The following is a 144,179-nucleotide window of genomic DNA, read 5'->3' as shown; positions in this document are numbered from 1 at the left end:
TTTTTTCCCTTCTTAAATACGTTCTCCCAGAGGCACTACCCATCACTGATGGACTGAGCCTTGGCCAGCGGCAGGTCCGTCTCGGAGCTGGCTGGCATTGGCTCTGTCGGACATGGGGGAAGCTTCTAGCAGCTTCTCACAGAAGCCACTCCTGTAGCCCCCCGCTACCAAAACCTTGCCACACAAACCCAATACAGGAATGCAAAACACACTCAAAAGTTGATGGCTGGAACGTGATTTTTTTTTTTTTGCTTTCTGTTCCTTTGTGTATCTACATACATTTAGTACTGTGTTTGCCCCAAGAATTTTTCTCACCTATTTTTCTTTTCTCTCTCCTTTTCCGTTGTATTTCTTTAGCTTATCTTCTCTCGCTTCCCCTCCTGCCTAACTCCTTATATACTTTTTCTGTAGCGTACTATTTCTTAATTTGTTTTACCTTTCTAGATAAAACAGAGTAATTCAAGCTGGATTTGTATGCACTCGTGTTGGTCTGCAACATGTGTAAATAACTGATGAGTACATAAGCATTCATATTGTGAACAGCAATATATATTTTAGGTATATTGAACCTTACATTGTAAATACTCAACAAAGGAAAAAACATGTGAATTTAGTCAAAAGCCATTGCATTGTGTTGTGAATACACGAAATGGTAGCACCCAGCAGTGGAGGCCTGGGCATGAGACCCAGCCAATGAGGAGACTGATGTTTATTTATCAATGAGTAGTTAAGCTGTTTACAGAATGCCTTTACATTTTGTTTTACATCCAAATGATATGAGGGATTTTCACATGAATCTGTGATAGTCCTAAACTAAAATAGAACTTTTCAGAATTATGATTCAGTTAAGAAGAGGCTGAGAGACTAGCATTCTTTAGTGATGAATGTGTATGCTTTAGATAAAGTAACTGAAAACTATTGATTAAGGCACGGTTATCCTTTAACAGCCAAGCACAATTGTAAGGCAGATTAGCCTTTGTTTGGATCAATGAAATTGTTGCTGCAGTTCCCAACTATATTTGCTAAAAAGAGAGAATACACATGGCTCGGGTTTCAGAGCTAGATGGTTCATTTAAACTCACAAAATTACTTATTTTAGCACATACTCCATGAGATTCAGGCTACTTATAACAGTAATGTCTAGAAACTCTTCTCAGTCAGGCAGTATATGAAACACAGAACAAAAAGATGATCTTTGCACCAAAGAAAGCACATTCTAAGGCTAAAAGGGAACATATGAATCAATATGGGGAGAACAAGGAAATAATAAAAGAATACTCATCAAAAGATACGGGCCAGGGCCCCATCATAAAACCCTAACAGCTATTGTCAGGATTTTTGCATACATCATGGGAAGGGAGTGTTTCAAGGGAGGATCTGAAAGAAAACAATGAAATGGTTTTGTAAATGTGTTTAGATAATTCCAAGTATAAGGAGCAGCATGAGAGCAACCACAGAAACACTCGGTGAAAATCTAATAAAAAGACCACGAAAACTGGCATTGCCATTTTGATAACCGGTGAAGAACAAGGAAAGTGAGAAAGCTCTGCTGTGCAGACACCTGCAAGTGTAAATATGTACCTGGGGAAGGGGACGCAGAGGTGACAGAGGGTGAGGGGAGGTGTCTTTTGACAGCAGCCCAACTTAGCGCTAGATGTGGTAAAGTTACACTGCAAACACACTGTGGATGAGTGGGAGTGGTACAAAAACATTTATCACAGCTAAAGAACAGAATATTGTAGAAACCGAAAGACAAGGTAATGCACAATTTGTTAAAATTACGTGCGTTCAAAATAAGATGTGTTTGGACTTGTTACTGTTTTATGAATTTATATTTGCAAATTGTACTGGCAGTATGGTGTGTGCTTTGTAAGTAGGGCCTCCACCCTCAAGAGTTTACATCCTAAATTAGAGACTTGTATAATCGAGCCTGTGTGATCTGATGAGATACATGGCCAGAATCCTTATGTCTGTGCTGAATAGGAATACTTGAGCTAATTATGAGTGGAAGAAGCCTAATTGTAGCAGCACAGAACTCAGCATGGGTCATTTACTTTGGGAAGAAAGCCTGCTTTAATCAGTTTAATATGCGTACAGCGCTTCAAAGTATTGTCTTCCTTTGCAGTAGACTTAGAACTTGTTTGACACATGAAAGTCTGTCTTTGGTTGTTTCAGTTAACTTGTCAGAAATGAGGAGGAGATGGCAACAAAGACATTTTGAGTAACTCACCCAGCTCTACATTACCTGATACTGAAAAAACCTTGTCCTGCATTTCTTATACACTACACTTCCCTTTAATTCTGCAGAGTATTCTATTATTGGGAGAGTTCTCTCCCAGGCAAAGAAGGAGGGAGTGTTACTATCCAAATCTGCAATGGTTTCTTATGCTGCTCCACACCTTCCCTTAAAATGGCATTTCATCCCACTGGAACTATGTTCACTGAGCTCCATGACAGCTATTTCAAAACTCAGAAAGCTCATCGTGATTACCACAGTAATCTTATCAGTGAATGGTCAAAAGGACAGTTTCCCATACTCTGGATTTGTCAGCTTTTAAATTGTCACATCCAAACATGTCCCAGTGGATAATCTCCTCGAGAGGGCACAGGATACAGCATGCCTCAGGTTTCCCAGATCCCACCCTTCGTGTTTCACAATCTCAGATATGTACCATTTATTACTTCATGGATGACTGTTCTGTCAGCAGAAACGAACAGGTACAGCAAACTTTGTGTAAGAAATATTAGGAGGACTTGTACTCTTGAGCCACAATACAGTTGTAATGCTTCTACCACTTCATCGCAGTTGCACAAGACTCCCAGTATGCCTCAATTAAAAATGCAAGAAACACCAGGATGATCACAATCATGTGATTTATTAGGAAAACTAATGAAAAAAGTTCCAAAACCTGAAGCAATATAAACAGCTGGCGGGGAGGGCAAACTCTTTAAGACCTTTCATCCCATGCAAACTTTTCAACTCACAGACTTTGGTTCCACTGCCTGGGGGGGCAGCACTCTTCATAGTCTGATTTCTCACTTTCTAAAGCACCCTGAACCCTTCAAAAATCCTAAAATTGTTTTTAGTGAGTAACGTATATAAATTCTAAATAATAAAATTAAACAGAACTTGTCCAGGAATAAATTACGCTTACGATACTATGGATTGTATTTTTAGCACAAGTAGAATTCCACTTTGTTGTGCTCCGAAACATAACGACAATTCTGCTCATTATATTGTTCAGACAAGCAGTCAAAAGCTCTAAAACTCTCCATAGCAGGATGAAGCTGTAAAACACCTTTGTAACTTCCTTGCTATTGACTTTACCACGTAACATGTGATGGGATGGGATATCAAACAATTTCCAGGTTTCCAGTAGGGACCAGACGGTGCCCGGGGGTGAGTGTGTGGGCGAAGGCAGAAGGCGCAGATGCTGCGGTGAGTGGCGTGGGGGGCCCTGCTCCCTCCTGGCTCTGACAACTGACCTTCCTTCAGAACGAACCCCGGCCTGCTTGTGGGCTGGGGCAACCAGCCGCATCAGCTGCAAAGCGGGCAGCGCGCTGCTCTGCTCTGCACTCTTGCCGAACTGAGCCAGAAATTCCACTTCCTCTGCACCTTCCTGCCCATGTAATACGCTTTTTCGGGAGTCCTTCCCAAAACATGCTGCATAGTCAGGGAGATTCTTTACTCCAGGTGTAGAAAGGAAATTCTAAGCCGTGGATTCTATATCCTCTATCTCCTCATCCTAAAGAAGCCCCCAGGTATACTATTTACTCAGTATAGAAAAAGACCAACTAGCTCCAGGAGCAGAGGAACTTATTAAGTCTGGGCTCTGTGGATTTATGTCCTCTTGTAGGCTCTCTTGCAGCTGAAATGGAACATTTATCTCCTAGGGGATTAGTCTTTTGTACCTTATCAGCCTTGCCTTCACTGGGCGCACCAGTATGGTCACTTTTCTCTCTCTCACTGATTTTTTTAATTAAACTTCCAGGCATATAATTCCTTTGAGAACCTGCGCCTCTATCCAACTTGATTGCTATTTGTTTTAAAGCTTAAAAATTACTCAAAAGGGTAGGGGTCTCCATGGGCAGATAAAATGGGCACAGCTTCACTTCTTTAGGAAACCAAGCTCTTAAAAAAATCAATTTTTAAATACTTGATATTCTGTAAAGTGAATGGAATAGAGTTTATTTATTTCCTTTGAAGCATAATGTAAAAGATTTTCTTCAAGTCAATGTGAGTATCTTTTAATCTAATTTGATAACCTGGAGAAGGGAGTGTGTGCCTGAAAGCTTATTCTCTTTTTTAGCTATAGGAGCGGGTCTATTATACTACTTTATTTCTCCCTTCAGAACTTGCTTCTTGTCTAATTAGAGACCCTGGTGCACTCTCATTAAATCTCTCAAGGAGTATTTCTCCCTGAGGAAGTCCTGAGGCCAGTGAACTAGATTCAGATTTATAATAGGCACATGATTAGATCAAACTAGTGGGAGAATTCAATATGTAACATACGCATGCAAATGTTTATAAATGTATTGATCCGAAATACTACATTTTTAAACACTGAATTGTTGGGTTTAGGAAACTAATGTTCCCATTGTTGCAGACTTTTAAAACTCTTTTTTTGGGACAGAAGATGGTATTTTATATTGAGCCTAAATCATCAGACCAGGCAATGACAAGTCTAAATACTTGCTCTCCTCTTAGAAGTGTAGTCTCAACATGACTCAGGATTTAGCCCATGGTAATTACTGTCAGTATTAATAACAGCTTCTGTTGAGAAACCTTCCTTTGTTTACCATTTCAGCAAATTCACCTGATGATTTTTTTGTCTTTGAATAATATATGCATGAGACAACAGGGTACGTCTGGGTGCTTTTCTTGCTGCTTCACCCTTCTATAACTTGAAATTCCTGCCTGTTTATTAGTAAGAACTAAATGTAAATTTCTTACGTGAATTACTTGGCATAATCATTTTGTCGCAAGAGAAAGGCTCACAAGCTGACCCTTGCCACAACTTTTTCAGAGCACATAACTGGGAATTTCATTTTGCCAAGGGACTGTTGAGGCACAGAGTGATTAAATGACTTGCCAGTGGTCAAAGATTGTGGTAGATGTAGGGGGAAAAAAAAATGCAGCTATCTAAGCAAGCATCCTAACGACTGGAGCATCCTACCTCTGCAGACATTGCTCAAGAAGGCAGAAATAATTGGGCTGGATTTTCTGGGACTGTATAACCAGTAATTAGATGGTCTCTTCTCTCCTGCTTTTAAAAGAGCAGGCCCTATTAACTTTTCAGACTCAGTGTTTAAACTGTTTTCATGGTTGATACAGTTCAATTAGTCTTCTAGTTATCAATCCTTAATTGCTTTAATGGCAGTCAGAATACTAATTCACTCCTTCATCCATCAGGAAATCTGAACAGAAATTTTGTTTAGAATTTTTTTCTACAAACTGTAGTAATAGGATTAGCAATTTTGTGCCACTTACATCAAATTTAATCAAACCTAAATTTATCAGTAACAAAATTTCAGGTGGCTTCAGTACAGGTATGACAGGATACATCAAGATCTATAAAAAAATGACCAAGGAGCCAATCCCTCCATTCCTCCCCTCTTTACCCACCACCCCAAAAACAATGGGGATCAGCTCTTCGCTGGACTGATCCCATGCTGACTTCCATCGCTCTGCTCCCAGCTAAGGATAGCAATCCAACAGTGCAGAAACAAAGAAATCGGTATGTGGAAATCTGTAACAAAGAGACATCAGACCTACACCTTACACACAGCACTGCATCTCAGCTTTGTCTGTGGCTTGATGCGGAGCAGATCCGTTTGTTAGAATCTGTTCAGAGTAACTGGTTCTAGAATGCAATAATATCCAATAAGTATTTCAGATTCATAGGTTCTCTTGTACAGAACTAAGAGTTTAAGGTCTAAAACAACGACATTTTTACATGAGAAATGCGTCCACAGAGCATTTATCACAAAACAACATTTTATCTCTCGCTTTTCTTGCTGAACAAACGACTTGGCTAGTTTACATCTGGACAAAATGATTTGATTTTAAGCACTGCTCACCTATTTTGTTTCCAACTGCTAAAATTCAGAAGCTCAGCTCCACCTTTTTCATTATTCAACAGCCACACTTCTGAGCTGAATAACCCCAAGTATACTATCACTAATAAAATGCTGCAGAGTAGTACCTCAGAAGCACCTGCAGGTATAACAGTATAATTTCATATTGCCAAAGTTCTTTATAAATATTTACTTATAAGAGTTCTCCAGAATCCAGTATTTTCAGATTTAGTCTGTCCAACAAAGTATGTTGATTAACGTTCACCAGACTTTGATGCTAGAAATTCTTAAAGTGTTTCGATTTCCTTGAAGATTGTAGAAGTCTCCTTTGATCTGCTGTAGTGTTTTGCAAATGTGGTTAGTCTTTGGAGAGCTTCTGACAAACCTTCTCCTGTGATAGCACAACAGGGTTGTACATACCAATTTCTGTCACTGCAGTATTTCTTCATCTTCAGTCTCCTGGTTATTTCCTCAGCGTTCAAAGCTCCAGGCAAATCCTGCTTGTTCGCTAGCACGACAACTGGTACGCTTTTTATAAATTCATTCTTTAAAATGAGTTCAAATTCTTTCTTTGATTCCTCCAGACGTTGCTTATCAGAGCTGTCCACAACATACAGCAGTCCGTCTGTGTTTTCCAGGAAATTGCACCAAACTTTTCTCATTTTCTGTTGTCCTCCAACATCCCAAAACGTCAGTGTAAAATCTTTCTCGGTTTCAATCATATCAACATTAAAACCAACTGTTGGAATTGTTAGAAAAACATCATTATACTTGAACTTGTACAACAGTGTAGATTTTCCCGCATAATCAAGTCCTAAGATCAGTATGTTAGCTTGCTTGACTTTGGAGTGTTTGGTGCTCTGGAGGCCCATTGGTGCCGTGGCGTTCTCTAGTAAGCCTTTAAAGCTGGAATTCCCTGTCTTCCGTGATGCCAATTTTTGTCAGTAAGATGTTTTTCTTCCTCCGTGAGATGAAGCACAAAGGAGAAGGAAGGGGAAGAAGCAGCTTTGCGCTATGAAGAGTAAGTAAAAGCTCTGTACAAATACATGCTGGCTTTTATCAACTTGATAATACACAAATGGTACTTATGAGGGTGTACTGTTCAGTGCCAAGCCTGTGGGTGGAACAACTATGAGTAATGTACCAATTGGTCACGAGCACAAAGGTTACAGTCTTCAAACATGTTTGAACAGTGAACCACACTTTCATGATCATTTAAGAACTCTTTACATTGTAAAATTGTGTGTACTGAACCAGCAGCAGCCCGGTTATGCTCCCTAGTCCTGTGGTCCAGGGAACCGCTAGCTGTCTGCCCTGTTCCAGTGTGCGCCCAGAGATAAATCCCTTTATTACTGCATCCGCATCCGTTTTGGAAAAGAAACGAAATATAAACACAGCCAGTGAGGAGGGGAAATCTTAAGGTTTGTCCATGCTTTCCAATCCACAAAATGACAAGGTACCAATTTATCGGTGCATCTCATCTCCCAGCAACAAACTGATCTCAAGTGGTTTCTAACGTGCGTCTACATGGGCGCATGGACTCAATCAAACCAGAAGAGAACTCCCCTTAAAAATGCGCTCTGCTCTAACTGGCTGCCTTGGACTGCGCCAGTTACTCCTCCTGCCCGCTCACGCATGAAGTTGTCTGCTTCGGTGACACTGTCGGAGCTGTAAACTCAGTGTGTTACATTTGTATGAACAAGTTTAACTGCACTCTGCATGGTAAAGACTAAATACAGATCTTATGATCTGGTTGTTACTGAGATTCAGCTACCTGAAATTAAAAATTTCTATTCGCTTCATTATGCTCTATTCTGTTGCTGCCCACTGACCCACCATGAAGATTTCCTTCAGGGAAGGAACAAGAAGAGGGGAAATAACTGAGTCTCGATCAAAAGATCATTTTTCTTGCCAGCATTCTAAATAGTAGAATTAAAAAACAGGAGGTAGATACAAAATTTAGTCTAATATTATTCAATTCATATTGAGCGTCCATTTTTTTGACAGTAGACCTACGTTGGGCTGGTCCAACGCATACTGAGTATTGCAATAGTTATTTGCCCTTATACCCAGATGCACTAGTGTTAGTTATTACCATTTGTCTTTGCTTCAGAAAGTACGTAATCAGCAAAAAGATGTAAAGGTCTTCTGGCCAAATGAGCTGCTGACTGATAGGGTAATCATTTTGATAATTATGACATTGGTTGCTCAGATATTACACATGTTGCATAAAATAAACCTCAGTCTTGACAGACAAGTTCTAATCTGGTTTCTCTTGGCGCTAGAAGGGTTATCCCAGAACTAATTAGGGGCAACAAAAGATGACAGTGACATGCTCATTGTTGTACGTTTTTCATACTTAATAACACGTATAGATTATGTGTAGGATTTTTTTCAGAAGGAGGTCATGATGTATTAAACCAGGGGAGAAAGTGTGTTTGCATTTCTTTATAAATAATGTATATGAATGAATCGAAAGATGGGGAGAGAGGAAACCACGCAAAACACACTGTTAACACAGTCAAATGAATCATAATTCCCTGCAAAATAGCATGCCATTTCCTTGAAATATGGTTATCTTGATCAAGGGCAAAACCTGCCTTCTGCGCGAGCTGTGACAGAGGGGATGGATGGCCCGTGTCCCTGGGTAGTGCTGCGATTTAAAGATTACTCACAGTTCTCTGCTCTGTGTGCTTGCTCCAACTGTATTCGATATTTATGGTCTCAACTGTTACTTTATTACATCAGACTACCACTTTAAAGAAGTCTTTAAGCAACGTCTGACTTTTTACAAGCTAATTAAATTTATTTCCAGGACAGAACAGCTCGCTGCTGAAGGCTCCGTGGTTTGGCAGTTTTTAACCGTACCCGAGTCAAACGCGATTTGGATTCGGAGCAAGATTTTGCCATGCTGAGCCACTTCCAGTGATGCTTTCCTGCGTTACTTCGGAGTTTATATACCTGCGGGAGATCCAAACGGAGCCATGGGCAGCTGCACGGGATGCAGCGCGGTGCGGCCTTCTGCGTGCAGCTTCTCAAATCTGCATTTGCGCCGAAAGGCGAGCATTTGGAAGAACGAGAAACCTACCTCTGATTTGTCCAAAGGTGTATTTGCTTTGCCGGGGTGAGGCTATCTCGCTTGCGTTGGGTTTGCCTACGAGTTCAGTTTAAAAAAGCCAGAGTAATAAATCAAAACCGGGGACAGCTGATTCACCATGGATTAATCTGAACTCAAACTTTGCTCAGTGAACCTTTTGTAAACTCCCTGGGTTTACCTAAACTATCTGGGTTCCCCAGTTGTCCAAGCAGGACACTCCACCGCGGCTGCACGCCTTTGATAACGATAAACGCAATTAACGCAGTAATTCAGGGAGCCTCGCGGGTGAATCCTCACCACCGCCCGACTACCGAACCGAGAGCGCGAGTTCGGTTTCCAAACGCCCGCCTCCTCTTCCCGGGACTCCACGACCTCCAACCTCCCCTCCGAGCCCCCCAGGCCCCCGGGGGGAAACCCCTCACGGGACGGCCGCCGGCCGCCCACGCCACGCCGAGGCCGCGGCGGCCCCTGAGGCGCCGCTGACGGACCCGGCGGAGAGCCGGAAGCGGGGCGTTTCCCGCCTCCCCAGCCCGCCGCGAGCGCCGGGGCTGTGAGGAGACGCGCGGGAGGCGGCGGGGCGACCGTCACCGTGAGGGGAACGGCGGGGCGGGGGGGGTTGCGGCGGCTGCCCGGCAGCCTGAGGGGACGGGGAGGGCGGGCAGGGGGTGCCGGGGGGCTGCGAGGGAGGGGGTGCGGCCGTCCTGGGGCGCAGGGCCGCCCGGGGGAGCGCTGTGGGGAGGGGGAAGGCCTCCTGTGGGAATGGCAGGTATTCTCCTGTCACCGCGGGTTCCTGCTTTTTAACGGGGGGGGAAAAAAGGGTTAAACGGCCTTAAATTTGTGTATGGTTTCGGCGGGGGGGGGGGGGGGGAGAAGGGACGACGGTAAATATCCTCTAAGGAATTGCATCTTTGGGGCTGTTCCCTCTTAATTAATTTATGCGTCAGGGACAGTTGCCTAGAACGGACGATTAAGATTGCTTGGGCGATTTGGAAGGTTACTGAAAATAATTTTTAAAGTATAGCTGTATTAGATCATCGTAGCCCAGGATCTTGCAAAAATGCCTCTCGTTCCGCTTGGTAGTAAGCCATATATAGAAAATGAGAAGCCAGCAACAGTGATGTATTTCCAAGTTATTTCCACTGGTAGCCTTAAAAAAAAAAGGGGGGATTTCTATACATCTAACATTGTAGGTATGGTATTTTTTTAATCATTAGATTGGATTATCCATCGGTTATTGTAATTATTAGATAATGAATATGAGAATCTGCCACCTTTTTCCCATCAAGAACGGCTGCACTCAACAATTACCTAGCTATAGCAGAGTGTGAGAAACGTGTCTAAAATTACTATAGAGCATGCTTAGTACATGTTTCCTTAACGTTTGCTTTAAAGTTGATCAGTTTTATCTGTCAGCATAATCTCAGGCTCTATCACGTCATGCCAGCAAGCCGAGGGCTTGGAAGCAAATGAGAGTATTTCCCTGACAGGAGCAGTTCCTGACCTGGTATTGCTCCTGCTGCATGTCCCCTGCCGCCGCGGTACAACTGGAAGGTAAAAACCACTGGCAAATAAAGTCTGGAAGTGGTGGAGAACCTGTCCCGGGCGAGGCTGGAAGGTCTGCGGCTGCACCACCTCTGAGCAAAAGTGCCAGCTCAATGTTCAGACCTTACTTCTTCAACCTCATTGCTTTGGTTTAAGCCTTTGAAATGGGAGGAGAAGGGGATTTTCCTGTCGAAGGCTGTGGTTAGCATTTTCTCTTTGATTTGCCCTTTTTTCTGCCTGTGTTTGAAGTCAGAGTTCTGCGCTTAAGTGGAGGATGACTGCCTGTATTTTGAATTCCCAGCGCTGCAGAAATAGCTGTCTCATGTTTTGGGGAGTGTAGTTTCTACCCCCTGACCATTATAAAAGCCCTGTTTTGGTGAAGCTCTGCTAGCTTGCAGTTTAGCATGTCACTGGAGGAATGTGACCTTAGGGGAGAGAACAGCAGGGTGTGTGAGGACTGGACCTCCTACCTCCTCCGGAGTCACGCAGCAAAACAGTGTTTTACAGTGTTTGTCCTGGATGCCCTGTGGTGCAGGCTTTTCATAAGAATACGGTAGCTTTAAGACTGTATTTTGCACAGTGTGGGCAAAGGACCTGAACTGATGATTTATTTTTCCAGATTTTTCGTTATGTAGCAGATCAGGCATTGGTCTCCGATTCTGTTGTTCAAAATGTCATGTAATCAGGCTTCTCTGCCCATAAAGAATCAAAATCCTTATAATCAGATTTTTTTTTCCATTAGGTAGTCAAGAACTGATCAGACTTTGATATGCTTTACTTTAAATTGATCATCAAACTCTGAGAAATGTTCTTTATAGAAAATCAAATACATAAGCACTGATACATAACTGTCGTGGTTTAACCCCAGCCAGCAACTAAGCACCACGCAGCTGCTCACCCACTTCCCCCCACACCCAGTGGCGTGGGGGAGAGAATCAGGGAAAAAGTAAAACTCGTGGGTTGAGATAAGAACGGTTTAATAGAACAGAAAAGAAGAAACTAATAATGATAATGATAACACTAATACAATGACAATAGTAACAATAAAAGGATTGGAATATACAAGTGATGCACAGTGCAATTGCTCACCACCCGCTGACCGATGCCCAGTTAGTCCCCGAGCGGCGATCCCCCAGCCCCACTCCCCCCAGTTTATATACTGGGTGTGTGGTCAGATGGTGTGGAATACCCATTTGGCCAGTTTGGGTCAGCTGCCCTGGCTGTGTCCCCTCCCAGCTTCTTGTGCCCCTCCAGCCTTCTTGCTGGCTGGGCATCAGAGGCTGAAAGAAAAATCCTTGACTTAGTGTAAACACTACTTAGCAACAACATCAGTGTGTTATCAACATTCTTCTCATACCAAACTCAAAACCATAGCACTATACCAGCTACTAGGAAGACAGTTAACTCTATCCCAGCTGAAACCAGGACAACAACTTAGGTTATTTTCTTCCAGTATGTATGTTTCATACTGTTCACTGAAAGTCAGGTTGGTACATATATATAAAGAGAGAAGAATTTCCTCTGCACTTGCCAAACTTTTATTCTGTTTTACTTGCATGTGTTTAATCCCTGTGGAGAAAAAGAAGTGAATCAACATAAAACTTCTGAGGTTCTGCGTTTTTATAAGCTAGGACATTGGTCGTGTTAGGAAGTTCTGAATAAAACTCACTTGTTCATCTGCAGTTATGTGAGGTACCTTTAATGAAGGATTGACTCCTGTTAGCCACCTAGTATTTCTGGAGTAACGCAGCTTTGAGAGGAATCAGTCTAAAATTCTTCTATTTAGATAGCTATTTGTATAAAATTGCTTTAATACATTTTAAGTGATGTGCTAGGCATTGTCATTCAAATGTGCTCCCAATGCTTCCTTTAAAGGATCATTAATTTAAAGTCAGACCATACACAGCAATACAAGGCAGGTGGGCTCTGGCAAATCAAATTCACCTAAATTCTAGCGTGCTATGTTGGGCTTTGGATTTATTTATTTTTTAATATAAAACACTTACAAGCCCTGCGGTGATGTTTTTGAATGTAAGTTAAATAGTAATTGTGCTGTGAAATTGAACCTTCCATCATCCTTGCTGTGTCTTTGTGGATACTTACAGTGCAGGGTAAATATTAGTACTGCAAACATTAGAAACCATTCGGAACTCCCACAGTAAGACATTGTAATTATTTTGGCTTAAAGATATCTCATGTATGTTCACAGTGTATGTACTTTTAAAGAAATATAGTGAAGGTAAGCACTGCTAAGTGGAGGGTACAGGACTGAGATTCTGTTTTTAAATTTCGTTTTGGAAAGACGTATTGAGTCCTGACACTATAGTAATGTCTTCAGCATGGACTCCATGGGGGTTTGTAAGTACCTGCCCATGTGGATTGGACTCCAGACCAAGATGCGTGTCCCTAGCCGAAAAATGGCTTTGGTTCGTCTCCCTCTCTCGTGCTGATACTGCTGTTTTCGGTTTGTGTGGCATGCCTCATAGAGCTGAGCGAATCTGTCGCGTTTTCGTGCGCTAGCAGATGGGAGTAGGGTTCTTCATGAAAATAACGCAGATGGGATCCCTTCTTCTTTAAAACTTAAATAGATGGAAGTAGCAGGAGGATTTTGTAGTGTCTTGTCTGTTTCAGTGGAAAATATTCAAAGAATTTACAAAACTGAAGATTTGAACCTCATCTGCTGCTCCCATTATATCAACTGTAAAGCTACTATGACAAAGTTGGTTTCAATGCCCCTTTATTAAATCGCTTGATTTAATAAGCACATATTAGAAAAGAAATGATTGCTGTACAGTGTTGCGTGTTGTGGGAGTCGCCATTTCTTTGGGTGGTGTAAGAGCTCAGTCGGCATGTCGAGATCGGTTTGTGTTTGCATGTCTGCAGCTCTGACCTTGGTCGTAAGGAAGTTGATTTTTTCCTTCTCCCCCCATCACCTATTCAGTCAATTCAGAACAAGTAGCTGCTCAACCCTTAAATGAGGGATGAAATATTTGCTCGTACTTATCTTTTTACCTGCTTTCTTGGCTGATTTGCTCCAGCTGATAAAAAGAAGTAGCACTTCCTTTCTTTAAAATAAATTGCAAATTTTTGAAGCCTCTGAACCTCACTTTGCTGAGCACTTTGTAGCCATTAGACTTTGTGCATGGTATTCCTTCCTCGAGATTTAATTGAGTGGAAGACGTGCTGAGATCTCTGGGATCACAGTGCTTGACGTGTGATCTTTTGCGGAGATCAGGTCTACGTAGGGGAAATTTCCAAGGCGAAAGCTGTGAGGTTTCGATCCATGCCATGCCCAGTAGCAGCTCAGTGTTCTGCTCGTACACGTTTCTGGCGTACAGCAGTGATTCACGGTGTACAGGATGCTGTCTGTAACAGCTGGACCAGTAAGTCTTGGAGTTGTCTTCATTGTATTACAGCACACTTTGAACCGACACTTTAGACAAGATCAGAAAAAGATGATATTTGAATAATAGCATTCTGAATACTACTTTTTCATTTCTTTTTCAGCAAGAAACACACTTCAGGACTTGTGGTGCAGATTTTGAAGGTGACTGATGCACTTCTGCAAATTAGTTATTGCCCAGTTCCAGTTAGTGTCATGTATATGAGACCATTAAAATGGATTTTTTTGTTTCTCCTTGCATTTTCTGTCATAACAATGTGGTATGTGACTTTTTCTTCCAACACTGTCATTGAGCATACAAACCTCCTCTATTTCTATGAATATGAACCGGTTTACAAGCAACACTACCTCTTCACGCTGCGGGAGCACTTGAAATGCAAAGACATAAATCCGTTTCTAGTCATCTTGGTGTCTTCAAGACCCAAGGATGTGAAGTCAAGGCAGGCCATCAGGATAACATGGGGATCTCAAAACTTCTGGTGGGGACACCAAGTTCTAACCCTGTTCTTACTAGGTGAGGACACTCAAAGAGAAGACGACGCTGCAGCACTGTCGGTAGAAGATGAAAGCATCCTCTATGGTGACATAATTCGCCAAGATTTCATGGACACTTACGACAATCTCACCTTGAAAACGATCATGGCGTTTAGGTGGGTCGCTGAGTTCTGTTCAAATGCTAGGTTCCTCATGAAGACCGATGCTGATGTCTTCATCAACACTGCTAACTTGGTAAAATTTCTTCTGAAGCTAAATTCCTCAGAAAATATTTTTACTGGTTATCCCCTTATAGATAACTTTGCCTACAGAGGCTTTTACAAAAAAACATACATCTCTTACGATGAATATCCATTCAAGTTGTATCCTCCATATTGCAGTGGGATGGGTTATATATTGGATGGAAAACTGGCTCTGAGGATTTATGAACTGATGAGTCATATTAAACCTATTAAATTTGAGGATGTTTATGTTGGAATTTGCTTAAATATACTTAAGGTGAACATCAGTATTCCAGAAGATAAACAACAATTCTTTCTTTATAAAATAAATTTTGATATCTGTAAGTATAGACATTTGATTGCAGTACATGGCATTACGTCAAGTGAAATAATCAGGTTTTGGCAGGATTTGTCATCACACACGTCAGTTACTTGCCTTTGATTCTGTATTAATATATAAACTAAAATCTACTTGGTGTAAAAACGTTTAAAGTCCGGGGCAACACAAACCAAAACCACAGCTGTAGAGTCGACTTTGACTGAAGGAGGGCTGCGCTGCCGGGGCAAAACTGCAATGGCAGCATTTCTCTGGGACATTCTAATATTCTTAAATAAAAATACTGGGAACTCACAAAGCACTTTTCCACGTCTGTATCCTGTACATGCAGGATACTTTGGAATGCACCGCCCTGTCTTCCTCTGACACTTCTCCACGTGGTCTGCTGTAACCACGGGATTTCTACCAGAATCTTCTGGAATGTATGAAATGTCACCGCGAATAAAGTTTATGCCAAGAAACTAGCTCTGAAGATGCTTCCCAAATTCCTACCTGGATTTTTAGAACTGTTTTTGCAACTGCATCATCCTTTGCCACTCTCCAGTATTTGTTCTCTGCCCAGCATGAAACTTAGAACGACCTTCTTTCGATATATCACCTCTGTAATCCCTGTGAGAGTGTTACACCTTCTTATTTAAACATACCACCTCCGCACTCGTTCCGAGAGTGTTACAAGCCTGTGGATCTTGGGGGGTCTGCAGAAGCTGATGGGAAATTCTGAAAACAGGATGCACTTTGTGCGTGTATACGTATATACGTATAAAATAGAATTGCTTTGGTGTCTTTGATAATGTTCACACACTACTAGAGGACTAGATGCAGTAGCGTTCATGTGCAGTTCAGTTACTAGACATCTCTGATACATCGGGATAATCAAAACCCACGTGTGTACACACATACCTCTGTGTACCGATGCATCCCGAGAGTTCTGGAACCACGCAGGGAAGATTAAATCAGATGCATTTATATTGTGACTTCGTTTCTAAAATAGTTCTCTTTCTTCAAATTTTAAAATGAACAAAGTAAGAAATTCTAAGATTCATGTTTCTTAAAGAAGACAAACTCCAGTGTATCTGTAAAGATGGGTATTTAATCACTTTATTCATATCAGCAAGGCCAAGTTTTCAGTAGTTTACACTGCTAATAGACAACAATACAGAATTTGCAATTGCATTAACATAATTATTCTTGACACATCCACTACACAGTGAAGATACTATAGTTACATCCTGTACATCTAGAATGACAGAGCACTGCCACCTTATTTGTACTACAGCTAAGATGTTATGACGTATTTACATTTGGCTGTCTTTCAGATAGTCTCTTAGAGACAAATTAGAAGAGGTGCAGAAACCTCTAGTACCAAGTTTGAGGTTTCACCAGGTTTTTTGTTACATTGTGATTATGGTCAGTATTGAATTTTGCTATCTTCAACAACTGCACATGGTTTTTTGATGGAATTATAGGACGTGTTATTTTCTTAGATATAAAAATGAGGTCTTGGGGACAATACTCTCTAGACAAGTATTTCAGATGTCAGTGTTCTAAGAATGTATGTTAAGAAGGTCAAAGTTTTTCAAAAATAGATTTTTTTTTTTGTTAAACTAAATAGCTAAAGATACAGTATTGCATAACTGAGGGAAGAACGCTATTGTATTTCTAGAAACAGAGGTAAAACTACAGCTGTTCCTATGGTTTTAGGATCTGTTATTTGATTGTTGTACTGTGGTCAGATCCTGAGAGCTCTGTGAGAAATGTTTAACTTGTTTGATTGTTTATACATCTTAAAAAAAAACCCTCCAATTTTTTTTTTTATAAGCCTGCCATGTTAAATGTTTAGAAATAAATTATTTGTCACAAGAACACTGATACTACAGCATGGTTTGTATTGCTTTTTCAAAAAAAAATGTAATTATGAAACACTACGCAATCTTCAGAAACTGGATAGATAAAGCAGACAGTGCTCCTCTTGAGAGAGTAAGAAACGAGTATCACGGAGAAATGGCTGTGCAGGACTGCAGTAAAAACAAAACTGTCACCAAGCAGGGTATTTTTTATATTTGTGCCCCAGAATGATAACATTGATCATAGATTACAAGGCTTTTGCTTTCACAAATGGAGGTTTATACACAGTGATCTGTTGATGCCGCCTGAAATTGTAACCTAAAGTGACATCAATTCTGCAAGAAATTTACATTGTAAAATACTTCTGCTCCTGTTATGTTGTTTTTTTTTTTTTTAAAAAACCCTCATTTCCAAATCTGGTTTGTATTTGAGTCTGACCTTATTATTGCTTAAAAGACCATAAAAATTCATAACGAAGCTAATGTTTCTGCTTAAAGCAAGTATCAGGAAAGGTTCTAGCATGAGCAGCCATGCAAGAGGTAAAAAAAGCTTAAGACTGTCAACTAATATAAGCATGTAAGTCAGTGGTGGGCCCAAATTTTACTGCATCTGCCTACAATATTGTACTAAAACCGAAGTCTAAACCACAGGCTAAGATTTCTTCCAAATCCTAAGGTTCTTTTTCTCGTGCAGGCAAGTGGTTCAGGAAGCTGTATTAAATCAGAATTCCAAGCACTTGTGATTTTGATATGAAAATTGTGGGCCCTTCTGACTTGAAAAGCCTAACAATAATCTGTTGGTCAAAGATGTTTGGGTGGATAGCAAAGGGGGTTTACAATGTGGAATTTCAAGCCTGTGTTGCCTGTATGTTATTTCAGAAGAGTTAAAAACGTCAAAATGCTTACATGTTTTCTGTGTATTCTACAACAAAGAAGTTCAAAATAAACCACGAAATAGTAAGTGCTGCACGTGTAGGGGCATTATTCTTTGGGATCAGTTCAGCATTAACAGGACACAGATGGTTTGGAGTATTTTCCTAAGTTTTGTCTTACGTTTTCTAGTTACTACTAAAGCATTTCAGTGCAAGCTCATTGCAAGTAACTCATGACTGCCTGGATGCACAATAAATAATGTGGTTTTATCATATTCTTTCAAATTTAAACTAAAAACTGAAGGTCAACCAAACAACGTGACGCTGAACTCCTGATACGTGTCCATCGGTTATGTTAGGTATGTTGAAGGAGTCTGGGAGGCAGAGCTTTGCTCCCTATTTTTTGAATTTCCATTCATCTCCATTTTTGTCTGAGTGTACCGTTTTGGTCATTTATTAAGTAAGTAAGTACTTTACAGTTTGCTTAAGATAGAGGTGGTAGAGAAAGAGACGTAAAGGTTTCTGCAGTCTCTGTTAAATAAAGCTTGTCGGGTTTTAATGCTGTTACTGTGTATTGCATTTTAAGCTGTAAACCATATCCAAATGCAAGTACTCCATGTAGGAAGGAAAGAGAACAAAGTTAAAATGAAGCTAAGCAGATGGTTGGGTTTGGTGGTGGGTTTTTTTCATGTGTAGTCAAGTCCACATTTTAAAGAAACCTAAAATTGTAAAACAAAACCAAACGCCCCCCCCCCATTTATTTATGGGGTTTCTAAAAATCCTAAAGCCGCTTTCTTTCACAGGACTAAAGAAAATATAGCCTCTCTGAAATGCTGCTGTTACGCGATTCTTAGCTAAAAGCAGTATCGACCTGCAACTCTCAAGAGGAAATACTACCTGTGGTATAGATAGTTTGTCTCACCTGCCCTGATAGGACTTCAGGACTTTATTTTCCTCCTATAAAATAAGGACTCAAAAAGACGAAGTTTACCCCAAGTGACTCTCTCGAGATGGTTTCTCCATCTGAGCTCTGTTTACCTCTAGCCTTCGGACAGTTGCTGCGCAGCACATGAATTTTCCCGGCCACGTTAATCCAAATGAGTTTTTTTTTTTTTACAGTGTGAGAGACGATGGTGTGAGGTGTCACGTCCCTCCCGACTGGGATGGGGCTCAGCCCGACGTCCTAGCCGCTCCTCTCAGTCATGCTTGGCCTGCAGTGGTCCTCCACCTAGGAGTAAAGTGCGGTCTCCCCTGAGCTTGCAATAAAGATAAAATCTTAAAAACGCTTCTGGCTCTGAGTGAAAAAATGTTACAGAGAAGCCTGAAGAGGCGCTTATCTACGGTAATACAGCCGTGTTGTACTAAATGGAAGCTGTCGTTAACCAAGATGGATCACTTAAACATCGAGGTTTTGTTATCTTGTGCGTTGTGTAGGATTTTTGTTAATAAAGCTCTGACCTGCCCTTGCAGAGTTCTAAATGTGCGGCTCATTTTCACAACAAGTCTGTCTCAATCGTTTCTGAGAGCGCATTTCCAAATACACTGGCTAGAAGTGGTCTTACCGTCATTCACACAGGTTTTAAAGTTGTTCTTCTAGACCCTGCTCCTGTTAACTTTGTAGTTAACAGTTACACGATTGTTATGGTTTGCCCTGTTAAACGTAGATGCGTTTGGACTTCATAAAAATTGACTTCATTTGTAAATCCAGCATTGCTAACCACCGCTTACGTTTTGTACCTAGCTTATGCACATAGGAACGATGTACCGAAGAGCAGCGTAGAGATTCCATACAAAACGGAACGAGCTCCAAAGAACTTCTTCCAAACAAATCATGTTTTTAACATAACTAAGTTTTTCTCACCAGAAGGAGAAAATGTAAGAATCACGTGCGGACTCCAGCAGTTCTGGCGTGAGAGTCTCCTCTCATGAACAACAGCTGAAGCCAACGGAGCGCATCTGCAGGGGCACAGATAAATGCAGATAAAAGTGCTTTATTTCCCTATTGCTCAACTAATTTGGAGTTCTTCCTGAAGACTAGACATAGGAGCTGACCTGCTCATAAAAGTGGGTTTCAAAACTTTCCTCAAGAATTGCTCTTGCTGTGAGCCTCTATTGATGGTTTTAGACAGGCTTCAACTGCTTTGACTGCACGCATTTTGCTTAACAGAGCATCTAGACTATCATATATAACGAGAGACAACTGATACCTAGAACTCGAAGTTACCTACAGGAAAACTGTATGTAAACCAGCTGCCTACCTAAGCCTTATGTAGTCAGCGCTATATAAATAAAAGTGATTTAAACTTCAACTCAGTATTAACTTAATTGGATATATCTTTTTAGGTATGAGTCCTCAGGTTTAGAAAGATAATTTATAAATATATTGACAACACTGAGGGGCAGCAGCTCTGGTCTATACAGTTGCCAAACCTCCGCAGAACATTCTAAATTTTAACCTTGCAATTTCGTACAGCCAGAGTTCAGGATGGAGGCCTAAAAACCTACTTAAGGAAATGAACAGCTGGTGAGGTTTTTTTCTTTAGTATAATCACTTACTAAATGTGTCTCTGCGTAAAATAAGTATCAGATACATTAGCAATATATTAGCGTTATTTAAAGCAAGAATGTTATATATTCTGAGAGGCAGCTGAAGAACAAAACTCCCTTATTTTCAAGATGCAGCGTTAGCGTTTATGTAGCAAACACTGTTAGTTCAAGCTGATGAACTGCTTTAGTACTAACTTCTGTATTGTAAAAACCTCGCAACTTTTTTTTTTCTTTCTTCATTTTACCTTATGTAAATGGTATAATACTGCAATAACATTAGCAGTAGTTTTGGTACTGACCTTGTGTTCGCAAGTCAGTACACAATACATGACGTTAGATGGCATTTTCTTTATCTAAACAGTCTATTCAGTAAAACAGGCTCATTCATTTCAAATTTTGCATTTTCAGAAATTTTAGGACTGCGTTTAAAATGCACTCACCAACGTTGCGAAGACACCCGTGCGGGGGGTGAGCTGGCAGGGGACGCAGGGCAGGGCTGTGGGGTGCCAAATTTTAGCAGCGGAGGGTCTGCGTTTCTTGGCTGGGTCTGGGGATGCACGCCTGCAGCCCGCGCTGCTTCGGCACTGCTGCAAAATTCAGCCTGGGAGAACGGCTCTGCATTAACCTCACAGCCCGATTCTGCCCAAGGGACAACGGGGACGTTAAATCACACGCATTTTTTTTTCTCGTGGACTGAGAAAGCAACTATTAACTTTAACCGAGAGTGGTTGGTTAGCGGGCTTAGGGCCAGGCCAGCCACTAGACGGAGCTGTGATCCCACCTAACCAGGCTGGCACCTACACCCGGGATCCCCGTTATTGTACCAGGAGCTACAGCGGGAGAAGGCTACAGCCCTCTCGCCGGGCGAATGAACAGCCTCTCTAAAACCCCGCTCGTATATAATCAGAACGATAAACTAAATGGTAGTCTACAATCTGAATGAAAAGCTAAATGGTAGTATCTTTAAAATGGACTACCTGAGTTAAACTGTTAGCTTGTAATACCTCTGGGAAAAGCCTAAATTCATTTAAGTACTGGATAAGATGACTAATTACAAGGTACATTTTTTCTTCCTGGACCATACGAAAGATGCTCTTTGGCAGCAGCTTAACATACCAGTTTTCTGCCATAAGAAGCCATCATTACTTGATGAACAGATGTCACCAGCGGAGCTACTCAGGCTTAAACAACAAAAAACTTCCACAAACACAGCTCCCAGATGTGTGCAAGCCACGTGAACCAAAAATGCATCTCCCTTCTTTTTTGGCGAGGTGCCCAGGCAGGAAAGCAGGACTGAGGATGGCGTGCTGGAAGTACTGCCTCTCCGGTGCTGTACCCCAGCATACCTGGGGTCATTTCTGGCTGCAGTGTCTGGCAACCCTTTCCAGATGTAGGATATATTACTAAGGCAGTGGAGGATCAGACCCTAGATCATTTAGGTTGCGTAAGCAATAGGTACCTTACTTAATCTTGTCATCCAACAGCTGTATGGATCACGACAGAATTTGGCACAAATCAGTATGACTGGGAAGTTACGGGTGTCTAGAACTGGATTAAACACTTCTTAGAAGACAGAATTCTAACAGGGGGCATAGGTAGGCACTGCGCATGGATGTGGAAGACTGCACGAAGCCTGTCATCTCCATTAGTCCTTCATCTTTAAACCTGAAGTAGCTGTAACTAGTTTTTTAAAGTAATAAAACCAAAAGTCAACCACCTTACCAGAGATCATTGGCATGAATGTCTTTGGCCAGGAATGGGAGCTACTGCTACAAAGGCAGGAGTGTTGCAGGGAACATTAACGGTGCTAAAACAACTACTGTTGCAACTGCAGACACTCAGAGGTTGAAATAGGGCTGATTCGGTAACTGAACGGACGGGCCTGTGCGTGACAGAGTAAATGAATCCTGGAATAAATATCCAGACAAGCCTGCGAAACAGTTCTGTTTTGCATCGCACTATGTGTTTTCCTAAATCCTGTGAGCGTGGCTTACTTCCAGAGCGAGCCACCCTCCCACTGCTTCCTCACGGCTACTTCGGGAGTCTGTGAACGCGTACAATTCCTGCCACCTCATTTTCCTGTCTATCTCAAGTGCTGGAGCAACCAGCAAGTGAGCTGTGCTCAGGAGAAGGTCGGGCACCCCTCAGCAACGCTCACTAACCTCGAGAACGTGAGCTGCAGGAGGCTTAGTGGCAGCCATGAGCTTTTCACTCAAGTGGCATTAGTCTATAATGGTTTTTTTGGAGCTGACCATTGTTCCAGTTCCAACTTCTCAAATGCTTGTGAAGGATCAGTAGTGATGTCTCTGCTATACAAGCGTCCCTCTGCTTTAGGGTTCTATAGGCTGCTGGGTCTAATTCTTCTTTTCCCTGGGCAGCTGTTTTGACAAACATCCAAGCTGCGTCCTACAAAGAAAAGCCAGTACAACGGAAACATCGTCTGTGAAGGAGAAAGGAAAGGCAAATGCTGCATGCACCGTGAGCTCTGCCTGGAGCACAGTTTCGATACTGCTGCTGTAGCATTATGAGTACATGATTAAGCACTCCCATGAAAATATCACACCAGGTTTTCATTTCACAGCGTTCTGACCTCAAATACCTTTTAAAAATAAAATAACTGAAGCGCTCTGCAATTATTAACATTTCCTGTTAGCTGCTCAATTTAACTGCAAAGTTGCATTTAAAATTCACTGAAAGCACTGTTCGAGAGATTTAAAAAGTCCAAAAACTTGCATCCTCCGGGGAAGGACCAGTGCAGGCTGGGTGCCTGCAGTTTCAGAGCATGCCGGACACTTTCATACTCCTGCTTTTCACTTGTCTGTTCCTCAGAGTCAAGGGGCTCTACCCAGAGTCTGGGATGAGAAGAGGCTGCTAAAGGATACGTACACAATTTGAATAGCACTGGCAGTAGCTACAGATCCAATTAAAAGTTGTGATTATCTCCAAACAAGCTAAAGGAGGGAAGTTTGTTGGGGAAGAGATAACCGAGGAACAAAAATGAAAAGACTAAGATGGGAATTCCTTCTTGAGCAGAAAGAAGAATTTTTGCTCTTTCGTTTTCGTCTTCAGAGACACACGCCCATTCAGCACAACCACAACACATCACAGTATTTTAGGGACCAGCAAGCCACTTGCCCAGAAAGGGCTATAGGTGGGTGATGAGAAACAGGTTAACTTTTTAGCTAGGTAATATTGTATCTCTACCCAAGAAACAGACACAAAGTTAGTTAATGCGTCATATCCATGATTCACCTCAGGGCCCAAATACTGACAACCTCCGTCACCCTGAAGACAAGAGACCTCAGGGGATCGTCCAGGACCACGTTTTGTGGGGAGAGAATCCCAAGGATTGTTATAAGACACGATACGGGTAAGCAAGCCATCCAAAATACTAACCTCCAACTCAGGCCCTGGCTCTGTTCCTCTAACATGCATCACCCTGTCACTCTGCTTCTGCTGCCTCTCGTTCATGAAGCAGCCAACTAAGTTATCAGATGTAGAGCAAACTCAGACCGTCATTGTTTAAACTTACAGTAGTCACAGATCAGGATATACAATTAAATACTGAAAGTTAGATCTAAACATATTTTTATCTAGATTTAACACAAGCTTTCATCTCTACAGTGCAATGACACTGCCTGGCATTTATACATTATACCAAAAAACGGTTCTAAAGTGGTCTTCCCCTGGATTAACACCACAAATTAATCTGCAGTGGTACAAGGAAGTCTTTAATAGGCTTGACTTCCATCTAGGTAGCTCTAAGGAATGCCCTGTCTTGATTAGTTTTCCAAACAGTCACTAACGGAATTAATTTTATCTTGCATTACTTTCTCTACATGCCTATGAAAAGTCCATGCCAAAAAACTAATGTAAGGGTGAGTCTTGGTGAATGACAGACTTTCTTCTATCACAACAGAGCTATTTTTTGATACAGAAGGTGTCAGACCTCGAAGTAAGTTGAACGTTAGTTGGTTTGAATACAACATGGCATAGAAGAAATGTTATTAGAGTAACGCACAGACTGAATAAACATGTGGCTTCAGGTAATTCAGTAACTATACCTAATCACATGCTTGGCAGGGATTTATTTAAGGGGTGGAGGGGGAGGTTAAACAAAGCGAGAGAGCCAGTTCTGTGGTAGCAGGCTAATAGTTGCCTCCTCTTCCTCCTTCATATCAATAACAGGCCAATAATCGAAACCTTTTCCTATACAACCTTATCACTGCAGATTAAAAAAGAAAAGAGATGAGAAACGCAAGAGCATCATTCTGAAGAGTCACACCTATGAGTGAAAAGCAGCATCATTCCTATCACTTGCTATTAAGCGGCAGCACTGCCCTGACCCTGCTGTGCATCTGAACGAACCTTTGACAATTAGAAATGAGAGGTAAGGGATCAAATGAAAAGTCTACAGAGGATTTGTAAAGAAAATTCTGAAATGGAAGATTACAGTTAGTTTCTAAGGAGCAGCAAGGTCACAGGAAACAGGTATATGTGAACAAACTTAATTCTTACAATCACTCAGAATGTATTTGTTGTATTGCTCCTTTTGTTAAGCAAAGAACAAAGACCAGAGGGATCTGTTCCTTTTGTGTAGAATCTTAACGGTATTTACTAGAGCTTTCTACTATGTTTAAAATGTAGGAGTTTCTTTTAAGTTCAGAGTGAGGCAGAGAACCACTAGTAATTACTGTTCTTCTGTTTTGCTGCTATTCCTGAACTTCACCACCATCACTGTTATATTATCAGGACATCCTCTGTAAAAGGACTGTAGAACTATACTCTTTGCACCGAAGTGTGGTTCATCCAAGCGTTCCTTGATGAATCGGACAGCTTCCTCGTTGCTGAAAGCATCCCACAGACCATCCGACGCCAAGATCATGAACTCTGGCTGCAGTTTGTCCAGGTCAAAGGTAAGAATATCAGGGTCAGGAATGACAACATTCAGGTTCTTCAGAGGGTAATCTCCCAACGAGCGGGACATGGCCAGGATCCCCTGAACGCGCCAGGAGCCGTTAAAGCTGATAAAACCACCTGGAGAGAAACACCAACACTTAAAGCAGTTCTTTTTAAAGTTAAAGCATTTCTCTGGATTCCTGCCAGACCCACCCAAAAATGCATCCTGCTGTGTCCTGAGGTATACAGATGTTACATGTCTCAAAAAAGCAGGAGATGCCTTAAGTAAATCTCAGAGCGCTGCAGGGAAGAGCTGGATTGTGGCCGCTAGTGCTGTTGAAACAGCTGAAGCAGAGAAGTCAGGAATGGCTCTGCTTTGAAACGAAGCAGCTTCATGCTCTCTACTCCCCCAGAGAGACCGACAACTTCTTGAACACAGGTATTCCTGTACTACACAACTTACTGTTCAGAACGCCTTAGGCAATGTTAAGACAAAAGTGCTGAAAGCAAATCTTTATATTCTTATGTTAGTAAACACCTCCTTTTTCTATGTAGTTCACATTTTCCCCCTTTCAGAACACCTATGAAGGTAACAACACTGAAAACACCCTGCAGTAGGACTCACATCTCACTTTAAGGCATAAAGCAAAGAAGCAAGTGCAAGAACATTTATAGGCTCTTCTATTAAACTGCCTTGAATGAGCTGTGTCAAAAAGGACCAAAAAACTGTTGTGAACAAACCGATCATGAAATTTTACTTCAAGTCAGAAAAATTGCAATGTGGGATCTGACTGATTGATTTTTACCAGGTTTTACCAACACCGGGATTAAGGCTACTTCTAGTTGAAAATACATTATTTTATTTAGGGGTTGCTTATGGTGAGATATGTTTTGCACTGAAATCGATGACTCTGACACAGCCAGCACCTGGCTGCTACACAGTCTGATTGTGCCAGGGAGGGAACTATACAGTGTTCAAGGTCAAAGTGTAAAACTGAAGCACCTGCAATTCCTGTGCGTGCATCTGCGTGCCACTGTCTGCACTGTTTCATAGCAATATTCCTGTCACCTTAACATGAATGAAAGTCACTTGAGGACAAACAATTTGCAAACGTGGAACATTAAAATGTAGTGAACTGTTAAAATTAGGTGAACTGTTGTCTTTTATATCTGCAAGCTGTCTGCTTTGGCGTTCTTATAAATGTCTTTGTTCTTTGTAGTTATCAGAATGTTTTCAGCTCTGCACTTCAGCCCATGCATTATTTGTCAGTCACCTAGTCACCTAAATCTTACAATAGCATTTCCATTCCTGGTTGGCTGATCTAATCTGTGAATTCCTTCTGCTTTCAGGTGAAACTACATTTCATTTAATGATTCATTGTTGTTTAAAGCTTGAAACTTGATTTGTGTTAAAGCCAGCAGAAACAAAACTTTTTAGCTGGGTGTTTTCATCAGTACTTCTACGGAGTCTCCATTATGAAGATGTTTCCTTCCGTAGTCAAAAAAGGAAGGACTGGTGAGCCTACTGCAACTCCTCTTTAGATATGCAGTCAAACCAACCTCGTCCAGCTGCTGCTGTAGGTTTTGAGGGCATCTCGGTTGAATGTTACACAGCCACCTACTCACCAGCACAGGGTTTTTTCATAAGCCGTTAGGACTATAATAACTGGAGTGTAATCATGTGTACATATTGCAATGACAGGGGAAGCAAAATGCAATTAAGAAGAGGCAGTTTTAAGTAGATATTTTACACACAATTAGAGGACAGCAATGCCTGCACCCTTTACTGTACTTACAGAGGAGATAGCTGATGCTGCTGCGGCATGCTTACTACAGTCTTTGCAGGTTGTGCTTACATGTACAAAGTGACTTTTCGGTGCCATTCTCACATGGCACCTGGAACTGCCTACGGCACAAGTTGAAATCCTGTGGTTTGCTGAAGTGTCTGTTGGCACTTCTAATATTTTCTTTTATAAAGCCATCCATACAGAATACGTAAAAATGCTTACGGAAAAGCAAACATTCTGCAGTGCTGGCTGCCACTGGAGAAGAAAAGGCATTAAAGAAATAGAAGCTTTTTGGCAACGGCACAAACATTTTGCATGTTAGCGAGAGCTGAGCTCAGAGGATTATGTTCAAGGTGAATGACTTAAATTTCCAGCAGTGACAGTCACCTTGTGGCTCTACAACCGAGTGTTTCTTCACAAGCCAAAACCACGGTTGTTTCAAGGCCACTGTCTTACGCTGATACTATATACATCGCTCAAGATCCTGATCAGAAGGAGATTCCTTGTGTTTTCTGGGGAAACCAGTGTCCTTGTATCACAGGACATGCATTCCCCTATCCCACAGGAATGGGTCAGAGTGGTGGGACCCCGATCTCATTCAGCTGCGAGACGAGCAGCACCCCAGCATTCGTGAGCGTGTATTAGTCAGCCTCTTGTGAAAATAACAGTCAGCCTTGACCCAGACCCCGTGACCCGTGCTGTTAACTGCGCAGCCATGCTGCGGAGCAGGTATTTCCACAGGATGCGGCACCTCAGCTCGAAATGGAGGGACCTGACCTGTTCTCTTAGCTGCTGTCTTTCCTTTTGGTATTTGGCTGCAGGCTCGGGTACCAGTGACCTCTCGCTGCACTGCAGGAACTCCCACAAGAAACCTGAGCGTTGGCTTCTGGGGCTTCAGCGCAATTGCTGCTCGAGTCACGTTGGACTGATAAATGGAAAATTTTTTTCAGGTTGTGGGTTGACTAAGACTTTGTACACAGTTGCTGGGAGTGGGAAAAGGAGAGGGACTGAATTCATTCCCCATCCACCGACTGCTGACAGCAACAAGCAGCAAGCCTACTAAACATCCACCATGGCAGCAAAAAATGACAGATTAGTTTAGACTTGTCATCCCAATGTTAACGCCCCACTGAAACGCAGAGGGCAATTCACGCTTTTCTTAAAGCTGCTGTTTCAGGCACCTCAAATTGATTTATATCAGAATGAGGTTTGAAGGATATTTTCTCAACCGTGGCTATATGGATTTCACTTTTAAATGAAATCTAATCCTACTAACACAAATGTGCAGTCATTTTGTAACTACCTACAAGGCACTGGACAGCGCAGCTTGATGGTGCAATGTAAAGCTGGAAAACCGAAATGGAAGATAATGATTGTCGCTTTCTTCAGTTCTACAAGACAAGAAAGTATCTAGAATGTGGAAAAAAGTTAGGTACTTTTGTCACAGTAGCAATGCAGGCTTGATAATTCAGTTTGGGCACTTTGCTTCAATTTTACACTTTCTGTATGTAAAGAAGGGATGTTCCAAAATGTAAAAGTAGTATAAACTGGACTGTATGTTTTTAACAGCACTATGAGGCCCTATGAATCATGATAATACAATGGGGCAATAGGTGACAGAGAAGAGAATTCATTAAGTCACTAGGCTAGATAGAGTATTTCTTGTTTAGCTGCAGGTAGTTACATTTACCTGTCCATTAAAATAATTTCTTCCAAAGTTGGAAATTCCTGCAAAAATGCAGGTTAATTTTACATGTTGTTGTGTTATAAAGCCTCACTTCTATACAAATGAAATAAATTATTTTCTTCTCCTAAGGGAAGGCCTTCTCTAAGTGAACAATTGCACAGAGGCCCTGGACTTGGCTAAGAGGGAAGCGATTTTACAGACAAATCTCCAAATGTTATTAAAATACATCCCCCAAGTACAGAGTTGAAGCAAAGTGAGACCAAGATTTTCCTTTTCCTTCTTCTTAGGATCTGTATACTTCTTCTTCCCCTTTAGGGAACGTACATGACCTCAGCAGTCTGTCTAGCAGCAGGAAGGATCCCCGCTGCTCTTATGCCTCCTCAGCGATAAAAGCAAACTGAGAGGAAAGTGCACATTGCACATGTACAAACATTTATGCTGGTGTGAGTGTATTGATAAACTGTAGGTTTTAAAAATGTTTTATATTCAGGGAAAAACTTGTTATTTCCACTTTACAGATGAAGACGTGGAGGCAGACAGACACTGCATCTCTGGAGGCAATGCTCATTGGTAGGTTTAACACAAATGAGAAGAACTTTTTTTCTTCGTCAAATAATTTGCTACTGCAGGCTGCTCTGGGACCCAAACCAGAAATGGGTTCAAAAGAGACTTTGACAAATTAATGGAGAATTGCCTATTAAAAACTTGATGATCCAAATGTAACTTCTAGCCCAGGAGGTCACTAAACTGACAAGTGATGAAAGCTAGAAAGATTTATTGCAGAAAGGTTGCTGTTTCTTATATTCTTTCCCTATATTCCTGCTACAATTTACATGTTTGTGCTCATTAGCAGTCACTATATGGGAACAAAAAATAGCTTTGATGAATTAGATTCATGCTCTGCTTATTTTAGGAATTAAACCTCACCCAGCCTCTCACATAAAGGCTCCTGATACGGTTTGGTGTGACGAAGCCTGTAACGCTGCTGCTCCTGTTTATTAATTTGCTCCCTGCAGAGATCACAGGGGAACTGGCCGGGACGGTCAACTGGCTGTTGAAGATGAAGGCTGCTCTTCTTACTCGGACAGTGGCTCATTAAGGGATAGGTCAATCTGCTTCCATTTCTCTGTCTGCACATGACATCCCACTGAAAAGTGCTGTATTAATAATGGAAGATTTTATCTGCTGATGCCTCAGTCTAGTACTTTTCAGTCTCTCTCAGGGGAAAAGTCTATATTATTGACAGAGTAGAGAAGAAAAAAGATGAACCTTCAGTCCAAAGCAAAAACATTACCACTCACCAGCTCTTTTAATCCTCTTCCTCTCTTTCAGTTGGTAGGGCTTGTGATCGTGTGACAAGGGGATAGCATTCCCATCCTTGTCACACAAGACTCCTCGCGAATCACCAACGTTGGCCACTGTGAGTTCTTTATCTGACAACAGTGCGATCAAACAAGTTGTACCTGGAAAAATAGAAGGGAATGGGAAGCAAAACAAATACATGGGGATATATATGTGTGTGTGTAAAAACATGATTAGCAGGAAAATGTTCTTCCTATTAATAATGGCAGAGAGGGGCTGAAGTAGGAGGAGTGTATTGCAGTCTCTGTCTGAGAGCTGTTTTTTCCTAATGGCCAAGGAAAGTAATAACAGAAAAGTACAAATTAGTCCCAGAGCCCACTCGCAGTTCTGTGAACTGAAACTACTGCACTGGACCATGCATGGGTAAAACAGAGCACTCTCCCCTCATTCCCTCAAGAACTGAGGTTGATTTTTTTTATTTTTTTATTGAAAAGAGGAAAAGGTTTGACATTTTTAATTACTTTAACCTTTAAATACACAGAAAATGTAATTAGTCATTGACCACCGTATCCAACAGGCATAGTATTGTTGGCTAAAGTGGCAGGAAAATATTGGAAAAATTGGCTGTTTTTCAAGTGCGAACACTACGGTTTTTATTTTCCTCATTTAATTGATGCAGAGTGGAATGAATATTGAGCAAAGCAGATCCTGTTAAGACCATGCCTTTTCTATATTTTGCCCTTCCAACTAGTGCAAGCTGTATCCATAAAAACTCCAGCTATTACAAATATTCCTTGCACAGGCTTTTGACCAGATGTTTCAATTTCATTCATGCTTTAGAATCAAAAGATTGCAAGTAAGTTTTTAGATAGACACTAACAAACATTAAAAGGGAACGTGCCTGGCACTCAGTTTAGATTGCACAGTGCTGCTAAAATTCTTACAAAAGCTACTCTGGTATCCTTCAACAGTAAATAAAATTAACTGAACGGCTGCTTTCTTTTCCTTTTACGTAAACCAGAGAAGCACATGGTTGAGTTTTCACCTCTGTTACCAATTTACATCTGATTATTCATTTAAAAAAAAGGTGCATCCACAGCTGGGGTGCTCTGGAGGAAGCACTTGGGGCCAGCACACCTGATGAAGGGCCCCAGCGATGAAACTCAACCAACAGCGGTGTTATAAAGTAACATGTCTCCACTTGTACATTTTAATCGGACAAAGATGCAGTTTTAATGAAAATGCTGGCAACAGGGCATTCTACCACTGCCTACCATCATCAGCATCCTCACCTCTGGTTTTGCTCCTGGGGAGCTATATTAGCGTTTAAGTCCATGTTCTGTGGTCTTAAAGCTAAATTCTCATAGCTGCTGCTTGTTGTGTTGCTGTCCAAACCCAGAATTAAAAACTATGTTTTGCTGTTCCCATGTCAGTAGTTGAATATCCCATGACTGGTATAATTAAAATAGCCAGTAATAAACAATTTGTGTTTAGATGTACTATGTTCTGAAGATCTATTTTTAACTTAATGCTCTGTCTTGCACAGCTCTAAACTTGAGCTATTTTTTCACAAGACAGGCATATATATATATATATATATTATTTTTTGCAACTGACTGACACATTGCAGACCTAAATGGATTTAGTTTCCCATTTGTTGCTAAAAACCCCTGCTAACCACACAACGGCTCATCTAACAACAGGACATACAGAGGAATGCGTCTACCAAGATCACCCGAGGAAGCCAGCAAAATGAGCTGCCTGCTCAAGAAACACCTTCTCTGAAGGCTAAACGAGATTGCACCAAAGGGTGTGAAGAAGGTTGTGCTGAAAAGGGCACCTGCCGGCTGGATGTCCGCCCTGTTTGGATGCAGGTGTCCAGCCTTAGCACCCTGGTGAAGAGACCTGCTCTAACGCCAGAGGACCTCATAGTTAAAATACCAGTATCCAAAACACAAAGACAACAAAATAGTAACGAGGGTGTAAACTACTGTAGTGGGGTGCAGCTGGTCATTTAAGCAGAACAAAATGGGATTTAGCATTTGAGGTCACCTCATTCTCTACCTGAACAAAAGCTATTAACTCTGCAAATGCATAAAGCTCTGCCTCAATAAGAAAATTATAATAATAAATGGCACTCGCCCTTGCTTTTGTTTATGAAACTTTCCTTAACAAACATTCAAGCAGCATTGTGCTGACAATCTGCAAGAGACTAGAGGGCTGGTACCTGCTGAAGCTAGTCTGACATTTTGTCTAAACTTCAGAGAAAAAAAGAACAGCCACCTTTGCAATTTGGGTTGAAAACAAAACCTGTGAGATGTAAAACAGGGGCAAAAGTGAAAGCCCTGTTGGACGGGAACACAGAGCCAAAAACAACTCCGGAAGGATCCTGGAGTGCTGCAGGACAGAGACCCGCAAGCTGCACACGAGGCTGCAAACCTCCGTGATCTACCACCCAACTGATGCTTCTTTCTGAAGATCAGAGCTCCAGCTTTACCTGTAGCTGCCATCTTGGCCTGACATTTGCATTTGTAAATTCATCGACTCTCCTGTGTGCAAGACCACCCTACTGCTCTGCAGATTGCCTTCCCCCCTTCCCGTGACACCAGCCCAGTGTGTATTTTTCCTACAGGCAGTTGTAAAAATCATGCATTTCCTAGTAAGGAAAATATTGCAAATAACATCCTACAGCCCGGGCGTTTAGAAAGTAAAATGCTTCACAAATAGAGTCATTTTTACCACAATTTATATAAAAATGATAACTTTGAACACGGTCTTCTTGGTTATATGATCTCTGTGAATGAAAGAGAACAAGCATCTGAAACAGAAGATAATTTCCAAAGTGATTTAAGAAGGATCAGTTGTTTCACAGTCCCTGACTGATGGCTGGGCTATCGTTAAGTCCCTGACCTCACGCTACTGTCTGCCATTACGTGAAAAAGCAAACTTATTTTACTTTGTTTTCTTTTCCATCTATTTTTATTTCAGTCATTTAACCTTGTGTAGAGTTAGAAAACATCATGCTCTTGTCAGCCGCCTCAGATTTAATGCAATTGCACAACGGAAAATTCCCAACATAAAGGGTCCAAAATTGAGAACACATGTTATATTGGTCCCTCGATGCAGCTGCCTGAATAATACCCTGCTGAGCAGTTTACAAAGAAAATCACCAGAAAATTTAAAACCTGTACTATACTGGCTGTAGAGATAGGGGTTTTTTTGTCTGGTGGGGTTTTTTTTTAAGCCAGGTAAGATTATTGGTGTTGTATTTTAGTATCAGACAAGGCACCTTGTAAAAGTCAAGGCTGCACCAGCTCTACCGGTTTTTAGATAACTGCTTTATCGAAAGAAGGAAAAGTCACCAGAGCGCAAACAAGACCTGATTAATACTTTAAAAGGCATTAGAGAGCCCAGGCATGATCCAGCTCACCCTGCAGCCACTAGAGATCTCTTGCAGCATCAAAAAAATCCTGCTGATGCCTGGCTCCAAATCCCCACTTGTGGGGCAGCTCAGGATGAGGACCACAGCTCTTGGGCTCCAGATGGCCCAACTTGGTTGAAATTCCTCCAGTGCCCTCACTTCATCCTAATCCATTAGCAAAAGTGCAGTTAATCTCACCAGGTGCTCACCACGTTACTTCTTTTCTCCCTGTTTGCAAAGTTCCCCAAGTCTCTCATGCCCCACAGCTTTCAAGCCATCAGCACATGTAACCTCTTCCCCTCCTCTTCCCCCTCATCGCTCTCTTTGACCCTGAACTTTTGCCAATTCCTCATTCATAAGAAATCACACCTCCACCCTGCCCCTACCTCAGGCTCTTAAATGGCAGAAGTCCCTGGCCAAAGCTCTTCCTCCTGAACAACTGTCCCTCCCACACATGCCTTCTCACTGCTTTTCCCAGTCTTCCCCCACCTTTTCCGTGGCTCTTTGCACACAGTCTCTTTCTCAGACAAAACTGAAAAACAAGACTGCCCCCTCCCACATTTTGACCATTGCTTCCCCATTTGCACAACACATGCCGAGGTTGCTCATGTGCTGTCTCCCATTGACCTGTCTTCCTACTCTAATGACTTGATTTTAACATTTTTTATTCATTATTGCCTCATCCCTATGCTTCTCTGGCTCTTTTCTTTTGCAGCACATCTTCATAATGCCACTCTAAAAAAACATCATTACCCTTGATTTTTACAGCTACCACTGCTTTCCTGTCTCACCTGTAAGCTCACTGAAGATGCCGTTTGCAGTCACTGCCTGAGGTTTTCCTTCCCTTCAGCTCCATGCTATGCCTCCTCCAACGCAGCCTCTTGGCGATGCCATTGAAACTGCTTCTGCCGAGATCATAACGGTGTTTTCCAGCCACAGCGCAGTGAGCTTCTCTCATCCCTCTTACTGCCTCCAGCACTGCCAGCTCAATGCTTCTTCTAGAAACACTTCTCTCCTAGTTTTCCCCTTTGCTTCTCTAATCACAAGCATCTCTGAAGACCCATTCATCCCCTTCCTCTCTGAAGTCCAGTCTCTGACCGGCCCCCCGTCCCTCCATAGGCTTGCTCCTGCATAGCCCCATCTACAAACGCACACATGGCCAACGTTTCCATACAGACCTCTGCGCCCACTTCTCTGTCCCAGGGGGGGTCTCTTCTCTCAACTAAAAGGTCAGCCGGTTTTCTTTGCAGATATTTATCCCAACACCGACCATCTCCCGCAGCCCGTTTTGGATAGGATGACCTCAGAAACAGAGACCATCACCATGATCTTCGGAGAGACCAACGCTGCCCTCTTAGCATTTGGCCTAAAAGCATTAAACCTCAGAGGGCTAACAGCTACATTAATTCCCACACAGGTGGGGCTTGTGACAGCTCGTCTGTATTCAACAGAAGCCTGTGCAATAGGAAATTAGTCTGATCTCACCTCTGAGATGGTCTGCAGAAGGAGGAGGTGGGCTGCACCAGCTGGGACCACTGTGAAGCTGTGGGGAAAAAGATCCCCAGTAACCCTAATTAGAAAGGGAATATCCTGAGTACCTGGACCTGCACCATGTTCGGATGGACACAGCTTTTGCAGTCTGCGTTTCGTAGGGTCAAACATAGAGCTGGGGAAAATTTCTATGTAAACAACATGAGCCCTGCACTGACAGTATCTTTGAAAATAGCAGCAGGTTTGAAGCAGCCGGCTCCCTTACCCAGGTATTGAACTGACAATGGAATAACAGCTCAGACCAGTCCTGCCTTATCAGTGACTCCAGGTCAGATGGGAGGTATGTTAAATCAACCCACACAACCACTTTTTGGTAAGTCTGGATCCCCTTTCGCAAACTGATGGTGTACGTTAGCACTCCCGTGATGTCTGACCGCTAGAGAGTAGAGGTCTACCATACCCTTTGAGCAGAAATGCATTCGGAGCGACTGCAGGTCAAGAAATTCAGTACTTACTTGGCTGGACTGATTAAAAAACAAACAAAAACCAACTCAAAAAGCCCCTTCCCATCTTTTTTCGACAGTGCTCAAGCTTGAATTCACACGATAATTAATTAAGAACTAGTATTTTTGAGCTTCAATAATCTCCAGAAGGAAACAGAATTACTCAGAACAGTGCAAAAAGTGGGATAAACAAAAATATAGATTTAAATTTACTCTCCACTAGCAACTCACACTGCATGAAGCTCCTTTCTCATTTATAGACCATGCATTTCCAGTTGCCTTACAGGGACTTTAAATCCTAAACAATAAGACCCCAGCAGTTTTCAGGGCAGATACGTGATGTTTTTATCATTAATATAGCTGTCCTCTGTGCCCATCTGCCTCAGCTCCTCCTGTTGAGACCAGACATGTGTCTCCTGAATTTCTATTTTACATGCTCTGCACATACCCCTCAGGCAATGCAAATAAAACTTTGATTATAGCCTGTGGAATAGGCAAGACTGAGAAAAACACCATAAGTAAGTATATGAGGGAGGGTAAGGGAGACTCTTGCTTCCCAGTTGCCAGGAATATGGATAAGAAGTGGTGGGAGACCATCAAGATCATGAAACGCCGCCTCCGTGTGCCCTCCAAATGACCCACCAATTCTAATCTAAAGCCATAAAAATAAATCTAATTACCCACTGCTTATCTATAAGATAAGCAATGATAAAACCAAACAGCAGACCTTCACGTTTCATTCATGCTACGGCAGTGAAAGGAACTGTGGGAATTGCAAAGGCTGAAGCCCTTTCCTTGTTCTGATGCTCCCCAAACCACTGTGTCTGCACAGAAAAGGAGGGACAAATCAGGTACTGAAAACAACAGTTCTCCAAACTGAAAAAACATGATCCCAACAACCCATAGTTGGGGTGGGATCACTGTGAAATCTTTTGCTGGGGCGGACCTTTTGCTGGATCACAATGATCCGCGTGCGTCCTCCTTGGCTAGTTTCTAATTCAAGGCACCATTTCTCACATGCATTTTGGGCTTCTCTAATGACGTTAGGCCTTTGTCAAAGATTTTGTGAAAGGCCAAGCTAATCGTGCTCATTAGCACTTCTTCGTCCCTTACTCCTTTATAGGTTATTGAAATGTTTAAATAGCTATATGATTTCTTTTAGCAGAAGCTATGCAGGTTAGAGGAAATGCTATTATAATCTCCAAAATACTACACAATTTCGGCAAATTACTGGGCTAACCACCTGTGAATGAAATGAGCTGCTGATTGCTCACAATATCTTTGAAAAATACACATGCCTTTTTGAAGTATCCACCTCCTTTCCCTCAAATGTCTTGCAAGGTATATGGGACTGAACAGCCTACACATCTTGCAAGGTATATGGGACTGAACAGCCTACACATCATACAGGCATTCATCCCTGAATCCCCTCAGTACTGGCATTTCCTACAAATGAGTGGTACCTGCCCCTTGTTTCAGTTAACAAAATTCTTCTGCAAAAGTCAATTCTGTAAAGCACAAACCTAAAAAAAAAAATTCTGAAAATTTAAGATCTCATAATTCTTGTTAATCATCTCAACATAATTTTTTTCCCCTAAATTTAAAAGAACTCTCTCTTTTAAAATAGATTCAGAGAAACATCAGGTTCTTAGAAATACATAGAAATCACTTCAAATCTTTCTAAGATTGTAGCTTGATTTCCATCACGAAACTATTCCTACCTGGCTGTATGCAGTACTATTTTAAGATTTTATATTTGAAACATCGATCCTACTTCCATGTCTAATCAATGAGTATGTATATATAACTCAATCCTGTTCATCATTAATCATATTTGGGATATACTTACAGACTAACAGATTCATGTAGATGAAGCTATGTAAAAAATACCTAAAAGTGTCTTCCAGGCAGGAAAACAAGAGCTGGAAGGAAGTTTTGTGCATCAGGTAACAAAAGTTAATTACTGAAAAACGGAAACCCTTTTGGGCAGCCTCTCCATCTTGCAGACTGCTCTGACATTGCTTCAACACCGGCGAGGAAACAGGGAGTGCACCCACCTTTGTGCTATCCTAGCACAGCATGATTAATTTCTTGTCCTTATGAAAAATAATCTTAATACAAAGGGAATCTCCATTTCAGTTCAAAAGTCGATTTCTTTGCATTACTTCCATATTTAGTTTCACCTGAACATCCCACTCAGCCATTTAATTTGCTAGCAGTAAAAATATGTTGAAAACTGTTTATTTTTTTCTGGTTAGAAATTTCTGTATGTCACCAGGCTAATTAAAGTGCAGAAAACCACATGTGCAATCTCCTTTGCGGACAGGCTCGGGCATTTTGCAGCAGTTAAACCTCCCGTGCAGCCTTGCAGCGATATGACAAGAAAAAATGCCTATGCTAAGGTCCATACGTGAGAGGAAAAGAAATCTCTTGCTGACACTTCCCTGTGAGCCTTCAATATCCATGGGCAGAAACACCGTCTGTGTGGTCAGTGCAACACTAGCGTTTGTACACAAGCTGCAAAGTCTGAATTCTTCTGATTGTAAGAGCTCCTGAAGCACTGGAAACACAAACAACTGTAGATGATCATGCAATATAGTGTATATACAGACAGGCATCCTGCTACCGCTATTTCAAACCATATTCCTACAATAGCTCAAGCCAGCTGCTACGTAAGCCAAGCAACAAGAGCGAAGAGTAGCTCAGCACGAAGTTTAGAGATGTCAGGCATAGCAGATGAAGTGCAGCCCCCAGCTCATTTACTGCGCTGAAATGACGGCGAGCACGCACCATTCCCTTGCTGAAAAGCACAGGCTGTATAAACTGAGAAACAAAACTTATTGCTTTCAAATAGGAATTACACCCAATTATTTTTTTTTCCCCCATCTGTTGTTGAACATGTTTTCTTCCATTTCTAGACCTCTACAGCAGAACAAAAATTTAGGAGCAATTTTGTGTAATTCACCTCCTTTGAATTGGAGGTATCCAATCCTGGAACAAAGTGGTGGGATTTCTATTGGGTCAAACGGCCAGCAGAAGAGGAGCCGGAGGGTATCACAACTCTTCCAAGCCCTGCAAAATACCAGCCTCTGTTGACAAAAGCTGCTCATGTGAACCTATGGTGTTCAGAAAGAAGCCGTAAGTTTTCCATTGGGAAAGATAAGGGTATTCCCTCAAAATAACAATACCTTAACTTCTCTAAGAAAGAGCTGGATAAAAGTTTAAAAACAAATAAAAGCTACTAAAAGTTTTAGAGCGAGATATGTGTAGCCTGCTTTGTTAAGATTTGTCCCAAATTTTGTGATCTGTAAGACAGATCTTCTATGGATCCATTAGAAATCTTCTACAGCTTTGCATTTCCCACTATGGAAATATATCAAATTTCAGTGTAAAACACCATCTGAAGAACTGATCACACACACAAAAAAAAGGGAAAAAAAAGTGATTCCATCCTCTTAGCAATTTCAGACAAATAAACCCCTCCACAATCACAGTGCCAAAGATACTAAAGATGTTACATTTATGACACTAACTGGCTTTGAGGGAGTCAGTTTTGTACCGACCTGCTGCAGGATCCACCCCACATTCTAAGCCAAGCAGAAGTTTGCTGGTGGCCATACAGGGACAGCCAGTGCTCGGTGATTTTAAGTGTCAGCAATAAGGTCAGCAATTCTGCTGCTCCAAATGCTGCCCCACAAGGCTGTATAAGAGCATGACTGACCTTATCTAGTTAGAAAATGTTATGCTAGATGCTCAACAGGCTTTTACTAGCGACATTCAACTGTAACGAGACCTGTAATCACATGGAAAAGTAGGAGCAAAATGAAAATCCCACTTGGAAAAAAACCCCACCAAAATAATTAAAAGCATCCAATTTGTGCTGAGTCCTGTGACGTCTCTGGCTTTATCCCAGTCCTGCCTAAAGGATCAAGGCTGCAAAATTTCATCTGAAGCCCAGGAATTGACCTGCACTTTCCTGAGGTGCCTGAGCCATAAATACCAGACTTAAAGCAGCAGCTAATAAATAAGGTGTCAGCGGGTAGGCACTAAACTGAACTCAAGACCTATAATCAGCAAATCCTTCAGAAACAGTGTAACTAACAGCTAGCTTATACATGCTGTGCACATCTCCGCATCACTCAGCCTTAACTAGGCTGCTCAAAAATCCACGTTATGGCTGGCAATTGTATCCAACGAATGGTTTTTACTAAGACTGCATTATCCCTCGGCTCCTGGGGTCGGGTTTTACGAAGCACTAACACCCATCGGCAGCAGGACCGTCTATCAGGTTGCAGCTAATTTCATGGAGGACCACTCCGCTCTCCAGCTGGCCCTGAGGCACTTGCATGATGGATCACTCGCCTTAACTCCTGAACAAAGAAGGAACTTATTAGTATACAGACAGAGCTGTACAGCAAGGCGGTATTTAAGAATTATTTATTCGGTGCCCAAGGTGCATCGCCAAATTACAAACATGCACCCCGTCTGAAGGGATTGTGATCTTACTTTGTATTTCCCGTGCTGGCAGAAGAGTGGAAGTGAGACAAAGAGGGAAAAAGGGGTGGGGAGCAATAACGCACTAGAATTACACACAGTTAAGGAGGTTTGTGATTTAATTCAAGATCCTCATTCTGTCCCCAACCCCTCCGCTATTCAACACACAGAATTCGCTGATACAGAGTTTACTGAGCTGTAAATATAGGCTGGCTGGCCTGAGCAAGGGCGGGAGCTTAAATCAAGCTGGTGACTTTTCCCCTTTTCAGGTTAATCAAACTCAGGGGCTAATCATCTTCCAATGCCTGGCCAAAAGTCACCTCGGACCATACTTTTTTCCTTCTATATTCTCCAGCTGTATCTTCCAGTTCTCTGTATCAAACCTACTTTGCCCATTTGCAAATGCAAAACCTCCCATCTGCTGAACATCCATTTTTTTAGGGCAGAGCTGTCACCTCAGAAATCATCCTCCTGGCACGCAGCTGAGTGAAAACAGCACAGTTTGGGGGGAACTTTTGTATGAGATCAGCAAATCTGACTGGCAGCTGGAGCCCAGGTGAATGGCTTTAAAAAGATATGCCCAATCCACTGGCAGACAGCAGCTGCAGCCCATAATCCCAGAACTGCCTGGAAAAGATGCACACAAAGGGAGCAAAAAGCACCGATATTGCTGAAACTTGGCCACTGCCACTGTTAGAAAGGTATTAAGGCATGAGGAAGAACCAGTTTTTGCTTGTTTATGACCAACTTCTTTACCTTAATGGGTTGTTACAGATTATGGATAGGGTTTTAAATAAAGCTCCGCTTGAGAACAGAAAGCCTCCTTTTGTTCCTGCTCCTTTTTCCTCCTACATCTCCCCATGTATAATTCAAACACTGGGAAATAATGGAAAAGGCTAACAGTGATTGATTGTAGCGTGCAATGCAGTTGTGCATGCAAAGCAGGGCTTAGCACGAGCTGAACGCTGCTGCAAATGGGGAGAGCGCAAGGACAGATGACACAAAGATGTGTGCAAGAGCACAAGTAATCTCCAGAAACACAGCAGGGCCCTTAGATCATAAATCCCTGTGCACGTGCATGTTCTTGATGTTATTTCAATGTATTTTCTTCTCAATGACTTTCCTATTAAAATGTTTTCAAAAGAACGCAAACATTAGCTTTTCATACATGATATGGCAAAACGAGGAGCAGCGAGACTGAAGATACTCACTTCAATACCAAAATCTAGCAACTGCGAGTGTAATCAAGGGTTCTGCAAAAGTGTAGCTGGTGATGCTTTTGTGCCGCTCCACCCTGCTACAGCAATACTGTTTATGTTGTCTGGGTAATGATGCAGGAAAATTTGCTAAGGATCTCCAAATGGTCTGTCAGGTTTGTAGGCAGAACAAACTTTGCTGCCTTCACTGCTACTCACAAGACCCTTCAGGCATTTGTCTCTGCACCCATCAGCAGGGGACAAACCTCTGCCGAGATGGATGGCCTTCCTCCAGAGACCTGGAACAGATATTCTCTCTGCCCACATTGAATTTGCAGCAAGCTGTGTCTTCAAATGCTATCTCTGTCTGATATCTTTTTAATAAATAATAAAAAAAGAGATAAATCCATGCTTACATCTGCCTACTCATGCAACACTTGTATCTGAAATTGAGGAAGAACACTACGGTACTCACAGCAACCATCTCAAGCAATGGTGCACATCAACTGAATATATAGGTTTTCAAATAAAATCTAACACAAACTTAAGCAAAATAGACCTCAAATAGTGGTTTTCAGTCTCCAGAGCTTACACACTTTTTAAGTCTTTCATTAGGCCAAAGATACAAACAGGGAAGATGGCAATCAGTCAGTGATAATGCAGCGTCCTGGAAAAAAACCTTTAAAAGATTGGAGGAGCAACCTTTCCCGAATGCAGGAGACATCAAACCAACCCTCCACTGGGCACAAACCAGAACCAACTCTACCACAAGTTATGACTCAATTAAGTAACCAACTAAAAATAAGTTTATGCATTTAAGATGCTTTCCAGGCTTAATCAATAAGTACACAGAAAGCAAATGGTCAGTTAGTAATAATTAGTATTAAATCCATTAAATAGTTTAAAACCCACTTTCTATTACACTTCTGAATCTCAGCACTCTGCAGGGCTGTGTTGGTTTCTTCTCTTTCTGCAGGACTTTGGTAACAGTAGAATTTGTAATTTTTTTTTTTTAATTGCTACAAATGTATAAATACCAATGTGAAGAGTACATGGCATTTATACAGTAAGACTGAAAATAGTTACATATGCCTGAGTGAGAACAGAACGCTTCACTTGATTAATAAAAAAAATCCCTAACTTACTGACGTAGAGTCAGCATTGCACCTACACTGCACAGAGGTTTCACCAAATGTACAAAAATATATTCTTTTGGTTTTACCAAATATATAAACATATTTACCAAATACTTCGAACCAAGTATAGTTGGCGTTTATGTCGGTTCTGAAAAATTGACTGCTAGCTCACAAATTTAAATAGCTAAATACCTACTCCAAAAATTGATGAGGAAGTGAAGAATATTTCACAGGGAAGTAGGCACCTGTCAAAGTGCTGCTTCTGCTCTGAGCTTCTGCTGAAAGGTTATAATTATTTGAATAATAAAGTTTATTTTAATGGAGCAAAAGAATGTAACATGCTTGGGCTGGCTTAAACATGTCTGTTGTTTACAAACATTGCCGATATTCTAGAAAGCTGGAAGACCACAATGTAGGAAATTAGAGAGTTGCATGGTTTGCATTGAAGCTACACCCTGAAACATAATTTAAATGGTTTTATGTGTACACCTACAGAGACACTTAGGCTGGCATTCAGCTCCTAACTAGAGCTGCCTGCCTGTATTTTACCTGTGAGCAAATGCTAATTCATAGCCAACGGAAAAGAGAGGGCACGTTTAGGATATGACTCTTCACATACTAAAGCAGATGCTTAAAATAAATGCATGAATCACACTAGAAATGCTGTTTTCTTTCCAATGACTACTGAGGAGCTCTAGAGAAGTTGCCCAGAATTTGGTATCTACAATGCAGATAGCAAAAGGTAAAAGAGACCAACTCTGCGCTCAGTGACTGCCCTATGATTTCTGCTGTAGGTGCTGGTCCTCTGCAGGAAAACAGAGCACTGGTTCACGGTGACCAAGTTTAAGCTGTATCTTTAACGTGTAAAAGAAATTAAATAAGCCAAAGCAAGCGTGGAGTGTAAGGCAGAGATGAAATAAATTCAGCAGTAATCATCTGGCTATAAAGAGTAAAACTTCTACTGTATTATCTGGAAAAAGTACAGTGTTGAGTTCTCACTGCAGCAACCAAAGATCCAGAGAAGGCAGTTGTTTTAGGGAATCTTCTTGAGATCAAATACCTAAAAATCATTTAAAAAATCGAACATGAGCTGGAGAGAAAGCAGCCACCTGCAGTGGCCTGCAGGCTACTCTGGTTTTCTCCTTGTCAGAAGAAAGCCTCTGGCACAGCAATAAATGTTGCCCAACATATTCAAGAGCTGTTAGTTACACATCTGCCATGTGGACGTGTTTGCAACACATTGGAAAATAAATGTACTGGATTGCTACACCCCTGTCAAGTGGTGCTCACCACAGCACACAGAAATCCTACCCAGTACCATCTCTTCAGATAAAGAAACACATCATCTATTACCACCATCCTTTGCCTGTACATGCTTTTTCTTCAGAAAAAGGCAGCTTCTGGCTCTCCTCTTCCTTACAGCTCCCCTCTTTTTGTTCTTGCATATTCTGTACAAGCCATTGCCTTTGCAACTGTTGTTTTTATCATGTTTAGTGCATGACTTTCCTTCCTGCTCTTTAAATCCCTCCTAAAAACTTACATAAAGCTTTTCAACCATTTTTTAGGCTCAGGACACTTCATTTTTGGCAGTAATACATGTTCTTGCAGGACCATTATCACTGTATAATTGTGAGATTACAGATGTCTGCTCTACCCAGTGCTGTCAGCAGAGCAAGCTCATACTTTGCCTTACTGGCAATGGCTGTAGCTGAGACTGGAAGACAAATATTCCCGAGACTCCTTGTCAGGACAAGGATTTAAAAACCTGATGAGTCACCACTATTGAAAGTGTGTTCCCGTATTTCCCCAAAGACCAAGCCCTCTGTGAAAAGGACCAAACACATACCAAAAGCACGGTCCAAGCATGAATGTGCATTATAAGACTTTTTTTAAATTATTATTTTAAAGACGGCCATAACAAACTCAACAGATTTCCTTCTGCATTTTTAATAGGTTACTGCTGAGCACGAGCCACCTTGGGATAAACATCACAGCAAAGATAACTCACTTTATCTTCACTGTGATGTAGCATAATGATGACTTTACTCGGTAAAGCTCTTTGCAGTGGGAAAAAAGATTTTTCCCCAGCAGAGTATTTATTATCCCAAATTATAGGATATATTTCTGGTGCAATTTTACTGCTTTAATTTTATCATTTTCCCTTTGTAGTCACTTTCTCTGGGGGAAAACACCTGCCTGCACTGCTAGAAAGGGAGCACTGTAATTGAAAAAGGGGCATCATCAGCCCCTCGATGATTAAAGTTAACCTTTTCCCAGTGCAACCGCATTAGCACGGACGTTTGTGTGAAGCAGATGGATTTGCCAACCTCTTGGGCTGAAGTTTAATTTCGGATATTTTTGCTTTTCTATACCTTTTGCCCGCAATGGCAAATGTTCATGGGACTGGATCTACACCGGCTAGCAGTCCTGAAGTTGGAATGAAGGTCTGAGCCTTGGATTTATGCTTGGAGCCGGTTTTCACAGCTGCAGCTACTAGAGAAACCAGACCCAGTCTTCTGCGAAGCACAGAAATACAGGCTGAATATAAGGAGTTGATTTAATTCCTTATCCATTCCTTATATACTAAATCATGCCAGGAGTGAGAAGTGGAGGACGATGCATCACCTGCTTTGAAAGACCGTGTGATTCCCAGGGAGAGCACAGCACCTGGGCATGGTCGGGGCAGGCAGAGTACAAATCCCTATCTCATCCAGAGACAAAGTGCAAGGTGTTGTAGTGCTAATGGTCACATTTTATCTCAGGAGAAAATAAATTCTGTTGCTAAAATCAGAGTATTCAGGCAATTTGGGACATGGACTGCTAGCATAAAAACTCATTTTAAGAAGCACTACGGTACTGGCAGCGACCATCTCAAGCAATGGTGCACGTCAATGGAATCTAAAGGTTTTCAAATGAAATCTAACGCAAAGTGCATCTGCAGGGAGAGGCGTGCAGGGTCTGGCCAAGCATGAGCTTCTGGTCCCCCCAGGAGGACATGGGAAGGAGCAGCCACCCACTTTCCTTGCAGGGGGCTCCAGGAAACATGGGGTGCCCTGGCAAATATTAGCTAAGAAAACATGTTTTGGCTGACATCTGGCTCTGGATGCAGTGCCTAAATATCAATATCTTTCATGACTGCTTCACGGCAGGGAAAAATGAAACTAATCTTTTTTGTCGCACTATAATAAAACTCACTTTCTCCAGGACTCTGGGGGAGAGGGGCCATCTATTAAAGAAAAACCTATTGACTACAGTACAAAACCACCACCACAATCTCCTAGCAGGCTTTAGCTACCTGGCACACCAAAGTTAAATGCAAAACACCTTTAAATATCCTAAACTTGTATTTGTACAGAGTAGTCACTGACCACCCCAGACGTTTAGAGATGCTATAAATCAAAGGAATAGGATTAACATCCAACAAAGCTTCAGCGGAAAAAAATATTCTTGCACAAAATTAACCCAGCCTTAGCTAGTCAAGAATGCCACTTTTTAAACTAAGGGATTTAAAGATTATGAGAGGATTTGTACCCATCTGTCACTTTTGGCCTGCTTTCATTTTATAAAGCTTCCTTAGTCAAACTTCACTAAAAACCTTGTCAACATTTGACTATTTTTAGATGAACTAATTTTATTTGGTAGCTCTGATATACTGATTTCCTAAAGGGAAAGATTTACAAAAAGAGGCATTAGGATGTCAAGTCCATTGAAGCTGCACGTTATTAATATTGCATGCCGCTAGAAAGGCCAAATTAACATGCAAAATTGTACCAGAAGCCCAAGCCATTTTAGTGCAGTTCTATTTTATTCTGGCAAATGGATGCAGCTGAATTCTACCCGCTTTGGGAGACAGCCCTGGGGTGAAAGGAGTTAGCTGGGGGTGAAGACTGCAAACTCTTGGAAAATGGCCCTTCCAGGAGGGATGGGAAATGTTTCCTGGATGGAAAAGTCTGTTCCCTTGCTGTGGAAGTGCTCCCCTACATGCAGCACCCTGTTACAATCAGCTGCTGACCCCTTGTAACACGTACCTTAAATATTTGACTTTCTAGTTTCCCTGGCTGACACGTAGCAGAACTCCAACTGCTCATGATTAAACCCTTGACAGTGCTCTCTGGGATGGGTTTTGTTGATGTCTTACGTGGTCCCCTGCCAGACAAAGTTGTATTTTCCCCTTACATCACAATCATTTTTATTTTCATAATTTTGATTTTTAAAGATTGCTTTCTTCATTTTGTGTGTATCACCAGCAGCTTGATCTTCTCATTGAACTGACTTTGATATGGAAAAACACTAATAAGAAGAAAAATGTCACCAACACAACTGCTCGAGCACTGAATAGCTGGAGCGCTCGGGATCACGAACAGCTGCTGCAATTATATTTAACTGCCCATTTTCTGTGCTTTGCTCACAATCAGATCTTACTTCAAGAGCAGGTAGCAGCATTTCTGCTTTTGTAGTAAACAAGTGACATGATTAGAATGATGAGCGGGCTCCATTTCCATGTTTTAATCTCTAGAGGTGTCTCTACCTGATTGGGAAGCTGAAATTTTGGCTTTTTATTTACAGCGAGCTGCGCTCTCTGTTCTGAATGTGTGTATATGCTGGGACTCCTCTAAACTAGTTATTTATGTAGCTTCTCATTTCCACATGATTGTTTTATTGCATGATATAAATCCCCAAATGCGTGTTTCGAGCAGTTCTAATCTTTTATTTTCTCTGTACAAACATGCAGTTTTCAATAAAGGAAAATGCTTGCTTTTTCTTCTGACAGGAGTCAGTAATTTCCTCCACTGCATTTTTTCCTTCCTAACAAACTTCTATCAATCAAAATGACTGGAGAGATGAAGTGACCAGACCAGAGAAAAAGATTTACATGATTCATTGGACTGGTAAATTCTGCGTTAAAAAAGATAAACAGAAGCAACAGAAAGCAACAACTTTCAAAACTTGTTTTTCATGCATCATTAAAAACAGGCCATATGTGATTAAACAAATATCCTGTGCCCTCACCTTAACTCTGCTGTCCTTCAAGAACTCATATGACTCCGAGCTCCTTAAGTACATGACATGTAGTCTGCAAATGGCACCGTACAGGGCTCGAGAGCATTCAAGATCAAAGCAGTTTAAGAGAATCAGGCTTATTTATTGGGTGAGCGCGTGAATATAATTGATAAAGTAATAGAGCATTGTAATTACTTGAAGTTACTAAAGGTCACAGCCCTGCAAGTACCCAAAACGTGCAGTCTCCAAATGGCATTTTAAGTTGCTCGAGCGCCTTTGAGATCAAAGGATCTTAAGAGAATCATATTGCTAGTGAGTGGGAGTCTGAGTAGGAGTCTGAACAAAGTTGCTAAGTAGTTTGAGCATTTTAAGTACTTCAGGGCACTGTAGCATGAGTACAAAGTAATAGGACAAAATAACACCAGCTTGTCAGTGCTTGGTTTTCCAGAGCTGGACTAGTGATGAGAAACTCAGATGATGGTAATTTTAGCAGTGTGCCACCTAACCAAACAAAAGAGTGATCCGCTCAGGCTGGTGTCTGGCAAACATGATCTAAACAGGATGAAAAACCCAGTTATGAGTTTGAGGCTTCTGCCTAAAACAGCTGGAAGGAAAACTTGGAGCTGAGCTCAGCACGGTTCCCCAAGGGCACCACAGTGCCAGGTACAGTCAGGGGAATAACAGAACAAGAAAGTGCCACTAGGGATCAAGAAAAACCCCCAAATGGGGACATGCTAAGTATAAACTCTCTTTTTGTGCTACAAGGCTGCCCGAGGCTGGTTGGTAGGGCTGCGGATGAAAGGAGATGGTGTGTTGCAGCTCTCAGCCACGAGTGGTTAAAGTGGAGAAACAGAGAGCAGCGTCTTTCAGATAGAGCTAAGAAATAAAGGATGCCGAGAGATGTGCTACTGAGGGGAGTGCAGTAAGCCAGGCATGCACACACCTGGCATGGAAACGCGTGGCTCGTCCATACAGACCTCCGTACGCATTGCCAGTCCACTCGTTGCCGTGAATACTAATTCAGCAGTAAAATAATGAACTGTTCTTTTTGTTTGATTCTTTCTTTACAAGGTTGCATAGTTAATTTCAATTTATTTAAACACCAAGAAACTTGGTAAGATTCAGGGGATAGGCATATAGCATATATTGGTGGCTAATTTTGGAAGATCAGTGAAAAACATCAAGAGCATCTCTTTTTTTCTCTGTAACTGTAAAGACGACCATGCATCAGCACAACTCTGTGATGGTTCTAAAAGCTGGAAGACATTTCTAACTACTTCAAACCAAAATACTAGTAAAAAGTATTAGCTATAACTAAGAAAATCTCCAAATTAAGACATAAATATCAAAACTGAAAACCTCTGTAACTGCACTGTTAAAATGCCTCCAACACTCTACAAATTATCTGGTTTTGGCCATCGACATGCATCATGTCACATTTAAAAATCAGACTCTGTGACTATCCAGTGCACTCTTAGCTAAGTGAGCCCCTGAAATAAGTTAGCAGTAAAGGAGAAAACAGCAGAAATCAGGCCGCACCACTTGCAGAGACAATCAACATCAGTGCATTACAAAGGACAAAGAGTTGTTAGAAAAATAACTGTCCTTTCAGCTAGTTAGTATTCAATCACTGAAGTGGAAAATGTTCTGTCTCAACTTGATTTTAGGAGAAAGAAATATTTTACTGAGTCACCTTACACCTTTGAGGACAAAGTTCAATTTGCTGGTACAAGCACTAGTATTCAGGAGAAAGACTGAAAGTGAGCAATTTCTTTTCAGTAAAATGTAACTTAGAAAGAAACACAAATATACCTGCTTCATCATAGGATACAGTCAATTTTTCCAGCATTTCTCGATCAATTGATAAAATCTGCTGTTCCAGGATGGTTTGGTAAGACAGCACACTGTTCTCCTTGTCTTTCTCATAGTCTTGAAGATGTTGTTTTAGGACTTCAGGCAGACGGGACTTCACATATTCTGCTGCTGACTATGTTGAAAAGAGGCAAAGGTTTAATTAATACATTTTCTTTTGAAAAGCTTTATATGCCTACCCATAGCAAATTTTTTTTCTTTTAAATTTAAAGCATTCTCAAATATAACTCCTCACAATAAAACACTCTTAATGCTACTAACTCCATGGTGCAAAATCCACAGGTCATTTATCTGCCAAAGTGACCCCGCCCACCCAAAAATTCCAGATCGTTGGGGATATAATGGACGAAATTCCACCGAGCTGAAGCATAACCACTCTCCGGCAGGGAGTTTATGGCAGTCCAGAAAGAGTTACCCATGCTGGACTAGACACATACATACCACAACAGCTCAACTTCTTCATTGTTAACATATTCTGAAAATATAACTACAAAATATGTCATCCTTATTCTAAATTTTAAAGTACAAAGTGACAGAGTGGAATCACTTCACCTGCTATTGATACCAAACCAGACTCAGATAGGGAGATAGAAGTGAATGTTAACAGCATTAAAAAATGACATATATATACATGCACATCCACACATGGAAAATTCTTTAAAATTTTTTTCTCTGACTGCTCAAGGCCATAAGGAGACAGAAATTAACACAAGGTGGCATGGTTGTACCAATGTTATGGAGCCTTGTGCAAAAAAGTGCATGGTAGTAACTAATAAGAGCATCTGCCTCTGGAGAGGTGTTGGTGCTGCCAGGATCCCTGCCACCGCTGGAACAGGTCTCTCCCTCGGGGTTTGGGCTCAGACACCTTGGTGAGACCCAAACACAAACCAGCTTTCTGCTTTTTAAGCATTAGCATCCCTCTCTTGCAAGTATTACACTCCCACTATAAGAGGGAACAGAAGTCCCTTTTTCTGGCATGGTTTTGGGCTGTTTTGGGGTTTTTTTGCTTTCCATCTCTGATACAAATGTAACTGGAAAAGGAAGATGTAGCAAAGACCGCTGCCCAGTGCTCCAGCTTTCCTGCCAACCTCAAGACCAAAGAAAAAAAAAAATGATAACAAGATTGTATTATTTCAGGCCTGGAACTGACCAGAAGTTACCTCTACTCAGCAACAGGCTCTTCCTGGGTTTATATTTAGTTTTCCAAAGTCAATTGCTGATTAAATTGCAACCTTAAAATATCACTGGAGTTGTGTTCAATTTTTCTGCAAGCTAAGCCATGTGAGACGAATGAAATTATTCTAGGAAAACGAAACGAACTCTCCACATGAGTACAGCATATTTAATGTTACATTTTAATAGTGGTTTTCTTCCAAGGGAAGGCCAAAAGATACGCTGTATACTAATTATTTTAGTCCAAGTTCAGGCATTTGTGTTTAATGTTTCCTTTGAGAAGAGGTTTTACTCTGCAGGGGGCTATTTTTGTGCTCTCCCTAAGACAGCAATCCTGAAGACCAGAAAACAAAACAAGAATTTATACATACTCATTTTCTGAAATACATCTTGTGCAGCCGAGTGAATATTTGTATACTACTAGTTATAAACACATAAGGAAAAATACCCATGCTGTCCCGAAGATCTTACAGCTCAAGTAAAAATCAAGAGACAGATGGGTACAAGCAGATGGGAAAACCATCGAGACCATCGGCTGTGGTTGGCGTGATGGACAGCTGTCGCGAGCCACATGCAGCCCAATTGTCAAGTTTTTCCATAGGCATCGAGGCCGAGGATTACACCGATCTCAAGTGTGATCTCACAGGTGGGAATTTTTCCCCCACAGTGAGAAGCAAAACCCAACACTCTTGCTTAGTCCACTGCCTTTCACATTACATCCAGATGTTATTAAAAATTTAAACTGTAAAGCAATGATGAAACCAATACAAACTCCTCTCCTTTTCTAGCAAGAAAGGTGATCAGCCACATCTGAGTAATTACATCCCTAGCTGCACTGCACCAATGAGATGGATAGTACTATATTTTATTCAGTACAAAAGTAATTTTATCTAGGTTTTAAAAAGTCACTCCAGTACCTGGAACATTAAAAAAGAAAAAGTGTAAGGGTGTGAGTGCATGTGTTTATGCATGTGCTTGGTATTAGAGAAACCAAGAAGCTAACTGTACCGGGTGAATAAAAATTAAACAGCATTTTAAAAAGAAAGACTTCCACCATTTCCATGCTCTTCCATCTTACCTCAATTCTCATTGCACAGACCACAGTATTCAACATCTGAGTAGATCCCCCCGTGTGTATCCCTTACCGATTTCGGCGCAGACTGCAGCCCAGAGACCCGTTTGCGGGATGCTGCTCATGGGCAGCCCGCTGGCAGAGCATCCCACCACTCCAGCCAGCCTGCCGGCAGCTTGGCCGCTTATCCTCCAGCCAGCACTGGGGTCCCCCCACTCTCAGGAAATCTATTTTCATTAATATATGTATTTGTGTCACAGGCAGAAGCTGGGGGAAAAACCCATTTCACTACTTTGAGGCTTCAAAATAGCTTTATCCTCTTTTCCTCTGTATGGTCCCTCTAACTCTTGCAGGAAGGAATTACAAACATGGCTGAGGTCAGGTGTTTTCCAGGAGCAGCTATGAGTTATAGGTGTACAACTAATTGTACAATATTTGCTGGTCAGTCTTCCTCATCACCACCCCTACAAGAAAGCAGCTTGGAGCCCTAGGCACTGCAGCAGTGAGAAATGCAAAGAAGCGGTGGTCCTGCTCATGCAGGCACCTTCCCACAGATCACTGCTTCAAAACAACAACGTAACAGAAATAAATTCACATTGCTGAACTGTTACCTTTCTCAGTCACGATAGCCTCCTATTTTCTGGCAGGAATTTATCCATTTCTTTTATAAAACTGAAACTGCAGCATCCCCCATGTATCTGTTTTCAGTCTGAAGCACCCTTCTCCAAATTAAATAAAGGATTGACTTTAATACCTATAATTGACTTTAAGGTATTTCATCCTACCATGGAAAACTAGTATTTCATATGTATAGAATCAATTTTAAAATACCTACATACAATGAAATATACTTGCAGAGCTTATTCACAAAACCCCCACATTTTTCTCTATTCACTAAAAAAAATCCCCTACATAAAAATCACATCAGGAACTGCTGAAATCCCTCACTGTGTAGTAACCTGAACCTTAAATGCAGCCAGCATCCTTCTGTAACTACCAGATTTGCCCACATTTTTTAATTGATGAGAAATATATATACCCAAAGTGAATTTTCTTTTTATAAATTATGCTAACCGCCTGCTAAAATTTGCTCTGCTTTTCTGAAGTTTATCTTCCTGGGAGCTCCTTTGTACATAGGGAAGTAAAGGTCTAAAATGGTTAATTAAAGGCTTCTTTATGAACCGACTTCAAAAGTCAAGTGGCGGCTTGGCAAAGCAGTCTCCTTACACAGCTATATTGGGTAATTTTGGAAAGGCTTTCAACACACAGTAGAGTACTTGGCGTGTGGAAGACCACCACACTCACAAGGGACAGTTGCATCCTTGCTCATCCTCACCACGTTCTGCAGGCTGCTACAGCTCAACACATCCCACAGCCTGGCTTCCCCAACCCAGCTGACCTTTAAAATTCAGGTTTTCACCAAAGCAAATGCAGGGACCTTGCATATTTCTGGCACTTGAAACACTCAAGCAGGTCTCATTAAATTGTGTTATTGGCTGATAAACACCAGTCAGTGGAAAACCTTCTCCAAGTGGCAATGCCCTGGGAATCTGCTTGCTGTTCGCCCCGTGGTAGAGTTGGGTAGGAGGAGCAGGATGGCAGAGCTTCAGGGCTGGCTCCCGAACTACGCGTCTCTCCACGCAAATACTTGTACACAGAGAAGATACACCTTCATGGGCATAAGTGTAAACATGCAGGAAGCGACCCCAGCACTCTACGACAAAATGCATTAATTAAGACAGCAAGTGTTAAGCAGCTCCACGGCCCCATGAAAAACGAGCACTGCAAACAAGAGCTGTGGGAAGATCAGAACACTGGCACATAAAGCAACTGAAGGATCTAATTAGCTGGAATGGCCATTATTTATAAACACAGATTTCCAATTTAAAAAATGGAAGATGGAGACTTTATTGCCTCAGACCCGCACTCTGCACTGACTCCCATGATTTACAGGGAGAGGAGGGAAACCACAAATTTATGATCTTAATATTCTTGAGACAATTCATTCTGCCTGCCCAGCTACTGCAAACATTCAGAGACCATGGGAAAATACAGGATCCATTTTAGAGTGTGGTATTGCTGTTACAGCATGTACACCAATGAAGGGTTTAAAAATCCATCAAGATTCCTCTATCGCATCTTGCTGCCTCTCCTTTTTATGTTTCTCTCCCCTCCAAAGACAGATGGGTCACTACAACAAGTTTACTTCTTCAGAGATGATACACCATGAACTGCTGGGCAAGAACAGAGTTCACCTTATGAAAAAGAGGAATTTCAACTTTGCTCACCTCCTGGTTTACCGCAGGGAAATAATTTTTTAAGTAGGATCAAGTGAGTTTGACAAATAAAAGCCTGAGGTGTGTACAACAAATGAACATGGGTGTAAACCCTGGGGAAGACAGTGTTGGCCATGATAATCTCATGGGAAGGAAACATAACAAAGAGTAAAGTGGGACTGATCTGTGGACCCTATTAGACATCTCTATAAGAATTGCGGAGAATACTCAAAACGAGCTGGAAGGAAATCAGTACAGTATCAAAACTATAATATAATTGGGCAATAAGAGAGGCTCGGTAGATAATTCACAAGACTAGATTGTTAATACAGATGATATAAGTTACTGAGAAAGGAGGCTTTGGAAATAAAGAAGTGCCCTGCACATCAAGAGAGTATTTGCTCTTCTAGGCCCCGTCTGTAAAAGGGAGACGGATCTGCCGAAAGTCATCACATAAAAAAGAGAAGCAGAGAGCACTACCGTAGTGCAGGTCCACCACACACTGAATGAAAAATAAAGTACAGGGGTTGGGGTTTTTTAACCAGGAACTGGAATAATCAACTAAAGCACAAGATGTAATGAAGTACTGCAACTACCCAGATACGTTATAGGAAATATATTTCAGAGCACAGGTTGTCCAGCAAACTTGGAGTGTGTTGGTGATAGCAGCAAAGACCAGTTTGGGTACGGGATGTTCCAGCACTGAGAAGCCCCCTAAGATAAGGAAGGCAAAAGACAACTTTAATGAAGGTGATGATTAATTCTTCAGGGAGAAAACAACACAATAAAGACAAAGGACTTTAAAGGAAAGGCACTTAAAAGTTCTCTGAGGCTTGACAGTACAGAAGGACCAAGAGCTGCAACTCAAAGGAGAAAAGAAGGTATGGGGAGCAAACATTTCCTTAGAGAAATGATGTGAGTGAAAACTATCCCAATGCAGAAACAACCTAGGAATTAACCTGGCTAAGTCATAAGCTGCTCAGTGATCTCAAACTCGAGAAGGACACACATACACAGTCAGAATACCATGTGAATATATGTTGTGGTTTAACATGACAATAAAAGAATAACAAACACTGAGAAACAAACGGAGACAAAAGAAAAAAATTACTTGGAGCTAGCAAAGGTAGCAAGAAAAGGTTCGACAAGTCCATTTGTAATAAGAAAAAACCCAGGCAAGATGTTGCTCTACTGCTCAGCAGAGTAGAAAAGCTATTGACAGATGCTGCCATAAAAGCTGAAGTATTTAATGTCTTTTTTTGCTACAGTACTCAGTATCTTTACCTTGCTGCATTCAACTGGCAGCTAACATCAGAGGCAAATAACCAAAATCTCAAGACAGAATAGGGAAAGAACATGTTAGAAAGTGCTTATAAAGATTAGATATTTTCCAGCTGGCTGGGCCAGATGAAATTCATTCAGGTATACATTGGTAATGGGCTGAAACAATCTCTTTAATGACCTCTGTCTTTGAAAATTCACAGAGGATGGCGAGACTCTATTTGGAAAGGGCAAATGTCGGGGCTACGCTTAAAATAGTATAAAGGGAGAGAAACAGAATTACAGACTAGTCAGTTTAACTTTGATGCCTAAAAAATGGGATAAAAGATCAAATGATTTCTACACACACTAAAGCACCAAGATTTGTAAAGCGCAGAGAGCAAAGTGGTTCTCTCAGGGCGTAAGGAAAGCTGCTAATTCAGTTCCTATCAACTGCAGTCTAGGGAGCAAATGCTCCCTGGCTCATTCCAGCAAACATGCCTGTGCTTAGAAATCTTAGTACCGCTGATCACATCATCAGCACAGACAAATCTTTCATGCTATTCTCTTAAGCCTTAGGGGATCACAGAGAAATAGCTTTCCATGTAAATTAGGATGCTGAATCCCATGCAGATCAAGCATTTCAGAGAATCTTCCAGGATTAAGATGCATCTCCAGAGTCCCCCTGGGCCCAACATGTGTGTTTGGTGCTCCTGGGGAGCGGACGCAAAGTGTGGCAGCCTGTCACTGCCACCATCTAACCTTCATTCACAGCTCAACCATTTCAATGCTCACAGAAAAGATTTCAACTAGAGGAGCTCTTTGAAATATATAATGATCCCATTCAGAATTTCACATTCCACATTTCAGACTAGCACTCCTTAGCAAAAATACCTTTATATACAGGCTTCTGGACTCATGTCTTTAAAACACACCACCACACACACACATCATTATTCCAGGAACAGTGCACTTAACTTATTAGATATCTCCTAACAGGATGGTAAAATCCATGGCATAGTAAGTTTGTGGACAAGAAATGTATTCCAGAGAGTCCATCAGTGATTTTTTTGTAGCAACGCTATAAGGCTTTCCTGTTTATTTAAAAAAAGTACAGTACAAAAATATATATATTTACACACACACACACATATATATATATAATCAGATTGGTAGGTTAAAGAAATCACATCTCAGATTAAATAAAGACCTGAAAGTCAATTGCCCCCTGACCCACTTCATTCTGGTAGAGATGTCCCTGCTTCCAGGGGTGAACTAGGACAACTTTATGAGCACACTCCCTCTGCCCAGCCACATCATTTTTAAAGATGGTGCAGTGTATGGAGTATTTGTTCCCATTTTACTGGATACACAAATCAGTTGTAAATGGCATCCTGATGCTCTGTTGGGTGCTTACTATAGGAAGGAAATGGTTAAAGAATATTCTTTGGGTTTCTGCCTCCCTGAGAGCTAAACTTAATGCAGACAAACCACCTTTTCAACCCATTTGCACTGCAATGCAGGAAAGGCTGGTGTTGATTGAAGGAGATACAAAAATTCTGCCTCCAGGCCCACATGTGCCACTTCAACTGATTTCAGAGAAATATACGTACATCAGCCCTGACTCTCATGTCTCACACCTGGCATTTAGGATCAGATGCCTCCCCGTCATCAGCATGAACCATGAATAACTCCACTGAAGTCAGTGGGATTTTGCTGAGGCAAACCTCTTGGAATAAGGACATGAAGCTATGAATAGTTATTCAAAAGGAAAACATATGATAGCAAAACACAATCTCCTCTCAAGAGGGTAAGACAAGATCTACAAATGGCACCAAGACAAACATTTTGCCCTCTAAAGCAAGGAACTATTTAAAGAACAAACATGCCAAAAGAAACCCGTTAGTAGAGTTTTCCTGTAATACAAACTTTTGGTACACTTAGCCTATTATTTCTATTTAAAAGCATCCTTTTTCTCCAAAATAAATATTCAAGTAAATAATTTACTATTGATGAATATGTATCCTAGGAAAACAAAACTTACAACTTAAAACAAAGTTATTAGCAAAAGCATGATACCTGAAAACATTTGGGGAACTCAGAAATCCTCTCCTAGGACTTTCAACAAGACTGAACACCAAAACCACCACTATTATTTTGCAATCCATGCACAATTTATTTCCATAGCAGGAAAAATATTAGCCTCACAAACATCTTTAGTTAATCAGAAGCTATATAATCATGAGAAAATTAACCTGATTCCAAGGAGATGTATAAAGTTCAAATTAGTATTCACACTGGATTGTCAGAGATATATTAAATCCATAATTACAGTAATCCACAGCTGCTTCAACTGTAGAAAATAATGAATTGCCCAGTGAGAACTGGTGTCCATGAAATGGAAAGAAAAGGCCATCTGTTGTGGAGCTTTGCTCTGACTTTATGCTTTGAGCACAGAGAGCTTGATCTTCTTTGACACAGTCTATATGTGGATTTATGGCTACAAGCAATCCAAATAACCGTATCACCAAACAGAAAGGATAAAAATAAAAAATTATGATCATTTATGGCTTTAAATCATGCATTTTAGTTTCTTCCCTAAGATAGCACTTGTCACTCACTTCTTAAATAGACTTATTTAAATGTCCTAGAATGAGAAGCAAGTAAGTCAACAAAATTTGTAATGTAAAAATTACATGTTCTGTTCTCCCTCCCACTCCCTCCAACATTAATCATATAGAAATGTGTGACATTGCAGTGAGCATACACGCAAATGTTGGCATGGTACTCGTTAATCTATGACATAGATCAGAAGAGGTAAGAATAAATGCAAAACAATTATTTTCCATCTTCCAATGAGGGAGTGGTTAGTTAAATACTTGTACAAGTCATTTTTTTAATAACTAATTTTAATTGATTAATTAAAATTAACAAAAACATGCTCCATGTGATATAGCCAAGCAGTCACTCATTCTACAGATGGGGAAAGAAACAAAGCACAGAGACTGATTTGTCAGAGATTTCACTGCAAGTAGCAGAGCTACAAGAGTGCTCTGGAATCTGGACGTCTAATCATAAGATTAATTTTATCAAGGCAAGGGGGAGAATTATGATTATCTTGTCTGGCATCTTGAATCAGGACCACAGGACTTCCCTGTCTCATTGTTTGAATGAATAAGTCATTTTGAAAAATATGCGACTGTTTCAGAGACAGAGAATCTTCCATAGCCCTTGGAAGTTAATTATCCTTACTGTTAGAGGATAAATTCACATACCACAGAAAATGTTCACATTATTTCCAATCTGATTCTGCTATTATCTATGACTTTCAGCCACTGAATCAAGTAAAATGTCTGCTCACCTACATTCCTCTTTCTCATGTAAATACATGCAAATTGATCAAATCACCCCATTATCTTCTCATTGATAAACTCAATAGATGCAGCTCATTGAATGGCACATTATTACATGTCACATTATCTCGCACCCTTTCTAATCTTTTCAAGCATTCATATGGTTCTCCTTTGAATGCTCCTATTTTCCAGCTTTGGTCTTTAGGCGTAATCATCGCAGCAAGGCAACACACCACAGAGGAAGACTTACTAATACCAAAACCACTTCCTTACTTTTATTAACCATTTGCATTATGCTTATTGGCTCACCATTGCCTTGAGATCTCATGTACAGTTCATGTAGCCCCAAAATCTTTTATGACCTACATTGTGCAATATTAGATATACAGACTTAGAGTTGATTATACTCAAATGCATGCTACTTGCATGCATCTACCTGACAAATGAGTCAAACTTCTCTGGATCATTAACTGAATGTCATTATTTATCACTTCTCCAATCTTTGATTAAATTATTAAGTCACACCCCTGCAAGAGCCAGGACGGCTCTCCTTATGAAAATACCCACTCAACAATTTCTGTGTATAATTATCCTGAAGTCTATCACACAACCCAAATTTAATCCCTTTAATACATACCTTATTGATTTGAAAGTATTCAAAATAGCAGGTACATCAAGTCAAAACAGATGTTCTTGTAAGTTTTGGTTAACTGCTATGAGAACTATTATTATTGCTAAAAACAATCAAATGCTTTGATTCATACAGCTGTGAAGTTGAATACAGCTATGAAGTGGAATCCTACTCACAAGGAAATCAAGTATATTCTCATTAATGAGCGTGGACGATGGGACAGAGCGCGCCCTCAGCAACTTCGCAGATGATACAAAACTAGGAGGAGCACTTGATATACCAGATGGATGCGCTGCCACTTAGAGGGACCTGGACATGCTGGAGAAATGTGCCAACAGGAACCTCATGAAGTTCAGCAAAGGGAACTGCAAGTCCTGCCCCTGAGGAGGAACAACCCCAAGCAGCAGTACACACTGGGGGCTAACCAGCTGGAAAGCTGGTTGAAGAAGGACCTGGGGGTCCTGGTGGACAACAAGCTGACCATGAGCCAGCAATGTGCCCTAGCAGCAAAGTGGGCCAACAGCACAATGGGCTGCATTAGGTAGAGCGTTGCCAGCAGGTCCAGGGGTGATCCTTCCCCTCTGCTCAGCCACTGGTGAAAGGCATCTGGAGTGTTGGGTCCAGTGCTGGGCTCCCCAGTACAACAGAGACAGGGACATACTGGAGTGAGTCCAGTGAAGGGACATGAAGATGATTAAGGGACTGAAGCATCTGTCATGCAAGGAGAGGCTAAGAGAGCTGGGACTGTTCAGCCCAATGAAGAGAAGGCTCAGGGGGATCTTATCCATGTGTACAAACACAAATGATAGAGCCAGGTTTCTCTCAGTGGTGCCCAGTGAATGGGCACAAACTGAAATACAGTAAATTCCATTTAAACCTACGAAAAAAGAATTTTTATGGTGAGAGTGGTCAAACACTGAGGCAGGTTGCCTGGAGAGGCTGTGGAGCCTCCATCCTTGGAGACAGTCAAAGCCCAACTGGACATGTTCTTGAGCAGCCTGCTCCAGCTGTCCTATCTCCAGCAGAAGTTGGACTGGATGGTCTCCAGAGGCACTTCCAACCTCAGCCCCTCTGTGACTCTGTAAAAATATTTCCAGAGAATTCAATGGGATGGCTACTCCACCCAGAATATTTATTCTGGTTGTTTAGACAACCGCATATATGCACCCAAAAATGTTTAGTAAATATATTAAGAATAATGAGAATAAGAGGAGTTATTACCCTAGTAAAAGGAAATGCATTAGCACTTAAATTGCATATGCACAGACACAAACTCTGAATCTTAATTGTGCTAGGAAGCCAATTATTATTCATGCCCTTTTTAGAAGAATTGAGATTAGTGGGTAAAATAAACTGAAAATAAGCCACAGACAAAGCACTTATTTTATAACACTCCTGTTATTCTTAACAAATAGGAAGCTGAAGCTTATTGTAAAGGTGATGTATTTCATAAATTCTGGAAGATCCACAAGCACAGACACAAAAGACAAGCAATAATTAGGACTACTGTATCCACATGGCCATATGTAAAGGACATTAGTATTTGGCATATGAGACTAATATCTCTATTTGCCAAAGGGCATGATTTAGCTAATGGAACAAAGCAAAATATGTTTGAATGAATTACTAAAGAAAAAAAAAAAGTCAAGATTTAACCCAATTTTTATGCTAATTGGTTGTAACTATTAACATAGATGAGCTGAGTGTTAAATTAGGAAATGTTAAAAAAGGTTTAAAAATGCATTAAAATACTTCTTCGTTACCAGTTAACAGTGCAGAAAAATCTAGGTCCCAAATTACAATTTATGGTCACAAGTGATTACTAAATACAAATGCCTATACAGCTATACCAGCAGGGATTGCATTTGCTGAAGACCTGCCAGAAAAATTTCACCCAACCAGGATGAACTGAAACATCTTCTTATATTACTGTAATCAAATCTAAGCAATGGGGGATCATTTTTTTTTATACTGGCATAAAAAAAGCAGAAGTGAGATAAAGAGAAATAACACTGAAAATGAGGGCTGAAATGTCATAAGAACAACTAACATGACAAGAGTATTGAACTGCTCATTTTTCAAGTTAGGCATCAAGCATTTTTTGATATAGAAAAATACTGCATTTTGTATTTTCCTGAGCTCATCAAGTTCAACACAGAAGGTGAAAAAAAATCAGTTTTGCAAACTGAATGCAACTTTGTACAACTCCTGAAAAAACGATGTTTAAAACTTTGTGACTGTAACCTTGCATCAATGCAGGTCCTGAAATGAAAGCCTTCATCAGCAATTAAAGTACCTTAAAACTACCAGGGGACTTCTACAGGTGTTTCTGTGCAGATGCTTTTCCAAATAGCAGTGGGATACAAGATGGTTTATGAAGAATCAGTTTTACCAGAAGCCTTTCATTCTGCTACTTCAGTTGAAGGAAAAATGTATTTATAGCCTACTAGACTCAATTAAACAGCAAGAAGCATTCTTCCTTCTTTGCCATTGTTCTCTCCTTCCAAGCAAAGAAAGAGTGAATATAGTGGAGTATTTTAGTCTAAATGGTCTCCCCTGATTTAGAGGCATCACTTTCTGTCAAGCAGAAATGATCACAAGAACTAGAGTCAGTCTCAGCTGAAACACTCTAAGAATTAGTTTGTTACGCAGGAGACCAAAAAGACTATTTTCACCTGCTTAGAATTTTACCAAAACTCAACCATCTGGTCAGAAACCTATATTCCATTTTAGATTCTTATTCTGAAAAAAAAAACCCCAAACCAAAACCCAAAACAAAAACCCCATAGTCCAAATAATTTAATTTATCTAGAGAATGAAGTTAAGGAACAAGACATTGCTTTTCCCACTGTAAAAGTCACAGTTTTGGCAAACACTTCCTTAAATAGCTTCAGCTTGATACCACCTCAGTCACGCAGAGCAGGGGACTGCACACATAGGGCACTCGTACTTATTGGGATGTCTCCATGATGGAGCAAGGCATTGCTATCAGGTGATACATGAAGAGACCAGCACACAAGACACCTTATATACAGCTGGGAACTTGGATCTCCTACGATGCCCAGCACAGAAATGTGCCAGTATTGCTTGTGTCCTTTGCCACCTACCATCTGTTTGACTGCGCGGTGTGAAGTGTGCTCAGAGGAATGCTGGTCAGGACTGGTAGACCAAGGCTTGCTGACCATTACTTTTAGCTGAATTTGTACAGATGGTTCACACAGAGCTGTTCTGTATTTGCAGGTTTTCATGCAGAAAGGCAGGTACACAGACGCCGACCTGTAAGTCACTCCTCAGGGTTTAGGTTGTGACACAAGGTAAATAAAAGTTCTGCCCTTCTGCATTACGATTTTATAACTGTGTGTGGAAGACAGGTATGGTTCATTCTAAAAAGTAAAGTATAAGGGTTTTTTTAATGGACTTAAATGAATAGGGGAAGCACAGTATCAGACATGCACTGGTTCCCACCCTGCTGCTCTGGGCGCATTTTCCCCCAAGAACTAGGGTACCTGCAAGCCTCCCATTGCTCCTTTTCGCAATACTGAGTCCAGCGCTCCTGAATGAAATATTCCTGTAAATTATTCCAGTACAATTTAAAAACTCCAAAGCTTAGCAAGTAGAAAATGGACAGGAATTTTCAAATAACTGCAGAGCGTCAACATATAAAGTACTATTACTTTGCCTTCCACAGTCATAAATCACCTGCACATTAACACCTTAGAGACCCAGCACACCCAAAACACTGCAGCAGCAGGCAGCACGTCACCTATTTCTGTTCTGGAGCAGGAGCTTTGACCAGATGTTGTCCCCTGGAGGCCAACAGCCAAGTCCTGTCCTGATAAGGCTTTTACTAAACAGGATAAGTCTAACGCTGGAAACAATTTTTAAGCTGTCATTTAGTTCCCTGTTTCTCATAGAATTGACCTTATAAAAATTCTGTATTAAGAAATCACATTAATAAATAGCCCCATGTTACATCCAATGCTGTGATGAGAAGGAGATAAGAATCAAGATAAACCACTTCAGTGTGAGAAAGAAAGTACGTGAAGCTGCAGAGCCTCAGGGTTAATCCAAGCAGTTCTGCTGTGCCGTTTGCTCTGAGAAGCTGGAGGGATTAATGAATAGATGACACAACTGCGATTTGTTCCAGCCGTATTTACCGGAGTCCCCTGCTGTCTCTTCAAAAGCTGGAACGAACCCTGCACACAAACAGTTAATGAGGAAAATGTGGTTGTGTAGTCTTTTAAACAATTTACTGCGGGGGCCTGATGACATTTTCCTTTAGCGATGTATATGGAAATTAAAATTTGTGAAGATAATGACTTTGAGATTCAATGAGCTCTGTTTAAATGCAATTATGGTTCTTTTGCTTAGGTCTCCTCCTTGCTTCAGATTTGAAAAGGCCACTGTATTGACCCATGTTGCAAATAATGAGCTGGGAGCTAGCGAGGAAAGTGCCACATTCACAGTTTATGTAAAACTAATCCAACACCATTCAAGAATAAAGCGAACTTTTGTCTCCTCTCTGTGTGTGCTACTGCAACACCAGTCTGCCAGGAAAAAAGATTTTTCTTGCCCGTCAGACTTTGTGATCATGTGGGTGAAACGTAAGATTGTATGGTATGACATAGCGTTTAAAAAGGCTACTAGAATCCTAAGATGTATAAATAGAGGAACAATAATGATTGATTGTAGTAAAGTTATTATGGAATTGTTAATGGAAAACTCTGTCTAGTTCTTATACCTGGAATTTGAGAATCAAGAGAACATCTGAGGGTTTAAGAAAACAACAACAAAAAAGGAAAACAATTAAAAATAACCCCAAAGGTTACAGCAAGAGAAGCAAGGATCTGTCTCAATTTACCAAAGCTAAGGTCAAGCAGAAAAACTGAAGATGTGTCTTTCACACAGGGGTCTCCGTTAGTCAGAAGGAAGATGTCACCCATAAACTCTTGTGGAGAACCAGGTTACTCTGAAATCTCTGTCACCAGAGTAACTGCTGCTGAGAAGGGAACTCCCTCCAATGAGCAACGCACGTTAACAGGTGAAATAGGTAAGGATGCAGAGAGGGCTCTGAAGCAAGATGCTTTAGGGACTCCACTGCTATGAATGACGTTACACAAAGCAGCCGTTGAGTGCATGAGGAGGTTCTACCTGCACATAAAGAACACCAGACCTTTCATAAGCCCGAAATATCTCCAGGATTATAGCAAAGAAAGAGCCAGGCTAGGTATTCTGCCAAGAGCACACAGATGTTGTCTGTATTGACACAGAGATTGGATCGCAGCTCCTCTTCCTAAAAAGAGGGGGAATAAGAGAAAATTTTGGTGCATCAGTGACTGAGGAGAAAAAGAATGACCTTAGCAGCATCTCGCCCCAACTCAGTCCACCCTGCTACAGAAAGTGTCTTTACTTTGGGATTCTGCATTTTTGTATGCTGTTTTGTCTCCCAAGTTGGAGGACTTACAAATCAGCATTAAGTAAAACACCTTCTTCAGTAAGAAAACACAAACCTTCCAGAGTGGACAGAACTGATGACAGAGAGTAATTATATAAACCACTTAATTAAATGGCACAGACTCAAAGACAGGGACTTCATTAAATAGAAAAGCAGCCAATTCGAATCCATAAATAGTTTCCAAAGCATGTTCATTTTCTAGTGCCATTTCACTACATAAACACTGAGAGCAGTACCCTTGAGAGAAGGAGAGGCATAAATCAGGCCTCCAGTTAGGATAAACACCAATGCCTGGATGTTATTATTTCTTCCCTCTAAAAATGTACATAGTTAAAGAATAAAAAAAATAATTTCTCTTGCCTGTGTGATCAACAAATCTTTGCTTATTAAGCCCAAACGCCTGTAAGCACGTGGGGACCAGCTAACGCCCTCAGTAGATGCATGTACAGAACCCACCTGCAAAATGGGCAGCACCTGCACACAGACAGAAGTTTGCATTGGGTTCGAAAGCAAAGTGTGCAGAGCAAGGCACGATGGCTTGCTCAGGGTGGTGCGGTGGAAGGTGCAGCATGCTACAATGGTGGCAGAGCGGAGCAACAAGGCTGTTTGCAGCAGGCTCGCTCTTGGTGCCTTCTCACCCGGCATTTGCAAAGGCTGTGGACCACCAGCAAAGAGATGCAGAGTTCAGGAGAAGCCTCTGGGGCTTTCTACCTCCTTTTTCAATCCTACCCTTAAATGGAGAGCCAACTTGTTCGCTTGTTTTCTTTGAGGAGTGTCTGCCCTTCTGCACATCCCTCAGTTCCCATTATCTACCCTGGATCTCCGCTGTGCTCCAATGCTTTGCCTGCACACATTCATGGAGGCAGCAATAAAAGCATAATTGCATCTGTCTTTGGAGGTATTTCTGTATTGTTCACATCGCTTAAGTGCCTGACCAGCCAAATTACACCAAATTAAAAAAGAAGGGAAAATAAGGAGGAAAGAGACAGATGTAGGAAAAAGAACAAAAGGATACTAATTAAAAGAAGAGTAAGTAAGGGGGAATGAACTTAGAAAAAGGAAAGATGAAATCAATGCCATGGAAATATAAGTTACCATTTAAATGACAGCTTCCTGAAACACAGTTTAATTAAATATGATAGTACACAGTAATTTTGTTTCTCTAGCTCATTAGTACAAGGGGTTGTTAATAGCACTTATTAACAAGGCAGAAGGTCAAGTAGATTTCAGGCTATTTTCATCATTGAATAGATGGAGAAAGGGGGGCTGAGCAAGGAAATTATTCAGCCAGATGACTTGTTGCTGAAACCCTGTGGCTGGGATTAGGACCCAGTGTTTCAGCAAACACCTCTTTCCCTGCATTAGCTGCAAGAGTTTAATGCCACTGTGGAACAAAAAGACCAAACACAAAATTAGAGAACCAAACATGCACAGGCAACCCCCCCCACCCCCCCCCCCCCACCCCCCCCCCCGCAAAACATGAGCAAAACAATTTCAATGCAACTTTGAATGCATTTTCCTAAGGGGAGAAAAGTAACTTCACGATATGCTGATTTAGAGAAGTGAATAAGCAGCACTCTGCTACAAGTCCGGGACCTCTGCCGGTGACATGCTGCCTCTCCATTGACTCTAACCACAAAGGCACGCTCCGAGTCGTAGGATAACATTAAAGAATATGTTGTAGTTATCACTTCAGAAGTTTTTATATCTCTATACATCATCACGCTGTACTACACCTGAACTGGGACATTTCAGCAGCATCAGACTTAAAGTTACAGCCACGACCAGGTTTACTCCATACTGGGACAGAACCAGTAGGCTCTATCAAGTGAGACTGATTAAATGTTTAAACAGCTTCTCTTCCTTACTGCTTCACTTTGCAGTTTCTTACTGTTTTTAAGAGCAGCCACAGCATGGATTAAATGTCCCTGATATCACACTAAAAAAACTTCAAAGACGCAACTGGAAGTTATTCTGCTTCTGCATTAGAACCTCCTTGAAAAAGCTCCTGGTCTGAAGAGATAACAGCATAGCTTTGATTTTAAGCCTTTTGTATTGCTTAGCGTGTTTGTACATTAAAGTGACACAGCCTGAAGTTTTCAGATTTCACGGCAAGCCTTGAGACGACAAAAAGCACATACCTTTTTATCAGGAGTATGTAGCGAAGCAACTTATGCAACAGAACTTAATATTTTGGAAAGTTCCCAAAAATATTCAGCCTTTAACTTCCAGGACTTTAAACAGAAATTTAACCAAACCTGAGCCAACACTTCTAAAGAAAAACAGATTTGAAATTCAGAGAAACCTAACATATCATAAAGGCTGGCTGTGCTTTCATTTTGCAGGGCGATCACTGTTTTGCAGAATGGCAAGTGCTGGCAGTGCCCCAGGACCTGGACCACTGCTTTAACCCATCACCTCAGGCACATGAACCCAAACCCTTCCACTTGGGTACATCTGCAGGACTGCTTTCTACATGCCTGGCATATTAAGTTTGTTGAAATCTGACATGCATATGCCTCGACTGAAGACAAATGAGCCACCACCACCCTTGTGTGTCCTATCCACAGAAAGGAAACCTCAGACACAGAGAAGGTAAGTGTTTTGACCAAGGTCGCACAGCACACTGGTAGAGGAGCTAAGAAGTCAGACCCCGAACTCATAACCATCACCCCATGGCTCCTCGGTGAGTGCAGGGCCACAGCTGATGGAAAAGTTCCTTCCAGGTTTATTTGCAATGGAGTTATTCTTACAGAGCGTGTTATGTATACCCTGCAGTCATCAGCTCAGGAATAGTTGTGCATCCTTTACTCCAGAGAACATGCATCATCTTTTGGATCATCACTTTTCAGCACTTCAGCACACAATGCATCTTGTGAGAATAATACTGCTCAGATTTTCATCAAAAGCAACAGCAAAGTATAACATGGCTGTTCCCTATGAACCAGATTAACATGGCTAACAAGCAGCTTATCTTACAGCCTTCGCTTTCAAAAACTCATTGAAATACGTGCCTCTTGTGAATAAATTACTCACGTTTTTCTGATTCAGTTAGCTGACAGCCTCTGAGGTATGTAGTTGGAAGTTGGTGAGATCAAGATAATTTTCTCAGAAAAAAGGGCTGGTAGCAAATCTTTCTTTTGCTGTCACTCAGTTTTTGATTTATTATTTTCTGTATTCATTAGTATTTTTTTTTCCCAAAGTCTTAGGCACTTGGTCTCTTTGGTAAGATGCTATGCTCTTTCAGCCTGGTACTGTGCCCTAACTTCAGGGCACCCAGAAACTCTGGGTTTCCCTCTCCACCCTCTTCACTACCTGTATTCTACCTGTGCGAGCACTGTTCTCTGCCGTGTTGTTTTTTCCATGCCACAAAACTGATGGAAGATGTAACAGCCTAAAGCACACTGAGCGGGACCTATGTACCACAAACAGGCTCCACTAATAGAGTCTGGACTGCTACCAGAGCCACATACAGCACTGTGCACTGAACGTGCAATGAATACCGTCTGCTGTCTAGAGGATTTACAAATCCCACCTCTTCTGCAGTGCATTTCCTTGCTGCTATATACTTCTAAGTCCTTGTAAAATAAACAGCTTTTCCCCCCCTGCAGAATGCTTGTATTAAACCAACACGTTTCTTGTACTTAGACCCTACATCTGAGCTTGTACCATGTCTGCTACAGTTTGAGGCAGAAGAAACTCTGTACAGACTGCACAGCAGAAACAGATTTGCTGAGAGGCATGAACAAGCAAATGTATTTCAAGGTAAAATTTCAAAACATGCAGGTGCCATCAGAGAAAACAGAGCTCAGAACAAAAGAGGAAGATCAGCAGCATAGCTGGGGATGACTCTCAGATAAGGTCGCATGGGTTGAGCTCTCTACCGACACGTTTCTAGACAACTCCATCCACATCCCTGTCAGTAACTTTACCACCACTGACAGTATTGCTTTTTTGAAATTTTGCCTGCTTTAATGCCGCTCTCTTTTTTTTTTTCCCTGTTGCTAATTATTCCATCTGGATCTTTTTCACAGAATTATTCCCATCCCACCTGTTATTTTCCATGAGAGTTTCATAATGGTTGTCCAAGGCAAGGATCACGGCCGAGTCCCACTCATAGAAAACAAATCAGCTGTAATCTTTATGCTGATGACTTGCCAATCTACCTTGACTCTCCAGAGCTTTCTGAACTAAAATCCAAGTCAGACAGCTTTAACATTTACTTGGGGATATTCACACAGTGGTGCAAGATAAAGCAGTGGAAGCATAGCTCTTAATCTTCTCCCGCAAGTCCTCCTCTCATCCTCTTATCCCAGAGACCAGGAGAACCCCAGTATTACTCTTCGAAAGATGTATCCAAGATGTTACCTCTGACTTGACTCTGTTTACTATACTTGATAACTAAACCATGTCTAAACCTTCCCCATTCTTCCAGCACATCATCTAAAGATGCAGTTGCTTTTAAACCCACCTAGGTAATGCGTTCCTTCCAGGCACTGCATGATCTCAAGTACCGGGTCACCCTTCATGCTGCCATCTAGCTTTATTCCCAGCCTTTCAAAATGCCGCTGCAATACTGCTTCTCTGCCAATGCCACTGTAAAGTCTCTATTTTGAGCAGAAGTACATACTAAAAGGATGAACTGTGGTGAAACCAAAAGGGAAGAGCAGAGTGGAAAAATATGCTACTTGAAGTGCCTCAACAGATCAGGACAAAAATGTGAGAAAATAATTTAGAGCAGGAAACTGCTGGAGTCAAGGCTTTCTGCACCAAAAAGTGGGCTGTTTCTTGGCGACCAAGTCGGGACACAAACAGAGAATGAGAAAACAACATCTGAAAGAATCCCAGTGTCGTGAGTATGGTTGAAAGAAATGGTGCCAACACTGAGCAAAAAAAGGATAAAACAGGATTTGGGAATGTTGTGGGTGTGACAGAAACTAATCTAAATAAAGAAAAATAAAATACCAACAGGAAATGTTGGGGGGAAAAAAACCTGGCAGACACACAGTGTGTAGAAGACTGAAAAGCCAATTTTGGAGCCAACATACTGGTATAGTGCTGCAGCTAAAGAATAATGAGATTACTTTGGGAGAAAGTATATGCAGGGAGTAAAAGGGCAGACAAAAGGGAAGCCCAACCACCAAAAAGCTTGTTACAGACAAGATAAATTTTAAGAGACAACTTTAAAGATAGCTTTGATGAAGAAGTTAAAAGAAGTTACAGGTGCTCAAGGCACTTCGTAAATCAGACATCATCAATTTCCTAAACATTGACACACCTGACTTCTCAGCACTCATTCATTACAATGCCTTTCAGTGAGATGGGCATCCAAAGATTGATGCGCCAGGCTACAGTTACATACAAAACGTCACCCCGTTTCCCCAAAGAGAAAGAAAATCACAGATTAGAAGTTAATGCTGCTGCTAAGAGCATCACCAACTTCTGGGAGGCTTTCTGCAGGCAAATCCCCAGGTTCTGGCATTATTCAGTGCCCTGACAGGTATTAAGTCACTACATAAACTTAGAGTCTATCGATTCCCTGTTTTCTGAGAAAAGCTTATTTGGTTGGGATGAGTACTGATAAGAGCACTAAGCTGGACTACACTCAAAAAGAAACTTGCAGTTAAAGGTAGCTTTGCCAGCTGCAAAGCAACGTAAAAATCCAAGTGCCAATCCCTCTCTCGGTGTATATGCCAGCTCAGTAGTTCAAAACCAGATTAGTTTGCCTTGCTTGGCCTTTTGATTGAATCTTGGCTATTTTTAATCCATCCCATTATAGAAAGGAGAAAATCCCCTGCAAAATAAATCCGGAGAATGAGCCTTACCTTAAAGAACTAGATACTTATATATAAAAACAAAAATATCCTAGGATGAAAATGCATGAATCTGAGAGGAAATTAATCTGATGTGCTAAACCGAATGCCCCTGTTGCTTTTGTAGGCGAAAGTGCTGCTTTAAGGAAACATTTCATTTCCCACCTAAGAGGCTCCACAAAAAGTCAGAACAAAATATATAAGCAAAAAGCCCAAGAAAATTTAATCAGGGCTATTTCTGAATTTATCTCAATTTCTAAGTCCATAAACTCCCTTTCCCTTACATGTAGATACAATACGTTCAAAAAGAACATTTTAGTGAGCTGGTAAATCAAATTTGCAAGAGCAATGACTGTAGGAAATCATGATAAAATGCTTGACATTTCCCGACACTTAAAAAAATATTCTGCTTTAACAAAATCTGTTTTTCCAAAGTTTTGCAATAAACTCTACTGCTTGGAAATAAGGTAGAAATCAAAGGTGATGAATGAATTAAGATACAAAATTATGTAATGAATGTTTTCATTAGATAAAATTATGAGAGATTATATTTTTAAAGAACTGCAGATTAAACTACCTGAAAGTGAAATCTTTAATCCCAGCAATTAAAGTAATAAACAAAATTGAGTTTAGCTTGATTTTATTCCACTGGGTAAAAAGCTATTTCACAAGAATACTTCATCACCTACATCCACACGTAGGTGTTCTGGAGAGCTTGTAAGTAAATATCTTGGATTTCTCTTCCATGAAGGTTATTTTGGTCACTATTCAAGTTTCACATACACATGAGGAACTACGGGCTATTTTTTGGTAGCAGTATGATCTTTATCCTGCTATTTTTACTTCTCATTGCCATGCTTTTGCCCTTGGCCTCTTTGCACAGCTTTCCCACTTTTATTCCTCCCCCAACTTTGTTATTTGACATCCTTTCTTAAAGCATCTAGTTTTATTCTCCTTAAACTCCTTAAATTCTGTAATAACTTAGAATTTATGGGCTCAGCTTTTCAACATAGCATAGACACTGTGTTACTCAACCTCATGTTCCCACTGTATATTTTTTGCATAACGAGACATTTTGAATATTAAAATCTATTTTATAGATTTTCTGTGGCAAGGACTATATGATATGCTAGATATTAGACTAAACACACACAGAATAAACAGAACAGTAAAACACAGCTGTATCTGAAAACCAAACTATGTCCACTCTTCAAGTACCACACTTAGGTAATCTGACTGGGGTGGTATTAAAACTTCTTAAAACCATTTCAGATGGTACCTTATATGCATCAGCAAGATGTGCTTGATAGAAAAGGCTGTTACTGTTAGATGCAAGACAAGGGATAGACTGGTGGGACTCAGAAACAGTCCCATGACTGAACTCCAGGTTCTGACTTAACTGAAAAAACAGGTTTATAAGCAGGAACACTTCAGCCAGTCCCCTGAAGAACTTCAGCTCCTCAGGGGCAAGAGAAAAGGCATCATGGCCTATAGGCTAAATCGACATTACTGTTATATAGACCACAGTTAAGCTGAAGTCAGACTTCTCCAGCTTAGGGAGGCAGTAGGGGATGACCAGAAAGGAAAGGCTGGTACATGCTTGGCAGATGCCTTCAACAAGAGGAGACCTTGTGTCCTCTCTCCTACAGTGCCAACAGATGCTCCATCATCATCAACAGGATGCCGCCACCTGTGCTAACGAATGTATGTACACTATGCTGGCCTGAGCTCTAACACGTGGTCATGATATCGTGTCTCCCCCCTGAGGCCAGTGACCCCGATCTCCTAGGCTCTCTGAGTGGGTCTGCTACCCCAAGAGCAGAGCAGACAGAGAGGCCCGCTGGCAGGGTGAGGTGGTTTGGAAATGTTTCCCTCTGCAGCCACTGATGGCAGCTTCTTGCCAGAACTGTCCCGTGAACTGAGGACTGTCACCTACAAGTTGAGGAGAGAATCTACATGCATAAGCTATCATCAGCTGAAATCAAGTCTCACACATCCTGAAACCAAGTCCAGCCACCCAGAAGAGCTCTGTGCATTAGAGGGCATGGGTGACAGCTCTGGATATAGATGGAAACTTCAGTAACACTCTTACTAGAGTTGCTTGTCCAGCTCAGTCTTGTTAATGGCTAGTACGATACTACGGAGAGAGTGGAGCAGTACGGATACATTCCCTGCCTTCTCCTGGGCGCTGCGACCCGTGCTGAAATTGCACACATCAGCCTTCCTTTTCCTTCACCCTGCCAAAAGGAATCCAACAAAGTATGACGCTAATGGGACCTGAAAGCCTTGGAAACTCCAGTGTGGCATGTCCACAAGGAGGGCCCATGGACCTGCTAGGTATTTTCTGGCTTTTCATTGTTGATTCCTGTGCTTTTTTATTAGTGGCATCTATTAGCTTTACTCAGTACTATGGATCGTAGGCATTATGTGAAATAAAATATATAAATACAGGGTCAAGCAAAAAAGCTGTTAAAATATTTTCATAGTTAGGTGTCCAAGAAATAATCTGACTTTCACTTGAAAACCAAATGAGAAACTCATTCATTCAAATAATGTCTCTTAGTGGTTTAGCATCATGTACTTTTTGTAATGAAGTAAATTACAAGAAAAATCTGTGCTCTGTTATTCTCTTACCAAATATTGCCAAAATAACAGGCAGATTGTTTCTTTATAAAAGGACTAACACTTACTTTAACTTTGAAAGGGACCTAATAAAATAATTTCCATGCAACTTTATCTGAGTATTCAAGGTATAAATACAACAGGGAATTCAGGGTAGATCACATCTTTAACGTTTGGCTCTCCAGCAGTCCTGTGACTGTTTTCCTTTTCATTAAAGGTGTCTAGCATAAAAACATATGTCAGATTTGGCATTTTAAATTTTTAATAAAATACCAAATGTTATAACCATAAAGAAGGGAAGCAAAAGGTTTCCCTCAATTATTTCCACAACTTTGTTGATCCTTCTCATATTTTTTGGTACCTCTTGATCAACTCTTGCAATCACAGGTGACAGAGGGGAAACCCAGCATAGGCAAACCCTGCTCTGGCTCTACATCTGAAGTTTCTGCATCATGGGAAACTGAGGGAGGGAACGAGAGAGGTTTCTCCTGGTGCAATGAGACCTGCCAGTGGAAACTAAACAAATGGAATGACAGCTAGAAATCTGTAAAACTGCATTCTGTGTTAATACGCAGAAATAATTTCATACCCTTAGTCAGTGGCTGCTTTGCAGTACTGACCTGTTCCTTTGCAGCAAACAAACATGCCAATGAAGAAACTAAAAAGAGATTTTTCTGAGGAATGGGTAAGTAACCGGAAAAAATCAAAGAATTCCCATTTTCAGGCCTAAATCTCTGCAAAAGTCACAGTAGCTGTGTATCTCCAAAAGAAAGTCTCAACTTTGTACCCCTGGCAGTAATAAAATATATTTTGTGCTGATCCCACTGCCTTTTCTGACTGGAATAAATACTTCAAAGAATTATCTTGGATTTAAAAATAGAGTATTTTGGCCCGCCTGAAGGCTATGTGGCATCATTATATGTTGCAGCGTAAAACCCTGCTTTGAGCTTTATTGCTAGTGTGCCTCATTCTGAGGAATTAAAGAGCTCAATCGGGTCACAGAAAGACAAAACCAAGGACGTGTACTTAAATCATAGTCACCATTTGCACAAAAGTTTCCTGATAAAAAATGTAGTGGCCATAATTAAAACACTCTTGTAATTGAAGGAATATTGATTACAGTCAGCTACAGAGCAATGGTCTGAACAGAACAAAATATCTGACTTATTCCTAAACCTCAATAAATGGAGGAAACAATCTCATCCTGCACAGAACACAATAAACAAATAAAAACACAATTTTGAGGGTAATTTACATATAGCTTCTAAATAAAGTGTTTAGAGCATCCCATTCCTGGAGGTATCACATTCCAGAGGATAGTGTAATAATTATGGGCAGCATAATTTAATTAATTCTTTAACAACTGCAGGTGTGCAAGCTGCAGCAGATAGATGTAGAACTGAAGGAAGAGAAAGCAGCTAGTCAGTCTACCTTAACTATCATTCATAAATCAAAATGAAACCCATTGTATTTAAACTGCTGGAACAGAAAATGCTTTATAAATAGATAAAAACCCCCTAAGTTTACAGATCCTCTGTCAACAAGGAAGCGATGCAAAATATTATTAATACCAACATCCTATCCAGGGCTTTGTTTGCAGGTTTATTTTAGATGGGGGGGAAATTTTTTTACAAGGTCCCTCTTTGATATATCCCCTTTAGTATTATCTTAAGAGCCGTTTTTTGGAAGTAGTATTCAACACAGAAGTGGACAGGATGTTTGTACATTTTGTATTTGAAAATGGAATTGTATCCTGGAACAAACAGCAGTGCCTGATGTTCAAAACACATGCTTTTCATGGTAGCTGCCAGAGTAAAAGTTGGAATAGCATTCAACCCATGACCAGGGAAAAAACATTCCTGGTCCAAAATTCACCCTCTGGTAGGTTTTCACAGTCCTGTTGACATCAACGGTCTACAAGCACACAGAGGCACAGCTGGGACCTTGGGAAGCATGTGCTGCATATGCTAATAAAAGCAACGTTGATATAAAATTGGAAAAGAACGAGCTACAAATGATTGCAAACCCAAGAACCTCTTAAAATGCAGGTAGTTTAGGAGAAGAAGGGACGTGGGAAGACAGGAATGTGACCACCACTGCATTTGCAACTGATAAAACACCAACTCCAAGAAAAGCCCCATGGCCACGCTTTTGTTGCGGCAGGAAAAATGCTTCTTTGCCATGCTTTTTTTCCACACAGATGCAAGACAAGCTTGATTTAACAGCGAGTTATCATCAAAAGGGACAGTCCTGCTCTCTCCCACCACCAGGCACACGTTCCCATGTCACTTACATTACATCCAGCAAAAAGTGGCCAAGGACCGTGTTTGGATCGGCTGACTGATCTGACTGAAAGCTAACCGTGGAAAAATGAAGGACTGGCATGAGATCTTCAGTCATGGGAATGACCTGGTAACAGGCTAATCCTCAGGCAACACACCACCACAGGACTGGCGTACCCACTGCTGTCTCCTGGGCTGTTAGTCCACCTGGGGCCATCGGTAGTGTCAATCATACTGCCATCCAGAAGAGATAGGGTGGGCTCATGACTCTCATCTTAAATATCTCAATATAGTTATAAAACTGACTGCCAAAAAATGCAGAAAAAAATGTATGTGCAAATAGTGAATTCTAAATCTGCGTAACTAAAGGAAAATAACTTCACATGCTACACATTAGTTAGTTTCACAAATTTCATCTCCTTCCCTCCCTCCCTCTTGCCCTTCTACTCAGCTTGGCCTTTCCTGACAATTTAAGGTACTTTCTGATGAACGAGCATCTTGGGCTGCCAATCACAGTAATAAGCAAGTTTGGTTGGTTGGTTGTTTTAAATCTCCCACCTCATTTATTTCTCTCTGGAGGAATTTTGAAAGTGTTTCCCATTCCCATTTTTCTGTAAGACAGCAGTGGCAAATATCGATTCTGTGTTAATTTCGTTCTGCATTAATAAGTTCTTCATTGCCTCTTCTTACAACGGAACTGCTGAAAGGTCTGTATTAATAAATCCCATGTTATCTCTATTGCTCCTCATACTACAAGATCTCTGTGAGCACTAAGAAATATTTTTTCCAGCTTTGTTTCGCTCGCCACTAAATCCAAATACCACATAATGAACAGTTCTCTCTAATAATAATATTTACTAGGAAGGGACTTGCCAGCTTTTAGGAAGAGTCCTCATATTTCTGTATCTAGCCACCAGCAAATCTGTAACACTTAAACCTTTTCATCATCATTGCTAGTGTTAGTTTTGTCCAAGAAAGCCTCCAAATGAGTATTAGCTCTGGATTGCTCTTTGGTACTTTTTCAAGATGCTAATTTACTGAGTACACCCAGAATACAGAGCTTTACTGTGTGTTTCAATAAACTGTTATTATATCTTAACTGCATTGTATGTTACACACTTAAAATGTCCAATATGTAGCATGAAATGGAAGCAATATAAAGGAAAATCAACTTAAGTGAAGGGTATATAGAAGTTATCCTTATTTTCCTTTCAGTGCAACCTCAAGGATTTGGAAGGAAACGTGAAGAAAGAAACACAGAAAACTGAGTTTGCCCAAATGGCCTGAAAGTGAGCAGGAGTGCAGCTTAGTCGTGAGATGGGAAAAATATTCTTTACAGAGAGAGCAACTTCAGAAGAAATCACATATTTCTTTTGCGAATCTCAGTGGGAAAGGACTAGGAGAGTGGAGAGAGAGAGAGAGAGGGAGGGAGAGAGGGAGAGAGAACCCCAGCTATAGTCTGCACAGAGTATATACACCTGCACAGAATATACATATGGATACATGCTTTTCTACTACTACCAGTGCATTCACAAAGCTGGTCTCTACTAACCACTGTCTCTCCTTCATGAAGGACAAGAACAGCAAAGTTAAAATACAAAACAAACGTTCAGTAGGCCAGTGCTAATACAAGAATTGTTGCATTTCTCCTAAATAAAGAACCAGAGACTGGAGATGTTAAATGGGGGAGATACATCGAGAGAGAGAGAGAGAGAGACAGAGAGAGAGAGGGAGAGGGAGAGGGAGAGGGAGAGAGAGAGATGAAGAGATCAGCAAGTGTTAAGAAACAATTATCTCACTAACTGGAAGGATTTCAGGGGTAGTGACATTGGTATACTTCAAGTAACTGCTGACAGCTGTAAAATAAAGCACTGTGCTAGGAAAAAAAGCAGAAGGGAAAGAATCTGATAAAAGAATAAGAAATGATTTATGAGTAAGTGAAGAAAAAGTCATCTGGTGCAGTTATGAAGGTCACTTGGTGCAGTTACAAAGGTCACTACATAGAAGAACAGATAAAGGCACAGCCGGTTGACTTGCTGCACTTGAACAACCAACAAAGAAAAATGAAAGGAGGAGATGTAAGAACAACCTGGCTCAGGAGCAGGGCTGGGAGATCTTAAGGAGCAGCTAGATTATGTACAGCAACAAGAGCAGCACTGAGCTGGACTGCAGTCCTCCAGACAGAACTCTGCACAGTAGGACCTTCAAAACTAGCAGGAGAAAAAGGAGGTTGAACCCAGAGAGGAAAGGTCTCACTGGCTTGCACAAAACCTTGGGCTTCTGCAGCTGCTGCTGGGGATCTGCAGGTCTGGAGATCTGGTGGAGGACAATGGGGCACCAGCTGCGACTCTGAAGGCAGATGCGGAGCTGTTAGCCTCCTGCAGACAAGGGGATGTGTGACCCCTCATAGATTTTTAGAAGGCTCATGCTGGGGCAGGATACCTGATGTAAGCACCGTATTTACTAAATTTATTGCTGTGTAAAAGCCATCAAGCCTGCAACCAAAAGGACAGAACAAAGAAAATTAAAAGCAGTTATGAGAAGGTCTCATATACAGGCTGCTTCCCAAGTTTTACAGCAAAAAGCTTCAGGGAATTCAAAAGTACAAAACTGTAACCCATGTAGTAATGCAAGCCGAGTAGGAAATTGCCAAATAACACATCAGAAAACTACCAGTATGCGTTAACACTTAAGACTAAAGTCCTATGGACATTTTATTACCAAGCAAGCAATTTACTTACAGTTCCCTGCACTGGAAAAAAGGTTTGTTCTTCATTTCAGTTATAATGCATGTGATGAAGGGCAATCCAGCTTTCAGCTCAGGTTAGCAGCTTAAATTATTTCCTTGTTATTTTAAACCATTTTAGCTAATTCAGGCTAATCGAAAGAAATTGCTCTCCAAGTAACGGCCATCTGCAGAACTCGCATACGCCATGGCAGTGTTTTGGGAAAAGCCACAACAATATTAATAATCAAGGATGAAAATAAGAAGGATGAAGAAACTTCTATTTAAAAATAAACGAATGCAACTAACTACCTCCACATGTCTAAATTGTTATTCCCCTCATGAACAGCTTTTCACAGCTTATTGAAATTCACATATTGTCTCTGCGGTAGATGTAGCATTGGAAAAATAATTACAGAAGATGACAAATGAAGTAAATTATACCTAAACTGTGGCTATAAAACAAAAAAAGCTGTCTGCTGCATGTCTCATATTTTGAGGCATTTTTAAGACTAGCGAGTTCAGAGGTTAATCCAATAAATATAATGGTATTTGCCAGTTTTTAGAACCCATGTAACATCATTCTTAAATATACCACAACCCGCAGCATCTACAGAGAAATGTAATTTATCCCAGCAAAGGGAAAATCCTGCTCAGAGTCTAGAAAAAGACTGCACAAGTTAAAATTTAATGAACTGACTGCAGAAAAAGGATTTTGAATTTATTAGAAGTCCAGACTTGCTTAAAAGAAATAGCTGTTTAATTCTGAGTTCTTGGATACTGGGTTCCGAGTCAGAAGATTAAAATCTTGAGAAAGACGCAAAGTTGAATTTGGACCTAAGAGGGCTCCTCAGAGCAGCGGAGATGCATGTTTGGTGATGACGATGCAGGTATTGATTCTGGTCACGTTATAAACATCTCAGACCAGCTCCTGGCTAATCACAGGAATGATGGCACTAATGTACTAAAAAGCAATTATACCTTCTTCTGCTTCCAGCAGGCAGATCTACAAACAGTTGGTATTTATTACTTATTCTCCACTTCATTAAATATGGGTTATTATAGAAGGGAAACAACAGTGGTGTAACCATTGTTTACATCTAATCCAGAACTAGTTTTATGTACCAGAGGGAACAGAAGTTAAATCACTAGAATTATAAAAATTAAAATACAAACTGCTTGGCACAAGGTAATGCTTACTATAGGCAAAGGTTAGTGTTACTGTTTACTTTACTGGCATACCTAAAGGCTGAACCCCAGGCAAAACAGGGAAATAAATTGTTACTTGCGAAGGGAGAGCATGTCTACTTAGAGATTTCTTCTCAGGCAGAGAAGGGCAAGGGCACAGCACTGTCCCATCACTGTCCTCGGACATCCTCCCTCCTGCCTTCAGCAGATCAGCAACTTTAAAAGTCTCCTTCAGGAGTACGGAGCTGAAGATGAAATCACAACCATGCATTTTAATTTAATCAGACGAAATTATTTTTTTCTGCTGCTAATGCAAAATTAGCATCACATTGTACCTTAAGCTGCCACCAAGAAAGAAAAAAAAAAAGATAGAAATTAAATCTAAAGCTACAGCTAATAGCATGAATAGCATAGAAACTGAGCATGTGGGGGAAGTATAGTACACACTACAAGGATCGGAAACTTAACTCCAGCGTTTTTGAACTTAGGGGATTACAGCCTTAAGAATGTTCTTTTAATGCTGCTTGAGTGTGTGCTTTTATGAACATCCTTATAACATTTAAAGCAATATAGTAGATTAAATGGCATTTTCCTACACTCGCTATATTTGTGAGTGCATACACCTCTTCGCAGTTGCACAGCTTGTTGAGCATATACTGTACAATGCATAAAAATTGTTAATCATGGGGGGTTTTATTCTTGACAAAAACTGAAGTGGCCAAATTGCTGCTGACGTGTGGCTCACTTGTCAGGTTCTTTTCCCTAAATTTACAACGGCATAAACATTTAATAAATAAATTTCAGAAACATAATGAAAACCTTAGTGCCGAACTGAAGGACACTGTAATAGAGTTAAGATTTGAATTTCAGATGTAATTTTTTCTTCAGATGCAGATGCAAAAACATGTGTGAATACAGAACTGAGTATTTTGAATATGTAAGTAATATTTCTAAATGTGAATAAACTATAAATGGAGACCAAAGGCTATGCTGTGGATACTCCTGTAAAGTGCTGCCCATGCAGAGCAAAGAATCGACCACATAACTATTATTTCAGCTGCTGCTAACACACAGAATTATTTTTAAAAATCTGCAAGATTTCCTTCCACTTCAGAAATCCTTCATGCTGAAGAAACTCCACTTGCCTCACGGTCACGCTGTCACCCTTTGTTAGCTACGATGAAATCGATTTACTCATCAGAGTAACGGGTAAAATTGTGTACTGGCCTTCTGAAGGCCATTTTGGATTTTTTTTCCAAAACTGTGATAACAGCTCTGCTTTGAAAGTTAAGAAGAAACATCTGGGAGGGCAAGCCTGGACTGCTCCCCAAAGGTGACATCAAGGCAGCGGGGCAGGGTGGTAGCAGAGGCCTTCTTCCATGTTCACTGCTGTCCGGTCACCTGCCCATGAAGAAGATGCAGTTGGCTGAGCGAGCACGACAGCCACCCTGCCAGCCAGCAAGTGGGTAGATAAAGTCTATCCCAAGTCAGGAGAGCTATGCAAGCTCTGCCAAAGGACAACAAAACCATTACACCAAGCAGAACGTACTGAAATCAAACAATAACTCTGCACTGCTATTACCTGGGAAATTCCAAAACGAAACCCAAAAATGACATTGCAGCAGGATGGATGCAGACTGTGAAATCAGTCTACTTAAACAGTCCTACTGTACTATGGGTTGGCTGTGTCTGGGTTACTACTCAAGTCTAAGCTCTGATGTTTTTGTAGATGCTAAATTAATATACGTTATCTCCATTTAAGACAAAATAATTACAGGACAGTAAAAAGAAGATTTTTTTGTTGGCTTGTTTTGGTTTTATTTAGTGTTTCCTGCAGTAAGGCTGATGCATTAACATCAGTTATGGATCTCCTAGATTAAGGAAGACCTAACATTAAGGCATTTCAGTAAGACAAGAACAACTTGTATCTTTTGCCACACTTACAACTACTATAGCAGCCTGCTACTTCTCTAGTGCTACTCTTGCAATGCAATGTTTAAAAACCAGAGATGGAATTTTTCCCTCTATAAAATCACTCCAAAGATGGAGCAAGTGAAAAGTGGAAGAAAAAGTCTGGGCTGTAGTTCCAAGCGTGAACAACCCTGGATTCAGCAACCCCTCTTGTAGCTCACTCTAGCTCATGGCCCTTCCTACTGCATCCAGATAGCACTGGTCACTGCTCCAGAAATGCCAAAAGAGAGATGAAAATTATGCATATGCAGCAGAGCTAAAGCACAGGTGAAGCCGTTGCTTTAGGAGTTTCTTGCCCCAAATGTGGGATTTCTCCATCTATCCATGCACAAGCACCAATGACGGCATTTGGTGACACAGGCTGCAAGCGGGTTACCGCATAACAGGCTCAGAAGTGACCTGTTAAAGATGCCTCTGATAGTAACGCACCGCCCCTTAGTGCCAGCAAAGTGAGGTTGCTCTCAGGATCTCTGACATGCATTAATTCTATCAAAAATTTCATAAAAGTTGCTTGTACCATTTACACTTCATTCAGGACCAGCGACCTAAGGTAATACTTTGAATAATGTAGACAACATTAAATCAGTATAAACAACATATGCTATAATATATACATACACTTTCTAGATATATTGTAACATACATCTAAATAATATATTCAGCATATATACTGCTAGGCAAGTACTGCACAAGTTCTTGCTTCACATACATTGCAACAAAATTTATCTTTCAAAAGCTGTCATCTCTTTAAACTAAAAAGTCAAATCAGAGAAAAGAAAAACTGTTTAAAGATAAATGATGCACAGCCATTTCGAGAAAAGCTAGAGAAGGAGATACAGGAAGATGATGATCTTTCTTTTTTATTATGAGAAACCCAAACAGCTTTTGTTGATTTTGACACAACAGTAGTAGTAAAAAGGAGATGATTTGTTTGTGTAAGTTGGGGGTGGTTGTGTTTTTTGGAGACTTGATGTTCTGTCGTTGTTGCAGGCTGATGCAAATCTGAAGCTGGAAATGGCACAGGGAAGACATGATTTGTTACCCTAAGAACAACATTCATTCTTAACTGTTGCCAGAATCACTTGGAGGAGGACAATTTTATTTGCTGCATTTGTCCATTTTTTTGTGATGACATATGTACTATCAATATTTATGTCTGCACTGTACATGTCTTTGATAGGACCAAGAGAAACATGATGCACTGATAGGCTTTAATCTACACAAGTACATTTACAGAGACTGTGGAACATTATTACCGCAAAAACAAAATAATGGGCTTAAACACAGTTGCTGAAGTTGGTATACTGAATATAAAAATGACAAACCTTGTTTATAGAAAATCACATCCACAATAAATCCACATTAATATGGTATGTTTTAATAAATTCTTTATCAGTGCAAGTCTGGCATTGGGCTTTATTATCTCACTATTCAAGATATGCATACAAATTAAATCAGCTTCATAATCTTGGTCCTTAGCTTTACACTAATTATTGATGTGGGCCCACCACCTCAAGCCTCAGGATGGAAAACATTACCAATTACTTAGGCAAAATGCAACACCTACCCAAATGGATAAAGGTAAACTGTGCAGAGACATGTTTTCTATTGTCCCTGATCAGCTTTTACAACCAAAATCCCCCCCCCAAATTGAACGGTATTGCAAAACTCACCCCCCAACGTCTGCTGCTTTCACCTACATCCTTTTATACGGGACAAAGCAACACTTTTGAAGTGCCCATTTAACAAGGAAAGCCTACCAAAGCAAACATTTCACTGCACAAACAAGTTCCCACCTGGAAAAACGATACGAAGAAAAATGAGCAATATTATGTACCTTAACACAATCCAGCCATACTTCAACTAGGACAAGTAGTACAGGAACTTGTAAGGCATGAAATATGTGTGCACACAGGCTGAACAACTTAAAAAATGCTCTTTGAATAGTCTGAATATCAACAACCAGTGCCAAGAAGACTAAATTTTGGAGAATTACTGCTGAAATGACACTTGCTCCAAAACAGGAGACGCAGGTTCCTGCAGAACTCCAGGCTTCAGCCAGGCTCCCTACTTCTTCCTTCATCTTACAATTTGTAGGCTTACAGATGTTTTTGCCTCACGAAAAGCATTTCAGCAGCAGAGAGACCTGTTTCAAACTGGTGTCGCTTAGTCACTACGGCGTAGACAAGCAAGATGCATTTTTAGTGACAACTACCACCGTAATTGCTGACAGCAGAGAGCTGATGATTTGCCAAGAGAAAAAAAGTGTCACTTCTTCAAGCCACTTATAAACTTTAAAACCTCAATAATTTACTCCTACCTTCCTATCTGAAGCGTGCTGATCAGCAGCTCCCATTCCACTGGGAAGCTGTCCTTCCAGGAGGAAGCTGTCAGACTGATTAATATGAATATAAAATTACACTATTAATACTACCCAAGGGCAGATTTTTGCTGAATATAAACTGTCATAGTTGCTGCACTGAATTTTAGACTGCAAACTGCCATAAACTGTATCAATAAAGGGATGATCCCCTTCCATTTTCAGGAGCCAGGAGAACTGCTGAGGCAGGCAGGGGATGTGGGGAAGGAGAGCACCAGGAGAGAGAACAGCTCAGAGCAGATCTACTTCTTCCCTTTATCGGAAAACAGGGGGAATAAGTGATGGCCTCCCTTGCTGTGACACCACGGCTGAGAAGGGGTGTAAGAAGGAAAGAAGCCCGGGACAGGATGGCTCAAGGGAAAGGTGATATTATGCTAACATAACATTCACGCATTATGTCCAACTTCCACATATCCAAGCAGCCCATGATGCAAACCTTGGTATTTCTACAACAGAAGGTCAAAACCCAACTTACACGTATATACTTGTATACCACAGCAGCCTCTCAGCAGCCACCCATTCAGAATGCATGGGGAAACTAAAACAGTAATTAAAAGGCCAAGATAAGAGGATATAATAATTTTAGTGAAGTCTGGAGATTTTAAGACACTCTTGTGAATTTTAAGTTTTGGTGATACTCTGTTGCCTGTGGTTTTCCAGCTGCTCCCCCTTAGGAACACGACTGTATAGATTCTTACATATTAGTATATTCAGTATAGCACAATAAATCTCATCCATCACAGTCAGCTTGACAAGACATATTTTCCTGCTAAACATGCATGAAAGGTAAGGTACAGTTATTCATAACTCTGTTTTATGGGTACACCTCCTGAAAGCACCTTTAATAATGTACTATATTTTGGTCTTCACCAAAGACTTACAACTCAGTTGTGAATGCAAGGTGTATTTTATATTTATGACCTGTGAGAAACTTTGTGACAGACCTCCACTGAAAATAGGAGCTGGAAATACTTCTCCCGAAAAAAACCATAAAGCAGAGCACCCACTTCATTTCAAGATAATCACTGGATCCTACTCAATATTGTTGCCAGGATGTTGGAGCTAACAAAGAGAAGAGGAATTTCTGCTTTAATCTAGCAGTCAGTTCTGGTCAGTGTATATGAGAAAAGTTTACTCTCTATATATCCACACAAATGGTCTTCAAAGAAACGGCTTTAGCTGCAAATTAACCGTGACATTCGTCAAGAACAGACAGTCTAACAATCAACTATAAGCTATTTCAAGAGCCAAATTCTTCTACAAACTCAATGCAGGGTTGAATTTGTAACCCTACAGCAGGGTTAGTTCTCAGACACAAATCTGGCTGTGCATTTGGTGCTGGAAAGAAGGTTGCGAGACACTTTCTTCCCCAGCCCCTGCCCTGCCAAGACCTGGCTGGATATGAACGGTCATTAGGCTGAGCAGAAGCCATATCACAGCTTTTACTGCAGTGAAAGCCATTAACACAAATGCTTCCCTCAAGAGCACAAAAATAGAAATATATTTCTATCATTGAAAGAGATACATCTTGCATGGTCAGCAAACGCTTCACATATTCTTCCATCTCACCTCCAGACTAATGGACTGATACCAAAGCATTTTCCCTTTCTGCCTTCTCAGCTCCTCCAAGATAAATATTAATGGCAAAGTATGGAGTAAACACTCAAGTGATTCCTCTGCAGCTACTTCAAACTAAGTAAGCGCTTTAAAGTATTTTTTCCACCATATCTTTTCCTCTGAATATTTTCGGGGCTTTCCTTGGGTTTCTCGCCAGTGACATTTAAAGGCTCATATAAAAATGGGTTTGATGTTTGTGCAAAGCTGCCAGGCGTGGGGACAGCAGCTCTGCGGCCTCCATGGCAAGTGTGTTCTGGGGAAGTAAACAGCAGTTTGTCCGAAACCTCTCTCTTGGGAAAAAAATGCCCTCTGAGGGGTGGTTTTGCAAGGTTGATTGCACCTCTGAGCATTCAACCTCCAGGCACTGACGTCTGCCAACACCGCCTGTTCACCACCTGCAATCTTATGCTACGAGTAAAAGATACTCCCCATGTCCCTGAAAAGCATTTACAGTGGTCATGTGTCCTCTGTTCTTGAACATATTATCTGTATTTCCTGTATACAAGGCACAGTTCTGTTAAGCATCTATTTGCAAACATTATGTTTATGCTTTTAATATGGGATGAAGGCAATATGGATGCCTATACATCTGACTTGAACATCTATTGGCAATCACTTGAACCGCAGCGGTATCGCACACTCACCCTCACACACCGCTGTGAAGCTTGTATTCTTTCATTGAGGCTTTTAAGGTAATGTCTTTCTTTCCTATAATAAGTGGAAAATTAATTAAGTAGACTAAGGCAGTGTCTCTGTCCTTCCATAACGTACAAAATACCTGTATGGTTTGAAAACAGCAGCAAGGCACCGTATTTTCTACTTTCCTTCTCCTCTGAGCTGACAAGACATTATAACAGAGAACTCACTCTGTGCTACACAGTATAAAATAGAGTCTAAATCCCCAAGTAAATGTAAAATGAATAGTCTCTAGTCTGCACATTCTAAAAATAGTTCACATGTACATTATGCTATGAATAATTCCTCAGTTTAGGAATACTGAAGTGCCTTTTAAAATTTAGACCACATAGTCTGCAATTTGGACAAATGATATTGCTAGGGGCACTTCTATTCAGAAAGGGTAAGCCTGTATAATTTTCTCTTAATAGCATTGTTGCCAGTGCTCCATTTTTCAGGATAATTTGCTTTCGTTGATACAATACTTTACACATCCATATTCATGGAGAATACCAAGGGGGTGTTTTCCATTCATAACTCACAGGTATCTCTATAGCTGCCAATTACTACACTCTAAGTCAACAGAGAACAGGATAATCTCGTATCGTCAGTCTGTCCATAAGGGATGGGGGGATTGAGCTGCCAAGGCCAGCTGAGACCAGCATAATGGAGGAGGAGGAGCTGCGAGAGAAGGAGAAAGCAGTAGCAGCTGCTTCCATCCGCCTGGGTCACCCTGTGTTGTCCCTGCACGCCCTCCACCCTGCCAGCAAGCAGCACACCTCCCCGGCAAATCCAGCCCCCAGCCACCATTCCCCGCTTGGGGGTCACGCAGACCCCCGCAGCGCTCAGAGCCGGGCCCTGTGGAGCTGCCCTCTGCCCTGCGCAGCCCCAGGGTCCAACGCTGGCCACCAAAGCCCTGCCATCCCTGGCCCCATGGCCATGGCAACCATCCTGCAGCTCCCCGGCTACCTCCGCACAGCTGGGACCCCCTCTGCCTCCCAACCTGCATCCCCCAGCCCCTCAAAGCCAGCAGATACACTCAAACCAGTCTTTCCTAACAGCTGCAGCCAGGAGGCACAACCCTCCTTTCACTTCCAGACTTCATCAATCCCCTGTGACAAGTCTGGTGTGCCACCTGAGCCGGAATTTTTGGAAGCAGACTTTGATGACTTCTTGATATCTGTGTTTTGCAGATCATCCACTTGAGACAGTACAGCTTAATCTGTGAAGATACAAAGCATGCGCAACTTCATTTGAAATAAAAATAAAATAAAATATAATAATTTTTTAAACCTGTGGCCACTATGTTCTTGGGCTTTAGATGCCTCAAACAAGACACCCAAAATGTTTTTGTATTTCAGTCTGCCCATAAAGCAGCATGGGCAAACAAATTTTTTTAAGAGACTTCAATAAAAAAGAGCTAGGTAAATATGTATTCCAGATGTAGACCATATCATTTTGTAGATGTATAAGCACAAAATAAAATAATTGTTTTAGTACGAGACAGACAAAAAAATCCTTGAAAAACTGATTTAAATGGGATAGAAACAAACCTGGACATCTATTTGATTCACCAACTTAATTAGGAACTTATTTTACTTGCAAAAATTGCATATTGATCATAGCAATTACTGCTCATGAAGCTGGAGAGGTGGTTTAAACACGTGCCAGGCAGTGCTAACACTGATTTCGTCTTACAGAGGCTGACCACTATGGAAACAAAAGCCTTTTTAAGATGAAACTCTGCTGTTACTTGCTGAATTTCTCATCTTGATGAACTTAACTCACAGTTACTTAGAAGCAATTTAAGAAGACTCATGCTGTCATTGACAGCTAATTGCCCAAAGGCTTAATTGGTTCCTTACATGTGAAGTCAGACAGGAAAAAAAAAAATCATTAGACTGCGTCATTTAAAATAGAACTTTGTGGCTCAAAGAATATCGCTCTATAAATAGTACAAACAAATGTTGTGCAGCGCTGCGTCACGCAACGAAGCTCAAGGCAAATGCACCCGACTTGGTGCGAGCAATGGGACAGACACTTGATGCCACACTTAAGCTGCTGAAAAATACATCATAGGAGTTCCTGGGGAATGTATGTCTTCGTGTATGGCAAACAAAAATCCAAACTCAATGAACATTTTCATTCAAGAAAGCAATATCCAAGTCACAAGCGGTGATATCTCTTCAGGCTGATGTACTACTGAGCATTCAAGCTGTCGGTGAGCATTAACAAGTCAGATTATTCAACTTGCAACAAATTAAAGAATAGTGAGCATTTATATAATAGATGCACCAAAAAGGACTGTAACAGTAATGTTGCTTCCCACAGTCTCTGCATAGTAAGTCTTAAAAAGCCATTCTCTTTTCATTTATTCTTTTCTTCTGAAAGCCACAATTATTCCAACAACTCAACATGCTATGCCCTAGCAATTTGTCAATGAAAAACTGAAATGCTGCTCATCAAGACAGGCAAATTAAAACAGACTGTATTTATCATGCTGTTTGTACAAAGTGAAGGAAAACTGCACATTTACCTCCCTGAACATAACTAAAGCAGGCCCAAAGCTGCAACTTCAGCTGCTTCTGGAAGTTATTCATAGCAGCTCCTGTCAAACAACTTTTTAAAGCTTTTATCCCTTTTTAAAAATTTTAAACTCCTCAACAGAAAAAACGCCCATAAGCTTAGAATTGCCATTCTTCCTACAAGATGTTGCACTTAAATTGCTAAACTTTCATTAAGATAAGCGTGACCCAAAATAAATAAAACACTCACTCTCCATTTCAGGCCACAGAATAATAAAATCAACTGTACACAACTAATTGGGGTATGGCACAGACAAATCAAAGAAGTGAGAGAAAGCACATGATGCCGAGGAGGAGGACACCTGGGATTTGGGGCTCTTCAGGGAAACTGCTCTAAAACAGGACCTGTGTCTCCTTGAATACATAGCTCTGATAATTAATTCCTGGTGGTGATGGTAGAGGAGAAATAACTATTCCATTCTGCTGTTGATTTTCTTTTCTCTTGCCCTATAATCATATACTTCAGTATCACTTTTGAGTACCTAATAAAAACACACATAAATTCAAAGAGACGGATTACAGACAGATCAAACAATTTTAATCCATCATCTCTTTTCTTGCGCATATCCAGGATCAGAAGAATTTATCTTGCACATGTCTGTGGTTTTGTTATAAGAGAAAAGTATGTAAAGAGAAAGGTTTAAGTTTGTTCTGAAATAGTATGACTTACAAGGTATTCAGTTATTTATGGCAGAGAATTCTGTAGTAAATAATGAGCCATTCATTGACTAAAGTAAACAGATGAAAACCTAACACAATATGAATAATTACTGTAGCTGAACAATAGCACCAAGGAACTTGGGAGTGTCATGAGCAGTTGGGCTGTGGAGTGGTGACCAGGATGCCTGGGGAACAGAGAGCACCGGCAGTCGGCAAGTGAGACTTGTGGTATGGCACGGATCACAATGTGCTGCTTGGAATATGTCTGAACGTGTCATTTAAAATTGCTTAGCATGAGCTGAGCAGAAAGATGCTGCTAAAAAGGTTTTGAGTGCATGCTTAATATATGCAAAAAACCATTTAATTGGGAAGTACATCAAGGTGCACAATAAAGATGATATCCAAGTGCTAATGCATGGTATAATGCATAAAAAGCTTACTAAATTAGTACAAAGAAGAAATGTATATTCAAAGAGCTGAACAATGAACAACTGCAGCAGGTTTTCATGCTGAGATTTGGACATGTGTTGTGGGATGTCTTATACCATTTCCAGCAGGTACAGTCAGCCTTGCTCAGCATTTATTTTCTACCTTGGCAGGTAACTACCAGGATACGACCAGTACGGCCATCCTCCAGATGAAGGAATAGGGTCATAGTTCTGAAACAGACAGCTGCCTGTGGGACACGTGGGACTTTTGTAAACTGTCTAGTTAATGGCTTTCATATTTGCATATATGTGTCCACAGATTATACCATGCCACAGTTAAAGATGTTACCCAGCTACCATGACTAATTCATTCTCCTCAGTTGGCTGCCCCTGCTCCACAGAGGAGACAGTACTTTTTCTAATAAAATTAAAATCTTTCCCTCACCCACCCTGGATATTTTGTCTTAGTCATCAAAAAAAGGCTTTGTATACCCCCAAAATCTGTTGGTTTAGTTGCTAACGTTTCTGCTGACCTAGATCTATTTAGGACTCAAGTAAACCGTAATCAAAATTCGAAGCAGAACCAGGGCTTGTCCCCTCCTATACAAATCTACATAAGAAGTTAAAATGGACATATTGTAAAACCTTTAGGTGATACAGTAGGTTTAAAATTAAAATACCTCTTTGAAATCTGAAACTGTATTATTTTTCAGTTTGGTCAAACTCTCTGGAAGAAAAGCAGCAATTGCCAACTACCACTCCCTACCAACCTCAGAAAGGCCTATTCTGTTCTTCCGAATTTGAAAGATGAGAAGGCTAAAAACACCTCTTGCATGCAAATCTGCCCAATAAATCTCAAACCACTAGAAAAAAGGTAACATTTCTTAGACATGAGAATGTTTCTCCAATTTTTCTTCTTACTATTGTACATGAAGACCACTTAGAAGCATACGGTAAAGCATCGATAAACATAGTATGTCCCAAAACGTGCTGTCTGAGCAAATCCTGGCTGGCCTCCTGGCCCTGCTGCCTGTATGCAACCCAAAACGGCGTGAGACAAGTTCCTGATCCTGCAGAATCCCGATTCTGAGCCTGCAGAGGTTATGCTGACAGCTTCCCAGTATCCACACCGCAAGGATTTGCAGCACAGCCTACTTTTCTCTTTTTAAATGACAGAAAATTCGGCTGGGCCACCCCCCAAGTGCACAGTGACATAGATGGCTCTTCCCAGAATAGATGTGAAAGGGGCTGTGGAGCAGGGTGCTGGTAGCTGGGAGAGATGCACGACTGATGCAGGTTTTGCAACATGAATGCAGGGCACGCAGGGAAAAAGCTAGCAAGTGCCCAAAATTAGGCCTGCACTTGCAAATAAATTACGCGTACGGTCATTGTAAAACCAGCCACTTTGCAACATGGATCAGCCCATTCCCTGATTCAAGCCAAAAATCCAATGCAATGCAAATCAACACAAATTTATTATTTATAAGTATTCCCTCACAAGAAAAGTTAAACCCACCCCAATTTTAAGTAATGAAAACTACAGGGTTGCATGGTAATTTTTTTTACAAAATCATTAGGATTATTCTTAAGCTACTTGGGAGAGAGTACAGCTGCAATGGTGATGGTAAGGGACAGTCGCTCTTCCACCCATGAGTGGGTGGGGAACCCCATGCAAGCCTGCTGGCCCTCCCTGGGGAGAGGGTGCATCATCCCTGCTCCCCACCTCACCTCTACTCTACACTCCTCCAAGTTTCAAAAGTATTTAGAAGGTGATACTTCATTACAGTCAGGTGGGGGAAGTCAACATTTAGTTTGGGGTAAGACTGCTAACACTTCTGTGTCAGTAACACTTAAGTTGTTTTTAGGACAATGATGAAGATGGAGTGCAATCCTACATGAAGACTTTAATTCTGTGACTTAGAACTTCTTTAATCACGAGTTACTACATGTGATTAAAGATGGCTCAAATGGCTCACAGTGGTAGGAAGCTTGATTCTTAATTGACTGTTTAAGCCTTTGTACAGCCTGCTGAAGCACAATTATTGTGTAATACTTACACGCGCTTTTTGTTTACTAAAGGGATCCACAAGATACCCCTCTGAAGTCCTCCAAGATCACCACGGCAGCAGGGTACAATCTGACTTGACTGCAGTGAACAGGAAGGTACGAACGCCAGAGGATTTCACAAATGCAATTAAAACTCAAGAACGCCTCTTACACCTGTTACCGAATATTGTCATTGATGGGCTGTACCTGTGACTGGCCCCAAAGCTTTGCTATTCATCCTTCCCCCCAATGTAGAAGAACAGACTGTCTGGGCTGCTTTGTGCATATAAACTGTAGATTGAAAAAGACAGTTTCCAGGCCATTGATTAAGTAGCGTTTTATACTCAAAATCTTCATTTCTGTGTTGAAGGAAACAATGTTTAGTGCTATGAGGAAAGGAAGTAGGAATTTTAGATCCTGTAATGCTCTGCATGAGGCACTAAATACGGAAATCAGGCAGTGCCGGATGTTTTTAAATCTTCAGGTTCTAAAAGATACAGATCAGTGACTGGCAGAAACTTGCAGTGCCCAAGTGCCTCAATCCTGTTTAACTTCAAGTAAATTAGGCATACAGTCACTTTGTGAAAATCTCAGAAAATAACTAGCAGCAGGCTGCATAAATGCCTAAAATATTTTGTCATTAATTTATCTGTTCCACAGTCTAGCTTTATGTTCACCATACCTGTTGTGGAACATTATTTGCTTTGCATTAATCAATAAACATAGCTTCCAATTAAAAAAATGCAACAGAAAATTTATTGTGCACTCATTTGTCATAGAATCATAGAATGGTTTGGGTTGGAAGGGACCTTAAAGATCACCCAGTTCCAACCCCCCTGCCATGGGCAGGGACACCTTCCACTAGACCAGGTTGCTCAAAGCCCCATCCAACCTGGCCTGGAACACTTCCAGGGATGGGGCATCCACAACTCCTCTGGGCAACCTGTCCCAGTGTCTCACCACCCTCACAGGGAAGAACTTCTTCCTTCCATCTACTCTAAATCTACCCTCTTCCAGTTTAAAGCCATGACCCCTTGTCCTATCCCTACCTGCCCTTGTAAAAAGTCCCTCCCCATCCTTCCTGCAGGCCCCCTTTAGGTACTGGCAGGCTGCTGTAAGGTCTCCCCGGAGTCTTTTCTTCTCCAGGCTGAACAACCCCAACTCTCTCAGCCTGTCCTCATAGGAGAAGATTTGTCACTTGATTTGGCTGTAGTTAACAACATCAATTCATCTTTTTAAACCACTCCCCAGTTACTTATGGAAACACATGCAACCCACAGTACAAACACCTGGCAACACAGGTATTAACATCTGAAAAGGTACTAAGCCAAGAAGCCAGATTCAACATCACAGCTCCCTCCAGCCACTGAACACTTGACATGCATTAAGGAGAATATCTCCAACTACTCTCATGGAAAAATTAATACAGTTTCAGTTCAGCAGCCTAAAACCAAGTGTCCCCACAGGAAAACAAACTTCCAAGCTGCTATTGAAATGAACCTCACTAGGTCTAATGAGACCAATTGTACAATTAACTACATAAAAACAGTCCTTATTTTGGATTATTCATTGAAAAAAACTGTTTAAAAGGTACGTATTTTTGTGATCAGTAGTGCCCTTGTTTTAACCTAGACTGTAGTATCTACAGGCCTCACAATGTTTGGTATATTTGTATTCAGACATTTGTAATGCTAGGAAGTTTTTCTCCCTGCTTCAAAGATGGGGAAATGAAGCACACGAAAGTTAAATAATTACCCAAGGTCACACAGGAACTCTGCAGTAGAGAAAAGGCTGGCCGGTGATGTAATTACTGAGCCAGTCTGCCTCTCTGGTGTATCCAATAAAGGCACTAGAGCAGGCTTGTAAAGTTAACATCAGAATGAATTTATTTTGGGGAAAATACCCCATGTAACATGATCTTAAATTAGAGTAGTTTTTTAAAACACTCCAATTCTTCATTTTGAAAAATTATTTTGTGTACTTCTCTTAAATGTAACAGGGTCCTGAACAAATACAAACTTCACTGTTTAATTATCACAGTAAATGTTTTAAGATCAAGGCAAACAAAAGTAGGAATAGTGATGTAAGAACCATTGACAGCAAAAGCCAAGAAGCACTGCAGTCGTGCACCCCAGGCTTTCAGCCTCAGTTTGCTCACCTGTGTGAAGTCAACCTTCCACTATACTCCTCCACCACGCGTCAGCTCCAGAGGAATGCATTAAAAGCTTTCTTGCCTTCACACAGCAGGTTAGAAAACACTTGAGATGGTTTCATATTCCTCCTAATAGGAGCTGCCACTCACAGCAACATTTTGAAACTTTAAACACATTGAAGAGGCTGAAATACTAAACCTTTTAAAATAAGTGGGAAGAAACGTAATTACAAGAGGCATCTATTTAGGAAAGGCTGCGTGCAGCCTTACATTAGATTTCCTACACATATGCAAACTTTTATCCTAATACTGTGTTTTATATGTTTATATGATATGATTTATTTTTGAACTTGTTACCATCTTAAAGTTATACTCCTGAGTCTGCAGAGCTGAGGGACTGCCTTTTAAGAGAAGGACTTTTCCAGATTGCCCTTTTTTTGCACAGTATCGCCATATTCTCAACAGCCATAGAGACAGTTTAACAGAAAAGCAAAGAAAGGAAGGAGGCAGTAGTGTTTATGTTATTCATTTGTAAGATTATCTGGGAGTATTTATTCCCAGACAATTAATTCCCTCAGTTTGACAGCATGAAAGGAAACTAGTTGATATGTAAACATAAAAACGACATTTCAGCAGGAATAAGCATGTCATGAGGAAATGTAGATTTTCATTAATCAACAGGAAGCAACAAAGACTACCTTGCTAATCCATGCGGATGCCCTTCAGAAGCTATCCAACTATGACTACATGCTTTCTAGCTTTGAGAGACAAGAGTTAAACACAAAGTGTTTTGTGCTCACAGGATAGACCTTATTAAGAAAGCCGAAATTGATACAATTGTGGAGAACGACATGGTCCTGCGATCATTTATTTCAAATTTCTAGCGGTTCCTAGGGAACTGGCTACATCACAGGCAGAGGATTTTATATCCTCTAAATAAGAAGGACCTACATCCAAGTGGAAAGCCATGAAAGGATTCACTCCCAAATTGGGAATAAAGTCTTGTACTTCTTATGGAGCTTTATTTCACCACATAAGCCCCAAAGTGTTTGCTCTTCACATCCTGAAGCCACTTGCATTACAATTAAATGTCACTCAGTAGTTTTCTACTCCTCATATTTTACTGCTTATGGGAGAGCTAGTTTTTAATATTTTGTATCATTAAACATTTAGCTGGATACATACATGGTCCTCAACCCTGTGATATCTAATTTGTGCCCATCTGTCTTGAAATGATTAGGGCCTAATCTAGTGAATTCATTTGGCTTGTATTAGACTCTTTCTGAATTATAATGATCAAACATCAGCAAAAGTACTGGGAGATGCTAGATGTTATTGTGAGAGATGCTGATCCCCATAATGGAGATCTGCAAGAGGGAGACATACAGATCTGGTGAAAGGACTAGCAGGGTTGGATCAGGTGTGGGAAATTCATTACAGTTATCTGGCACTGGCTGAATATTTAAATATTTATTCTTCTCCCAGTTCTAAAACACCATAAATATGTCACTATATGCTTACCTCTCGTCAAAGTTCACCAGATGGTATTAAACTATATGGGGATGTAACTAAAACATACCACTGGACTGAGTTACTCTGCAAACAAGAAGTGATGCCAAGATTAATTTACTCCCAATTTCTCTAAATACCCAGGTAAAAACCAGTTTTTAAACAAGGTATCTAACAACCAAAGCCTATTTCTGAATACTAATAATTAAATAAAAAGCTCTTTTGTCAAAACAACCAAGCCTGCCTCTGAGTGGGCTGACATTCCAGCAACAGAATCAGGAGGCGAAGAGAGCAAAAGCTTTGAAAGAACAATTGCCTTCTATGAAGACACCATGCCAGGCAGGCGGATTTTGGTTTTTTGCTATTTTTTGTTTTGCACACATAATGCGTTGTTGTTCTTTGCTTTCTTTCCTTTTACTCATTGCACCCAAGCACAACTGCTGTCTACTGGGGAAAAGCCTGTAGTTTCTGCAAAGAGATATATTTGTTCAACTAACTGTGAGCTCAGAACTTCATCAAATTAGCAGAGCACTACTTACAGCTGATAACTCTATCCAGATGATCTAATTAGAAATCCACAAAGTGTCAAAGCACTGTCAGACAATTCCTCACTCTCTTCCCATGTGAGAACTGTTGAACATGAAACAGCTGGATGCACAGTACAAGTAGATCGCCTATATGCAGAAAACTTTACCAATAGCTACAAAACAAAGAATTTATTCACTTGGCATTACATATAACAAATTTAACTACACTTTTTACCCCCTCCCCCAATCATGTTTCACATTTGTATTACCAAGTGATAAACTAGTATAGTAAATCTAGCCAGGCAGTGAATAATGACTTTTCCAGCAAAGGAATAAATCAGGACTCAATAAGCACAGTCAGATGTTGCTACGACAGTGGACCATTAACGTGCAAAGCTAACAAAAAAGGCAAAATATTTGAATATGTTTTGCAGTGGCTTTTAAAAAATATTTTATTATATTACTGTTCGTACCTTTTTCTATATCAGAACCCGTTCTCTAAACTGCGTTGAGCTCCTCTGTAAGGTTGCATACTCATCCTATAAAATCACAGACCACAATTCACTTGAATAAAAACAGAAAGTCTCCTCCCAAACACACACAATTTGTGTAGAAATAGTACACAGAGATAAGTACAAGGCAATGGGAATCCAGGACTCCTTCCCAGCAGGGAAAGAAAAGCAGGACAGTACTGCATACGAGACATGAGCTGGATCTGAGAATAGATCCAAGACCGACAGTCTTAGGAGCTCAACCAGAGAGTAGGAGAACTCAGCATTAACAGCACATTTAGAAAAACAGTGGAGCCAAGGCTGTATTAATGACTGAGAATGGACTGGAGAAAGTGCCTCACTATTTAGCTTGAAGCAGTTGTCCTTATTAACCAGCCGGGAAACACCACCACAAAAAAAGACAAAACACACCTAGTCTGAGGAAATTGATGAGCACATGTCGAGGTGTTGCAAAATTTAGCCCTCAGATATATAGACTGTCAGTCAAGGAAATTTTAACAGTAACAGTGATAGATGATCAGGACTTGGCCAGGAACACTGACATCTTAGCTCAGAGAGAACAGAGGGTAAAATTTGCACATTTTACCTTTAGTTGTAAAAGAAGAAAAAGAAAGGCTGAGAGGACAGCTTCCAGGAGCTCTCCCAGAACATGGGGAGAGAAAGATTAAGCAAAAAATAAAAAATAAGAAAAAACTGCTGAAAAAGAAGTATGAAAGACAGGAGATAACCTAAGACCCAGGAAAAGATGAGACATAAAAGCACTGGAAGGTCTAAACTCTAAGTCAATTCGGGTCACGAGATCAGAGATAGCTACAAAGAAAATCAGAGCGCCTGACGTTTTAGGAAGAAAGATGCTGGCAAGGATGTGATAATTTGCAAAACTTGCATAAAAACATGAATGAGAACACTGAAATTGAATATAAGTTTTTCCTATAAAAACTACTGTACCAAAACCAGGCTACAAAAAGGACCACAATGACGAAGAAAAGCTAAATGAAAATTGATGTTTTTCTTCTCATGTTGAAGATAGTAACTATTTTCAGTATCCCTCTATTTAAGGTACAGAGAGTTTGTGGGGACAGCCCTATGCACCAGAAGCTCCATCATAAATATCGACTTTGGAGGAACTACTAGGCAGGAAATCAGATACCTGGAAGTATGCTTTGAAATCTTAGCAGCACTACCCGAATGTCTGTTGAGACACAGAGGTTAAAGAACATGGACTATTGTTGACTCAGGTGTGATAGAACAGTGTCGAAATAAAAGTAATGAAAGGAGCTCTGCAAGTGTTTCTGAGGTCTGCTCATGCCCTTGGACAACTCTTCAGGTGCTCCAGTACTACTGTCATTTACCCTACCTGGCACACATGGACCTGCTCTAATGAGGCAGGCAGGTCACAGAATTATTTTAGACAGTGTTGGGATGTGACAAGATAAGCTTGCAAGGGGCAACACTCAAGTTTGACTCCGCCAGAAGAATGAACTCCTATCTATCAGATCAGGGCTTTGTTTTAAGCTGTTCCGCAGCACAGCAATGCTATAGCTCAAAGGAGACCTGAAAAAGCCACCAGGCTGTCCTATCAAATGAGTATTTAAATTCTAAGCATTAGGACTTTTCTCTCTTCCAGAGGACAGCATGCTCCACCCATACTACAGCAGCAAATGGATGACAAATACATATATCTAAATACAGCACTTGAAACAGTTTCTTCTCTACTGAAATTTTCATATACATTTATAGCACTCAGGATTTTTTTGAAACTATTAAAACAGTTTTCATAAATGTAATTCAGTTCCTATGCCTACAGTCCCTATTTCGTTACTGGTGCTCTAGCAATGTGGTTTAATCCCTCAATCTCCAAATGCTTTATAAAACAATATGCTTACAACATATTATAATCCTTATTGACAAGCAACCTATTAAAAGCAAGATTATATTCCCAGAAGGTTTTTTTGGGGGGGGGGGGATTAGTTTCTTTAGGCTCTGGAAAGAAAATTTATAAAACTACAATAATAAAACCACACTCTTATTTCTAGAATGGTGTACTTTGAAGTGTAATTGATTTTGCAGGCAATCAATTGTAAAATTAGAGATTCATAATTTGTTATCTTAACCTCTCCACAATGTTGGCTTCATATCAGGTTGAATGAATTCTAAGAAAATAGCAACTCTAATTTAAAATCTCTCTTTAAGTCTTTATAACTGTAAAGTTTTTATAATTTTGACCCCTCAAATTTGTCACCTGAAGCCATTTTCAGCGTGTAGAGGGATTCTTATCAAGTTGTTTATCTATTTCTCCCTTGCTAACAGCTTGACTGCCTTATGCCATACAACATGGATTTAACACAGACACCTCTTTTGTGGCTGGTACTCAACAGATGGAAGTATAAAGTCATTTTTATTGTGTTCACTGCTACTTCCACAAGTTCTACAAATTAAATGGTGATAAAATGATACTCCTATGTATGCTTTGTCACAGGCAGGTCTGTCTTCAAGTTTTTTTAAAACAAAGGAAGAAGAGACATTTCATCTTTATTTTGATAAACATAATAAGCAACTTTTTTTCCCTTTCAAAGTTACATTAACATTTACTTATTTGTGGACTGGCAGTGATCTGTGCTGGACCTAGCTAAATATTGACAGTGTAGATAGTGCAATCTATTTTGGAGAAAAAACTTTAGCCTCCAAAACTTGATGCATCAATGTCATGCACTGTTTAAAATTAAAGTGTCAGCACTGGCCTAAAGAGACTTTTTGGAGTGCAGATGAGGCAGATAAACAAACCCAGCAAATACTGTGCTCTGAAGTGGGAATAAAGTAGCATGTTAAGAAATCCATCTGCTGAACTGTTTACAAGCTTTTCACCATACACTTTTGCCACGTCTGGCAGGATTAGCAACCACACTTCTCTTAAGATATGTAGAGGAAAAAATTTAAAACAATATTATTTATGTAACTCATGATGATTTTCAAGTGAACTTGTTCGATGTGAAGCATTTATTTTCCTGGCTGACTTTTTGAACTGACACTGCCAAACAGGCAAGCACTTTTACAGAGACACAAATTTTAATCTTGAACCAAACACCGTTGCTCTGGGATGCCACAACTGTTGCTAACAACAGTCTGAGGCCGTCAACAAAAGAGGGAAATTTCTCCTATCATAATGACCTCTACGATTTGAACCTTCATCATCGCTGGCAGACAGGAAGATGAACACCCATTTTACACTACAGCAAATAGTATTTTAAAAGTAATTTGCAAACACAGGTTCACAAACTGGCTGAAGAGGAACCGATTTTTTTTAATCTCCATTTAAACACATTATTAAAGCACAAATTAAGAACAGCCTGTATTTTCTCCATAGAAGTACCATATAATTTACAAATAGAATGATCTTAACTGCATCGTCTGTTTTTTTATTATTATTATTTTTAAAATTTGAATTATTTCCCTCTCATTTTGCTCTGCCTGATTTTAGTCATAGTTCTGAAGCAATCGGGAATCTTTAGTATCAGTTACTGAACTATCGTTGCTCATTCAGGTAAGAGACAGACACTCTTCACCACACTTAAATAGACAAAAACACACCTTACTAAGACCCAGCATAGACAATTATCACTTTAAAAATAAACAAACCCCAAACCAATCATTGAATAGCTTTAGTCCCTTTAGTCTGAAACTCATCAGATCAGAGCTGATTGCCACCTACCACTCAGTTCCCTTTGTCATAGAGGAGTAAAACTAATTAACCCACCTTTATTACTACAAGAAAATGCAGTGTTTAAGGACTTTTTTATAAAACTTACAGCTATTATTAAGATAATCTCTGACTTATCTAATTTTTGCTATACTGAAGACACAACACAAAGAAAACATCAAACAGAATGCCTGCTTTTACATTAAAGGAATTAAAAATTAATAAATAAGGCTGAGATGATGCCAAACAGGTCAAGATGCATGAAAGCCTATTTGGAATCACACACACTTTCAATTACAAAATTAAAATAAACCATAATACTGAGAATCTGTGAAATGCCATCAATGAGGCCAAGAGAACAAAAGCTTACTAAACACATGAAATAATATGTCATTTCAGTAAGATTGACATTTACTGATATGCTAAGTATTGGCTCCAATCAAGGCAGCACCTGAGCTCTAGCTTCAACTCCTAACTAAATTTATAGCATTATCACATTTGTGTAAACGAAAAAAGGAGTAATACACATATACGGTATGAGATACTATGTATTTTGCAACTAGATCATGTAAAAATGATAGAATATGGCACAGATGTTATTTATAGATTATTTGGGAGTTTATCACCATCACCTTGCTTTAGAGCGGAACCAGATATGTAGTGGCTTGGCACAAAAGCAACATCATCTATGCTCCCTCATCCTCTGCTGTTGGAGCTCATTTATCCACAGTAACTCCTATTCCAACCACTGGTGTGGAGACAGTCCCTTTTCTTTTCTAGTGACACAGTTCTTCTAGGAACACATTGCTCCATTTTAGCCGCCTTCTGTCTGTAAAAGGCTACTGCTTACTTCACAAGACCATTGCTAAAAATAAAACATTTGTTAACATTAAGAATGCTACACAAATTCAAAGACGCATAAACAGAGAACTGCTTTCTTTTAACCAGAGCAGTTGTTTCAATATATAAGATTTAGTTTAATATGGGAGACACGCACACATGGAGGGAGGTATTTCATAGCAAGGACGTTCCGCAAGCCAGTTTTAAGAGACCCCAGAACTGCCAGGTTATGGCACATCACTTGAGTTTCTATGAGCTTCATGACAGGTTGCCTACAGTCAGTGCCAGGAGGCTTGGGTATCTTTTCCAATTGAATTTATGGAGCTCAAAATATAAAGGCTTTGCAATGCTATATTTTACTTGCCTTTTAATGGCTGGAAGGAGAGAAGTGCTGTTACTCCTGCTGCCAAGATTCTTCAGCTCCAAAAGTGCAACAGCTACTTTTAGATCAGAGAGTCCTCAGATTCAACCCCCACAAAGTTTCTTCTCTATATATTATGTCTGTTTTGGAGTGTTGTAATGCTGTTAACTCTGTAATGAATATTAATATAGCCTTTGGGGAGATTTGTTCTGTCTCTACTATGCCTCGCGTATTATGAAGCACTTTTAAATCTGCAATAACAGTTTATCATATCAGAGACAAGTAATTCATTGTACCCCAGCACAATGGATGCACACACAAACCCATGCACTCAAACACCACCTTAATTACGTCTCCTGCCTTCTTCCCACAAAATATATTCTTTCACAAGACATGAACTATGGCTGGCTTCTGCTGCTGTAGTTTAAAAAAAAAAAAAACCAAACCACGCAGAAAAGCAGCACTACTAGTCTCCCACACCTCTGCAACATTTCTAAAGAATCAATTACTTCTCCCATAGCTTCCCAGACTGAATCAAAACCACAAGCTGTTTAATGTCCAAAACCAGACACACAAAGAAAAAAACAAAGAATACAAGAAGGGGTCAGCAGTGAATACCTGCGACACCAACGCCAGAGGAGCTAAGCTAATCATCAGAGGCAGTGAGGGGCTTGAAAAGGAATAGGAAAAATATTTCTAACGAGACACAGGTGTAAAAACCACACGGAAAGATTGGGGGGGGGGGTAGGAAACACCAGAGAGTGAGTCACAAAAATACTTGAAGATTGCCCCAAGGAGCCTAACCTGAGGCACTGCCCTTGCAAGGAAAAACAGGTTCTTTACGTCATGTTTACCCAGAAAAACAAGTGCCTGAAACTACAGCATTTGTGCACTGGAACCCAGCTAAGTGGTGGTCCCTGCCCCACGTCCCCTCTCCTCCCTTCCCGCTGGCTCTGGGGTTAGCTCATGCCTGTAGATCCCAGCTGGAAAAAAACAACTTCTGGCAATTTAGCTTCCTGAAGCAGCTCTTGACAGTCAGTGAAGTGTCAGGGCAGGAGGAAGGCAAGGCCAGGGTAGCAGTGAGGGGAAAAAGCCTCTTTTATGAGCTTGACACCCTGAACCCACATCCTGGTTATTTCTGCTAAGCAACTTACTGTTTAGCAGATGAGCTGTGATACGTGCACCTCGTCGAGAAGTTAAAAACCACCTTTGTAGTCTCAGTCATCCTGCTGGAATAAATGAATGTATTTTTTACTTTAGAGTGAAGCAGCTGTGAGCACAAGCACAGCTGGGTGCTGTGGCCGAGGAGAGAAGCTGCAGCTGGTGGAGCCCCAGTAACGCTCTCCCGTGCATGGCCTGTGCTTACCTGGGGTCAGATCTCAGTGAGCACTGGCTGGTAGCTTTGAACTAGTCGGTTGGCTTCAGCTAATTTCACGGGATAGAACAGACAGCTTGTTAGAAAAGGTACTATCATCTCGGTGGAGAAGCTCCGCAGGGTTTTATTTTGCTTGCTTGCTTGTTTGCTATGATATAGCAGGCTATAAACAGCAAAAGCAAACCCCACAAAACCACACAGCTTTTGGCTTAGAGAGGTATCGCCACTCCAGCTGCATGAAACAACCTCATTTCAATTTGGTCGGCTGACGAGGTGCTGGGTTTTTATTAGGACAGTACCCAGGGGGGACTGTGGAATTAGGAATGCCTCCCCCCCTTTTTTTTAGCACAGTGAAGCTGTGGAGGAAGCAAAGTCCACTGAGAGTTTAACAGCAAGACAGAAAAGTTTTAACTGCAGTGTTTCGAGTGTCCAGAAAAAGACGAAAACAAGTAGAGTACGCAGAAGGCAGCTATGCCAGTTAAAAGGGTAGATACAGGGTGAAACAGGATGCCCTACGCTAGAGGATTTTTAAGACCTGTATGTTGATGCAAAGTAATTTAGTGCGAACAAATTAAATGTCAATCTACCGGAACCTCTGCATATAGATGAGCCCTAAGAAAACACAGGCTACAGTCTGTGGAAGACTGGTTAGAGCTATTTCTGATGAGCTTGGAAAGAAACCTACTCTGTGACTCTAAATCCAAAGCAGGAAGCTATACATATGGCAAATTTCCTGATAATACCTGGTCTAACTTTAGACGGTATTACTCACTGCAGATTAGTGCTTTTTACACTGCGTCAAATGTTCTACCGTAATTGTTTTTTCTTTCTTTTTTTTAAAAAGGTACAACATACTCCACTGAAAGAGCCACCAAAATACATGTATTTACCATATTAAAGGTTTTCTAAAGATTTCAGGCAAATGTTTTAACACAAAAATTCAGAAATATTAGACATTTTTCTTTCTACTAGTATAAAAGCATTCCTGCTGCAGGTGTTTCTCAAAGGCAGAGAACACCAGGACCACCTGAAAGGCAAAGGACTCGGATCTCTCTTCATGATGCTGGCACTGCTCTCTCATGCTGATTACTACCACTTCTGCATCTCTAAAACGCTAGCAGTCTAGTGTGGATTTTTTGATCAGCTGGAAATATGTAACTCTCAAATCTTTCCTCAGGTTTTCTTAAAAAATCCCCCTGCTAAATCAACTGCTAAATCAAAGCAAATTTCCCATTGTGCCTCTTGAAATTTTTTTGCTGCCCTCCAGGCTTCAGTGGAATAGCGGTTTGCATTTTGGACTTTCCTGCATTTCATTCTTGCCCCAGTGGCATCTGAATTTAGCATGAAATCTGAATGAACCATTGCCAGTTTTTGCTGTTAAGTCTTACGCGAACGTTTTGTGTCCCATAGCCCACTGAGGATTTTTATTTCTGCATTTAAAGACTAGGACTTCACTTGTGAGCAACTGTGTGTGCATGCGTGTTTGTGTATAAATACATTTATCTAAACATATTCCTCCTCTTACTGACTAGCAGACTAAATTGAAAGACATATGACCTAAGAAAGCTGACTGATAAATAAATTTCTTTAACACAGATACTTAATCAGCATCTCTAGTTGGGATGATCCCTCTCTTCAGACACTGCATCTCTAACTGAACAGCAGGAGGATTACTGTAGGTACACAGACTATGTCACAGAAAAAGAATTAGGTTGCATTTACTTGGGCCATTTGTGGTAAAATAATTGTGGCCTTTCTGATAAGACAAAGCAAGGACCATTTCTTGGAAAACATTTATTTATATATATAAAATCCTGCCATGGAAGAAATATGTATTTAATTTCATGTATATTTAAGAGTACCAACTGGATCTTAATGCATCACAAAGAAAGAAAATTTTCTTCCTTGCAAGGTAGTCCAAGGGAGCAGCTACTTGTGAGCATCGGTTGAACGTGTCGTCACATATTGAAGACACTGTATGGGGTTAAGTGTTCCTAGAACACGGTAATACATTTTCTCCTGATTACAAGCAGAAGATGAGGGCTGTAGACTTCAGTGCAAAGTTTTTTATGTAGGACAAAGCAAAAAGCAGATGAGGAATAACATCACATTAACTGAAACAGGCAAGAGTGGCTAGCAACAGACCGCATCTGAGACACAGCCTGCTACAGACATCTTACATAGCTAGAGAAAATCTCAAAATGGAAAATATTCAAATGAAAAAGTACGCATGAAAAAAATAGCACATTTATAGGTGTTTGGAAGTCAGTGTTGTACTGGGAGGCCAGAGTAACTTCACAGCTGGGGTATTCATAGCAGTGACCACTCCCGCAAAGATTTAATCAACTCTGCCAGCTCTGCCTACTGACTGGAGATTTTCCATGTGCAAAAGTCTTTTTATAACATCCTGAACTTCAGCGTTTGACCTCTATTTTGAAATGTCTTTTTCCTAGTCAGTCACCCAATAGATTTAAAGATTTTGCAAACAAATAGGTGTTTGTGTCACAGGACAGATGAGATCATTTTAAGTAATACACTACACTTATCAGTTCCTTTTTCTCTGTTTTAGCTATAGATAATATTTTGAGGTCTATTTGAATAGCAAGACTATTATTTTTTCTTTACTGAACTGCTGAACACTGAAGAAAACTGCTTGTGTCCAGTCAAAATACTGTCACATTACAGATGAGTTCTGTTTCAACTTCTGGTTTTGTTTCTATGAAAAAAATAAGATTAATTCAAACTATTTAAATTTCTTTTTGCAGACAGACTTGCTCTGCTAGCAAGTATCCTTCAGTTTGCATCACAGCTGTAATGGTCATTCCCAAAAAGTGTATTTCCATGTCTCTCAATCTTAGAATAAGATATTTTCTTGCAACACAACTGCTCAACTGATAAATTAAAGAAATGGTCTCATCTTCAGCATAGAAGAGTCTTCCAACCAGAAGTACACTGCTGTACAATTTCTCTGCAAAGTGGTTCAGAAATTAAAAAAATAATTATCATCATATTTTTTGGCACAGTAAATAAAAATCAAATTCAGACTGAACAGCTGTAGTTATTAGAGATTAACAGCCTTTATAATATGGCAAAATTTTCTCTTCTTTTCTACCTTGTCTCAATATGTAAAGAATTGAAAGTCAGTCTTTCAAACTTAACTTCTCAAAAAGAAAATGTGCACTGAACTCTGGAGGACACCACTGCAACAATATTTACCATGGGATGGTCATTACCTCAAAACCAGACTAACGCATTACAGGGAAAACCAATTACTTACTGGGATTGAGGAAGATCAAATAATCACAGAGCATGAGTATGACTATATCCAGGTTTTAAAAACTGCATTATTTCTCTAAAGAGAAGTCATGTATTAAGATGGGATTAATTTAAGATGGGACTAATAAATCCCATAATAAATACAATAATTATTTTAAAGGGTCATGTTTACAATAGGTACTCAAAATATTTTGAAAGAAAAATGTGGTTTCCGCAATGAAAAAAATTAGTGAAGCGAGTATTTGTATATCACCATTCCATTTCAATGGCAGATACAATATACACAGCAAATGCTCAACCTCTGACATGCTAACACAGCTTTACAGAGGTACTAAAAAAACGTTTCCTGTTTTTTCACTTGGAACAATTTAAAATAACAAATCTTCAAGACCCTCTTGACTAACAGAGACCTAAACACCAATAACGCTCACAGATTCTTCATATTCTAGATGGTCTATCTTGAATTCTCCATTCCTGACGTTTGGCTCTGATTAATTTTGTCCATGAGCAGCTGTAGCCTTCAAATAGCAAATTTTCAGGCAGACCTCTTGCTCTTTTTCAGTTGGTGAAATAGCACAATGTTTCTTTCAAGTATTCTTACTTTTTGCTAAAGAAATCTCTACCTTTTCTTTGATATGCAATAAAACTTTGTTAATTGGGTTCTCTCTCATACTTTACATGTTTCATGGCCTCTGTTTTCCTATATTAGCACACATCACTTCAACAGTCTTTGAACAAGTTCCCACAGAGCGAGACTGCTGTCCACCAAAGGCGTTCCTCTGACATAATAAATAGTTGTCATTCCAGTCATCTTCTGCCAGCCAAACAAGGGCTGAAAACACCATCTGGGAGAATCATGGGAGGACAGACTACTAGTCCTGGACATCCTAACAAAAAGCAGAAATTAATTTGATACAGCTGCACAATGCTGCAGTTCTTGTCCTCTTTTTGGTCTTCCTCATGTCTTTCCTTACATACTTGCACATGCTAAATCTTTTCTTTTTTGGTCTCAAAGTTCTGTTTCCATTTCATCTAGATGAATGCCTTACAACTAAAGAAGTCTGGAGAACTTTAATCTGCAGTGGGAAAGGCAGCAGTCACATCAGGATTACAACCAGGGAGCGATGAATTATTCAGCCAACATAAATCTACAATTTTTACTGTATGGGCAATTTAAAAAATTAATGAATTTCACTTTTAGGGCAGCTTTAAGCAACCTTTATGAAGTGGGAGCAAAAAGTTGCTCCAAACTCTCCCATCTCCTCCTTTGTTAAATCCAGTCTGCATTGACATGGCAAGGATTATAGGCAAACCATCTCCTACAGTCAAATCATGAGCAAGTTGTATACCTATAAGCAATGAAGGAAAAACATCACTGATCTTAAACTCATACATGTGTAAGAACAGGTTTCATTTTAAAGAAGAGCTCTCTTAGCTGTTAGTAAAAGTCTATTAAATATACTTTCAGGGTATGGAACCTTTATGGTTATTATATGCTTTCAACTTAAAAACAATAGTAACATTTTGGAGTCTGACCTCCTACTGTTCACGTATGCACTACGACCAAACATGCAGAATGTTTCTCCCCACGCTTGACTCATTAAATGAGTATGTATGCAAATTTCTTCTCCAGAAAAAAAGAATCATCACTAACTCGGATGAAATCCAGATATAGTGCTGGATAGTGCTTTGCAAGCTTCCCTATTCATGTTTCAAACCCATCTAAATCCAGATTGTCAAATTCAGATTGGAATTCAGTTTTCAAGACAGGCTATAAGGATTTAAAGCCTATACTTAAGAAGCTGTATATAAAATAACAAACCCCAATATCCATAGAATGAGTAATTAGCACTAAAGTCTCTCATATAGCAGAATCTGAAACAGCACTTGATTATCTTCTCTTACTAGCTAGAAAACCCAATTCCATCCTAATGAACAACAATCTGGTTTCACGCACAAATACCAAGTATCAACTCCTGCAATAGCTAACAAATATTTCGTTTAAGCAGTTAAACATTTCAACTTTTTTGCTGGGAAAAGTGAAGACAAATTAAGTAGGTTAGATGGAGACAGCAGAAGATGCATTTATACTGAAGATAATCTATACTACTGTGCTGAAATGCTAATTTTAAACAGCTTCTTTGCATATTGCTAGCATGTGGCTGTTGTAAGGTGGACACCCACACAGGCTAACTTTACGCATCTTTATTCAGTCTCAAAGAGTGCTGCAACAGCTACTCAAGTCACAGTACTCAAACTAGTTCAAACAAGCTTGCACATGCCACAGTCACATACAATTGTGCATTCTATTGCAATATTTGTCCTCTCCTTAAGAAACATTTAAAACGAGCGTTAAATCCATTATAGCCTCAGGCTTCTGTACAACCTGCTGTTTTTTCCCCGATTAAGAACTCACAAGGCAAAGCAGGAGCTGGCTCTCTGCAAATCTTGAAGTACATTATCAAGGTGCACTGCAATTACAAGAGAGATACCGATACCCAAGACTGCAATTGTACTCTTATATCACCTCTCAATCCAGCATGGGAATACCTGATGTTATGAAATGCAAAGAAATACATTAAGAGCCTGTGCATCTTGCTCACAGAGTAGCCATCTTCCCTTTTTCACTTTTGTCCCAAACAACAAATAGCTCTTCTATCAAGAGCTTTGGAAACAACGCAACTGGAAACAAAAAAGGTTGATGAATACCTAAGAAAACTCAGAAACTTCTCTTTACAGCTGTCCACACACACAGATATTTTCATGTTGTCACTGCTTCTGTCTGGGCTGGTGACGGTTTTTGTTTTCATTAGAAGGTCCTGAAGAAAGAGCTATCCAGCTGCAGGAACAGTGGTGCCCATGATTATTACACACATACACAAGTGCACAACAAAGCCAACCTCCATAAGTCAATTCAGTACATGGGTCCCTCTTGATCCTTGTTTCAACCTTTGTTTTCAAGCTGAAACAGATATTCTTATCTTTACCAGAATGAATCAAGAAACAAATGAATTGATTTTGTTTTTCTATATAAAGGAAGGGAAAAGACTTGGCTTGTTTCACTTCTATTTTTTAAACTTTCCCTCAAATCTCACTTTGGACTGGTGAGATCTTCAGTTTCTATTCTTTGACAAATTAAGAAGTCAAGCTCTTCTTATGCTGTAAATAGTGTCCCATAACGCTATAAATTCTGCTAATGAAAGACGAAGACAGGGATAAGAAAGCCTGCACTTATGCCTCCCCTTTCAGGTACATGCCCCACAGTCACCAGGCTCCTGACAGGTATGTGAGGTATGCACCAGGCAGTTAAGCCCATCCTTACTTTGGTCCCTTTGGAATTCAGCTGTAATTTAAAATAGCTCTGCTCTTTTCAAGTTCATGCAAATAAGAGATCATTAACATGTTTACTAATTCCAAGTGGTTCAAACAGTCTCAAATACTGAAAATTATCACATTTGAAATAGAAAGGTCACAGAACAGGGGCAGGTCAAGGCAACATTGGCCTCCTACTGAAGCACAGGGAACACTGATAACTCCTAAAGCAGCCCGGATCCTTCTCTAATTTATCAACCTAGAGCACCATAGCTATAGAGTTACAGGAGAAACTGCAGAGCACTTACTGAGAGCTGCCAGTGCTACACCACTGCTGGAGTTCCCTCCAGGCATCTCTGCACCTGTGTATGCCCGCATGAATCCGGGGACAGAGCTCTCAAAATCCAAATGCAAATTGGTACTCGCACAAACTCCTGAAGTACATCGATGGGAACTGTGCTCCCCAGGACACAGGCATCTGCAGAGATACATTAGTAAAAAAAGCTTGCCTGGAGTGTTTTGACTCCTTTTCTTCTATAAAGACAGTTTCATGACAGGCTCTCGAACTCTGACATTTGAATAAGTTCTTGGGTATTATGGATGAACAATTGAAGTAGAGAAGGCACTGGTGATGCATTTTGAAACTGTTTATTGGGGAATCTCTATTCTCTGGCAGCTCAGGACCTGGGCATTAGCTCATTCCTACCACTAATTACTTCTCCCTACAAAATATTTACATATTTGCTCCTTTTGAGCACTCATCATCTCTTTTTTTTTTTTTTCTTCAGTATCTCACTAATTCTTACTGCACGAAAAGAATGCCTGTAGGTTCTTTCCAGTGGTGCAGAGTTGTTTAAGCTATAAGCTTTAGGCAATAGCAAGATCCCTGTTCATGTAGGGTATAAGTGCACTTTCTTCGTTTGGTTCATTTGATTTCCTCTCCTCATGTGGCTATACAGAGGCACGGTAAGAACACGGACACCCCGCCCCCATTTTAATTCATTTAATTTCCTTTTATTGTTCCCAACTCATCCTTCTTCACCTTGAAATGCCCCTCACTGCTAAGGGCAATTTTCATGCGATACAGCATTTGAATTCAAGAAAGATCAGGCGGTCTTAAACGTTTATTAACGTTTGAAAGTCAAACCCAACAACACTTAACTAGATCTTCTGGGGCATTTTCATGAAAAGAATAAGAACTCCTATGTTCCCTAATTTAACTTTTCTTTCCTTATTTAAATCAGAAAACACTACCCATATTCACTTCCAGCCTCCACATTGCTGCTGTGTTCACATTCCCAACCTCTTAGAAGCATCTCCTGGATCAAAAGCAGCAGCTTCCAGAAGATTTTAGTCTTCCAGGGCATTTATTTAACTCTCAACACCAGAAAATTAGAGAGAAGAAATACAGTACTGCCTCAGGAACCCACGCTGCAACACCTGCAGCAGTTAAATTGCAAGCAATAGATTGCTTGCAGTGACTCTCCTTTATGTTGCTCAAGAGAGTACAAATTATGCCAAGTTTTCAAGTCTTGCCATTAGCTCCCTACATGGAAAGACTCTTGTTGGCAAAGAAAGGGAACACCAAGTCCCACTTTCAGAGAAGCAGGTGAGCACAGAGATTATGTTCAGCTTCTCACCCTACACAGAGAAGGGCTGGAAGCTCTGGGGGTTAATTCAGTTAATTGGTTATGTGCTTGGGTATCCTGAAACTGCCAGGCAGACCCCCTCCAGCTCCAGAAATGACTGATGAAGTACCAGACCCACAGGTCATGCACGTGATGAGCTCGTGACATTCGCAGTGAGTTTCAGCTATCAAATCAGCCACTGGGATTGGGAGTTCACTTAACAAGAAACCAGCTGTGCTCCTCACCCTTGCCATGCCCAACAGAGCTGGTCAGTGACCAGCTATGTCCAACAGCTGGCCATTTTCTTGCACTCATGCCTTGCTATTCAGATCACTTTTTAAACCAAAAATTCTCTTTCACAACAAAATGCTGAAAGAATTAATTTAAAATATGACGAACAGTAGCACAGCACTTGCCCCAGGTTCAAATCAGGGTTTCTCACAGTGACAGAGACACGTCAGTAACATTATTTTGGCATGAAAGACGACCACTAAGTACCACGATACCAATGTGAAATAAGCATTGATGCTGCTGGGTCTTAGGTGCCATTACTTTCTCGATAACCACATCAAGAAAAGAAACCGAAGACTGCAAGACCCAGCAGGCAGGTGATGGTGTTACATTAAATAATGGAAGGCACACAGTTATCAATGTTGGTGTCTGACGGAGAGAAAAAAAAGGAGCAGTTGCACCTGGGAGAGAACAACTATAAAGTTCTATTTTCAGTTGTGTTACTGACTTGTATCAGATCAGCCAAGTAACACAAGCAGAAATTTAAGCCTGTAAAATGATCTGAAAACACCTGTTCACAGAGGTATAATATGTTTTCGTGACACACTTTTGAAATACTTTGAATCAGAAGCACAGTGAGATCAACTTAAAGCCACTGTGACAGACAAAATGCTAAGTTTTCAATTTGTATGTAAAAAAAAAAAAATCTCAAACAGTGTTTGTCACTGAAACTGTATTTAGCTCTCCTATCAATTGGGAGTACTGGGAAACTCAGCAACAAAACATTCCAGTAAAAATATCTTTCTTCACTATAATAGGTTTGAGGTTACGGCCTTTCTTATTATTCATCAACATGATTTTCATCTTCCTTCACAGTCAGGTTTTTGCTTAATAAGAGATGCACAACCCACATGCCAAAAAAGCTTTTAAAACCTACGTTTGAAACAACTAATTCCAATATGCAGCTGGATACACTTTCTTTTGGCTCTTCTGCCATGGCATCATAATGTTGTTTACAGATTATTAGAAGCAGCTACCTCAATTGCCAGTCTTGAAAGTTTACATTAACACTTCAGAATATACAAACTCCAACTCATGCAACTTAAAAGTGTAGAGTGCAAAACCCACACATCCCAAGAGATACTCTAATTTACTCTGAGTATTTTTCTAGTCATCATATGCAGACCTGCAACAAACTAGTATGCAGCTACTGTCTTGAGCTGCTATATGACAGTACCAGGCAGACCAGCACTGGTCTGTACAAGGAAGCAGGTAAGTTAGATAAAAGTTGCTTTTTTAAAAAAATTACCTTATTTAAAAACAAAACTATTAGCAAAATGTATACCTCAAAGCCTGAGAATGTAATCTATCACCTTAATAAAATAACTAATTAAAATAATAGATTAGAAACAGTACATACTTACCTCTGAAGGTTGAAGAGAAATAAGAGTTACTGAATGGGTAATATCAAGGTACCACCTCCTACCAGAGCCACTAGGACAGAGCTTCTAGGACACAGCCTCTGAGCAGATTTAGATGAGGACACCAATACTCTAGCAAAGAATACCTTACAGGATAATACGTTCTCCTAAGCAGAAAAAAATGCAGGGATTTTTGAAATTATTGACTATCTTATCATCATTCTCTTTGAAAAGGTGGTAGGTTAGCTTGATCAGGTAGAATTACCTCCAATTCTTGTCTGTCCTGCTCTAATTCAAGTTATAACTGGAGCCTGGGGAGTCGGTACCTGACCTTATCATGGACAGTCCGGCCACCGAGTTCAGGTCTCAGGAAAAGATGCTTGATAAGAGGACCTCCACTACAAAATCAACCTTAAGATTCCCAGAAGTATGTCTCAAATCAATTCACCCTCCAGGGGCTTAAAATGTTGCATACAATTAGTTGTAGATGCAAATCATTCAATAACTTCTAACAAATGTAGCTGCATTATTTGGCCTCTTATTTAGTTTTTTGTTCTGCTTTTATTTACAGTTACAATATCCACACACACAGAGGGGGAAAAAAAAAAACCAACCTCACCAGAGAAAAAACTGATAGTAAATACCATTCTCCTTTTCAGAAACAATACAAAATAAAAATAATGTGAATTGGTATATCAGGATACATCATTGCTAAAATAAATACTAAAGCAAAAAAAGAATTCAGGTTGATTTAAGTGTTTGTCAATTTAAACTATCACAGAAAGTGCTTATTTAAAGCACTGATTGAAATAATTCCATCCTGGAGGCAGGAGATTGCTCCTGCCCTCAAAGTTAAAAATAATATCACCATTAACCTCAGCAACAATTTTCTAATTGCCAAAGATTACAAATCTTTTATGCAACATTCATCCACAGAGAATTCAATCACTCTACTTTGCCTTCCAAAACCACTACTGTAATAGTAGTCGTAAGGCATGAAAGCATAAAACATTTTGCAAAATGAAAAAGTCTGTCATACCCATCTCTTTGTAAATTAATGCAGCACCTCACATTACTATTTATGCATGAAACACAAGCAAGAAGAGGGGCTGCTTGGAGCTCTCCTCTGACATGTCGATGCCAATTGGCACTACGAAACAGGCAGCTGGTCCTACATTTTGTTCTCTAAGTCCTGAGCAATAAGGACTGTCAAAACGTGCCAGCAAACCAGTGACCCTCAGTAGAAACAAAGAGGGCAAAGTTTAGTTTTCAGAGCATCCAGAGTTACAAAACTGTTAGTGCTCTTTCAAGAGCCATAAAGAAACGCTGCCAAAATGCACACTCATGCTCTCTGTTTCTCTCAAACATGCACAGAGAGAGATAAAACAGTATTCATTCTAAACCACAGAAATAACCCTTACACATACATCTCTTGGGTTTTGGATCTCAGGCAGTATATAAACAATGGTACATTGAAACTGATAGCAGTCTTCCTATGGCTGCCTGATGATCTTGCTAAGACAGTTTATTATTAAATATGACCAGTCTTACAGCAATCTAAAATTAAGGCAAGCTACGATGCAAAAACCACACACTATTCTCCCTTTTCTCCTCTACTCACATTCTTGTCTTCAAGTCCCAAGCTCCACTTCTTGTCTCCCTCACCCCCTTCCTGCACTGGAGTCCCTGTGCCTTGTTATTCCAGGAAGAACATTGGATGCTTTCAATTGCATGGCCAGAAAAGGTAGCAACTGCTTTTTTTCAGGCAGTTAGTAAAAACTTAGTTTCCTTGTCATGGTTTAGTTAACTGCATCTCCAAGCACAGAGTGCAAGGCCACTCACCTTCACCACTCTCCAATGGGAATCCCAGCAGCATCCTGCCCATAGACAAGTGGGCTTAGTCCTCACATCAGCAGCTGTGATCAGGTGTGCTGAGCATCATGATCCCAGTATCAGGTGATCATTATCACAGGCCTTGCACAACAAAATCTTGTTTAATCTCGATTATAGGAGAACACGAGTTATAACACAACCATCTATGTGTACTCTAGTCCTACGTATGACTTCAGTCAGTTTGGCCTCTCCCAGTTAATGCCACTTCAGGGAAATGAAACTGTCTCCTTCCCAGAGTTGCTGCTTCTCTCCTCCTTGTGAGTTACAGACTGTTTTTATCTACTCTGTAGTTATTTTCCTACTTCTCCCTGTGTGACTTCCCTTTTCTTCCATACCAATAAAGGGCCAAACTTAGGATGATCAGGAGTAAACGTCTAATGAATACACTAGCTTTGTTCAGTGGGATCATCCAGACTCTTGTCCAACTTCCCTGCTTCTCAGCAGAAATAAACCCACTGTAACCACACAGCATATATTTCAGATTAAAAAAAACATTAAAAGCACTTTCTATGTCCTACATAGTGCCCTATACATCTCTAAAAAGACCTAAGTAATAATTAAAAAAAAGGCTAGAAAAATTAGAAAAAAAAACATTCGCACTCAAATGCAAGAAAGTAGATGAAAGCTCACAGGGTATAAACATTAAGAAAACTAAGGAGACAAGCATGTTTTGTCCTCCCCTTCCTCCTACTCCGACACTAAGTTTCCATTCCTGAAGCACACAGCTTTGGATAGACTTTTTATTTAATGCTGATCACAATCAGGTATTTCAATATCTCAGCTTCCGTGTGTGTTTAGAGGAAACATACATTTCAGGGAATGTTTAGGCAATTCTCTGGTGCGTAGACTACCTGCAAATAAATCATGTTCCCATTTAAAATGCAAGTTTAAAGAAATGCAAGTGAGCCGTGGCACACCAGAGAACTATATTATGGGCCACGCACTTTCACTTATGAGAAGAAATGTTTCATGCCCTCCAGCAGTTTTCTATCTGGTAGAGAATGAAATAGTAAAGAGATTTATTACACTAAAAAGCATATTGATTGAAAGCAGTACTGTATGACACTTTCAGATATTATAACAGAACTTAATAAAATCAAATGTTTACCCCCGAAGGGGATTTTGAAAAAAAATAAGCCTTTTCAACATTTATGACAATGAGAAAATTTGCAAGGGATAACATTTTTAGCGCTGAAAGTAAATGCAAATAAATGTTCATTTCTCCAGGGGAGCTTTGAGGTTTGTCGACATGACGTGCTATGGATAATTGCATTGTGGTTTAGCAGTTAAAACACGTACTTTGATTGTCTGGCTGGAGATGTCAGCTGCTCACACAGCTGTGAATCAGACAAGGTCGGAGATGATGAGAGCCAGCAATGTTTCAGCATCATAATCAATTTGTATCAGCAGCAGTAGGACTGGTACTCTGTGCTGCCACGCAGCTCTCAGGAGTTCGTTATGGCACCCAACCGAAAGAACGATGCTTCTTCCTCTCCCCTTGTCTGCTTTGCTTACCACACGACAACTTGGACCCTGCTCTCCCGGGAGCCTGAGCCCCTGTCCCAGCTCAGTGCCATATGTAACCACCTGACGGCTACTTTTCTGCAATTACTTTTCTATAAGAGTAGAAAGAAAGGTAGATTTTTTTCCATCCAGATTATTTTATGGCCTGCAAATTACTCTAGACCTGAAAACCTAGTCTTAACAAGTACTTTCTGCTCTTTTTATTTCTTGAATGTGATCAAGATAGTTCACTTTTACCAGATCAGGAACAGCTTTGCCATTTAAATATCAGGCCTTATGGCATAAATGGGCAGTTATTTAAACTACAATTCACACACTCTCACCAGTCTCCCCAACTTACCCTGACTCAACTATTTATTAGTATTCTGGCATCTGCAAACCTTTTTTCTTGTAAACGGCAATGAAATTTACATTCTTTTAAAGTTATGATGCTTTCAAATGAAATCTCTACATTTGGCAGTAGGTTTTAAACTGCTTTAATAAAAACACTAGGTGAAGTGTTTAACACTAGCTAAACAACAGGAGTAAGAGCACACAAACAGCCCCAAAGAAATTCTCCAACTTGTTCAACTACTGATTCTGCATACAACTTACAGTGGCCAGGAGATCACAAGCTGTCTGTATGTACATCTTTGTCAGGATGGAAACTTCCTTTTGGACTTGCCTTATCTGTTGTCTTTTTTGTCTTATTACCTTCAGGGTGAACTGAAAGGCTACAGGGCTAATAAAGACAAAGGGTCATTAAATCTTCATGATCTTCTTTTACATGGAAGATCTCTTGGGCTGGCCATGAGCCAGAGAAACTGGTCTGTCCAGCTAGACTAGTATCTAGTAACAGAGTCACCACTGGTGAACACTGATGACAACATGAACATGACTAGGAAGTCAGCAGCTCAAGGAACTGATAGTTATAAAAGCTGTTTTAAAGAAAAAGAGCCTCACTCATACCTACTCCCTATTTTGGAAGGCAGTGGCACAGGGCATACATTCCCAAAATTGTTACAAAGGTTTTCAAACTGGGGCACGCACGCACACACCCCGCTAGGAACATGCAGATCATTTTAATCAGCACGGATGTGCCACACGGTATGAGCAGCAGCAGCTCACATTACTGCTTGCCTTTGGCATCCTGCCCGAGATGCAGGCTGAGCACCCCAGCGCCGCTGCACAGCTCCTCCTGGGTCTGCTCGGGTCCCAGCACACGCAAGGACCTAGCCGGTGCAAAGACCCAAGGGCTGGCGTGGGCAAATGAGCGCAGCTTGTTGAGGTAGAGCATCCCCTGAATGGATGAAGGCGTAAGGTTCATGGGATGCTCAGGTATAAAAGCATGGTCACAAAATTGCCTGGACAGCAGGGGACATGGGTGCATGAGTGAGGAGGCTTGCCTTGTGGGGCCACAGAGTAGGGAGGATGGCAGTAGGGTCCAAAGGGTGGGTGAGTTCGCTTAAACTTTAAGGTTTTAACAAACACTACGGTGAAGAAGTGGAGCTAGAGGCGTATGACTTTCTGTGCATAATTATAGCAGCTGCTGCCCTTAAACTAGTTTTGGGAACTCTCCTTTCAAGGGCATAGATCCAAACCAAAGGGCACTACAGGAGGAGTATATAAGCATTTTGTTCCTTTTTTCCAGATCTATCAGTATCTAAGCTGTGCTTAAAGTGAAGAGCAAGCCCTGAACCTCGAGACCCCCAAAAAATTAGTGCCAGATACCTTTGGACTGCATTTCTGGGTCACAAAACTTGGCCAATCTCACACATGACCATTTCCAAAGAGATCAGCATGTTCAAAGGCTCCTGGGGGTGGGGGAAAGGTGCGGCACTGCCTGTAGTTTCTTCTGTAAAGCCAATACCTATTTGCTGAGGAAGCACGCTAGATGGGCCAGATGAAGAGGGACAGGGCTGAAGAGTCCTGAGAGCAAGGGAAAATTCAGACGTGCCAGATCCAGTGCATGGGAACCCAGCAACTAGTACGGGGCCTTCCTACAGGGCCAAGACCGCTGTAGAGAATTGCAGCAAAAACTAGACAACAGCAAAACAAAGCATCCATATGCCAGGAGATGGTTTAAAAAGTGAAACTGCCAGAAGCCCATACTCAGTTTTAAGGAACTATTTACACCATAAACATTCGGTTCTCTAACAACAGGGAGGAAGGAGAAATACTGGTCCAAAAGAGCTACTGAAAGCATGACACTCAAGACAGTGCTAGAACAATCTGCTGTTTTAACTAACCCCACATGACAGAAGAATCAGAATTTTCTTTCTTTCACACTGTTAAACACAAAAGGTCCAAGTTCCTGGCCTGCAGAACAAAATTGATCAAAATCCTCCTGCCCCAAAACTGTATTTAAATTTGTTTATTATTGTCCAGGTTGGACACTAGGTTAAGCAGGACTAGCTAACAAGTCTTCACCATCGCCTATGGTGTGTGGTAAGCAGTATCAGTAGCACAAATCAGCACATTTTTAAGCTATTTAAGAAGTTGCTCATTTCTGAGGCTTGATCTGTCTTTAGAGATTGCTTATGTATCTAAGGACGTGGCCCCAGCAGTGCTAGCGCAGGGTATCAAGTTAAAAAGCGTCAGGCACTCTGACAACTGTGGTCTGAACATTCTGGTTTGGTAGCTGTGAAATATCCTCCCCATCTACAGTGATGGATAAGCTGCTGAGCATCAACCACACAGCAAGAGCATGCACACAAACACTTCCTATGTAGTAGTCAGAGTTACTCAAGTTCACGGAGAAACTGAAATGACTTTCATAATCTGAAAGCATCGAAGAATCAAAATTGATTTAATTAAACCAGTGGCAATCAGTTGGCTGCCTGTGTGGCCAAACATGGAAGCACCAATCCAAGCTAAGTTGGCAGACTACATTTAAAATTAATTGACTTTTTGATTTTTATAAAAATTGAAAAAGACTCAATTCTACATCCAATGATACAGCTGTGAATGGCAGCGATAAGAGTTCCTACTTCCGATTACATATTTTTACCCCATTTTAATCAATTTTAAGTCACAGTTTTGTACAGCAAATAAGCATATAGTGTAGACCTAAAAATCAAATAAGCATGGTTTTGTAGGGTGAAAATCATAACCCTGTAGCATGATATCCAAGAATCAAAACTTAGATAAACTAAACAAAATGACAGAAATGTCCCTATATATCGTTTGGGCTTATATTTTAGGCCACTTGTTTGGAATTTATAAGCAGATTTGAGACTTGCGTATCAACATGACCTCACCTATGTAAATATTTATTCAAACATTTAGGCACTTTGCAGAGGATTCTAGATTAGAAACTGAAAGAAATTACTATAAAAGGAAAACCATCCCAGCAGTTTCTTTTTAAAAACTGCAAAGCCTCAAAAGACTTCACCTTACAACTAGGCTATAAGACCCATAAAAACTCAAAGCTGTTGTTTGATTTATTCTTATATTTTATAAAATCTCAAGCCATTAATCCTTAAAGGCCTTTCCTCAAAAGTACGACAGATGAATTTTCATCACTAAGTTTGCTTAAATAGCAGAGGAACAGGTTTTGAATTAGAATTAGCAGATCTGAATAAATTTAGAAAAAAAACCAAAATTGTTAGCCTTCTCTTCTTTCAACACAGCATAAACACCTTCTGCTATTCGGTTCAGAAACAAAGAAAAAAAGAAAAAAAGCCAAAGATCACCAAAATAAAAATATTAGCTCATTAGTTCATATTTGGTAGAAGGCAACCATTATCTTCCAACTGTCTGCTACCATCTCCAATTAAGTGGAATAAATTTCCCTCATCAATGCCTGAAAAGATGCTCATCATCATAGCACAACCTACACCCAGGTGAGTTCAGGTCATCAGTTTGTAAAGGGGTTAAAAATCACATTAAGTGGTATGAACACAAGTGTACAGACACTGTGTCCTCTTCTGACAGAATGATTTACAGCTGCTCTGCCCATATCCTCACGTTTGGTAAATTTACGGTAGTTTACCCCTTCGCCTGCACTCAGGACTAAGTCATCTCATATTCATTAAAGATGAACAGGCACACGAGCTGTTACCACGGTATGCAGCATTTCAGAAGTTCCCTTCCCAACCTAACCTCGTGGCAACTTGTTTGTTGTGGCGGGCCTGAAGATGACAGCAAGTTCACCCCAATGAATCGGGGAGGAATTAATCATGCTTTCAAGTACCTGTATTTTAAATGCACAGCAGGCTCATTTAAACACAGCTGGCACAGTGCCCTCTTCTCCAGGCCTTACCTCAGCATTCACGTTTCCATAGTCTCAGACAACACTAGTAAGGACTCTCACCATTATCTTTTGACCTTTCCCTTTTTTTTTGTTTTTGACTTTGTAAGTTAATCAGTAACCAGAGACTTCTGCCAACAGTTCGTGCTACTGATTTCAAGGTCCTGTGACACACAAACCCTTATGTGATTCCATATGTGGTTACAAACATTAGCCATTTATAGAGCAAATTCCCTCTCTCCTTTCACATTTAAGGTCCCCAATCTTTCCCTGCACTATGGATAAACATAAAAAGGTGTATTCCACATACTGCAACACTATATCAGCAACTCTAAAAACCAATTATATCATGCAAAATGCTCTTATCCACACCTACAGATCATAAGGAACAAGCCTTGCCATGTTCCTATTTAAGGCGGCTAATAGAAATAAAAAGAGCAAGACATTTTTTATGAAACATTTACTGAGCTTTAATTTCCCACCATCGTTATCCACATCAGCGTACGACTGAAAACAAGCACAGGCACCATATAAGGTACTATCTATTACTAGAATTATTTTTAAAGTCTTCGCCTCACAGTGTTAGGAAAAAACAATGATACGCAACATAGCCATAACCATAAAACTGCAGATGGTAGCTGAGCTACTTTGTTCTTGTCTAATACTGAAATCTCATTAAACTGAGTGCTTAAACCTTAAATATTTGAGAAAGGAACCTTTCAGTAAACGCTAGTTAAAATAGTTAAATCATTCTGATTAAGCATCCCCCCTTTCCTTTGCTCAGCTTTCAAGCTTATTGTTTGTTATTTGATCATTTATGTAGTTTGCCACTTCTCAATCTTCCACTCTAGACAGCCCCAGAACTTCTAAATAAAGGAAAAAGGGAAGGGGGAGGGGTGTGTGTGAAACCACTCAAGCCATGTTTAAGCCTTATGAAGAAGTTGATGAGGGGAAGAGACAAATACTTTCTTCTCTTCTTTTTTGATTCTGAGCTAGATCACCTTGAAGACTCCTTTGCCCAAAGTCATTCAGTGAGACAACAGGCAGAAACTTCATTCTTTCTAAGTCTACTTCTCTGCCCTCTACCTGTTCTGCATTATTATTATTACTCAATCTTCAAGAAACAAACTAACTTTTTATAAAAGGAAGACTGCATGACACACCATGTATCCAGTTTTATCTCTGAAATATTATTGCCTTTAACAACTAATTGCAGCAGCAGCACACCAAATTCCTAGCTGTAACACAGAGCATTTATAATTATTTTGCTTATTGTTTTCTCATCAAGCCAGCCACAAAATTTAAGTAAATGGCTGCCAACCTATTCAGGCTAAAACTGTAACACGGGAGAGGAAATGACATAACAGAAACATAGAATTTATGCAAAACATTGGCAATATTTAAGCAAAACTCAGAAATCTTCATAAATTAGCACTACACATTAATTCATATTACTTGACTCATGCTTCTCTATCCTTCCACTTCAACATGATATGACAGGAAGTAATTAATGGAGACACACTCCCTTATATATAGCTGGAAAGAATTAATCTAGCATCTCATTTGTGGTATTGTCTGTTTGGAAAAACAATTTTTCCTCATATAGAACAGTTTGTTTCACATGTAACTAGAGATTAGCAGTTCTTTGTTCTTTAAATACCCATAAAGAAATTTAATGGGAGGCCATACAGAAAATTTAATCTTCACAAAGGCTTTGCTACATATATAGGTAAAGTGTTCCACAGAGTCATTTATCTTTTTAAAAAAATAAAAATAAAATAAGACATCCAGAAAACCAGTTCAAATACAGACCTGACATTTAGTATTATGTACTATGGATTAAATAAGAGCATTCATTTTTGCTATTTCTTTTCCCTCCCCTCTTTTCTACTCAAAACTACAAAACCTGCTTAGATTAAAACCTATTTTTCATGATTTATTTTTTGCTGTATGCACAGCACACAGTTCATGCTCTTCTGATCAGTTTTACATAAAACCTGAAGCTAGAAACTAGTTATGTCCTCAATGATCAGGCACTTATTTTTGAAGGAGTAAAGGCCACTAAAAACACCTGGGGATTTCATTAGAAACATAAATAAGAGAGAGTAGATACACACATTTTTTAAATATTAACTTTAGTAAGGTTTGGAGAAAGATCTGCTAAACGTTTCAAAATGACAGGCCTCATATAAAAGCCTCATATTTTGCCACTGAATCAATCAGAGCAAGTTCTGAGGAATCAGAATACAAAAGAAAAATGCACTTCCCACAGATCCAGTATTATCATTAATATATCTTACGGATGTAATTCCAAGATCCACAACAAAACAAATGAACAAAAAATGTATCTAGGGCACATTCTTATCTTTTAGCTATTCTCTGTGTTAGTTTTGGATTATTTAATATACTGAGTTTGCAATCAAGTGTAGGGCAAGATGCATACATGATACAAAATTAAAGAAAGAAATAAGATCCCCCTTTCACAATGCTAAAGTCTAAGAGTGTATATCATACTTGTATCTGTAACAATCTCAGAATGCTGTTTAAAAACATGAGACACATATTCCTGCGAACTTGTTTTGGCTGATCAGTTCAGACAAGGAAAACTGTCAGTTTAAACAAAAGGGAAGAAGGCAGAAGACAAGAGCACAAGCACCTTCCGTCCAAAGCCTCAGAAAACTAGAGAGCCAGATGTACCAAATACACTGATCAGAGCTAATACTCCTTCAAGAGAAGATGTGTACCAGTTTGCGATGCATACACATTTCTACCTGTATTCCTCGAAGGGCAAGGAATAGTGAACTGGCACAAGTATACCAGTAAGAGTTGGCACAGCTGTGCCCCAACTGAAATCAGACATAAAAAGGAAAACAGGGTTCAACCACGACCAGAATTTTTTATGAAGCCGACAACTTTCAACATCCAAAGCATGTGCGTTATTTTAAAGGGGGCAAAACACTAGACACCATGAGACAGCAGTAGGACAGACGACCCCTTTACAACCGTGCAGGCAGCAGAAGAGCAGCTTTTTGATTATGTGCCTAAGGCCTGGATTTTTCAGGCAGCATTTAGAGGTTTAGAGGGGCAGCAGCTGCCATCCCTGTGCTTCATTAGTGTCTGGTCACTGCCAATGCTTTTCTAGGAAGGACTCTGACTCATTGATCTGTGAAAGCAGCTGGAAGAACACCCAAGCTCTCTTGCTGCCTTACCCCTCCTCAGCAGCAGCACTCGTGAAAAACTTCAACATTTTCTCTCCCGCTTCCATCATCCCAGCCAAACCCGTAAGGTTCTCTCACACCCAGCGTAACGGTTGCTAGAGCTCATTTGTCACACAAGGACAAATTCTTTGTCCTTTTCCACAGTTAAGAAACATGTGCTTTGTGCTATGCAAAAAGCTACGTGGCAGCACCACAACCCTAAATGAAGAGGAAGCTATAGTTTCAACATTTGTCATCTGTAATAAATGAAGTATCCCATCAAGCTGTAAAACTAATTAGACAGCACAACCTAAAGGAAATCACCCTGCTTAAAAAAGTTACGAGGTTAAACACCAGAAAGTTTCAAAATGACAGTTTTCCTGGCTTTCCACTAGAGAGGGGGCAAGTATGACAGCAGAGTTGTAACCACTTAAAAACTACCTGCAATTCACAAACACGATACTCATTCTCAGTGACTCGCTGGTCCTCACTTGAGAGTGAATTACTGCGAAGACACGTTTTACGCACACCAGCTTTGAGGCTGCACACACGCCTGCCTTTAAGAGGACTCCTCTCTAAGCACTGCTGATGAGCCCAGCTCCTGACAGGAGGGGGAGACCAGCCCTGTGCCAAAATCAGATCACACCACACTTCGCTGTAACAAAAGATGACTCCAGGGAGTTTGTGCTCATCATCATTATTCCACGCACGTAAGAGCCACCTCCAACGGCTTTTACTTCAGTTAAACCTTTACTACTGTAAAGGACAGAGGGGGTATAAACACACTTCTACCGCGCCTATCGTGGAAGGGGTAATGAAAGATAAAGGGAATGGCGTATCTCTCAATTCCTATTTAGAGACAGACTCCCTCTCCCCCCTCCAAGAAGCAAGGACCCCCCTCCACCCCCCGCCAAACAATGTCTCAAGATAACCGCACAAACCTGGTGGGTGAGAACACGTCCATTCCTTGCCCTGTAACAATCTTTCCCCACCCTCCCTCCCCCCTTTTTTTGTTGTGTTTTGTTTGGTTTTTTTTCCAGCTGAGCACTTGCCTCTCCTCCATGCCCATCAAATATCCCGAAGATGGAGGGGTGAGTCTTGTTCACCAGGTCAGTGATTACTTCGAACCTGTCCTCCATGTGATCCCTCCGGCCTTGGATGGAGTAGACAGCCACGTTGTGGCTCTTGAACTCCCAGGTCTTGGAGAACTCTGCGTCCAGCACGTCTAGCCCCCCGAGCCTGTCATTCTGCATGATCTCGGCCACCTTGCCCTTCACCATCTTCACCGCATCCCTGCTGGACTTAACAATGGTTTTCACCTCATCCGTGTGGAAGAAATAACTCCACAGGGCCAGGCTGATGCACAGCAAGAACAGGGTCTCCGGTCTAAGCAAGAAGTAACGCATGATCCGACCCAGCAGAGACAGCAAAGTCATTGTATCCTCTATCATTTATTATCGAGACCGTGTATCCCCACACCATGCAACGCGCACCCCGGCGGCTGGGATGGCTCTGAGCCGAGGCAGCGAGTCAGTGCATGCTCCTCCGCTGGGGCGCAGCCGGCGGACGGGCGGGCGGGCAGCGCCGACTCCCGCGCCCCGCCGCTCCCTCCTCCCGGCGGCCGGCCTCGGGGGGCCGCTCCGCGCACCGCCGCTGCCGGGCGGCGGCCACCGGCGCGTCCCGGCCCCGCGGAGCCCCGTCCCTCCCGCGGGGGGGGGGGGGGGGGGGCGAGCCGGGCCGCCAGGAGCGGCGAGCAGCGGAGCGGAGCGGGTTCGCCGAGGAAGGCTCCGCCGGCGCCGCACCCCCCCCACCCCGCGGCCCCCCTCAGAGCCCGAGCCCGCCGCGGGCGCCCCTAGGCCGCTGCTCCGCCTCCGGGCCCCGCGGGAGGCCGCCGCGCTCCGCCGCTCTCCGCAGCTCGTCCCGCCGCCTCGCGTCGCGGAGCCGGCGGCCGGCCGCAGCGAGGAGGTGCCTGGCAGGGCCGCCCGCGGGTACCTGTCTCCCGTGTCCCCCCACGCCTTGCGCCGTCCCTCCCCCGGGGCGGAGCGCCGCCGCCGCCGCCTCCTCGCCCGGCCCCCGCCGCCCGACTACAAGCCCCGGCGGCCTTCGCGCGGAGTTGGGGAGGGGTGGGCGGCGGGGCGAAGGCTTCTGGGGCTCGTAGTCCGGCGGGGGGCCGCGGAGCTGGGCCCGGGGAGAGGCGGGCGGCGGTGCGGGGCCGGGCCGGGGGGGAAGGCCGGCGGGGAAAGAGCGGCGCAGCCCGGTCAGTTGCAGAGAGTCCGGGCTCTGCTCGGGGCGTCCCGGGGCAGCAAACGCTCGGCTGCAGCTGACCGTATTTCAGAGGCCCGGGCGACCCTCTCCGCCACCCCTGCTTCTGCTAAAAACCCTGGGCAACCGAGAAACAAACTGGTGCTGTCATTCTTCCGGAGGGTAGGCTTACAAGACTGTCAAGTGGTCTCCGGTTACATTCAGGGGCTCGCAGGTGAAGGAGAACCACAGCAGGAATTTCTCAATGATCATTAAACTGATTGTAGAATTTGCCTAGACGGCATTTTAACGGAGAAAAGCCCCAATACTCAAAACGTGTACTCCCTTTCTCCGACCCATTTCTGTAAGTCGTAGTTTTTCTGCTAACTGATAAGCAATGAAAATTACAAGCTGTGACTGTGTGAGCAGAAGTTTGCTAGAATATAAACAATTCAGCATAGTGCCTGAGCTGCAAATGAGCTGGAGTGATTTTCAGCCAGCTGGCAGGCCGCGGGTCTGAAAACTGACAAAATTCGTCAACCAACCTCAGAGAGTATGACAGCTGATATAATAGTCAAGCACGTAAGAGTGGTGTTGAAAACGAATTAGCAAACCACAAAACCAGCCTGAAATTTTGAGTGAAAAATACAATAAACCGCCTTTCAGCCAAGGCTGAGTGTTCAGATACGAGCCTTCCAAGTCTTCCAGCAGCTCCCACTTCCTTAGGACTTTTGGTAACATCGAAGTCACACATAAACCTACGTAAACTATTGTTTTGCTAGTTTTTTCAAAGATCAGCTTAAGTAAATTACATAAACCCAAACCCAGTTAACCCAAAGTTAATAATTTAAGCCTTTTTGTGTCCGATTCTTACATCCGACGCTGAGAAGGAGGCAAGTTAATGACAGGTGTTGTAACAATGATACTGCTTTAAATCTTAGAAGTACGTAACACTTTATCAGTATTTCAAAGGACTATCCAAAGTTGTACATTTCAGGCCTGAAGAAACTCTTACCTTTATCTTCCAGTCTGTCACTATCCGCTTGAGTTGAGCTGCGGGGTCTTTACCTGAAAGGCCAAAATATGCACCCGTAAGTTTGGTAATACAGTAACAACACAGACTTTGCAGCATCTGTAGCTTATCATGCTGACTGAATAGCTAATTTAACAAGTACTGCTAGGAAACATCAGGCTAAACGTAACAAACAGAGAATGAAATAAGTTGCACCAACAAAAACAGTATTTTTGTTAGTACAAACTTTGTAGCTACCTCTGGCCTGAAGCTTTTTGGTCAGACTGAGTCCCCATTTTGTGAATAGAGCTTTTCCAGCAAAACTTCTCAGTTTAAACAAAGCCTCAGTTTTGTTCTGTCTAAACTGTGTCTTAGCACGCCTGGGACACTTGCATTACAACACAGAACCCTCAGCACAGTCAGTTTGTCTTTGTGCCCTTAGAGAGCTAATTTCTTCTCCCTGGCTTTTTGCTGTATCTGCTGCAGCAACTCCCCTTTGAGTTGTTCATTCTACTGGCTGGAATCCGTATGTGGCCCATAAGCAAAATTTGCTCTCTAATGATTGTGTTTGTTTTTAGTAATAACTGTATCATGGCTTCCTTTAATTCTATTTAACTTTATCTCTAATGAAAGATAAAATAAAAGTAAAAATGTGGAGAATACTGCTCACTACCGCCAACTAATTAATTACTTATTTAATCATCATTTTGATGAAATATAAATGTGTATGTACTGTCAGGGAACAGTGACTTGTATGAAAGTTGTGTTTCGCTGATGGCAATTTCAATTCAGACTATGGGATTGTGAAGTGAAATAAAGTGGTTTCAAGCCAAAGAGTGCACAAATCACTCTTCCAGCCACCAGCGTGCATCTCCTCATTGTCATTTCAGTTGCAGAGGCCTGGTATCCATACACCGTCCAACAACTTTCTCCAAAGAAAGAAGTACAGGATCCTCTCTGTGCTAAATGCCCCCAGGAGCAGATGCCTTGGAGCAGTCCATTAGCAAAATGATTATTGTTGCCTATCTTCCATTGCATTATACATATTTTATACTGCAAGAGAGCTTGAGTCGATTCCAAAAGCATCTCGGCTGTGAAAATGTGATCTGAAACACTCTGCAGCTGCAGAGTGTCTAAAGCTTTCCATTCTGAATGGGAGACAGATGAAACAACAGGGTACAGGCAAAGTCTTGCTCTGCTAAACAGATGCAATGGGGTAGCAGTTGTCATCGTGATAGGGCCATCTCAGAGTAATCCATGTAAATCCTCAGCCCTTGAAATGGAACTGTCCACTAATTAAATGCTAATAATGCCGGTATTAAGTACAAGTTCTACACAGCTGTACCATTAAGTGCAAAATTCAGAACAACATTGAGACAGCCCAGTGGTCTGATCCATAGTGAGCCAAAAAACCCACTTACGGGATTCATTATGCACTCCATGGCTGAATCCTGCACTGCTTGCTCTAGCAAATCTCCCCAGTGGAGAAACAGACTTCAAAATCGAAGCAAATTATTTTAAACACTGGAAATCAGTAATAAAAATTTCATAAATATTTGTCATGTCAGTTGTTATTAAAGGATTTCCTTTTGGTTTTGTTGGGGGGGGGAACTCTGACTTTTGTTCATTTGTGAAAGGAATGAAAATCCATACTAAGTCAGCTTCACAAATAAACTTAATAATTGTATACGATGTAATGAGCTGAGCATGTGGAAAAAAAAACATTTCTTGCTCAACAGCTCCTCCTACTGCTTACACGTAGCATGAAGCTATCAAGGCATAATTTGTTTTCATGCGTTGGCTTCAGAAGCAAATGATCTGCTAATATAAACAAGTATTGATCATCTATTTAGTGTTACAATATACAGGAATTGGGTATATGTTGCATGGTATGGGAAAAAATGGGAAATTATTTTGGGTCCAAGAGAAAAAAAGCAACATACAACTTTGATTCGTAGACAATTTTCATGGTACCCAGAATTAAAATACAGAATAAGATATTGATGAGAGCACTCCCTTTTTTGCTAGTCTGCACAATACCAACACTGTTAGCATTATAATTTCTTGCTTATAATAGAAAAACAATGTTTTTGATTGTAAGAAGCTTCATTTTGTAAAGATACTTACAAGGATAACTTAAATAATAATAACAATAAAAAATTGTTTCAGTTACTCTAGTTGCAAACTGAATTTACTGTTATTTTACCCTGGGGATGAACAGTGAAGATAGATACAATACTGACTGGGGCAGCTTTACTGGATAATTTCACTAACATGAAGCATTTAGTTTGATGGAAATTTCCTTGTAAAAATACTACCAAAATCTGTAAAATTTCTATTCTATAATATTCTCTGGGACGCTAAAATTTGCAGTATGCTTCTGTTATTATTCTGCTGCCCATTTGAAAAGTCTTCTCAGGATTGTCAGATTCAAACAGTGTTATTAGCATAAATCAGAAGTGCACAGTAATGTAGCTTACTGCAGGTTAGTCCTTTCAATGCAGGTCAGAACACTGAAACTTATACCAAGATATTCCCAGAATCCTACAGAGTCATCATCTCCCTTTTCTTCTGTTAATATATAAAATCATAATAGAAAAATTAGTACCAATGGTAACTATAAAACTGGCTTTTTGCATGTCAGGAATAAAACTGCAATGCAGTAAAATATCTTGTGCTTTTCTTTTCAGATGTTTTAAAGAAACAAATTTTTGAATATTCAGGATGACAGACACAGCTCTCCAGAGGAATAAAAGCATAGCAATATCATAAACTGTTTTCTACAATAGTTTTGATAACAGGTAAATAAAGTTTAGTTTTTCTGCCAATGATTTTTATCATTTCTTTCGATCTCAGTTGATATAAACAACACTTTCTAATATTGTTTCCAGGATTTTTTGTTGCAGCAAATGCCAAGCATTGCAAGTAAATTCTGCCTTCTCCCTGTTAAACCCATGAGAAATCTTATTATAGGAATTTTGCTCATCTTGCATCTCCGTTTAAGAGGAACATTTGCAGGTGTGGAATGAAAATAGCAATTTTCCACACAAATTGTTCTTTTCTATTTTCCATGATTCTCAATTCCCATTCCTCATTATAGTACATCTTCACGTGTAAAGTCTGATTTTCGTTTATTTCCTGGCAGCATAAAGTGACCTTAGTGTTAGTGAGAATGAGAGAGAGTCACAGGGTGCAGGGATATTTCTGGAAAATGGAGAGTCATGTTTTAGCAACATGTTTATTTAAACATAAGATTCTGCTATGGAACAGTGTGCACCAAACCACAACAGAGAAGCAGTGTATCGCTGTGCAGCTGAAGCGCATCCTGGATATATTGGGAAGGTGAAATGTATGCAGGGACCAGCATACAGACAGATAACATGAGAATGGAAATCCCAGACCTGGCTTAATAATGTTAGGGTATATAATTTCTGATTATAAATATATAATTTGGTGTAAGTTATACCTGAAGCTAACATTATTTCAAGAAAACAAAAATCAATGTAATTTCCAAGTAAACTAAGGGCTGTTGTTTATTAGTGTTTACATGTTCTTATTTACTTTTAATATCAGAGCCAAACTACCCTGTGATACACACAATCAAGAAAAGATGCCAATACTCACTTTATGGAAAAATTTAACCAGGGATGTATTTCAGAAGGAAATTCTGGAGTCTATCAACTTACAGAACCTTGAACTAATACAATTCTAGAATTGCAAGAAAAATTTGGCTATTGTAGGTAAAAAGTAAAATATGTTTTTAACAGTGAGCTCACATGCCGATGTAAAGACAATCTGCAACTGGCACAAGGAAGTGCGAGGGGAAGAAGCTGATAGGAATACGATGTGATTCTGGTCTCGGTAGTCAAGCAGTTACCAGGTGATCCAAATATATAAAAGGTTCATGAAGAAACCATAATACTGACAGTGACAATGAAATGCAAACAAAAAGCTGAAGCTCTGTTCCCACTGAAGTCAGTGGGAGTCTTTGCCTTGGACCTTGGTGGGAGCACGATCCCAAAATTTTGATTCCGAGTCCACCTCTCAAGGGAATAACATACTCTTGGAAATTCTCACTGATTTATTCTGAGGTTTCCCTGGTTAGGCCCTCTGTATCATAATTATTCAAAACACATTTTTCCCTGTCAGTTTCCGAGATGAACTCACTGAGAATTGGAGCATGACTGAAATATCACCAGAAAAGCCCGGCAGATAAAGCCCAAGATGATCCTGACTGCCAAAGCTGCTATCTAAAGTATTCTTTCATTTAAACAGCAGCATAACTTTGTATCAGTACTGAGTGAAGATATATTTGGAAATGTTTGTAAAGTATTTGCTGGTGAATTAATGCATCACAAACTTAGCACTTTTATGAATAACTCCAAAATATGCAAGGAAAATATAAATAGAACCTAAGCCATTTAGAATCACTTTGAATTAGCTACAAACTGGCAGCATTCTTATTAAATCTTTCTCAGATTTGAACACAAATTGATAAAAATCAACAACAAAGCAATCTTAATTTTCTTCTTCATTAATTTTTACTTGGTTTAGCAGATGTTTCATGTCTTTGTTGCAGACTATTTAATTTGCATTAAGCAAGAGACTACAGATTTGATTTATACACTTTAATTTCTTGCATTTTTACTTCTTTCAGATACATTTGTATGCAAAACATTATGGGCTGCATTCTGGACTAGATCCTTAGGTCAGCCATGCTAGGCTTGTACCAAAACTGAGATGACAAGGGAACTGAGATTACAGGTGCCTGTTTTTGTGACTTACTCTAAAACTAAAATTAACTGTGGACTCAGCTGATTGCACAATTTAAAATAGATCCCAAGTTGCACTCAGTTCCATGACTCTTCAAGAGGTTAGTTATAGCCATGGTGAATTTCAAAGTGATCCAACCCTGACACCTTCCCTTGACCATACTCTTAATATATCCTAAAAAGTACAGCCTTTTAAAAGGCATGATAAAGATAACTCAGTTCTGGGCTGCTTAAGATTTCCTTGAGTAAGCCAGGTAAATTGGTTTTCTGACTGCATTATGGTCCCTGAGTAGCACAAAGCAGGCAGCCGGTGTTCCTTTTGTCTCTGGGAATATATGATTGATTCTCACATACTGCTTTATTTTCATATGCAGCCTCAGGGACAGGCTCCTTTTAGTTCAAAAGGCTCACTTATTTTCCCAGATTTTGGTGATGGAGATAGAGAAATATTCAAACAAGGATGGTGGAAGATTTTTTTTTATTGGGGTATGGAGAATTTAGTAACACTTTCCCCATTTTTTAAATTACAGTGTTTGTATTCATGCCCAATGTTTGAAATTTGCTTGAAATGGGTCTGTTGATAAATAAAGATGAAGCATTCATACCTCTAGGGCTGAAATGGGATATGTATTTTATAAGTGGCAGGAAAAGGAAGAGATTCAGACTTTTTCTAAAGAGTGGGCACAGAAAACTGAAGGTGCATTGCTGATGTCCACTGGATACGGCCATAGTCTTCCTCCAAGAGAAATACAAAAGCACAGAAAGAAATACAAAAGTAATTAAAAAAAATCAGAAGTTAACTGTTAGGGACACTCACAGAAGAAGACTTTAAAAACATTCTGTATTAGGTAATAGGGATAAGCTGCTTAGAGGTATTTGGGTATCTATGCTCCACTGAATCATACAAGAAAGTTTGGGTTCATAAGAACTGGAAGCAGTAAGGAAAGTGATAATTCCCATACATAACTCCTACTCAAGGATGTTTTAAGTGATACCTATTCTTCTTGTGTGTCTGCAGCGACAAACACATTTCTTTTTGTTTGTTCTCTGTCTTCTGATGGGCAATATGTCTAATGAGATCCAAATGGCGTGGTTTGTACTAAAATAGCTGCATGGGTTGGTACCTTCAGCTGTCAGAACTGTCTCTCCTTCCTTCCCACTTTGTGAAATACACATATCACAGCACCATCTGCTTCACCATGATGCAGATTTACTGCATAGGAGCTGTATTTTAATGGGAGAAATCATCTGACTACAAGAGAATTTGATGACTTTTTGTTTTAATTTTCTTTTATATCTACTTTCCGCCCCCCCCCCCCCCCCCCCCCCCCTCCAGTTCCCACATCAGTCCTAGGTCTCCTGAGGCACCAGACTCTGAAGCTGACACCAGATGGGGGAATGAGTTTCAAACAGCTGCGGGCTTCCCTACTGCAGCTTCCAGCTATCAAGGATACATTTCTGCACGTGCATACAGAAAAAGCTGGTGATAGCAAGACAATACTAAATTCAGTTTTCTTCCCTGCAAGCCCCACTGCGTTCAGCATTCTCACAGCTCACAAAATTGCCACAATCACAGTATCTGTTTAGAGAGGGCAGAATGACTGGCAGCTGCCTTCAGCTGATGAAAAAGAAGCAAACAAAGGATGAGAGAGCGCATAGAAGGAATGGAACGTATTTACACGGATCCCTCTGCAGGAGGCTGTTTATCAGATGTTATGAACTGATTTATTTATAGCTAATGACTTCTCCAAAAACATTGTTCTCTGCTGACCTTTATGCTTAAATTGAAAGTCAGCAGACCTACTCTGCCAAGTAAATGAAATAATTTAAAACTAAAATACAGGGGGGAAAAAGCTTCATGCCGTATTGTGAATCCATTGTTAACTACTCTATCTCCTGCTTTTTTACCTTATTATCATTGCTGGTCACTACGGATAGCTAGTATTGTCCAGAATAACCAATAAACTTGGTACGTGAAAAGAAAACAACCACAACTTGATTTAATATGGGAGTTGAAGACACTTAGCCAGTAATCCGATCAGTTGCTTATACTGTCAGCTCCTTATACAGTGGTTCTGTCTCTCAGTGGCCTGTGCAATGCCCAATCCATTAGTAATGCTCCACAAATAAGGAACAGGGATTTGCACTTCTCCAGGCTGACATAATTAGTCACTGCTTCCTACAAAAATACAGAAAGCAATAACCAGGCTATTTCAATCCGCCAGATCCTGCCTCTTCTGACTGTCAAACCCACTCATGCTAACATGTTAGAGCTCGGCTTACAGAACTGAGACGTTTGCACCCAGAGAGGATTGTGCCCTTTCTTTGATCACCATCTCTGCTCTCCCGAATAGCTTCCAACAGCCAAGCATAACGAGGTTCAGCAGTACGGAAAATGCCAGCACGCTGGAGTCATCTGTGCCCCAAAGAGACAGCTAATTCACCTCACGCTGCCGTCAAGCCCCATGCTGTGGGGCTGAAGATGCGTGTTTTACAATTGGCTCATCACGGTCAGCAACGCCTGTCATCGCTTCCAAACCGGGATGCTTCAGGAGTCAAAGTGTGTCCCGTCACCTTTTCCTCTCGCAATGCTAATTAGACTCTGTGCTCTGCAAGTGCATGACAGAGACATAAAGGACGTTGATGAATCTTGTTTGTTGTTGCCCATAGGAGTTATGAAGGAGACCTTTGCAGTAAATGGAAAGTGATGCTGTTTGCTGGAGGGATGATACAGTATTTCACAGGCTTGCTATGTCCAGAGCTCTTGCTGAAGGAGAGAGGGGAAGGGTTTGCTCCCTTCCTTGATGCACAGTCCATATTCCTGCTGCAGGTCCTGCAGCTGTGCATATCTGGCCTCCCCTTGTGCCCCTGCACTCCTGGTTCCACCTACTGCCTGGGTAGGTGCTGGGGTAGCTCAGGGAGGCCAGGGCCACTGCAGCTTGACTTGACCTGCTACAGAAAAAGGGTGTCAACCACGCTTTGCTCTGTCACCAAAAGTGACAGCACAAAGAAAAAGCACCTCTTCCCCCACAGACTCTCGTAACATTTCTACTTTAACTTTTAAGTGTAAGAAATGTACCTCAGGATGGGCAGATCGACTGAGCAGAAACATCTTAATGTTAGAATTAATCCTGTGCTTTAGAAGTAAAACCAGATAACTGTGTGCAGATCAAACAGTTTCTCCTTTCTGCTCCTTGCTGTAATGGAAAAAGTAACGTATTCAAGAAATAATTCTACAGCTTGGCTAAGCATTAACTAACAGCACTTTCTGTGTAACAAATACATGATGCTATGGATTTGGTAATGGAACAGGAGATGGCTGATGCACTTACATGAGAGGAACTGGGCTACCAGCCAAAATTTGAGTTCTACTAGTTGTGTTCCCAACCAGGAGCAACAGGAATTAATTCCTGAACTGATGTCTGTGAAGATAGAAAAGCAAAATATAGCATAATGTGCAGAATCTGTGGGCTGTGTGCATATTCATCTACCTTTCTTCTATTGCTTTTCTTTATCTGGTCTTTCTCGATCTGAAAATTCATAAAAGTCTTGAATCACAAAACTCTTTGGAAGTCAAGCAAGCTGTATTTACCACCTAGCTCCTGTGTAAAAGATGGAAGACCCCACCTTTCAGGGCCTTTGAGCCTGGTGCCTTTTAAAGAGTTCCCTTCAGCAAGGGCTGGTTCAATCAGTACACATGAAACAGTAGAACCACAGTGAAAAAACTAAATGCCCATATACTTTATTCCTGTAATGGTTATGACATGAAATATATTACTTGTAAGACTTTAAGATGTTTTTCTTTATCTTCATAAGTTTTCTACCTGAAACTACCAGTAACAAGCACTCTCAAGAAAATCTGCACTGCTGAGGTATAAGGAGCAGTCTAAGAAACGCAAGATACGAAGCTGAAGCAGTGGCAGTAAATGTTGGCCTGTGTAAAATACAGTTTTGAGACATGACAGAAAGTTCCCTTACAGTGAGTTTTAATTCAAAAGTTGAAAAGATGTAAGGAAGTTCAAGTACTTGTCCAGCGGATTTGATGGCATGTAATAAAGGCTTCTAACCCCAATAAAATGGGTTCTTAAATGTTTGAGAAGTCTTATGCTGACAAACATCAAGACAGGAGTGACAATACAAGACAGCAAGTCAGACAGAACGTCTCCGAAGAAGTGAGAAACCCTCATTTTAAATGAAGATACATACTTTAAACTTTGGCTAAGTTGTGTTAGGGTGAAGTAATAAGTACTTGAAACTGCAGTTGCTGTTTTCTAAACCTGCTGTACTACTTCCTTAAGGTTAATAAGTTCACTTAGTCTTCATTCTTCTATGATACCAAGAGACATTTAATGAAGTCTTGTGTCCTAAAACCAGTTTCTCCAAATAGGTGAGTTCTGCTGAAAAATCTAAAATTAAAGGCTTTTTAACTGTGATCCTGCTCTGGAAAGGCAGTTCAGCACATACATACTCTCATGGACCTTCAGCCTATGCTCTGCTATATATGGCTTTCCTGGATTTATTTTAGGAATACATGTACTACTGAAATCAATGGGACTAGTTATAGGGGTAATGATATAAATGTTTGTGGTATTTGTTTCAAAGCTAAGGACCTCACAGTTACCTGCCGTTATAGCACAGTGCATAAAAAGAAAATGGAAAAATCACATAGGGAGAATAAGTACAACATGCTGTACTGTTAAGGCAAACATCGATAAACTAGTGAAAGGCTTGACAAAGGGTTTATAATAGTTCTTTCCACACCTCCTGTATTGCTGTTAAATACTAGTTCTTTTCACAAAATTTAGTTTCACAGTAATTTGCTTAACTATTTAATAACATTAATAGCTGTGTGTTTAAAAGTATAAATAGCGTAATTTCACTGTTGTGCTGTTGAACTGTATTTTGTTGCATTTAACTCCTTACACATATGAAAGGTTGTAGAAAGAACAGAGTGTAAAGGTACAGCTATATTGGACTTTTCCTCAGTGTCAAAAGCAGTTTAAGAGGCTGCCACTATCACGCTGCAATCCTTCACTTTCTCACCGTTCCCGCACAATTCCTTAACACCATTCTGTTTCCCGACAGCCTGAGGATCTAGTTTTAAAAACTGCCCAAGATTATTCTTCTCTAATATTAGATCTTTAGAAATATTTAAAAAGGGTATTGAAAAATATCAAAGTTGCTATAAATATCTGTTTAAGGAATCACTGACATTTGTTTTACGGTTTTCATAAAAAACAGATTTTCATTGAAACATTTAAAAATTACAACACTTTTTTTGTGGAAAACTGTTTCCCTGGCCATCTTTTAAATAAAAATCATCTGAAAGAACACCAAATAGTCCTGCATTAAATTTATATAGGTGAAACGTCACATGTGGATACAACAACTGAATCCAATCTCTTCCATGAAATGCAAATTTCTTAATGACTCATAGAGACACTCTGGTATCATTTAACCACATCTAAATTTTTGCCTAATACATTGCCTTCTGTTAGAATCAGTGTGGCAGAATTATAGCTAAAATTGCTGTTGTGTACTCAGAGCTCTCCCTTTCTCTAGCCATTTAAAGCTAAGAGTATATTGATAAATATCCTTCACTGGAAGCATACTTGGTGATTGAACTCTGCATATGAAGAGAGGCAGGAGATCAACAACTATTACATTTATGTTAGCAACATGGAGGAGGATTTCAACATATAAGTAGCAATGAGACAAACTATGGATAATTTTGCCCTTTGTTTTCAAAATGGGCTTTGTTTTCTCTCACCCTCAAATGGCATTTTACAGCGGTTCTCTAGGGTTACATCTGGAATAAGGAAAATATGGCTGAAAGGATTTAATATATCTTTAAAATAAAATCCAGTATGTCATTTGGACAGGAAAGCAAGCCAGGGATGAATGCTTGACATAAAAATTTATGAAACATGAAATGGGCTTTAATAGTAAGTCTGTGAAGTCTTGAAACAATAGGTCTCTCTGGAGTGGCAGAGTCCTATTTTTATGCTGCTTTGATAGGTGGGAAGGTCATAAAAGTGTTGTGTATGAGGAAAGAATTAAAAATGTAATTGAACATGGTTCATAAATCCATGAAGATTCAAAAGCTACACTCTGGGTACTAATTCCTGCTGGGAAATGTTTCTCTTTAGTTACACTGCAAAGGTTAATAGTAAATACAATCTTGCATCTGCAAATCTCTGGTTTATTTTTCTTCCAAGATACGACTTAGCAATGACCTTATGTTATCCATCATTTGATGGTTATGTCTGCATTTTCCAGTAAAAACTGTTCTTCCCTTTTTTGATTAAATTAGACTGTGAGCTCAGATTTTGATTTATATGGAGCAGCAATGCCTCATTCTTCCAGGACTGAAAATGTCCTCGTTTAAGATCAGATCAGAAGATGGGATGAAAGCCTTTAATAATTTTGAAAGGAATCAGTCTTTTTAGGCCAGTCACTAGATTTCTGTTATTAATCATAAAGATGGATATGTGTAAAAGAAGGTATTTTTACATCTACACTAAAATTCTGAAAATTCTACATTGACAAATGGCTATTAATAAGAGAAGGCTATAAAGAGAAATGCAAAGAGAAATGTTAAAAATGAGACCTTCTGGCTCAAAGACCCACTGCTTTCGCAGTTTGCAACTATGAAGGGGCACCGAAGGAGGTAAGGCAGAACAAAGATTAAAACTCAAGAGTCCCAGTTCTTATTGATCTATTGTTTAGCAAATAGCTGTATCATATTTAACAAAGCATCCACCTTTTAGGTATGTATATACAGGGTAGCATCCCTCTGGTAGTGCTTGATTACACTGAAAATAAAGCTACAGAACAGAAACCTCTTTGCTGATCCATACGTGAGTTCTTGCAATAGTATGAAATAGTTCTCAGAAGACAGCAATAAAACCTAAGAAATTTCACACAAAAAAGTATTTTATAGGAATACAGTTAAAGCTGACAAGCAAAAATTTCATAACAGAAGAAATACCCAATTAACATTACTGTACCACTAGTACAATATGTACTGTTCTGCCACTTGCGTGCCTGCATGTGAACACAGTGCGTAATAACAGTTACACAGACTGTTTTTGCATTGCTTTAAATTATAAGCTATGAATATATTTATTTTCCTTTTTTTCCTCATGTATTTCTAGAATAGTTCCAATTATCCTTCAGATTTTATTTTTGTCAGTGGTGATTTCGGAATTACACTGAAAATAAATTCCCATTTCTTATGCCATAGTCCTAGAGAAACTAGGACACATGTAAAAGAACTATCTAAATAAAGAGAATAAAGGTCTGAACCTCTGTCAAAATAATATGAATAAAGAAGCAGCATCACTGATTATCTTGGCAGTGCAGAAATGCAGAGGACTTGTTTTCTGATAAAAAATACATAAAGATTAAGAAAAATCTGCCTCAAATTCTCAGTCACAATTGATCAATGTCATTACTCAGAAATTACAGGAATAAAAATACAAGGTGGATCCACTTTTCTGATAACTGGTACTACAAAGTATAGATGGCCCGAGCTAACTTAAAAAAGCTATCTGAAGGTTTCAAATTCACGTGTCCTGGAGAACAATGAACTGTAACATAGTTAAGCAAAATACGTACTTCTGTGTATTTTAGCCTTCCGATTTTATAAAGCTTCTTATATAGAAAGACTGGATGAAAAGTAAATGAAGTCAGAGAAATTAATGCACACAGAGGAGACACAAATTTTATGTATTTGTGTTCTTTGTAGACAATTTAAAAATTGTTTATAGATGTTAAGATTTTCTTTTCAAATAATAAACTTCTAGTACTCTGGCTAGGGAGATTAATTTTGAACATAAATTGCTGCATTCTGTGCAATTTCCACTGTCTGACTCTCTCATACCTGCAAATCTCTTTCACACAGGACATTATTCTTCAATCCAAGAATAAACAATTTCTTTTCATGCTAATTAGCCCTGAAAGCAAGGCTTTTCCTCTTCATGTGCCACAGTAGAAACTAATTTTGAGAAAGAGTTCTGGGCAAAGGTGAAGGGTCTCTGCTTGGGGCCCATATATAGTTTTAATGAGCTAATATGAATGTCTTAAAGCAGAAACTGTTTTATCTGCTGGTTTCACTTCTAAAACACAGGATTAATTCTAACATTTCTGCTCGATCATCTGCCTGTCCTGAGGTGCATTTATTACAGTTACAGGGCAGCAACAAACAAGATTCATCAACGTCTTTTATGTCTCTGTCGTGCACTTGCAGAGCACAGAGTCTAATTAGCATTGCGAGAGGAAAAGGTGACGGGACACACTTTGACTCCTGAAGCATCCCGGTTTGGAAGCGATGACAGGCGTTGCTGACCGTGATGAGCCAATTGTAAAACACGCATCTTCAGCCCCACAGCATGGGGCTTGACGGCAGCGTGAGGTGAATTAGCTGTCTCTTTGGGGCACAGATGACTCCAGCGTGCTGGCATTTTCCGTACTGCTGAACCTCGTTATGCTTGGCTGTTGGAAGCTATTCGGGAGAGCAGAGATGGTGATCAAAGAAAGGGCACAATCCTCTCTGGGTGCAAACGTCTCAGTTCTGTAAGCCGAGCTCTAACATGTTAGCATGAGTGGGTTTGACAGTCAGAAGAGGCAGGATCTGGCGGATTGAAATAGCCTGGTTATTGCTTTCTGTATTTTTGTAGGAAGCAGTGACTAATTATGTCAGCCTGGAAAAGTGCAAATCCCTGTTCCTTATTTGTGGAGCACCGCTGATGGGCCAATTCTCTCTCTGTTAAGCAGATTACGTTCCAGGATACTGAAGCTGCAGGGTTTGCTGTTTTCTTCAAGTCGTTCCTTGATTTATCCCTACTTCCACTTTCACAGTAGTGTGAGGATTTTCACTTCTCTAGTTCCTAAGAGTCAGCAATTAAGAAAACAAACTGTTTCCTGAGTCTTCAATTGTCTTCTCTGCTCCTCTTATAGTAGATTAAATTTCATTGAAAGTCATCTTCTGCCCTGTGAAAGGCATCCATGAGGCAGTCTGGGCTAATATCTTAGCAGAAGGTAAACTTCTAGCAATCTTTCCATTATTATACATAATCCATACCACCTTTTTCCTTTCAAAGGTGCATGGAATATTCTTCTTCCTCGTAGTTATAAAGCACCAGAGATTGAAACAGAATTTTAAAAGTGTAGGGATACAAGAAAATTTAGTTAAAAAAAAGATAAATATTTTCAATTTGATGACATTGATGAAGACTTTTTTGAAATAAGTTTTAGATAAAGCACATACAGGCAGGCTGATGTGGCCTTTTGGAGAAAAAGTATGTATTATTTGGATGGATTATTCAGTTTTCCAGTGCTTTCCCCTTGTATCGTTTTCACTTTTTACACTGTGTACTGAAATCCAAGCAGAATTTTACCAACTAGGATTTTACTGAAAAAGAGTAAGTACCCAAATGACCACGCCATTTCTACTCCAGTGTCTACAGCTCAAAGCTATGCAGGTATCTAAAACCTCCCCAAGACAATTGGGAGTGATGCATTAAATAACTTGGTAAATCTAATTTTGGTGTCTTATCCTGCCAAATTGTTCATGTCCACAATTGTGGCCGTGTGCTGTGTTGCTCTGAAGGCCCGTTCACTTGAGCACAGTTATGCACACCAAGGAACAAACACCTCCACCTTGGGTTTGAGGAAGCAAGGAAGAATCCATGCTAAAATAGCAATAGTCTACAAAATTAAACAAAAAAAAAAATGCTGAAAAAAGATAAAGACACTCTCAAATTTTATACCTGTGCCTAGACAGAAAGAAAAGAGAGCATTTCTTAACAGACACATTTGAATGTCATGTACTTCTTAAAGCAATTACAGAAAAGACTGTAATACTTCCTAGTACTGTAATTCCTCTGGAGACACTTTTGTCACAGTCAAAGGATACACCGAATGTTCTCAAATTTGCCTTTTCAAAGGATCACTTACACAAGGCAGGAACTATTTTCTTCCTCAGAACGCTCTTAATTATCTGATGTCTGTAGAAAATGTATAATTAGATTTTAAAGGGTATTTTCTCTTACTATAGCTAATTTGGATCTTACTCACCAAATACATGTCTATGCTGAAAAGAAATGCAGTGAAATGGTGGGCACCGCTTACTTGAAGCACTCTGCTCTGAGGGCGGCTGCTGGCCCTGTGGGCTGGCTGGGACGCGCGGTCGCTCGCTCCACCTGAGGTAAGAGACACGGACGGGAAGAGGCTCATCTGAGTAAAACCACTTCTGTTTTGGAAAACGTGGAATAAAATATGAGCATAAAGCCCCCCAAGCTGTTCACATAGCATCACTGCTGCCAGAGAAAGGGAGAAGGTGCGGGCTGGAGGAGTCATGAGGAGGGTGGATGCCACCAACACCGTGTAAGCAGAATTTCTGAGACCTGTGCGGTTGCTCTCACTCTGTCACTGTCGCGGACACAATTTAACTTCTCACGCTACGCCCACACTGCATTTTTCCTCTCACGATATGCCCACGACCTGCGCCGTCCCTCGCTCCTTAAGCCTTTCCGCCCGGCCTTCCCCCGGGACTACCGGCCCCAGCAGCCCTTGCGCCGCCCTCCCGCCGCTGCTGGCGCCTCCGTGGCGCGGGGGCTGCTGGGGCTTGTAGGCAGCTGCCGCCTCGGTGGGGCCTGGAGCGGTGCCCGCGCCTCCTCGACGCCTCTCGGCCGGCCGGCGGCCCGAGGGAGCCGGGGGGGGACGACACTGGCTGTGTTACCTTGTAGGGCAGGTGCTGCTGGCTGCCCGGGGCAGAGGGAGCGACGCGAAGCAGCAGCACAGGGCGAGGCACGGGCCGGTAGCCGCGGGAAGCCCGGTGGGGACGCTGAGGGGGCTGTGAGGGGCCGGCGGGAAGGCTGAGGAGATGTGAGGGGCAGGCGGGAAGGCTGAGGAGGTGTGAGGAGCCGGCGGGAAGGCTGAGGAGATGTGAGGGGCAGGCGGGAAGGCTGAGGAGATGTGAGGGGCAGCTGGAAGGCTGAGGAGATGTGAGGGGCAGGCGGGAAGGCTGAGGAGATGTGAGGGGCAGGCGGGAAGGCTGAGGAGATGTGAGGGGCAGGCGGGAAGGCTGAGGAGGTGTGAGGAGCTGGTGGGAAGGCTGAGGAGACGTGAGGGGCAGGCGGGAAGGCTGAGGAGATGTGAGGGTCAGGCGGGAGGGCTGAGAAGGTGGAGAGGGCCGGCAGCCCAGGGGTACCCCTGTGGGCTCAGCTGTGGCGAACAACGCCGCAGGTGCTGAGGAGATTTTTGCACAGCCGCCCTTCTCCCCTTGCTTGTAATGAAAAGATGAGATCTGTGTGAGTTGGTTTTGGGGTTTTTGGTGGTTTTTTTTTTCTCTTTTTCTTTTGGGTTCGTTTTGTGGCAACGAGCGCATAGTGACTCCTGCTTGCCCTTCACAAAGTAAGGACCAAGGGCTCCTGCCTGGCAGAGACACTGTGCCCCTCGCCAGCCGACTGGCTGGGCTGTTTTCTCTGAGCAAGGCTGGGTCTCCTGGTAACAGCTGGATGAGGAGCTATACTCTGCTGAAATACTGAATTCAGCTTTGAGAGCTTTTTTTGGGGGGTGGTAAAAGCTTTGGGTAGGCTTTAGATGCCACAGCTGAAATTACAGAGGATGTGAGTGAGAATTCATTGTTCTTGCCCAGGAAGGGACACCCATTTTGGTAACTGCCTTAGTTAAAACAAGACAAAATCACTGAGCTCATCCTGTCATCTTGCATATTTTCTTTAAAAAATCAAATTTTTAATTCCTTGTCTTTCCTCCTGGAAACCAGCTCGTTGGACCTCACCCTATGCTAATTTATCTTCCAGAGAAATCTTCTGTACAGTGCACCAGTTCTGGTGGATTCTTAGCCCTTGCTAAGTATGTGTTGACACCTGGGAGAGAGAACCAAGCACACAGCTATTACCTTTTTGATGATCCGTAAGTGGAATGTTCTTTTGCATATTCCGAACCCAGTGCACTGTTTCCTGTGGTTTCAGCATTAGATGTGGGAGGGTTTCATGCTGCAATGATTTAAAATTAATTGTTGCCCACTAAAGAGCCCTTGTTTGCCTTTTATGCAACTGGGCTAAGTCATGAAGGCTTTGGGATTCCCTCAATGCCTGTGACAGAATCAGGCAGCTGAGTGTCTTCCTGGAAAAGGGATGAAGCATTAATGGAGCACATTGGGGCTGCAGCTGTTGCTATCATGAGCCTGTATATAGAAACCCTCTACTCCACACACGTGGGAGACAACTGTATTTGCTGGCAGCACAACTGAAGTTTGCAGTAGCTTTTTGTCATCTCTCGAGACCCAGTTGCTGCAGGAGTACTCGGGAGTCAGCTTCAGAGTTCTTAATTAAAGGTGGAATTTCACTGAACTGTGTAGTTGAAATGTTTACTCAGACTGTTCACCAGAGGTGCATATACTTCTGATCTCAGTGAGGAGGGGAAAAGAAACAAGAGGAGATGGGAGTGTAGGAGGATGTGATGTCCCTGACCAGTACTGATGGGAAGTCCCCGATTCCCATCCTGTGGCACTCTACTGTGGTGTCACTTTTAGCAGGGCATCCTGATGTAATTTTCTGTGTACCTGACAAATAGGCTAATGACAGGAAGTATGATTTTAGAATAGTTTACAGAATAAATAATCTGGTTGAGAAAATGCACTTTTTTTTTTAAAGTCCTATGTTAATAAATTCTTCCATAGTATTTGATATATGCTTGTCATATGACTGTCATTGTGCATATGATTTGCTGTATGCATGTAAAAATGTCTAAAATAAAGAAGAACCACAGCTATTTCTCTACTAAAAGCTAAATGAAATTTCTTCTCCTTACTGCTTCAGTCAGTTCTTTGTATAATGTGCTGAAAGTCTGCAAGATAGCTAGGGTTGTATCACCCCTGTTTTAAAATAAAACTACAGAATGAGCCTGGAAGTTAGAGAACGGGGGTATCTTGGTCTTAGGAGAACTCCCAGTTTAATCAGCTCCTAGGCCCAGGCTGGGCATTCAGCTCTGCAACTCACAGT

The 144,179-nt window shown here is 40.8% G+C and overlaps 3 protein-coding genes and 1 long non-coding RNA gene across 6 annotated transcripts; 1 reads left to right on the top strand and 3 right to left on the bottom strand.

Moving 5' to 3' along the window:
• Positions 1-5,891: 5,891 nt before the first annotated feature.
• On the bottom strand, positions 5,892-9,037 carry ARL14 (ADP ribosylation factor like GTPase 14). Its single transcript, XM_052804845.1, has one exon. The coding sequence runs from the start codon at positions 6,948-6,950 to the stop codon at positions 6,366-6,368; it is 585 nt and encodes a 194-aa protein (XP_052660805.1). The 5' UTR covers positions 6,951-9,037; the 3' UTR covers positions 5,892-6,365.
• A 669-nt stretch (positions 9,038-9,706) lies between these two features.
• Positions 9,707-17,408, top strand: B3GALNT1 (beta-1,3-N-acetylgalactosaminyltransferase 1 (globoside blood group)). 2 transcript variants are annotated; one of them, XM_052802917.1, is made up of 2 exons: positions 9,707-9,764; positions 14,225-17,408. In XM_052802917.1, exon 2 carries the CDS (start codon positions 14,316-14,318, stop codon positions 15,276-15,278), a length of 963 nt encoding a protein of 320 aa, XP_052658877.1. In that variant the 5' UTR covers positions 9,707-9,764; positions 14,225-14,315; the 3' UTR covers positions 15,279-17,408. The 2 variants fall into 2 exon arrangements, with proteins under 2 accessions (XP_052658877.1, XP_052658876.1); XM_052802916.1 differs by lacking the exon at positions 9,707-9,764 and adding an exon at positions 10,084-10,726.
• LOC128148752 (uncharacterized) lies at positions 16,244-20,951 on the bottom strand. Its single transcript, XR_008237396.1, has 2 exons — positions 20,877-20,951; positions 16,244-19,845 (listed from the first exon to the last, which is right to left on the bottom strand). It is a non-coding gene; the product is annotated as an uncharacterized LOC128148752 (long non-coding RNA).
• Positions 20,952-23,454: 2,503 nt separating this feature from the next.
• On the bottom strand, positions 23,455-126,818 carry PPM1L (protein phosphatase, Mg2+/Mn2+ dependent 1L). Of its 2 annotated transcripts, none has more exons than XM_052802915.1 (4): positions 126,380-126,818; positions 49,166-49,340; positions 30,111-30,272; positions 23,455-25,473 (listed from the first exon to the last, which is right to left on the bottom strand). In XM_052802915.1, exons 1-4 carry the CDS (start codon positions 126,494-126,496, stop codon positions 25,127-25,129), a joined length of 801 nt encoding a protein of 266 aa, XP_052658875.1. In that variant the 5' UTR covers positions 126,497-126,818; the 3' UTR covers positions 23,455-25,126. The 2 variants fall into 2 exon arrangements, with proteins under 2 accessions (XP_052658875.1, XP_052658874.1); XM_052802914.1 differs by lacking the exon at positions 126,380-126,818 and adding an exon at positions 124,172-124,838 and having other exon boundaries at positions 49,166-49,336.
• Between the last annotated feature and the right edge of the window lie 17,361 nt (positions 126,819-144,179).

Source organism: Harpia harpyja, chromosome 12, assembly GCF_026419915.1.
Source record: "Harpia harpyja isolate bHarHar1 chromosome 12, bHarHar1 primary haplotype, whole genome shotgun sequence".
NCBI lineage: Eukaryota > Metazoa > Chordata > Aves > Accipitriformes > Accipitridae > Harpia > Harpia harpyja.
This window is presented reverse-complemented; position numbering and strand designations above follow the sequence as displayed.

Bases quoted from the DNA above. Each gene is read 5' to 3' on its own strand.
- B3GALNT1 (XM_052802917.1), top strand. From the start codon at position 14,316: ATGTATATGAGACCATTAAAATGGATTTTTTTGTTTCTCCTTGCATTT.
- ARL14 (XM_052804845.1), bottom strand. From the start codon at position 6,950: ATGGGCCTCCAGAGCACCAAACACTCCAAAGTCAAGCAAGCTAACATA.
- PPM1L (XM_052802914.1), bottom strand. From the start codon at position 124,574: ATGATAGAGGATACAATGACTTTGCTGTCTCTGCTGGGTCGGATCATG. The intron at 49,337-124,171 runs GTGCTCAGCTGG...CAACATAGTCAG, and splicing joins TGGGCATGGAGGAGAGGCAA to CAGCAGAATATGTGAAGTCC. The intron at 30,273-49,165 runs GTATATTTGTGT...CTATTTTTCCAG, and splicing joins TGTATCCTATGATGAAGCAG to GTACAACTTGTTTGATCGCA.